General features: G+C 41.7%; 2 protein-coding genes and 1 long non-coding RNA gene across 4 annotated transcripts; 1 reads left to right on the plus strand and 2 right to left on the minus strand.

The window, feature by feature from the left end:
* Positions 1-9,160: 9,160 nt before the first annotated feature.
* On the minus strand, positions 9,161-25,758 carry HEPACAM (hepatic and glial cell adhesion molecule). Of its 2 annotated transcripts, none has more exons than XM_058664051.1 (7): positions 25,288-25,758; positions 13,133-13,474; positions 12,237-12,518; positions 11,873-11,972; positions 10,906-10,979; positions 10,551-10,618; positions 9,161-9,932 (listed from the first exon to the last, which is right to left on the minus strand). In XM_058664051.1, the coding sequence occupies exons 1-7, from the start codon at positions 25,370-25,372 to the stop codon at positions 9,630-9,632; spliced, it is 1,254 nt and encodes a 417-aa protein (XP_058520034.1). In that variant the 5' UTR covers positions 25,373-25,758; the 3' UTR covers positions 9,161-9,629. The 2 variants fall into 2 exon arrangements, with proteins under 2 accessions (XP_058520034.1, XP_004597730.2); XM_004597673.2 differs by having other exon boundaries at positions 10,551-10,621.
* Positions 25,759-25,984: 226 nt separating this feature from the next.
* Positions 25,985-39,172, minus strand: LOC131480236 (uncharacterized). The gene is made up of 3 exons (XR_009245363.1): positions 39,017-39,172; positions 26,869-27,002; positions 25,985-26,732 (listed from the first exon to the last, which is right to left on the minus strand). It is a non-coding gene; the product is annotated as an uncharacterized LOC131480236 (long non-coding RNA).
* Positions 39,173-40,641: 1,469 nt separating this feature from the next.
* CCDC15 (coiled-coil domain containing 15) lies at positions 40,642-103,855 on the plus strand. The gene is made up of 14 exons (XM_058664058.1): positions 40,642-40,869; positions 40,989-41,175; positions 44,125-44,274; positions 44,699-44,890; positions 53,910-54,023; positions 68,336-68,458; positions 69,126-70,076; positions 70,945-71,067; positions 73,362-73,484; positions 80,620-80,706; positions 81,766-81,866; positions 101,376-101,552; positions 101,869-102,017; positions 103,130-103,855. Exons 2-14 carry the CDS (start codon positions 40,996-40,998, stop codon positions 103,249-103,251), a joined length of 2,592 nt encoding a protein of 863 aa, XP_058520041.1. The 5' UTR covers positions 40,642-40,869; positions 40,989-40,995; the 3' UTR covers positions 103,252-103,855.
* The last annotated feature ends 13,283 nt before the right edge of the window (positions 103,856-117,138 follow it).

Genomic DNA, 117,138 nt, shown 5'->3' on the forward strand with positions numbered 1-117,138 from the left:
AGCATTCAGGGTCTGGGACTTCCCATAGCGGGTGGCTAGGAGTGGGGGTCAAGGCCATGACCTTAGTGAGGGTGCAGGCAGAGGAGTTGGAGGTAAGGAGTTGGGAATCTGCAGAATCAGAGTGATGAAGGACTATTTCTATGGATCACAAAGTCAGCCAAGGATCAGACAAAAGAGGCTATGGCGGGACAGGTGGATTTACAGCACATAGAGTCAACTTGGGGTTTTCCAGGCATGGGGGCTTGGTATTTCTATGCCCCTGACTGCTTCCTGGCAGTGTAGCTGCCAGCTGTCCATTTCAGGCCTGTTCTGCTTTTACACTGGACTTGAGGAGAGTAATCAGGGTCTCTGCTAAGATTTTCATGTTGATTTGATTTTGCTCAAATCTCCACAATCTAGGAAAATGGTATGAGAATTGAGAGGAGCTGCCAAGGACACCCAGCAGGGTTGGGGTCCTAGGCCTGATCACAGCTTCCCTGCTGAGGATCAACCCACAGCACAAACCCAGATGCTAAAATCGGAAAGGGACTAGGGGGACCGGTTGTTCTGGGATGCTCCTACAGGGTGTTAGGACTCTAGCCCAGTTCAGCCACCAGGCACCCAGCAACGCATGGAGCGAGGGCCAAGGGGACTTCCCCAGGGTGAGGTGTATATGGAAGGCTCCCAGAGACCACAGTACTCATTTCCAGTAACCTGGGCCCTCAGCACCCTGATTGTCTCATTTCCATAAACAAAGGAAGAGCTGGCTCATGAGTCACGGGGTCGATGTGACTCCACGGGAGCTGCCTCCTGTTATTCATTTAGGCACACTTGTCTGGGGTCTCAGTGGGGCCTCAGTGGAGCCTCAGTGGGGCCCAGGCCCAGTGACCAAGTTAGCAAGGGCCATCCTCTACTCCTCCCTCATTCCACTACCTTGAATTTTTTGCCTGTTGGAGGAGGGAGGAAGGAAGAAGACCAGGTGTTCTTTTGTGTGACTCTCCAGGTGACATAGCTGGCTCCTGGTGACTCTGCTTCCTGGTCTGTGTCATCTGATGAGGTGTTCAGGGACCCTTCTGGCCATACTGGTAGGGTAAAGGGGATGAGCTGAGGTGGGAACTGAAGGGATTTACACACAAATTTGCCTTGATGCCATTTCCATGGCCCCGGTTCTATTCCCTAGTGCTGGTCCTATCAACCTTATCATGACTTATTTCAGGATCCCTGGAATCTGAAAGCACCTGCCATACCCTCAACCTCACATTGTCCTTTCCTCCTCCTCCTCCTCCTCCTTCTTCTTTAAAGATTTATTTTTATTGGAAAGTCAGGTTTACAGAGAGAAGGAGAGACAGAGAGAAAGATTTTCCGTCTGCTGGTTCACTCCCCAAATGGCTGCTACGGCCAGAGCTGAGCCAATCCGAAACCAAGACTTAGGAGATTCTTCCAGGTCTCTTACACAGGTGCAGGGATCTGAGACGTTGGGTCATTCTCTGCTGCTTTCCCAGGCCACAAGCAGGGAGCTGGATAGGAAGTGGAACAACCTGGTTACAAACCGGTGCCGATATGGGATATTGGTGCTTGCAGGTGGAGGATTAGTCAATTGAGTCATCTCACTGAGCCATGTCCTGGCTTTTAACATTAATGGGTGATGCCTAGACCAAATATTGCCCATACGGAGATTTCAAAGGCTGCTGATGTCAGTATTTGAGTGTCTAGGAAGAAAGTGAGATTAGCTGTTCATCCTGGTTCAGCCTATCGCCTCCAGCTGAGGACCACTAGACCTCGCATTGTTGAACAAGTTGGGTGTGAAGAGTGTATGTTGTGGGGAATCACAGAGTGGCTAATTTCGACAAGGGCTTGCTTTATATTGGATGCTGTTAGGAAGAACAAGCAGCAATTCTTTGCAGAACTGATTTTTTTAATGACTTTCTCTATGCAGTGGACCAAGTGGTTATTATTTTTTTTTCTTTCACGAGCAGCATTGCTCTGAATATTCATGTCATCTGGAGTAAGTGCCCCAGGGTTTTCTGGCGGAATAAACCCTGGAGAATATTCAAGTCTTGAGACTCACAAATATTCAACTTAAGATGATGTCCATCCATTGTTTTCCAGATGAGTTGGGCCAATGCTTTTGAGCCCCATCCTCTAAGTAATTGAACCACCTCTCAATTTTTGCCAGCCTAGTGTGTGAAAATGGTATTTTAGGCCCGGCGGCGTGGCCTAGCGGCTAAAGTCCTCGCCTGGAAAGCCCCGGGATCCCATATGGGCACAGGTTCTAATCCCGGCAGCTCCACTTCCCATCCAGCTCCCTGCTTGTGGCCTGGGAAAGCAGTGGAGGACGGCCCAAAGACTGGGGACACTGCACCCTCGTGGGAGACCCGGAAGAGGTTCCTGGTCCCGGCATCGGATTGGCGCACCGGCCGTTGCGGCTCACTTGGGGAGTGAATCATCGGACGGAAGATCTTCCTCTCTGTCTCTCCTCCTCTGTGTATATCTGGCTGTAATAAAATGAATAAATCTTTAAAAAAAAAAGAAAATGGTATTTTAGAGTTGTCTTAATTTGTATTTTTCTGGTTAAAAATAATGAACATCTTTTCACATGTTTATTTACCATTCCTCTTTTCTCTTTTGGGAAATATCAATTTCTATTTTTTGTTCATTTTTAAAATTGTCTTTTTCTGAATGATTGGCAGGGCTTGATATACAAATGATATTTCAAACGCTTATGCATAGATCTTAATTTTCTGCACCAAAATAAACATCTATGTTCTACATTTTCATTAATATTTTGAAGTTTCCTTAGATGGATAGGAATTCTCCAAGGATTACAGATGTTGCAAAAGCAAGTCTGATTTTATGGTTTCTTTATTGCAGTAGAATTTTAAGCTTCCATATTGTCTAATTTATCAATATTTATTTTAGGCTTCGTGCATTTATTTATTTATTGTTACTTTTATTATTATTAGCATTTTATGATACATTTCCATAGGCCCTGGGATTTTCCTTACCCTCTCCCCAAGTTCCTTACCACCCCCAACTGAGTTCCCCTGTATTATCACTACAGTATAGTTCCTCATAAACAATCATGTTCATCATTGCAGGCATGGAGAGTGACAAAGAGTCCAGTATCTGCTTGTCAAGATATAGTAAACAGTTTCATTGGGAGTCCATCTTTGATCAGGAAGTAGAGATACATACTACATTGTATCCTCACATCTGGATATGATAGTCTCCATTACACAGTTACTGTATAGTCCCTTAAATGAAAAGCCACAATACAAACTCAGCAACAGGAAGAAAAATAGAAATTTACAACATCATGAAACTAAATAACATGCTACTGGATGTGATAATCTCCATTGCATGGTTACTGTGCTTCCCTTAGGTTTAGAGCAGTTTTTAAGAAGAAAACTCCCACTACACTGAAGTCCAGAACATATTCTCTCAGATTTTCTTTTAGAAATTTCACATTTATGGGCCTGGCACAGTAGTCTAGTGGCTTAAGTCCTTGCCTTGCACTCGCCAGGATCCCATATAGGTCTGGTTTGTATTCTGGCTGCTCCACTTCCCTTCCAGCTCTCTGTGCCTGGGAAAGCAGTCAAGGATGGCCCAAAGCCTTGGGACTTTCTCGTCTCCCCACCCCCATGTGGGAGACCTGGAAGAAGCTCCTGGCAACGAGCATTGCAGATACTTGGGGAGTAAATCAGCAGAGAAAGATTTTTTTCTGTTTCTTCTTCACTTTGTAAATCTGACTTTCCAATCATCATCATCATCATCATCAACATCATCATCATCATCTTTAAAAAAATGGAAAATTCACATTTTTAAGAACTTTTTAAAATTTTATTTTTTATTGCAAAGGCAGACTTACAGAGAGAAGGAGAGACAGAAAGATGGATCTTCCATTGGCAAATTCATTCCCAAGTGGCTGCAACAGCCAGAGCTGAGCTGATCTGAAGCCAGGAGCCGGGAGCTTCAAGTACAGGGTCCCAAGGCTCTGGGCCGTCCTTGACTGCTTTCCCAGGCCACAAGCAGGGAGCTGGATGGGAAGTGGGGCTGCGGGACATGAATTGGCACCCATATGCGATGCTGGTGTTTGCAAGTTGAGGATTTAGCCACTGAGCCATTATGCTGGGCCCTAGAAATTTTACATTTAGTATGTCACTTGCTGGTTGTTTTCTTATTCTCAGAGTGGTGTGTGTGTGTCTGTATACATATATATTATACATATATATGAGAGAGAGAGATGGAGAGGGATCTTCTGTCTTCCAGTTTACTCTTCAAATGCCTGCAATAGCCAACACTAGAGTAGGCCAAATCTAGGAGCATGGAACTCTTATCTGGGTCTTCCAAATGCCTGGCAGAGACCCAAATACTTGAGCCATCACCCACTGCCTCCCAGGGTGGGAAGCTGGGTGGGAAGTGAAGTAGCCATGACTTTCCAAGCGCTCTGATGTGGTAGACTAACATGTCAAGTCATAGCCTTTATTGTGAAAGGAACACCCCTAATCCTTTACCACCCGTTGATGTTGCGGTATTATTTATCAGGTAGTAACTTCCCTTTTTGTCTGTGTTAAGAGCTATTAAGTATGATTAAGTATTACATTTTTACAGATGTTTGTTAAAACATCTGTGAAATAGTTTGTCTTCTTTATCTGTTAAATGACAAATGATGTTTATACATTTGGTAGTATAAATTTATTCTTCAAAATAGTTTTTTTTTCTCTTATTAAATTCTTCACTGACTTGTGGATCATACTGTAGCATCATTTTTTCCAAGAAGCATTTGCATTTTCTTTTTCATGTCCTCATCGACATATTGGTTACTCAGTAATATGTTACTTAACTCCATGGTACTGTAAATTTTTTGTTTTAATTTTGTTTTGTTTAATTTTGCTTAAATTTTGTTTTGTTAACTGCTGTTGATTTAGTTTCATACCTTCTCATTTAAGGGAATGTATAGTAACTGTGTAGTCAATGTGAAGATATCATGAAATATGCATCTCTACTACAAATCAAAGATGGACTCCCAATGAAACTATTGGACATATCTTGACGGCAAGATGCTGGACTGTCTGTCATTGTCTGTACCACCAACGTCAGGGCACACTGAGATAACAGACTGATGGACTTATGACTGCTAATGAGGGACTATACTGTTGTAATAATATGGGGGAAATCAGTCAGGGGAGAGAATTTGGGGAGGGGGGTAGGGGAAATCCCAGAGCCTATGGAATTGTACTATAAAATTAAAAATAACACAGAAAAACTTAAATAAAATGTAAAAAAAATTTTTCAGATAACATTTGGGCTTGCTGGTCTTCTCTAATAAATCTTTTGTTTCCTATTTTGCTACTTTCTGCTGTTATCTCAATCATTTCCTTTGTTGTACATTCTTTGGCTTTGCTTGTTCTCTTCTTTTTAAAACTTCATTCACTTCATTGGAAAGGCAGATTTACAGAAAGAAGATACAGAGAAAATGGAATAGCTGGGACTCAAACCGGTGCCTCTATGGGATGGCAGCATTGTAGACAGAGGCTTAACTCACTGTATCACAGCACCAGCCCGAACCACAAATTCAATGTTGCCATTATCATTTCATAAAGCGTTATCTAGATTTCACTGCCTGTTTACTAATTCATTTGCTTCCTACTCTTTCTTATATTTCAAATAAAATAAAATGTAAATGACATCTTTGTTTGGGAATGTTTCTCCCTCATTCTACAATGGCTTTTGGAAGTTTCTTGGTCCAGTGCAGTAGCCTACTAGCTAAAGTCCTCACTTTGCATGCGTTGGGTTCCCATATGGGGGCCAGTTCATATCCCAAATGCTCTACTTCCCATCCACCTCCCTGCTTGCGGCCTGGGGAGGCCAGTTGAGAACGGCCCAAAGCCTTGGGACCTTGCACCCGCGTGGGAGACCCGGTAGAAGCTCCAGGCTCCTGGCTTCGGATTGGCTCAGCTCCAGGTGTTGCGGCCACTTAGGGAGTGAATCAGTGGATGGAAGATCTTTCTCTCTGAATCTCTATAAACTGACTTTCCAATACAACTAAATAAATCTCTTTTTTAAAGAGAACTTTCTTTAGCACTGATGGTAAATTCTCAATTTTTGCTAATTTCAAAATATCTTTATTTTATCCTTGCATTTGACAGTTTCTTTTTACTGGATACTATGACTTCATAGTTAATTTCTGCTCATCACTTTGAAGATATTTTTCAACTTTCAAATGATTTTCACCATTATTGGAGTGTAAATACAGAAGACTCTGTTTTTTGGTCTTGGATTTTAAGGTTTTCTCTGCTTTGCTTTGCTGTGGTTTTACTACATTTTATCTGTGTGTGAAAATTCTTTTTACGTGTTTTCTTTTTAAAAGCTTCCTAAATGTATATGTCTGTATCATGAGTTCTAGGTAAGTTTTGGTCATTATCTCTTTGGTCTCATCTCTCCTTTGAGCTCTTGCTTATATACGTTACAACTTTTTATTCCACCTGCTGTGTCCCTTAACCTCTCTAACTCCTATTGCAATGCTTTATTCTGAATCTATCCTCATATTCGTTTTTTAAAAAGATTTACTTATTTTTATTGTCAAGGCAGGTTTACAGAAAAAAGAGACAGAGGAAAAGGTCTTCCATCTACTGGCTCATTCCCAGATAGCTGCAACAGCCAGAGCTGGGCCGGTCTGAAGTCAGGAACTAGGAACGTCTTCTGAATCTCCCATGTGGGTGCAGGTCCCAAGGTGTTGGACCATTTTCTGTTGCCTTCCCAGGCCATCAGCAGGCAGCTGGATGGGAAGTGGAGCAGTCAAGACACCAACGGGCACCCATGAGGAATGCCAGTGCTTGCAGGTGGAGGATTAGTCCGTTGAGCCACCATGCTGGCCCCTAGATTGTTCTTTTCAATTAACATCTTCATTGTATATAATGTGCTTAAGGCTTTCATTTGTTTTCTTTTAATAAGCTATATTTTTCTTTCTGAAATTTCTATTTTGTTCCTTTTCAAATTTGGTTGATTTTTTTTTTATAGTCTCTTGTCACTTTTTCATTTCAGTAATTTTTGTTTGGTATTTCTTCGTGTATTTCATAAGTATCTTATGTCTGATCATTATAGTATCTCAAGGCTTATGGGGATTTATATCTATTGCTTCTTAAATCTTGGTTCTCATTCATGATGCTTTGTGAATTTAATGGCCTTTCCTTAACTCATCTTTGGCAGATCTTAAACTCTGAACATTTTTGTTCTTCTCCAGGGAAAATTTTTTACTTTTATTTGTTAGGAGTCTGGGGACTACCAAGTGGAGCCCCCATCCAGGATACCAACTTCATCCAGCAGTCTCAGGTTCTGCTCTCCCCACTCTGCCACTGGCCAAGTGCAGAATCCATCCCACTGTCATATAAACGTTTGCCCCAAACAGTTCCACATTTGGTGTGTAATGAATACTCTGTACTCGTTATATGTTTAAGTTCTGCTTTGTTTCTGATCTTTTGGGAATTTCTCCTGTCTCTCAAAGGTCAGTGATGCAAAATAATTGTAAGCTAGATGCAGTTGTTTTGAAATAGGAAGATCTCTTAGCACCACCTACTACAGACCAGTTCTCACACAACATACAACTGAAACCACTTAAGAAAGCTGATCATCTTATAGCCAATGCGCCATGCCTGCCAGTTCCTTTTCTTATATGACCCCTCTCTACCATGCCAGGATTCTTTCTCTCTCTCTTTTCTTGAATCCCTTTGTGATTACATGGTACCAGTTTCCTTCAGGTCTTTTAATTTCACTGGCTGTATCTTTTTACCCGGCTGGGTGAGGACGGTTGAATCTGCATATAAGCAATGTCCACAGAGACCTGTCTTCTTCACTTTCCCTCTGTGTCCTGAAAGAATCTCACTCACTGCCTTGGCTCAGAATCCTAAATTCCTCATGTGTCTTATACATATTCTCTTTTTGCTTGTAAAGTCTCTTGTCCCATGCTTTGATTACGAACTGATTAACTGATGTATGACTAAGCTCAGATTTGCTTTCCAAATGCCTTTGCTGACTAGCCTCCCACGTGCTTGCAGAGTACACTGTATCTGTTTCTCTCAATGTCCTTTACACACAGTGTTGCCATTGGTCAACTAAGGCGCAACAGTTCACACAAGGCTGGTAAAGCACCGATGCTTACCTACCTTCTGCATAAGGTCATGGTATAGCCTCGCGCTGTCTTAACATCTAGCCCGGGACCAGGGCCATGGTAGATAAACACATGCTTGCTGTATAAATGGGTGAGTGAGTGATGATTTTGGACCGGAAGTTTGGAGTTTGGGAAGCAGGTGAAAAAAGAGAAATGCCTGGGATGTTCATGCTGTTTGCTTTTCCTCCTTGCTTAAGTGGAATAAAGTTGTCCTTTCATTTCATCAAAAGTTTATTGAGCATCCAGGGTGTACTAGGCACTCGCTAGATGCTAGTAATACAAAGATGAAGATCAAAACAAAACAAAAAAGAAAAACCACTTCCTTACTTATCCCCACAGGTTAAGGTAGATTTGGCTTGAACCTGGGGAGCTGCCCTTCAGGGATTCAGCACCAGGGTGTGGCATCTCACCTTAACCTTCAGCCCTGCATTTCAAGGCTGACCTGCCTCTTCCAGCGGTCTGAGCAACCCCGCCCCTCCTACAGCGCACTATCTCATTACGGGGGAGGGTCGGTTCTGGCTAACGAGCACTACTGCTCCAGTGGGTATGGGGAGGTGGAGGGGGGCGCTGAGAGGGGCTTGCTAGTAGGGTGAGGGCAGAGGGACTCTTGAGGCTGGAACAAAACTCCTCCTCCTCTTGCCCCCGTGACTGGGCTGGAGCCTTGCGATTGGCTCCCTGGGATAGTGGAGAGTCAGAGCTGTAGCTCAGAGGGATGGGGAAGGGTTGGGGATGCAAGGGGCCTGGAGGCCTCAGGGAGACGGGACAGAACACCCAGAGCCTCCTCTTCCAGCTTTGCGTTGCCCCTTGCTTCAGGAGTGGTACTGCCCTCTCCTACTAACTATTCAAGAGGTGTGGTCTGGGTATGGCCTGGCTACGCAGCAGACAGCCTCTCTGTATTCTGTTAGTGTGATTAGCGACCCCAACATCTGGGCAGGTGGGTGGCAGCAGATCCGCGGGTGGGCCGTGCGGTTCTGACATGCTCACCTCCACACATCGCCCACGTCCACTCTCTGACAGTTGGAAGAAGGTGTAATGATTGCTTGAAAAGCTTATTTTGTGAGCAAACTAGGGAGAAGGCATGAATGCGAGGGGTGAAAAAAGCAGTTCCCCACTCGCTGTCTGCAAAGTGCAGTGAGTGGGAATGTACTTTTGGGAATAATATAATCTGGGCTCCTCAAACGTGCCCCTTGGGAGGCGAGGTTTGGGGGGAAATCACACGAGTTCTTTGCTGGACAGAGCCAGGACAGGTTTAGGGTTATTGGTGTTAGTGTCCGGAAAACTTTTGGGGGGAATTTGGGCTCAAAATTTAAAACTCTATACGATCCTAAGAAGGCACAATCCTTACCCACCGAGAACACCCCACCAGATCGACTCTCCGCCAGCCCGCCGCACCCACCCGTGCATGCTCACACCGTTCGCGCCGCCGTAGGTGCGGGGCCCTCCCCGCGCCCCGCAATCGCGCCTCCCGGGGTCCGCACGCGGCTCAGGCGCTGATCTCCACCGGGCTGGCCTCGTCCTGCTCACGAATCATGTGCACGCCCGCAGTCCGCAGTGTGCGCGAGGCGCTGCGCGAGCGGCCCGGCGAGCTCGGGGCGCGTGGCGGCGATGAGTGCGTCCGGCTGGTGGCTGGCGAGCAGGCTGGCGAGCGCGGGTAACGGCGGACCGAGCGGAGGGGCAGCCCCGGCGAGCGGCCCGGCACCGTGGGCGACACGGAGTAGCCGGGCGGGCCGGGCTCTGGCGTGCTCCGAGGTTCTGGCGCAGGGCTGTCCTCCGGCTCCGGGGAGTCCTGCAAAGACCCGCGAGGCAGGTGTCAGCGGACACAGGCGGGGATGGGGCGCGCGTGTAGTGTTAAAGGGCGCTGGGAACCTTGACGCCCAGGCGTCACAGCTCTCACCACGCCCCCACCTACTGAAAGGCGGCAGGGTCTGCATTTTTCTTTTTTCTTTCTTTCTTTCTTTCTTTCTTTCTTTCTTTCTTTCTTTCTTTCTTTCTTTCTTTCTTTCTTTCTTTCTTTCTTTCTTTCTCTCTCTCTCTCTCTCTCTCTCTCTCTCTCTCTCTCTCTCTCTCTCTCTCTCTTCCTTCCTTCCTTCCTTTCTTTCTTTCTTTCTTTCTTTCTTCTTTTAGTGCTTTGTGCCTTTAATTGGCTGCTTTCCCCTTGCCTGGGAGAGCCTGAGGCTAGTTAGTTGTGCTGGAGTAGGGGAATTATAACCGGCGCCCAAAGATGTGGCACTTATTTATGTATTTAATTCTGGACAGGCCTGTTCATCATTTTGCCTTTCAGCCTTATTTTCCTCATCTCAAAAAATACGGTGGCACCAATAATTCACAAGGCTGTTGTGAGTATCTTAAAGGGATGTATACCAGTTACTGTGGGGCCCCAGCATCAGCACCCGGCCCAGCTCACCTTGTCCTTCAGAACGTACAGGGCCATGGGGTTCTTGCGCTCCTGCTCTCCACTCCGCGGGAGGGTTTCTGCTGCATGGGGGAAAGAGTGGGGTGACTGGCCCAGGTGCAGACCCTCTCCTCCAGCCAGAACCTAGGCTCGTGGTTCCCCAGGTACCAGGCAAGACGCCTACACAACCTTCAGGCCCACAGCAGCATCTCTGGGGTCCTACCTTGCTGGCACTCTCTGCTCTGCGGTTCTAGGGCAGTGGCTGGGGGCAGGGGCCCTGCAGAGCTGGCTTCTTGTGGCCCAGCTCTGTCCTTCCCTGGCAGCCCGCTGATCTGAGCATGGCTGGCAGGGGTGAGTGGTAACTCACCTTCTGATTTCAAACGGTCATCATTCTGATCCATGTATTCCAGGGAGGTTTGTTTCTCCAGCTTTCTCTTCTTCCTGCAAATCAGCCCAGCCCCTCTCATGAACAGGGCTGTTTTACTGCATGTGGGAGAGACAGACAGGGAGTGGTCTGATGGGCACAAAAGACACCTTGTGACTGAAAGGTGGGCTATGTGTGCCGGGACTGGGTGATGGTCCATGAACTTCGGAATGAGTCACATCTGGTTTTGCCTCCTGAGTCTGTCACTAGTTTCTATGGCAGTAAGCAAGTCATTTCACCACTGTCAGTCTTTGGGTCATGGTCTGTAAGCTGCAGGTAACCAGACTTCAAAAGGAGCATGTTAACCAGTGTAACCTGACCACCATTAATAATACTAGGGTTGGGAGATGGCATGGTGGTTTAACAGGCTAATCCTCCTCCTGCAGCACCAGCATCTCTGTGGTCACCATTCGTGTCCCAGCTGTGCTGCTTCCAGTCTAGCTCTCTGCTTGTGCTTTGTGAAAGCAGCAGAGCATGGCCCAAAGCCTTGGGACCCTGCACCTGTGTGAGAGAGCCAAAAGAAGCTCCTGGCTTCAGATTGGCTCAGCTGTGGCCATTTGGGAAGTGAACCCAAAGAATGAACGATTCTCTCTGTGTGTGTGTGTGTGTGTGTGTGTGTGTGTGAGAGAGAGAGAGAGAGAGAGAGAGAGAGAGAGAGAGAGAGAAAGAATGTGTGTGTCCGTCTCCTCTTCTCTGTAAATCTGCCTTTCAAATAAAAATAAATATTAAAAAAAATAGTGCCGAGGTAGTCCATGGCTAGGTGGTGAGCACAGGGCATGCTTCCTCGCGCAGACCTCCCTGATAGACATGCAGAGCTCTGGGAGGACAGGCATTTGAAAAGAGACACAAGGAAAGATCAGTCCTGGGGTTGGGGCAGACTGAAGGATTAGGGTGGCACTTGGAGGTTTACCTAGACTTTTTGGAGGGTTTCCAGCAGGCACACACTGTCACCAAGGTCACAAGGAGGAAGATGCCTCCTGTAGACAGGATGATATAGAGGGAGCTTCTTCCTGGTGAAAGGGAACAGCAAAGAGGTAGAAGAGTGTGCAGAGGAGGCAGCAGAGCAGAAAACTCTGCAGAGGGAGGAGCAGCTGGGGAGGGCCTGGTAGCAGGGCCAGCTGGAAGCTGCGCTTAGAGCCCACCAGCCACGTGGTTGGGTTGCTGCCCCCATGGGTAGATGGTTCATCTCTGCCTCCTCTCCCCCTCTGCAGTGGCACACTCTGAGAGACCCATGCCTCTCAGGGTCGCTAGGAACACGGGTAGGGAGACTCAACTGTACACTGTGATCTTGACGGGCAGGCTGCGGCCCTGGCTGATCGGGTTCTCCACCACACAGCTGTACAGGTCATCATCCTCCAGGAGCACGCGGGTGATGGTGAGCACCTTCTGGTCGGGGGACAGCAGCAGCCGCGAGTCGTTGAGCAGGGGCTTGCCGTCCTTCAGCCAGGTGTAGCTGGGCTTGGTGCCATTCTCGTGCGAGCAGTTCAGGGTGAAAGCCTCGCTGAGCTCCAGCACTGTGGTCGAAGCCACTAATACCTGTGGCCTTGAAATGGGCACTGAGACCCAGTAGGGGGGCCTGTGAGTCAGCGGGTGGGAAAGCTTCTCCCCTTCCTTCAGTTCCTCCAGGGCTTCTGCCTCGTGTTCTTTCCCATCCTTCCTTCGTTTACTCACCAGTTGCTCACTGAGCTCTCTCTAGGCATAGGAACTCTAATGCTAAGCCAAACAGCTGTGTGCCTGTCCTTATTCCCTTGTTTCCAAATACCTTCCCCAAACCACTGGGCTTTAACGTCTTCTACTGACCCAGCCTGGAAGACACGTTGCTTGGAATGAGCCCAGTTCCCACAGTCTGGGTTCAAATCTTGACTCTGCTCCTTACTAGCTGTGTTCCTTTCTTACTTACCCTTTCAACTGCAAACCGGGGATAGTGACATTAAACTATTCTTAGATTATGATAAGTATTAAAGGAATGAGCATCCAAAAAGCACTGTCTCTGGCACTTAGTAAGGACTCCGTTAGCTCCACCTGTATGCCAACTTCCAACATCCCACAAGCTCACTCTCAGCCCCCTGGTGTCTTCCGTGTTGGTCTGCGCTGAGTCTAGCTGCTGTTCTGGGCAGAGCCTGCCCAGCCCAGGTGCCAGCCCTGGCTCATTCCCATCAGACAATCTTACCATCTACTGTGAGGTTAATGGTCTTCTCCCCAGTGAAGGTGTCATCAGTGATGGAGATCTCAACCTCGTAGGTGCCCTCGTCGGCCAGCTGGAGGTCGCTGAGCAGCAGCGAGCCGTTCTCAAACAGGCGGATGCGGTCTCGGTAGTCTGGCCGCAGAGTGCCAATGACCTCCGTGCCGATGGACTGCACCACGGTCACTGGCTTGTCCCGCTTCAGCTGCCACTTCACTACAGGCTTGTCGCTGCTGGTGCTGCTGTACTGCACGGAGAGCAGGGCCGACTTGCCCACTGTGCCGCGGATCAGGCGCACCGGGCTGGTGATGTTCACCCCCTCAAGGGGGTCTGCAGACAGAGGCCCATGGGGAAGAGGGCAGTGTCAGCCCTTGGTTCCTTAGCCAACTCCCGCCTTTAAGCCCTCCACTCTTCCTGCTAGAGCTTACTTTCTTGCATGTCGGTGCCATGTCCTCGCCCACTGGATGTCTACCCCCAGCCTCCCTCATGGACAATCCACGCCCCTCAGTGCTTTTTCCATCTGGTTCTCTGGATTTCCTTATCTCAATTGTCTCTTCTTGTAGAAGTTTCTAATTAACCCACACCCTATGTATTTCATTCACAGATATATTTGAACAGACAGCATTGAGTAAAGCCACTGCCTGTGACACTGGTTTCCCATATGGGTGCTGGGTCATTTCTTGGGTGCTCGGCTTCTGATCCAGGTCCCTGCTAATGGCCTGGGAAAGCAGCAGCAGATGACCCCAGTTTTTGGGCCCCTGAACCCACATGGGAGATCCAGATGAAGCTCCTGGCTCCTGGGTTTTGACTCAGCCCTGGCTTTTGCAGCCATCTGAGGAGTGAACCAGCAGACAGAACATCTCTCTACCTCTCCCTCTGTGTAACTCTTTCAAATAAATACATAAAAACTTTAAAAGAGATATTTAGTGAGCACCTGTTCTATGCCACATTCTTTTCTATATTGTTGAATTGCATCAAAAGCAAAGTAGACAATATTCTATGCCTACTAAAGCTTATAGTTCATTGGCCTTTAGAATAAATTTGTAATATATTGACTGAGGATCGGGAGGACAGGAAATTGGAATATGCATGGGAAAATAGGTTCACAAGAAAGGAATGTGGTTAAGACAGTGGCAATAAAGGGGCAACTTACACGTCTAAAGACATGAGGACCACCGCCCAGTCACACCATGTGCTTCCCTGTCCTAACCACAGCTTTAGTGCCAGCTTACCAAGTCTGCCCGTGCAGAACAGCACTGCAGTTGTGTAGGTGGCTTTGGGAATTCACCAAAACTCCAGCCAAATTTGGGGCATCAGAAGAGCCTTACAGCACTGAGTGCTATCACTTAGCCACCAGATAGATTTGGGCACAAAATCTTCTGAACTTCCTTCTTCTTATTAAAAAAATATATAGAAGGGTAATAAGAACAGCAGCCACCGCCTTAACAAGTTTACAAGATTGTGAGACGCAATATGCGCATCTGTTGTTGTTGCCTAGTATAGAAAACACACACGGGCACAGCAGAGATGTGGCCCTGTGTTGCCTGTGTGATCCAAGAGCAGTCAGTCCCCTAAGGGAAGAGTCATAGGCTGGATGGTCTCATTGGGTTGTTCTGATCCTCCAATTCTTGGATTTTACTGTCCTGTCCAATTCAGTGCAGCATCTCCCATTTCAGTGGAGCTTGTAGGAGCTTTCAGACCTGCACAGTGCTGTTCATTGGTATCATCTGGCTCAAGGAAGGTCTGCTGGAGAGTATGCCAATTGAGAGCAGGGCTGAAATCCAGGTTCTCAGGCCCTCTGCAATCTCCCCAGCTGCTTGCTTCCTCTATCATTGTCTCAGAAGTTTCCTCTTGGGCCCGGTGTGGTAACCTAGTGGCTGAAGTCCTCACCTTGCATGCACTGGTATCCTATATGGGTTCTGGTTCACATCCTGGCTGCTCCACTTCCCATACAGCTCCCTACTTGTGGCCAGGGGAGGGCAGTAGAGGATGGCCCAAAGCCTTGGGGCCCTGCTCTTGCATGGGGGGCCTGGAGGAGGATCCTGGCTCCTGGTTTAGGATTAGTTCAGCTCCAGTCATTGCGGCCACTTGGGAGTGAACCAGCAGATGGAAGATATTTCTCTCTGTCTCTTCCTCTCTCTATAAATCTGCCTTTCCAATAAAAATAAATAAATCTTAAAAAAAAGTTGTTTCCTCTTTCTCACTTCATTTCCCACTCTCCATGGTTGCATTTTACATCCAGAGAAGCTGAGTGGTACATGTCCCTCCCTTGCTCTGCTCCTTGTGCCTGGAAGGCCTACACCAGAAAAAAACAAGAAGCAGTTACACTAGGATGTTGGTCATGAGATGAAGAATAAGGCAAATTTTATTTGCTACAGATATTTAGCCCATTTTGGGAGCAGGTGCTATGTTGAGTAGCAAGCTCCTCATCTTTGCAAGTGGTGAAGAAAGGCCAGTTAGTTATTTCACCTCTGGGGATGTCAGCGTCTTTGTATGTACAGAGAAGTGATGGGGGCCAAGTGATCTGAGCACCTTCTCGCCTCTGATATTGTATGAGCCGTTAGCAGCCAGCTCTGTTAGAATCATGAAACCCTGAGCATGGAACAGACAGGCTCCAACGACCCATGCTGCTGTGGATATGAGCATCAAATGTCACATGTCTGTTATTGAGGGAAGGCAGTACAGGGAAAGGAGCGAGGACAAAATCAAACACCCAACCCTTTTTAAACATTTAAAAAGTCATATGAAATTTTTATGATTTAAGTTCTTAGAAACAATAACTTAAGAGGTTGATTTTAGATAATAAAACATGCACAGGGTAGTCTAGATTCTTCACTTTGTAGGTGATTTATTAAACTTGGACTCTTATAACTGTGAGGTGATGCTTGTTTCTTCAACATTTATATGATTTCTTACTGTTTCATTATCTCTCCAAACTTATTCAAGCATTTTTTTTAAAGATTTATTTTATTTTTATTACAAAGTCAGATACACTGAGAGGAGGGGAGACAGAGAGGAAGTGGAGCTGCCGGGATTAGAACCAGCGGCCATATGGGATCAAGGCGAGGACCTTAGCCACTAGGCCACGCTGCCGAGCCCTATTCAAGCATTTTTTACTGAAGATACTTTAGTTTCTTTAAAATTGCTATATAAAAATGAAAAGGAGTGAAATATGATTCCAGCTCACCAGCTTTAGTGGAAGAAGTGGTGAGGACTAGAGCCTTTCTGGCCCCCAAAGCTTGGTGGAGTTCTTGTGAATCCCTGTGGCCCTAGTCGACTAAAATTCATGTGTGATCCTCAAGGTTTCTTCCAACTCTTAGTTTCTGTGATTATTATGTTGGAATTTCCTGCCTAGTAACTGCTAATTGCCAGGCTTCTCCTGGCTTAGAAAAGCAAGCCTTCACATTTGTGGTGAATTGGGTAAAGCCACCAGCTACAATGCTGGCAACCAATATGGATACCAGTTCATGTCCTGACTGCTCCTTGTTCTATCCAGCTCCCTACTAAAGCACTTGAGAAAGCAGCAGAAGACGGACCAAGTTCTTGGCCCCCTGTTACCTAAGTGGGCAACCTAAAAGAAGCTTCTGGCTCTTAGTTTTGACTTGACTCAGCCCTGGTCATTCTGACCATCTGAGGCATGAACCAAAAGATCGAAGGTACTTATCTCTCTCTTTCTCTCTCTCTGTGGCACTGACTTTCAAATAAATAAATAATAATGTATGTACGTATGGTATAGTATGTATGGCATATGGTGAAAAAAAAATCCATAGTGCTTTGTTAAAGGCCAGGGTGATGACCAAATGATTGGATGCATCCGTCCCCTGTGAGGACCCAGCTGGAAGTCGTGGGCTATGTACAGGAGGGCTGAAAATGCAGAGTCATGTTGAGGTTAGCAGCTCTACATGTGACCCCAAGCACCAAACTTTGAAGTGTCTCTTTTCCTTCTTCCAGGAGACTGGAGAGTGACAGCCCCAACATCAAGGTTAAGTGGAACGGGTTCTCCCTCCCTTTTCAACTTTTCTGGACTTCTCCCTTCAGCTTCCTGGACTCCATTCTTTTCCATCCCCTCTGAGGTCCTGGCAGTCCTATTGTGATGTATTTTGCCTCTTCAGTCTGCTCTTTCTGTCAACTCAAGCTTGATTCATTCCGAGCAAGAGCAGCAGAGAAGCTGCAGCCTAGAGACTGCCGCCTGGGCTAGGTGGGTAGCTCCCCTGCCTGTGAACATGGCTGTGTGCCTGAGCTGAGGGTTACATGCACACGACTCCATCAGCAAATGGTGGAGTCCCTCAGAGGTTGACAAAGAGAGCATTTTGCTGAGCAAACACTGTTAAAAAAAAAGAAAGAAAGAAAGCAAAGCAAAAACAAAACTCCAGCCCAAAGAACACAGAAGCCTGGGCAGGGGGGAAAACGGGACACAGAAATGAGGAAATAGCTTACTGCTGCCCAGAGTGGAAAGGAAGGCCACCAGGAACATTCAACCTGGAGAAGCTATTAACTGGCTCATTGTCTCTGAGGCAGCAATATGTGGAAAGTCTCTGTTCCCACCAGAGGCTGAACAAACGGAAATAAACATCTCAGCACGACATTCCTGTCAGCCTAAACAATGCCACTATAGATTCCTTGGGGCCCTTGTGCTGTCATACCAAGGACCGGCGAGCTCTGCAGGGCGAGAAAGTTTCTACAAGTAGTCTTGGTTTGCTCAACTACCCCTTTCCTTACAGAAACCATTTTAATTTTGTGTGTATGTGTTTGAGAGACAGAGAGTTTCCATCTGCTAGTTGACTCCCCACATGCATGAAGCTGTGGACAGCAGATGAAGCCAAGACCAGGTGATGGTCATGAAATCCAGGTCTCCCATGACAGTGGCAGGAACCCAATTCCTGAGCTTGCACTGCTGCCTTCCAGGTCCTGGATTAGACGCCAGAGGTGGATATTGAACCCAGTACGGGACATGGACATCTTAACTGCTAGGCCAAATGCCCCTCCCCTCACTCTCCCACCCCCATCTAGGCAAAAGCTTCCTTTCCCAGTATTTGCCTTGAATTTACCTTTGAACATTGTCATTGGCATGATGCCCAACTTGCTCACCTTATCCATACTCTCTGCCATTCACAACTGCAGCTCCATTCTATCTGAAGGTCTTTGTTTTGTTTCTGTGTCCATGGAGAAGTCCCACCATCCCTTTGCCATCATCGATACCCTTCTCTAAACTTTCTTCATTATATCTAATATATCGTCTCCTTTTTGAGGCATGGTGGCCAGAACTGCATACAGTAATGCAAGGTAGCATGTGCTTGGATTTCTGAAAAACATACTGGTCCCACTTTCATTTCTTAACATCCTTCCTAATTAATGATGGTCTGAAAAAAACAACTCTCCCTTGTGGCTACCGCATAGGTGAATTACTTATTGTATAATACTGGAATGACTGTGTTGTATTCTTTTCTTTTTATAAGATTTAATTATTTCTATTGTGAAGGCAGATCAGATTTACAGAGAGAAGGAAAGACAATGGCCCAAGCTGAGCTGATCCAAAGCCAGGAGCTTCATTAGGGTCTCCCATGTGGGTGCATAGTCCCAAGGCTTTGGGCTGTCCTCTACTGCTTTCCCAAACCACAAGCAGCTGGAAATGAACCAGTGCCTATACGGGATCTTGGTGCTTGCAAAGCAAAGTCATCGTGCCTGGCCCAATTGAGTTGTATTCTTCTGTTGTTATCTATGAGAATGTGACATCAATCATTCAGGAATACGGGAGAAAACCAGGAAACAGAAAGTGCTTCCCTAGGAACAAAAACAAATGGTCGCTAACATTTAACCTACACTCCAAGGAATGTAAATGTCCAAGACTATGTACCCCTCTCCCTCTTACTCTCTCTATCTCTCTCTCTCCTTCTCCTTCTGCCTCTTTCTCTGCCTTTCAGGTAGGTAAAAAATAAACATTTTTTAAAATAGGGGATCCAGATATTTACCATGTTAATGGGTTATAACAATTATTGTTAAACTGTCAATTCTCCCAAATGGATTTATAACTTAATATAATACTATTCAAAATTCTAGAAAGTTTGTTTTGGTCATGAGGATAAATCAACAGAAGAGTCCCTAAACAGACTTATATGATCGTGCAATGTATGACAAAAGCGACACTGTAGTGTAGCAAGGAAAGAGTGGGTGTTTTTTGCCTTTCAATAAATAGCACTAGACCATATACGGAAAAAAAGAAATCCTAACCCTTAACCCTCATCTATTTTATCAATTCCAGGTGGACTATGGATCTAAATGTGAAAGTCCAAACAATAACAACATTCATTTCCATGGCTTGAGGGTGGGTATAGATCTCTTAGACAAGACACAAGGTAATAACCATAAAAGAAGAAAATGGTACATTGGACGCAACATGATTAAGAATTTCTGTTCATTAAAAGATACCAGTTCAACAGTGAAAGGGGAATCCATAGAGTACTAGAAAGAACTCAAATGCAAAATATTTTCTAAAAATTCCTACAAATTTTTATTTTAAAAAGTAAACAGTAGGAAAATAGACAAATTTAAGAGATTCAAAAAGATATTCAAATGATTAATAAAACATGAAAAATCAGGTCGGACGCAATGGCTCTGTGGTTAAATCCTTGCCTTGCAAGTACTAGGATCCCCTGTGGCTTCCTGTTTGTCTCACAGCTGCTCCACTCCCCATCCAGCTCCTTGTGACCTGGGAAAGCAGCAGAAGATGGTCCAAAACCTTGGGATCCTGCACTTGCCTGGGAGACCCAGAAGTAGCTCCTAGTTTTGAATCAGCTCAGCCCCAATCATTGTGGCCACTTAGGGAGTGAACCAGAGGATGGAAGATCTTTCTGTCTCTCCCTCTCTCTCTGTAAATCTGACTTTCTAATACAAAAAACCTTGAAAAATATAAAAAAAAAGTCAGCTTCATTAATTATCAAAGAAATGCAATATTAAATTGCCGCAATAGTAGCTCAGTCAGAATGAAAGAGAAAATACAACTGTTGGTTAAGACGTGTGCCATCTGGAATTCTCATACATCTTGGTGTGGGGTATAATGGCTACAAACACTTGTGAAAATGACTCTGTCCTTCAACTAAAGCTAAACAAACACAAACTCTACAACTTGGCTGTTTTATGTCTATGTACATCTTCAAAAGAAATGCTCCTATCTGTTCACCAAAATCCAACTGTTAGAAAACTTGGGGGTGTGGAGGGAAGCAATGAGATGGCTCAACGGGCTTATCTTCTGCCTGCTAATGCCAGAATCCCATATGGACACCCGTTCGTGTCCTGTCTGCTTCACTTCCTATCCAGCTCCCTGTTTATGGCCTGGGAAAACAGTAAAGGGTGGCTCAAAGCCTTGGGACCCTGTACCCACATGGGAGATTCAGAAGGAGCTCCTGGATCCTGGCTTCAGATCAGCTCAGCTCTGGCTGTTGGAGCCATTTGGGGAGTGAACTAGTGGATGGAGATCCTTCTTTCTGTAAATCCCCCTTTCCAGTAAAAAATCTTTAAAAATTAAAGGAAAGATTTGTGTCTGATGCTTTGGCCTAGCAAGTGAAGCTGCCTCCTGCAGCACCAGGATCCCATATGGGCATCAGTTTAAGTCTTGCCTGCTGCACTTACGATCCAGCTCCCTGCCTAGGAAAGCAGTGGAAGATGGCACAAATGATGGGGATGCTGGGGCCCCTGAACCCATGTGAGTGACCCAGAAGAAGCTCCTGACTTTGGACTGGTTCAACTCCAGCTGTTGTAGCTGTTTGGGAGAGTGAGTCAGTAGATGGAGGATCTCTTTCTGTCTCTCCCTCTCTCTGTAACTCTGCTTTTCAAATAAATAAATATTTCTTTTTTAAAAGAAGCTTTAATGACTCGATTCATAAAGCACCATGCAGCAGTTGTCTGGGTTGGTTTGGAAATGATCAGGGTGTCTATCAGAGTTAGATGAATACATTGTGGTATAGCCACACAATGGAATAACATATAGTAAACACCAAACAAATTATAACACCAACATAAATGCAACTTGGTGTTCAGCAAAGGTAGACAGACAGTGTACTGTATACATATCATCACACAATTCAGGACAAAATCAATCAGAAGTTAGTATGCCACAGTAATCCTAAAGGGAGGGCAGAGGCATATGGATGATCCTGGGGTGCTGAAATACTCTGCTTGTTGTTTTGGGGACTGATTACATGAGTTTTTTCAGTTCTTTTTTTTTTTTTTTAAGATTTATTCATTTTATTACAGCCAGATATACACAGAGGAGGAGAGACAGAGAGGAAGATCCTCCATCTGATGATTCACTCCCCAAGTGAGCTGCAACGGGCCGGTGCGCGCCGATCCGATGCCGGGAACCAGGAACCTCTTCTGGGTCTCCCACGCGGGTGCAGGGTCCCAAAGCATTGGGCTGTCCTCGACTGCCTTCCCAGGCCACAAGCAGGGAGCTGGATGGGAAGTGGAGCCGCCGGGACCAGAACCGGCGCCCATATGGGATCCCGGGGCCTTCAAGGCGAGGACTTTAGCCGCTAGACCACGCCGCCGGGCCCGAGTTTGTTCAGTTCTTAAAGCATAAAAACTTTACTGTTAGTACTATACCCTCATTCTAAATGCATTTTCAGATATATAATTTTTAAATACCAAAACCGGATAGTACCTGTACCATGGAAATGAACTTCAAGCTAAAAAGGGTGAAACCCAGGCAAGGGACTTGTTCCTAATGATTTCCTAGAGTGGAATACTAGTAGGATTTGGGTGAGTAAACCCTTGAAAATCAGATGAGCTAGCCTTAGGACATGAATGCTTGTGTCTGTGGAGAACATCAAAGAATGAATGTCACTTGTCTGATACTAGTTCAGTGGTTCCTTCCATAACTCAAGATACAGATTAATCTTGTGGGAGCCAGGACCATACGGTTCAATGACTCTTCTAGGGCCAAATCTTAAAAACCACAGTTCCCAGCATCCCTTGCAGTAGGGGTGGTCATGTGACTAAGTCCCAACCATAGAACCAGCTACTAGAAGAAATGTGCGCTATTTACAGACCTTGCTGAACAAATTCTTCCTTGTATATTACCACCCCCTCTATATTTATTTATACATTTTCTATGTATAAATTCTTCCTTGTATATTACCATCCCCTCTATATTTATTTATTTATACATTTTCTATGTGGAAGAAATTTGATCGTGATTATGAGAAGCACATGTCAAGGACCAAATTGGCAGAGCACCATCGGCTGTGTCCCTCGAATCATCCTGGGTCAGAGGCCTTCCTCATGCAGGCCTAGTCCAGACTGTCACATAGCTTATGCCAGGAACTTAAATGTTAGTATCTATTTGTCATGGAATCTTGACATTTTGCTTTTATATGTATATATTTTAAGATTTATTTATTTCTTTTAAAAGAGTGATAGAAAGAGGAGAGAGAGATCTGCCATTCACTGGTTCACTTCTCAGATAGCTGCAAAAGCCAGGTCTGGGCCAGTCCAAAGCCAGGAGTCAGGAGTTTCATTTGGCTCTCCCAGGTAGGTAGTAGGGGCCCAAACACTTGCTTATAGTCTGCTGCTTTTCCAAGGCCACTAGCAGGGAGCTGGATTGGAAGAACAGCTGAACCTCTAACTGGTGCCCATGTGGGATGCTGGCAGTGTAGGTGGAGGCTTTACTCACTATGCCACAGTGTTGGCCTTAAAAAACAAGCTTTCTAATAAATAATCCATTAAGAATAGCAAGATTTCCTTATAGAATCTCACCTTGTATTACTCTTTGGTTGCAGCAGAACAGGCTGATCCTGCACTCAATTCTCACCCTATCGTAACTAATATCTTAGCAGTTAATATTTAGATGCTTTTATTATGCTATGAAGTCCATTTATACAAGATCCTTTATCACTTTCTGCCTTTCCTAGTCACACTGAACCAGATCTTTCTGCAATTCTTTTCTTTCATTCAGTTCATTCAATGACCTGAAGGTCTTTGGGGCCATCTCCACTTTGCATGTTTGACTACGCCAGTCCTATCTGCAGCTCCTTGTCTCCACGACTCCCCCTCTTGTTATTTTCTCAAGTCAATGCAATTTACCCCGAGACTCCTCTCCCAAAAGCTGAACACTAGCCTACCTAACTTTAGGTTCATATTATCAACTTATTTTTGATACATTTTATGGTATTGGTTTACTCCTGAAAATCCAACTTTGGCCTGTATGTTTCTTCTTCTGAAACTATGACAGCTTCTTCGTGGTTTCTTCACAGGACTTTTCTTCCTCTTGCTGCTCTGGTTTTAATTCATTTTTCCCTTCTCCTAGTGAATGTTACTAATTCTCATCTTTTAAACCCTCATCTATGCACTGATAACTTCCAAATGCCTCTGTCCACGTTAACCTCTCCCCCGCTCAGCTTCAGGCTACCTAACGTTTTCACATGGAGCCTCAGTAGGGTTCTACCTAAACATGGAAAAGAACTAATCAACATGTCACCCAACCCTAGCTCATTTTTGGTTTATGGTTTTACCTAGAAAACCTACTACCTTCTCTGGATCTTTTTAGCAGTCACTTGACCCTGACTTTGCCACCAAAATTCTATTTCAACATGCCTCATTCCCTACCTTTATTCCAATTCTAGTTTGTGTTGTTTCTTTCCTAGATTGTTTCACTAGCCTTGTTAAGGGGATGAATTATTTTCACCCAAAATTCATATGCTGAAGTCCTAACCCCCTAGAGCCACAGAATATGATCTTCTTTGGTGATGGGGTCTTGCAGATTTATTAAGATTAGATCACCCTGGAGTAGAGTAGCTCACTGTGGCATGCATTCTGCTGAAAAGGGAAATCTGAACACAGACATACAAGCAAGGAGAATCCCATGTGAAGACCAGAGTTATGCTGCCTCAAGCCATGAACAATCAGACCCTAGAAGGAAGACGTGTACCAGACCGTTGCCTCACACCTTCAGAGGGAGCTTGTCCCACTGTTCCTTGATCTCTACTTCAAGCTTCAGAACTGAGAAGATGGCCGCCCAGCACATGATGCTTCGCCACAGCAGCGCTGGGGGACCGGGGAGAGCTTCCTCTTTTACTTTATCGGCCTCTACTTTCCCTTCACTGCAGGCTGACTGAACCAGCTGCAAAGTATCCTCAATTCTGCCAATTCCCCAATTAAAAATCACCTGATTGCCTTTTCAAGCCATAATTCACAGGTAATATTCCAGGTTCCTGAGTATGGTATATGAGCCTGCTGCTTGATTCAGTTCATGCGTTTCTCTCCAGAAATGATGAACTACTGGGCTCCGCCTAAACATGTTGCTATTTCAAGCTGTTGACCTTTGCCGATTTCCCCAACAAGAATGCCCACTCACATTCCTACCTATTTATCTCATTCTTTAAAATTCAGTGCAGACATTCCTTCTACCAGGAAGCCACTCCTGGTATCCCCCACCCTCACCCTGTACCACCAGCAGCAGCTCCCTGGTAGGCAGCATTCCTGATTTCTACGTATTCTCTGCACATCTGCACACAACAATCTCTGTATCTGTTCACCCAGTGAGTTGTGAATTCCTCAGCTTTCTGTAATTGATAGATACATGCAATGTATTTAAAAATAAGATCAGTTCTCTAAGGAGTTGACAGGGGGCGTTACGACAGGTAAATGTCCATGGCATAATAAATTGCGGATACGTTGGTATGAATCAGTCAAACCAGGAGGCTCATTATATCCAAAATGTCCTTCATCTCCCTTGCTGTTTTACACTCTTTGAAGTCAGAGTGGAGGCTGGGGAAGCACAAAACTAAGATTTCCCCTACCCCTCCCTCCAAGCCCCACCATAATCCCTTGGAAAGAATGCTGAATTGTCACACGCCAACAAGTCATCCCATAAGACATGGCCCAGTGCCCTCCATCTCATGCACTGAATGCCGTGGGAGCTCCTCAGTCATGCCGCCTTTGGGGGGAGGGGTCCAGGCCCGAGGCTCGCAGAATGAAGAAATACATTCAACACTAATGCCTGGATTTACTGAGATGCTTCCCACGACAGCTGGGCTCTCTCCCTCCTCCCACCCCAAAGGCATTCGGGGGCCCTCCGCTCCCCTCTCCCTCTTCTTTGAAAGCCTTGGGGCCTTCCTCCAGCCCCTCTCTTACCCTTGGGGGACTCCTACCTGACTGGATCAGAAGAAGGTAGACAAAAGGAGCGAGGCGCAGGGCCCCAGAGGCTCTGCAAAGGGCTCCCCTTTCTCTCTTCATTTTGGGTGGCGTTCTCCAGCTCTGGTGCAGACAATTAGCATGATTTCTCCACTCTGGGCACGTCCCTTTGTACCACTCAGAGTTTCGCTGTCCTAACACAGCTCTGCCAACTTCCCTCTGAATACACAGGGCTCTGTGTGTTGCTGGACTGGTTCTTTCCCCTCTCTCAGACTTAGCATTTTCTATTTTCCCAGCTCTACATCCCTAGGAAGGAATATGGGATCTGCTTAGGAGGTAATTTCCAATGGCGGTTCCAGCATGGGAGGGGGTGGCAGTGGTGACCCCGCAGTTCTATATCCAGTTTCACTCCTGGAGCAGAAGAGGATCTGGGCTCAGTGAGGGTGCTGCGCTGGGATGTGCATTCAACTGGACCTTGGGTCCCAGCCTCTCCTGTCTCCACCTCACACTCCTGAATTCTGGGAAGGAAGGTTTCTTGCCAGGACATACCTCCAAAAAGCTTTGCAAGGGGAGGGTGAGGAGCTTTTAAAAAGCTGAGAGATTCCAGAGAATGGCTGAAGAAATAAAAAAAACCCATTCCACTCCAAAAGAAAAAAAAAAAAAATATATATATATATATATAGGGAAATGGCTTTCAGTTTTCCAGCTCTCACGCCTGTCCCTCGTCCTGGTTGGGAGTCTCTGCTGCGACGGAACCACACAGATGGTGGCGATCTCTTTCCGGAAGCCACTCTGCCCCCTCTCTGCCTTCAGCCAATTCAGAGCCAAGTGAAGGCGGTGCCCTAACAGCCAGCTGCCAACCTAACTGCCCAGTTGGACCCCCTGTGTGAAGGCTGCAAAGAGGAGAAGCACCCCTACCCTACAAGGCCACACCTTCTCATGAGAGCAGCCAAAAGAGGGTGAACTCGCTAGTTGAGTAGGGTTGGCACTGGCTTATAACCTCTTTGAGCCTCTGATTTCACATTTGTAAAATGGGGAGAAACAATTGCTATCCTGGAGGAACCAATGGAAAAAATGACAGAAGTTTGGCATAGGAGTATGCCTACCAAATTCTTAAAGATACAGCTTTTAAACATTTTTGTTTTGTTTTGTCTTTATAAACTGCCCTGTAGAGGGATCTTTATAATTTCAAAGTCCCTAACTCCTCCTCTCAGTCATCTCTAACCCGGATCTTAGTCTTATAAACAGAGCCATTGTCTCTCTAACTACCCTCTTCACAATGCTGGAGAAAGCCTGAGTAGGACAAGTTTCTACCACCGAAGCACGACAGCCGAGCCTGTCTGTGGCAAGGCAAGAGGAGACAATTGGGAAGCGCTGATTTTGAACTTCACAGGAGTTTTCTTCTTCCTTTTGCATCTCTGTGTCTTGGACTTTTCCTTACACTGCTCAAGGCACCTGCCTGCTAAAGAGGCACTGTATTGTTAAGCAGGAATGGAAAGGAAGAGAAAGTTAGTATTCAAATTCTTTTTATTTACATATTTGAAAGTCGGAGTTACAGAGAGAAAAGGAGACGCGGGGAGCGTAATCTTCTATCTTACTGGTTCACTTGGCCACAAAGGCCGTAGTTGGAGCCACACTGAAGCCAGGATCTAGAAGATTTATTCGGGTCTTCCAAGTGAGTGCAGGGGCCCAAGCTGTCTTCCACTGCACTCCCAGGTGCATTAGTGGGGAGCTGGATCAGAAGTGGAGCAGCCAGGACTCGAATCAGTGCCAATACGGGATGCTGGCAGTGTAAGCAGCAGCTTTATCTGCCACATTGCTAACTACTCAACTTTGAACATTTCAAAGCATATTTTAGAATCCGGGGAGCATGAAAAGAATTAAAAACCAGGTTTTATAACGGATAAGAAGATATTTTAATTTCTGGAAGCTTTTCCTTTGATGAATCAGAGAACAGATCATGGAGTTCTTCTATGGTCCAGTAGACAAATGTTCCCTTTTGCCTTCAAAGTCTAGTCAATGCTAGACTTTGAAGCTTGGTGAATAGAGGTAAATGGTGTGCTGTTCAGGAAATAGAGAGCTTAAAGATTGCATTTCTTTAGCCCAAAGGATTATGGAGAGAAAATGTGCTGGGGAGACATGAGAGAGGTACAAGTCCCAACACCTTGCCTTCCTCTATCCCAGGAATGATGTTGAAGGTCCTTGTACCTGTGCAGAACTTACAAGTTCCCAAAGTGCCGACAGGCCCCTATTAGAACTCAGAATTGCTCAGTGAGTAAAGAACTGGTAGAAAGTAAAAGATAGAGAAAGTAGGGGACATGGATGCAAGGATTTTGAGACTGAAGGCTTCTGGGTGCTATGGTGGGAGCTGGCATCAACTTTACCAGACCAGGAAGCAACCTAGAGGCCAGTGGCAGAGACCAGTGGGAATGCTGAGCAAATCACATATCCACACTGTGTTCTTCTGTTGCCACAGGGTGACTCCAGCCACACCACCAACATTGGCCCCGACCCCTTCTTAGCAAAATCCAAGATTAGTATTGGTATGTAGAAAACTTGTTTGAGCAGTTCCCTGGACTGTCCCTGAACTGTCCAGGCAGAGCCTGAGCCTTCTAAAGAGAATATTAAAATGACTGGAGCAGGGCTGGGTATTTAGCTTAGTGGTCAAGATATTCATATTCCACATTTTGAATATGTAGGTTGATACCTGACTGTGACTCCTGACTTTAGCTTCCTGCTAATGTGCACCCTGGGAGGCAGAAGTAATAGTCCAAGTAATTGGGTTGCTGCCAGGCAAATGAGAAGCCTAGGTTGAGTTTCCAGTTGCTGGCTTTGTCTCATGTTCACAATAGGAGAGACATGGGAAGGAGGGGAGAGAGACCAGTGTGGACATACATGAGGTACCTCTTTGGGAATTTGCAGACATCACTGGAGTCCACTTTGGGAGGAGCACTGATCCAAAAGGCAGCTGGGTTCTGAGACACAGAACAGTCATAGGCAGCTTACTCTCGAACATTACGCATCATGTTGCTCTCAGCTGGCCTTCCTGGTGTCCTCTGGGTTGTCCTTGAGGGAATGGATATCCTATCTAATTGTTGGTGATGCTGGCCAGTTTTTTTTTTTAAAGAAATTTCTTGATTAGAAATATTACATTTCTTTTATGCCAGCAATATATTGTAGTTGTTGGTCTGCATCTTTGATTTTTGGAACAAGTTGCAGTTACTGTGGCTATCTCCTGTTTGGCCTGCTTGGCTCTTCAGGGAGTAGGGACTATAACCCTTCATTCCTCGGGGTGTTCTCAGGGAACCCAGGTTTGAGCTGTGCCTACTGTGGCTGCGCCAACAGTGCTGTAGGCTGTCTGCTTGACTGATGGCTGGAACGCCCTTGCCTAGCCAGGGCCCCTGCCCTTTCCTTCCCTGAGCTGTCCCCACAGATTTGTTTCCTAGGCGCCATCCCCTTCTGTGCAGCATGACCCAGTTCTTTTGGCACCTGTGCTGCACGTGGTTGCTTTAGGCTGCTCCTCCTAATTTGGCAATACCTCTAGGGCTCTAGGATCCCGCACCAAAGGCAGCCCAGACCCACTGCACTCAGGGCTATCCACAGAGCACCCCGACAGGGCCTCTGCAGCTGAGAAAAGAGTGTCTCTGTACCCCTCCAGCCAGACCCCCCCACTCATCCACCAGAAGTGTCTAACAGAGAAGGAGGAAACTGGTGAGTTCCACTGAGTCATTGTCCTAGGCAGGAATGGGAAACAAATGATCCAAAAGCAGCTGCAAAACTGAGCCCTGTCTTCCAAGAACTGAAAATCTCATGAAAGTGGGAGGAGGGACACAGAGCAGCAGGTTTGTCCTGTAGTGTGAGATACCTGAGGCGGCCTGTCCCTCTTCATTACTCAGAGGGCAGACGGGTTAAGGAGTTGCCTAGTTAAATTGCTGCCTGCAGATAGACCTAAGAGTTCTAAAGTTACATCAAGACAACAAAATCAGCAAGAAGAAGGTACAGAAAAAAAAAATCCAGTTACCTAACAGCGGAGGACAAAAGGATAAAACATACACTTACCGAGAAACACACACAGGAAAATGATAAGTAAGTAAGTAAGTAATATTTTAAATAGTCTTAACATTACAGCTGGGAGTGTCCCCACCCACTTGGCCTACTCCTCTGTCTGTGAGGTCTGGGGTAGAGTGACAGTCCCGCTAACGACGTTTTAGAATTGCCCTAACGCGGTCGCGGTCACGGCAGTGGCGATTTTATATTTGGCACTCTCCCTTTCCTTCCTTTAATTCATTTCCTGTTATTAACTAAGTCATATCTGTCTCCTCCACTGAGCTGTCAGTGATCTTGGTAGTAGAATGAAAAGCATTCTTCCAACTGATGGTACCAAGGTTCTTCAGAAGGAAGGCATTTTGTTTCAAAAGAGAAAAACATCTAAATGTGCCACCCGGAATAGTAGCAGAGCATACAGAGTCGAAGAACAAAACAGAGACTGATCTACATGAGAAATAACCAGAAACTTTGGGACAATACACACAAAAAAGGTACCTGTTTTTCGATGGTCAGGTGTGGAATTTTCCACTTGTGGCTGTGTATGAGCACACAAAAAGATTCAGATATTGGGTTTTTAAGGTAGGGATGCTCAACCTGTAATATATTGGGCGGGGGGAGGGGATGAGAAAACTTGGAAGGAGGAAGCTGATAAAGGTGGCCTGTTGAGCAAATCACTTAGTCCTGCTGGGAACTCTGGAAGATAGCAGAGAGGGAGCTGTCAGGGAGGGCCAGGGAGGTTAATTCCCCAGACCGCTATCCTGATTCTTGCAAGCAGGCATCCTGTGCACACCACACCTACTTCCCGCTCTGATTGCTCTTGGTGTGTGTGTGTGTGTGTGCGTGTGTGTGTGTGTGTGTGTGTGTGTGTGTAAGCCACTCCTCACTTGATTCTCTCAAGCACTTTGCAAATATTTGCTCACTGCGTTCTCCTGGTACCCCTTTCAGGGATATAATCCCTTTTAAAGATATAATCCCATTTTACAAACAAGCAGACCTAAACTTTCATGAGGTGAGTGACTTTCTGAGGTTACATGGCTGTTAAAGCAGTCGGATTTGAACTTGGATGAGAACCAGGTGATCACGAACAAAGCTTAGCTTTCCTACCTGCTCTTTAACTTCCCAGTAGGACTTCCTGATCTTTTGCACCCAGCACTTAGTCTCTAAACTCAGGGTGTCAGCAGGTCCTCTCTGCCTTCCCCTTTTATGCCTTCTATTATAGCAGAAAGAATTTGGGGGGGGGTGTTCTATAAATCTATATGGAAATGGTGCTGAAGCTATCCCTGCTTAAATTCAATCTGCCCCCCCTGGAGGCAAAGGCCAGCCAGTGAATGCGTGGAGCCACAGCACAGCGCCTGGGAAACAAGGAATTTGTGTGAGGCTTTGTGTTGGGAGGAGGCAGGGCCCGGCTCCTGCAGCAACCTCTGAACAAGAGACAGATTAGCCAGCTCCCTTCGGAACAAAACAAGCTTTCTGTGGGCGCCGACAGTGAGGGATGACTCTCCCCAGGGACATTTTCTTCCCTTCCGATGTGCTCTAGGTGGCTGTACTCTGCAACTCTGCTGAGACATGTCAATTGGAAGATGGGTGTCAAAAGGTGCCCTGAGGCTCCCCAGGACCTTCATCCTGAACCTCAGTTTTGTTGCCTGTGGATTTCTGTAAACACAAAGAGGCACTTGGAGCAAAAAGTTTCTTCCACCAAATAGTGTTCCAAAGGGGTGGGGCTTGGTAGAAGAAATACTGACCTCAGGGTGGTGCAGGGCTCTGGGCAAAATTTGGAAAGGCAGAGAGAGGCGTTCCCATTGCTATACTGGAAAACAGAAAAACATCAAAGCCTTTTAGGCTGAGAGTAAATATTTGATTTTTGAATAGAATTCCCACCCGCTCAGAAGCGGAGAGGACGGCGCGGGCCTGTGTCCATGGTTGCAGAACGTGCCCTATTCAACAGCCCTCCGGAGAACAAAGGGGATAAATTAATGGGCACTAGAAGTCTGGAAAGATCCTGCTTTTGCTGATCTACTTGAAATGCAGGAGGGCATGCTAGAGAACATCCCTGCAGTTCTGTCCTTACAAAGCTTCTCTGCTCAAATACAAACAGGTTGCAAACTCATGGGGAAACCTCGCTTTCTGCCCCAAGCCCTGAAAGGCCCCATTGTGTCCTTTCTCCTAGTTCCTCAGATGATGTCCACCCACCAACCAGGGGATTCACTCCCCTCCCCCAACTCTCCCCCCAAGAGGGGGAAGCACAGAAATGCAAATCAGCTGGCCTGCAACTAACAGTTGCCTACTGTGTGATGGGCACTCTAAGTTCCAGATGTTAACAACAGCAGCGGACGGGAGGGGACAGATTCAAAAGGAACAAACTCTTGCATCCAGGGACTTAAATTTGTTTGGGAAAGTGGTAATGTAATTTTTTAAAAATTTTGTTTTTGTAAAGATTGATTTATTTGGGGGGAAAAAAAAAAACCAGGACAATCCAGGTCTCCCATGTGGGTGGCAGGGGCCTAAGCAGTTGAGCCATTAGATGTGGCTTTCCTAGGCATAGTTGCAGGAGAGGGATCAGAACTGGAACAGCCAGGACTTGAACTGGCAGTTTGATATGGGATCCTGGTATGCAAGTGGTGATGAAACAGGTGTGGCATAACGCTGGACTCCATATATCTTTTTTTCCTTTTTAAAATATTTATTTATTTTACTCAAAATTCAGAATTACAGAGAGAAAGGGGGGAAAAAAAGAGATTTTTTTCCCACAGGTTTAGTCCCCCAATGGCCACAATGGTCAGACATGGGCCAATCCAAAGCTGAGAGCCAAAAGCTTCTTCCGGGTTTCCCACAGGGGCCCAGGAACCCACAGATTTGGGTTATGTTCCACTGATTTCCCAGGCGCATTGACCAAGGAGCTGCATCAGAAGTGGAGCAGCTGGTACCAGAACCGGAGCCCAAACAGGATGTCAGTGCCGCAGTCTGAATATTAGCCTGCAGGCCATCATGCTGGCCCCTGGACCCCATCTTTAAGCAAGTGTAGTGGATATTTGCACTGCAAGTTACCTTTTAAAATATTATTTTATTTCACCTTCTGACCATGTGGTAGGATTATTTTTCCCCTTCATTTTCAAGGAGGGACGTGAAGCTCAGAGAGGTTAAGTGATCTGTTCAAAGTCACACAGTTTGTCAATTAGCAAAGCCCAGACTCAACGTGTGCCTCTTGCTAGTGTTCATGATACTATACTCCTGAAGTAGGTTGCCTTCGGCCAGGCCTAGAATTAAGAAGGAGGTAGGTCAAGTGGGAATTCTGAAACAAGAAGTGAGACAAAGAAGGCCCACAACAGGATGAGGCGCTGGGGCTGGAGGTGTGGCCAGGATACTAAGACAGATAATCTATGTGAGGTTTCTTAAAAGAAGATGCCCAATTAAATTGGTAAAGGAAGTGGCCTTGAAGCAGCCCAGAGTTTTCATCATTTATTGCTAGAGTTAGGGATTTGGCTTGTACAGCACATAGAGCCTTCCAGAGCCCAGGCCTGCAGGATTTGGAGTCTGCATTGCTCCCTGACAAACTGAAGAATGTTGGTTTGCCAACATGCATTTATGGCATGAGGTAATATTTTGGAAGAAGCAGGAATAATTAGAAATGATCTACTTAAATGCTGACACGTGCATCACTCATCTCTTGCTTTTGGTGTCAGCTTCATTCTCTGGAACCTTCACACTCATCTGGGATGAAGGTTCTGTCACTGAACCAGGACACTCTGGAGTATCAATGAGGTCCTCTATTAATTCTTATGACAATGGAAACGTTCTATATTTGTGTCGTCGACAATGCTAGCCAATTTTAGTCTCTTCTGGCTAGTAGGACTAAAGAAATAAGTGAAAAATTTCATTTAATTAACAAAGCCAGATATAGCTAATAGTTAACATCATTAGATAGTGGAACTTCTCATCCAGGGAAGAGATGGAACCAGCTGCAAGTCTTGGGAGGGGCTGGTGTTGTGCTACAACTGGTTAAGCTATCACCAGCAAAGATGACATTCTATATCAGAGCAATATTCAAGTCCTGGCTTCTCCCCTTCTTTTCCAGGCCCCCGCTAACGCAAGTTGCAAGTCAGCATAAGATGGTCTGGATAGAGTTCATGGCACTCGGGTTCAGCTTGGAGTATCCTGGTTGATGCAGCCACTTAGGGAGTGAATTAGCAAATGAAAAACACCTGTCTCTCTCTCTCTCTGACACTGCCTTTTCAATAAACAAACCCTTAACAAATGAAAAGGAGAGCTTTAAAAAAAATTTCTTCTCAATGTTGAACTATGATTGGCCTATCTTGGGTTAGACCCACAGCTCTGGATCAATCACAATAGCTAGGAGGATAGAAAACTACCCCAGGCTGGACCATGTGCCTTCTCCCACATAGAGGGGTAACTAGTAGAAGAAGTCGGGGAATGGAAGCTGGGCAGAAAAATTAAAAATTTTCTAAAAGGTTTACAGCTTCTATCTGGGAAGGACAACCTGTACAAGACATCTCATGTGCATGCTAGGGACAGAGTTGGTAATATGGAGAGACAGAGATGACTATGTTATTATTATTTTTAAAATCACACACATAGGATACAGAGAAAAAACTTGTGACTAGTATAAAATTAGAGGATCTTTTGCAAAAGCAGTGTAGCAGATGCTATTGAGAAAACCAGGCTTGAGTGGAGCAATCTGCTCTTGATGCTATTTGCAGTGAAAAACTACTGCAAAACCTGGTCTGCTCAGGCAAGCAGAGGGACCCCCTCTAGTTACTCCAGCTAGGATATTTTTGAGAAGTGGATGAGGAGGAGGAAGAACAAACAGTGCCACAACTGCTTTCAGGAAATAGCCTGGGATATTGGTTAGTTCCAGAAAATCCTGCTCTAACTTGAAATGAAAGCGGTTATGATCCAACTGCATGAGGTTGAGTTCCCAGCATACAGTTCCTTTGAGAGCATGTTTTACCTGTCCATGGAAATTCTCCATAGCCTAGGCCCTGAGAACCGCCATGTGACCAAAATGTCTACTTGGCACAGGTGTCCACTTGTATTCTTGCCACCAGTTACAAATGGAACAGGGAACGACCAATAAATTGCTCTCTGGGGCTTATAAAACAATTAGCTTGGTTTGGGATGGGTTCCTGTCAAAGACCAGGGACTCAGGGTTGTGTGCAGACTGGGCCAGTGACACCTCCCACCCACCCACTCACTCACACACAACCACAGAAAAAGGATACAGAGTGTTCTGAACCCTTTTTTTCTTTGGCTTCTGAATCAGACAGACATTTCTAAACAAACAGCTTTCCTGTTGAGAGACCTATTCTGGCCAAACAGAATACAAGCCGTGTTGGAGAGGTCAAAAAGTGGGAACAGGAACTGATACATAAATCTCAAAATGCAGCAAGAGTATAAGTTTTTACCAAACCACTATGGAGTGAGACTCCAAGGAGAGTGAAATGATTTTAATTGTACGTCCATGGCCAGTCTTGCCATGAGCAAGAAGTGCACCTAGCAAAATAAGTGTGGGGTTTTTACAGCAAGTACTGTGGGAAAATCAAAAGCTTTGTGACACAAAGCAGAAAGCAGGTAATAGAAGTTTACAATGCATAGGCTTAGGGTCCTGATCATATCACTTCAATGCAGACAAAAATAAAACAGCATGCCTCGAAGGTAGTTGTCTTTCCCGTAAATCTCAAAACTCCAAGATTCTCCCTATCTCCTGTCTGCCTCCCAGTGTTTCAGGAAACAGGAACTTTTTCTAACAGGATGCAGGTATCTCTTTGGAGATTCCAGACTTCCAGCAGCACAGTCACCTTTACAATTAACCCTTTCAATCTAACAGCATTTCTGCCAAGTGTTTATGTTCACGTGTGTGTGTGTGTGTCTGTGTATGAATGTGTAGGCGTAGGTGTATACTTCAGCCTTCCTCTGTGGTAACTGTTTTCTGTTCCATACCCTTCTGGGTGGAGGTAGAATGGATTTCCTCATTTCCTTCCTAATTCTCACTGACTGAGAATTTATGTAATGTGTGAACAATACTCTTCGTGCTCCTTCTAAGCCAAACCCTCCCTTTTTCATGTCTTTGACTTAAACATTTTTTTTAATCATAAGACGATACCATTTGCTGCTTTCCAAGTTATTCTCACTTACCAATGTCCAGCACCTTTCCTTATATTCCTAGAAGCCATATGCTCCTGGAAGTCACCAACAGAATTCTTGCTAATAGTTTTTGATGATTTCAGTATCTTCACATATAATCCATCCAGTTCTCCTGGACTTAATTCCCCGTGACCTCCTCTTCCACATTGATCTTTTCAACTCAGTATACTGTGCATTTCACGTCCTTGGTTATACCTTGGGCCACAACCCCTCCACATTCTCCACCCCCTGCATCCCACTCACAGGCCACTACCTTTTATTTTGTTAAGCACAATCTTCATAGCATCCTGCTGCAGCAAAACTTGGGACCCCACCCCAACTATAATCTTAGTCCTACCAACTTTTCACTGCCCCCTATTTCACATTTGTCTTGTGGTTCCTTCTTTAATTACCTATTCTAATAATTTCATTACTCCTTTGTATTAATCTTTATTTCATTCGCCCCTTTCTTGCTTAATAGTTTTTTTTTTTAACAAAGTCAACTGAAATTCAGTTCTTTAACTCCTTCATGCCAGTAACCACATGACTGTTTAAAAAAACCCACTCAATTTTGTTAATTGGTCTCACTTTAGTGGTCATAACCTCATATGGGTCCTTGAAGCCATCCGGCAATTATATTTTTCTCTAGTTCCTATTTCCTCTTTTCTGGAGAACCATTTTATATTTTTTCATTCTTCCTCAAACCTCCCATATCTTATCCTCTATTAACTGGTGATCTTTCTTCGTATTTGTATTAGTGCCCTCTTGTGTACCAAGTTGTCCCCAAATTTAGCATCTTAAAACCAACTAATAAGATCTCACACAGCTTCTAATTGGGTGGCCTGGTTCAGGGTCTCTTATAAGGTTGTACTGAATTTATTAGCCAAGAGCAATCTCTGGAGACTAAATTAGAGCTGGAGAATCTATTCTGAGGCTCATTCATGTCAGTTCCTTGCCAAACTGGCCTCTGTGTGTGATTGTTCATGCCAGGCATGGCTTTGCTCAGCCTACATGCAGAGGGGAGATGGAAAAAGAAGGGGAGGTGGTGGTGGAGGTGGGGATGCAGATCTGCGTATATATTGATTCATTCCTCAAATTTTTGGCTGCAGCTAGGGCTGGGCCAGGAAAAAAATCAGGTCCTCCATCCTGGTCTCCCACACAGGTAGCACAAGCTTGGACACTTGGGTCATCTTTCATTGTCTTCCCAGACACGTTGGCAGGGAGCTGGATTGACATACAATTTCCCAACTGCATCTCAAACTATTTTTCCCTTGATGGGATGCTGGTTACAAGTGTAAACTTAACCCTCTATGCCACCATACTAGCCTCTGCTCTGAACTTAAAAAAAAAAAAAACCTTTTTCATTAACCCAAGTTTCCAATCAGCCATTTGTTTCTTTGTGTCTCTTTGCAATAAAATTCATTGAAAGAGTTGTGTGAAATTACGGTTTCCAGTTCCCTCTCTCTAAGTATACTCCAACAGGCAAAAGCCCTGAAGACAATTGCCCTCAAAGACATCACTCATCATAAAAATTAATTACTTTCCCTTATTGCCAGGGAACTTGAGCATTTTTTCATATGTTTATTTGCCATTTGGGTTTGTTCCTTTGTGAAGTGTTTGCCCATTTCCCGTGCCCATTTCTTGAGTGGCTTGTTTGTTTTGACATTTTGGTTGTTTTGTAGCTCTTTGTATATTCTGGAGATCAGCCCTCTATCACCTAAGTCGTGCGCGAAGATCTTCTCCCATTCTGTGGGTTGCCTTTTTACTTTGTTGATTGTTTCTCTAGCTGTACAGAAGCTTCTTAGTTTGATGAGGTCCCAATTGTTTATTTTGGTCTTGATTTCTACTGCATCTGGAGTCTTTTTTAGGAAGTGAGGGCCTACCCCTAAGTGTTCCAGTGTGTTTCCAACATTTTCTTCCAAAAGTTTGAAGGTTTCTGGATGTAGGTTTAGATCTGTTATCCATTTAGATCTGATCTTAGTGTATGGTGAGAGATGTGGATCTATTTTTTTGTTTCTGCAGGCTATCAACCAGTTGTCCCAACAGCATTTATTGAACAGACCTTCCCATTTGCCTGGGTTGTCGTTTGTCTTTTTGTCAAAGATTATTTGGCTGTATCTGTGTGGGTTTCCTTCTGGCATTTCTATTCTGCTCCATTGGTCTTCCTCTCTATCTTTGTGCCAGTACCAGGCTGTTTTGATAACCACTGCCCTATAGTATGTCCAGAGGTCCGGAACTGTGATTCCCCCTGCTAACTTCCTGTTCTTCAGGATAGTTCTAGCTATCCGTGGTTTTTTGTGCTTCCAGATGAACCTTTGGATCATTGTTTCCAGTTCCATGAAGAATGTTTTGGGCAATTTGATTGGGATTGCGTTGAATGTATATATTGCTTTTGGCAGTATAGACATTTTAATGATATTGATTTTACCTATCCAGGAGCATGGGATGTTACTCCATCTTTTGAGGTCTTGTTCAATTTCTTTTTTAAGTAGTTTGTAGTTTTCTTCAAATAAGTCTTCTACATCAATGAGGTACCACCTAACGCCAGTAAGACTGGCCCACATGAATAAAAGCACCAACGACACTTGTTGGCGAGGTTGCGGGGAAAAGGGAACCCTACTCCACTGCTGGTGGGGCTGCAGGCTGGTACAGCCTCTATGGAAATCAGTATGGAGAATATTCAAACAACTCAAATTCAACATACCGTATGATCCAGCAATAGCACTCCTAGGAATATATCCAGAACACTTGTTCTATGAGAAACCAACATGCACTCCTATGTTCATAGCAGCACAATCAGTAATTGCAAAAACATGGAAGCAACCAAAATGCCCATCAACAGAGGATTGGATAAGAAAGCTATGGTTCATCTACTCCATGGAATACTACTCAGCTATTAAAAAAAACAAAATGCAGTTCTTTGTGGCCAAATGGGCCAAACTGGAAACCATAATGCTAAGGGAAATGAGCCAATCCCAAAAGGTTAAATACCACATGTTTGCCTTAATTTAAGATGATATGATGTTAAGTATAACATGTTATGTTTTGAATGTTATATGTTGTGTATAAACTAAAATTGAAGTATAGGTGAGGTGGTCACAGAAGGTGGCTGGGAACCCGCATTTACTTTTAACATATTGGTTACTCATTAATATGTCAATTAATTCCATAATGATGTAAATTTTTGCTGATGGTATGTTCGAGCTTTCAATTGACTGGGATGATGCTCTGCTGGCTCTGTCATCAGACCAGAGAGGGTATACCTAAGAAGCCGTTGAACTTGACGGGACAATAAGATGCTGGACTCTATGTTTGGTATACGCTTGCAATGGGGAAATCTCAACTGAACTTGAGCTGTGGTTATGCAACAAGGTGGAGGAATCCACCATGGTGGGAGGGTTTGGGGAGGGGTGGGGAGAACCCAAGTATCTATGTAATTGTGTCACATAATACAATGTAATTACTGAAGTTAAACAATAAATAATTAAAAAAAAAATTAATTACTTTCACATTTTCACATCCAAGTCAGTTTTCAGTCTTCCTCATCAGAATTTGACTCACATGGTGTGTTCTCTTCACTGGAATATTTGATTTTAAGCTTGGTTTCTGAGGTGTCACAGAGCTGCTTTCTTCGTTAGCTCGCTCATTCTTCTCAACGTGTGGGCATTTTCCCTTCAGCTTCTTAGCTTAATATGAGAATACTGAGGGGTTAGCTGTAGACTTAAAAAACAAAACTATTTTAGATCATATTTTGGCATTCCTTTGCTCAAAACCGACAACGGCTCCCTTCCCATTGCTCCAGTTTACCTGACCACGCCTTCCCCGGAGCCATTGGGATTCGCTGTTCTTTTCTACCTGGAGCATCCTTGGAGACTACATTGAGCTTGGTCCTCAGTGAAGTCTCCAGGAGAAGGATCTTGAACAAACCTTCTTCAACATCTAACATTTTCCCAACCTTGCATTCTTTTTTTTTTTTTTTTTTAAGATTTATTCATTTTATTACAGCCAGATATACACAGAGGAGAGACAGAGAGGAAGATCTTCCGTCCGATGATTCACTCCCCAAGTGAGCCGCAACGGGCCGATTCGCGCCGATCCGAAGCCGGGAACCTGGAACCTCTTCCGGGTCTCCCACGCGGGTGCAGTGTCCCAATGCATTGGGCCGTCCTCCACTGCTTTCCCAGGCCACAAGCAGGGAGCTGGATGGGAAGTGGAGCTGCCGGGATTAGAACCGGCGCCCATATGGGATTCCGGGGCTTTCAAGGCGAGGACTTTTAGCCGCTAGACCACGCTGCCGGGCCCCAACCTTGCATTCTTTTTCTGCTTTGACAACACAACGCGCATCAACATCAGACAAAAGCATTGAGGTTTATTCGGTTACTTCCTTTTATTCTATTGTAAAGTTCCAGCACAGCAGATTTGTTCTATTCACTTATGTGTATCTCCAGTGCCTATAACACAGTGATACATAGAAAGGCTAAAACAGGGGCTGGCGCAGGTAGGTGGCAAGTTAATCCAAGACTTGTGGTGTCATTATTTCATACGGGCCCTGGTTCGTGTCTCCGGCTGCTCCACTTCTGATCCAGCTCCCTGCTTGTGGCCTGGGAAAGCAGTAGAGAACGGTCCAAAGCCTTGGGACCCTGCACCCAAGTGGGAGACCTGCAGGAAGCTCCTGGCTCCTGGAACGGCTCAGCTCTGGCCATTGTGGCCATTTGGGGAGCGGACCAGAGGCTGGCAGAGCTCTCTGTAACTTTCAAACAAACGTATATATATTAAAAAGGTCAAAATAATAGTCGCTGATTCAGTGGGTATCCCACAGGGATAATGAAAATTCCCTGGATTACAGCGAGATTTAGAGCAGAAAGGCTGCGATGTTCAAAAATATGCATCCGCCCCACACAGCGATGTAGGCGTAAGCAGTTGCACAAATGGATCGGTGTCATTAATTTCAATTCTTCCTCTAAGAAGCCCTGTTGTGTCCACCTTCCTGTTGCTTGTTCCGTGCTTCATTCAACCGAGACCCACGGTCTGCAGGTCGTTTGCTCACCAGAGCATTTGGGATGGTGCCAGCGTCGACAACCTCCGCCTCAGCAAACTCTGTCCCCCACCCGCGGTCGGACAGGAAGCGGCAGTGACGCAGCCCTGGGGCCTGCAGTCCCGCCCCTCGGGCCTTTCGGGACCCGGGATTCGGCTCGGGCCCGGAAGGGGCGGGCCCGAGGCGGTCCAGCGGACCGTGGCGGTTCCCCTGAAGCTGTTTCCTTAGCGCCGGAGTCGCTGGGAGCTGTGGCGAGCAGCCGACTGTCCGCCGCTGTGCCCGCCTGTGTGTCGCTGTGTGTCGCTCGCCCGTGCCCACCTCGCTGTGCCCGCTCCTGGCGCCGCGCTGAGCCTTCTCCGCAGGGAAGGGGAGGTGGCTTGTGCGTCGTCCCACTTCCTTCCTTCCCTTCCCCTTCTCTCCATTTCCACACCTCGCCAGGGGTCTGCCTCTTGAGATTTTAAGGTTTTTGTTTTTGTTCCTCCCTTCCCTCCTGATTAGGAGTCAGATGCCAGCAAATATGGCGCCCCTCAAGAAGCCTCCAGATGCCACAAGGTTGCCCCTTGCCTTAAACCCCCGCAGGAGCAAGGCCATCCTGGCAGTGCTGGCCGAGAGGAACCAGGCCGTAGTACCAGTTGGAGCTTGGGTGGAACCCGCTGTCCCAGACAGTTCCGACATCCCAGCCTATGTGAGTGTCAGTTGGACCACTTCCCCCAGTTATGAACCTTCCCTAATCCTTGACGTGAAAAGCGAACCTCTGCCCGTGCTCCTTTCTGTTCTGTCATAAGTAGATAACGTTCTTGTGACAAAAACTATAAAAAGCCATGGGATTGTTAACACCAGTCTTTTGAGAGTGTTTGTTGAATGAGTAAGTGATGACATATGAGAGCATTTTCAGAGGTTCATAGAAAAAGAGAATTAAAAATGAAGTTTATTTTGCTAAAAAAATTGGGATCTACGTATAGTTTTGGATAATACGCATTTTCCACGAACAACTTCAATAGTCTGTGGTGGACCTTAAAGAATGGTAATGCAATCAGTGCAGAAGATGGGTGGTAGTATTTCAAATAGAGGAAGTTTTTTTTTTTTAAAACATGTATTTTTATTGCATTTCATTTTTTTAAAAAATTAATTACATTGCATTATGTGATACATTTTTTATGCACTGGGATTCCCCCTGCCTAGAGGGAGTTTTTTGCAGAGTTAACATGAGCATGTTTTCACAGTGATCCTCCTATTTCAGTTACATGGGGACAGTTTTGTAAGTTTTGACAGTCTTTACTCTTTAAATTATCTTGGGACATTTACCATCCTATTTTATGGTAGGTGGCTTATAGATGTATATTTCCTGATAGAGTGTGAACACCTTGAGCATTCGGAACAAATCTAACAAAAATCTTTACACCGCTACTTTTATCTTGAATAAATGCTGCCTGATAACTGGAGACACTCAGTAAATATGGAATGCATAGAATGTGTGAAGAGGGTTTACTCCCAACCTGCCAATTTCCACGAAGGATTTTGAGAGCCTTGGTAGGATATAAGGAAGTGCTCAAAATATGATGCTTCAGCAAGAGAGAATGGTGGGAATTTTGGTTTGATGCAATCTGATAGAGTTTAGTGAAAAATTTGGGTAATTAGAGAAGATTCTGTCAAGGGAGATGGGGACAGCGGGAAGTACTTGAGGATTCTGAGGGTAGTTAAATTGGAATGTAAGTAGAGCAATGCACTAGAACTGGTTTTGAAGTCGAAGTAGCCGATTGTAGGACATGCAAAATTTTGGAAAAGATTAACTTATTGTAATATTTTTCAGGTGAATTCCATGACTAAATTATGTCATGAAATAGATACTAAATAGAGCCTGTGATTGTGATAATTTAGGCGTGAATTATGATATCAAAACTTCCTTGGTGGCCAAAAACTGGGGGAAAAGACCATAGAAAACAGTGGGGAAAGAGGGACTGAAAAACGGTGATTGCCAAGAAATACCCCAGAAGAATCATTAATATTTGGCACACAGATATTTTTGGTTCTTAAGTTAATAACAGTTTTTAATTTCTTAAAAGATGGCATATTTATAGTGCTAGTGCAATCAAAATATCTAAATTTGGCTCCATTAGGCTTTTTCTGATGTAAAAGGTTTGAATGTTATGTTTCTCTACATTATAACTCACATGTGTATAACACGTCTTGTTTTCTGAAAACACTGAGTTCGCTTTGAGCCGGGGAGTTTAAGTATCAGATGCTTATTGCTTTAGCTTGTCTAATGTGGGAGTCTGGGAAAGGACTGTGTGAGCACACACATGCCAGGAAACTGGATGCCTTGAAAGGAGGGGAGAGCATCTTTGGAGACTCTTGCATGATCTAAACGTTCATTTCATTATCTGTGAATTACCTAACATGAGGTCTTGGCTTATTGTGAGAAGTACTTCATTTTGTTACCTGCTTGACAGCCCCTAGGGTGTAAAAAAAGGCTGTGAGAGTGAGGCTGGTGCTGTAGCACGGTAGGCTAAGCCTCTTTTTGAAGTGCTGACATCCCACATGGGCTGCTCCACTTCTATTCCCTGCTTATGGCCTGAAAAAGCAGTGGAGGATGGCCCAACTCCTTGGGTACCAGCACCCACATGGGAAATCTGGAAGAAGCTCCTGGCTTCAGACTGGCCCAGCTCTGGGCCATTGTGGTCATTTGGAGAAGGAACTAGCATATGGAAGATCTCTTACTGTGTTTTCCTCTCTCTCTCAAACTCTATCTTACAAATAAATCTTGAAAAAAAAAAGACTCGAGACTGGTATGATGAGTCACCAGGCTAACCCTCCACGTGCAGCGTTGACATCCGCTATGAGCAGATTCTAGTCCTGGCTGTCCATTTCTAGTCCAGCTCCCTGCCTATGATCTGGAAAAGCAGTGGTGAATGTCTCAGGTTCTTGGGATCCTGCACCCGCAGGGGGACCCAGAAGAGACTCCTGGTCTCATTAGGGCTCGGCTCTGGCCGTTGTGGCCATTTGGGGAGTGAACCAGCAGAGGGAAGATCTCAGTCTCTGTCTCTCCTCCTATCTAAATCTGGCTTTCAAATAAAATAAATTTAAGAAAAAATTTTTTTTGAATTTTTAAATTTTTATTGGAAAGGGTGATATACAGAGAGGAGGAAAGACAGAGGGAAAAATTTTCCATCCTATGATTCACTCCCCACGTGGCCGCCATGGCTAGAGCTGAGCCAATCCGAAGCCAGGAGCCAGGAGCTTCTTCTGGGTCTCCCATGCAGGTGCAGGGTCCCAAGGCTTTGGGTCATCCTCAACTGCTGTCCCAAGCCACAAGCAGGGAGCTGGATGGGAAGCAGGGCTGCTGGGTTTAGGACTGGCGTCCATAGGGAATCCTGGTGTGTTCAAGGTGAGGACTATAACTGCTATGCTATTGCGCTGGGCCCTTTAAAAATATTGACAGGCTATATACCACAATGTTGGTAATGATTGCTTCTGTATATTTTTATGGGGTGAGTCTGTTGCTCTTCTGGTTAATAGAACTGAATTGTTTTTTTTTGTTTGTTTGTTTGTTTTTCAGAATTGTACCCTTACTGCTGTGTTTTAACAATTGCCCCAAGGGACAAAACAACTTGTTTTCTGTCTTTTGTCTTTAAAGACTTCAGCCTGTCTGGTCGAAGAAGAACTGAAGGAAAAGCTAAGAAAGAAACAAGAAGCTCTAAAACGTTTCCAGAGACAAGTCAAACACAGAGTAAACCAGCAGATTAGGCTGAGAAAAAAGCAACAGCTTCTGAAGTTGCGTGAGGCAGTAAGTTGAAAAATGGGGCTGACTGAAGACAGGCGGACAGTGGATGTGCTATGAGACAAACTCAGGAAGTAACAGTGAATTTCATGCTTTCTCTAGTCTAGGAAGGCAGTGGGTTTTCATTTAGAGGAGCTTTTATTCTTATTTTGTTCAGACTGTTTTGCTTAAAGTAAAACCAGGATTTTTGGATCTACAGTTGACTCTATTAGGTCGGTGACTTTGGGCTAATTTCTTAACTTTCCTTATTATAGTCTGTCTCTTTGACTATAAAATGGCAATATGATATTTGTTTCACTGGCTGAAGCTTTCCCTCTACCTAATTGAAACATCTTTTTGACTACTTAGTAGAGGCCTTGTTTGATTGCACTGACTTGGAGAAGATCTTACCATCCTTCCTGAACCCTCATCCCCTTCTTCCTTCATGTAGGCAGAAAAAGAAGGTTCCATGGCCATGCAGTCTTCCCATCCAGCACACTTCGCTCCTAAAACGACAAGTGTTTTTCCTAAACGTTTGAATGCTGTTGTTGGAAGTCCTGGCTTAGGTCCTTCCCAGGTACTTGGAGAAGAACTAGAAGATGCTGAGAATGGGAATGAATTATTCCAGCAACAAGCCCAGGCAGTGAGTACACATTGGCTTGATTTTATGTCTATGCTTTTTTTTTTCTATCCTCTAAACTAAAAATGTTGGGGATTGTGAGATAATATTTAATCTTTTTGTGTGTATGTATCACAATTTGCATTTTGGGGAGTAGGGTAGTTTTAGAGGCATCTAAGGAAAAGTGCCAACATATTAGAGAATTTAGAACTTATTGCAAAGTATTTCCTGGAAGCAGATTTTCCCAAATTTTACTGAAGTTTCATTTCAGATGTTAGTATCAACTAGTAGCATACAGATAGAGGTAATTCTTACCTTTGTTGCAGAGAATTCTGGTACACATAAGGATCCTTTTGTTTATTATTTATCTTTGACTCTTTTTCTTATTTATTTTAATTTGATTACCACAGTGGATGGATCTATAGTTAAACGTCAGGTAATAATATAGCAAAACTTCATATCTCTAGAATTTTGGGAAGAGTATAACTTTTATTCACTGGTTCATGTTATAGGCCACATATTTTAGAAAGTAACCACTGTGAGGAGACTCATCCACTCAGATCACTTGTTGCATGCATGGGCATGTCAGCAAGTTTACCTTGTGGGTTCATGGAGAAGAGATGCGACCAAAAATAAATGGGGGAACAGTGCTCTCTTGGGCAACTGACAACATTTATTTCCAGGGTTCCCGTTTATATACATTCAGCAAAGCACCACTTCAAACATAGTACAGCTCAGATATTGGTTACAGTTATCAGGTTTGATATATAACTCGTGTCACAGGTGTGTAAGCAAGGAGTTCCAGGAGAGCTACCAAGGCACCAGGATCAAAGCACCTTTGGTGTGAGATATTGATGAGGAGCACTAATTTGAGCTAGGATAGTAGGCTAACTAAGCACAGATGTTCGCCATATATGAGGGAAGCATGAAAGCACATCCGAGGACTCACTGAGGGTAAGAGTGCACTCTGGGTGAGAGGCTCTCCACCTCCTCTTTCCTGGAGCCTCTTAACAGGATCCCGCAGGCCCCCACTGTGCCAGCTATCCTGGTGGATATATTCTGACACATGTCACTCCTTAATCTCTGAGCCAGTGCTGAGCTGAAAGATTCTTCAGCTCTTCTTTGGGCCGTGTTCTTTACCTTATTCAAAAACATATTCCTGGGTCTGGCAAGGTAGCCTAGTGGCTGAAGTCCTCGCCTTTTACACACCAGGATCCCATATGGACACCAGTTTATATCCCAGCAGCTCCTGCTTCACTTCCCATCCAGCTCCCTGCCTGTGGCCTGGACAGGCAGTAGAGAACAGCCCAAAGCTTTGGGACCCTGCACCCACATGGGAGACCTGGAAGAAGCTCCTGACTTCAGATTGGCTTGGCTCTGGCCATTGTGGACACTTGGGAGTGAACCACATGACAGAAGATCTTTCTGTATCTCATTCTTTCTGTATATCTGCCTTTCTAATAAAAAAATCCTTAAAAAAATATAATATTCCTAGGGATAGGAGGGGAAGAGAAGAAATATGGGAAATGATGATGATGTTTTATTGCCTAAACTAACATGGTTGGTTATAATTCAACTGGTCTATTATAAATAGGAAAGCTTTGGGAGCATATGTTATGTCGAAATACTGAAAATATTTTTGTCTTTTTCCACAAGTTTGACTTTTTCTTATTATTCAATTTGCAGCAATCTTTTTTTTTTTAATATCGTAAACTGGTTAGTAAATATTTATTGAGCTAGGTACTGCAAAAAGTAGAAGGGATAGAACATTGACTAAAATGGACACAGTCTTTGCCTTCCTGTCACTGTAAGTGATAAATTGAGGACTTTACTGCATTTGTGTAGGAATGAGTAGAACCCGTCAGCCAGCAGATATCTGAATATGCATGTTAAACAGTGTGGAGATCCTAAAGAAATGTGAAATAATTCTATGGGTTTGTATTTCCAGGGAGAGATAAAGATAATAAATCTAGAAACTAGATAATAATATCCAGACATTTACTGTGTTTCATGGTAAAAGTTGTTCTCTGGGAGTTTAGAGATTTTGAAATTCCAGCAAAAAGGTAGAGGAAGAATTTATGGGAGAAAACAGAATTTAAACTGTACAGTTTGGATTGGTAAGTTGAACTAGTAAATTTGGAAAAATATTGATATCAACATGATTAAAATCCCAAAATTTGCAATGAATTTGATATATTTGAGAATGAGTAATAGAGCCTTTCTAATTGATAATTTCTAAGAGAGTAACAAAATATGATTAGACAGATAAGAGTAAATTGGGTTGCAAAAGCTCTTAAATGTTTAATTTTTTTAATTGTAAAGTCAGATATATATAGAGAAGAGGAGAGACAGAGAGAAAGATCTTCCATTCACTGATCACTCCCTAAGCAGCTGCAACGGTTGGAACTGCGCCGAACCGAAGCCAGGGGCCTGGAGCTTCTTCCAGGTCTCCCAGGCAGGTGCAGGGTCTCAATGCTTTGGGCTGTCCTCGACTGCTTTCCTGGGCAGTAAGCAGGGAGCTGATGGGAAGCAGGGCTGCTGGGATTAGAATCAGCGCACATGTGGGGACGTAGCGCGTACAAGGCGAGGACTTTAGCGAGCGCTGCTCCAAAAGGCCTTAAATGTGATACCTTGTTTTTCTGTTGTTTTTATGGTTCTGTTTGTTTGTTTTTATCTTTGATCAAAGATGAACTGATTTTAACTGTTTAACCTTCATATGCAGCTACTTAACAGCTTGTTTTAATCATACCAGTTCTGTTAGTTTTTATCCACTAGATGTCACTGTGAAACTAGACAGTGACTGTAATTGTCTTGTTGAATATAAGTGAACTTTGTGGTTTTCTTGTATGCTAGAGCTGTAGAAATATGAAATCTTAGAGGTAGAAAGGTCTTAAAAGATCATTTGACACAATGAAATACTTAATGTTGAAATAACTTGACATTTGGAATATAATTAAAAATATTTTAAAGATGAGGTGAAGTAGGGAGTTAAAGATTGGGCAGGGTTGGTTAGGAGTTGAAAATGTTAAAACTCCTTAATATGTCCATGGAGGTTCATTATGTAATATTTTGTCTGCTTTGATGTATGAAATTTTCATGTTTGAACTTTTTTTTGAAATTTAGTTATTTTTATTGCAAAGTCAGATATACATAGAGAGGAGGAGAGACAGAGAAATATCTTCTGTCTGATGATTCACTCCCCAAGTGACTGCAATGGCCGGTGCTGTGCCGATCTGAAGGCAGGAGCTCTTTCAGGTCTCCCACACAGGTGCAGGGTCCCAAGGCTTTGGGCCATCCTCAACTGCTTTCCGAGGCCACAAGCAGGGAGCTGGATAGGAAGCAGGAGCTGCCGGGATGCTAACCGGTGCCCGTATGGGATTCCGGCATGTTCAAGGTGAGGACTTCAGCCACTAGGCTATCGTGCTGGGCCCATGTTTAAACTTTGGTTAAACGTTTAATAAAAAACACTATCTTGTTCAACTTTTCTCTATTCTTTTCATTCTATCTCTGTAGGTGTTCATCTTCCTTCTGCTGAAATACTTCTGCTGTTAGGTGATTCATTGGTTTCTCGTAGTTGCTTTATATGTAGAAGACGTGGAATTAAAACTGTTTTTTTCAGTATATTGAGTCAAAAAATTCTTCCCTACACATGACCTTAATTTTAACCCCATCAAGTATTAAACAATAAAATCCATCTTAGAGCACTTCAGGTATTTAAAATTCTTTTTCTTTTTGGAGTTTCTACGTTCCCAATGCCTTGATTCGTTTCTCCCAAATGCTATTCAGTTTTTCATTGCTCTTAAATATGGTCCCCCAAATTAAACATGATACTGTATTTCAAATGGGATTTGTCTAGGATTTCTTTTATTCTCTTCTATCCAACACTCTGCCCTCTAACACTTGGGGTTACTGTTCACAGGTGAGGCAAGAGGTAGGCATTGTGGCACAGAGGGTTAGGCCGCCACTTCTGATACCCACGTCCCATTTTGAAATGTTGGTTTGAGTCCCAGCTGCTCTGTTTTAATTCCAGCTTGCTGGTGATGTGACTGGGAACCTAGTGGATGATGGTCTGAGCACTTGGTTCCCTGCTGGCCCCTGGGAGACCCAGGTAGAGTTCCAGGCTCCTGGGATCAGCCTCAGCTATTGTGGGTGTTTTGGCGAGTCAACCAGTAGATGAAAAATCCGTCTTTTTCCCTCCCTCCCTTTTCTTACCCCTTCCCCAAACTCTCTCTGTACCTTTCAAATAACTAAAAAGATCAGTCTTTTAAAAACAAAGACTGGATAAATTAAGTACTTAAAATTAGGAGTTAGAATCATAGAACTGAAAGTCTCAGATTTATTTTATTTATTTGAAAGAGTTAGAAAGAGAAGAAGAAACAGATATTGCCTTTGTTTTTTTTAAATTGTTTTTTTTAATAATCTTACTTAGTTGATTAGGGTACAAAGGGTCAAGGGCTACAGGGTGAAAGTGGGTAATACCATTGTTTCCACACTAATGTTATCATTTTTCCCTGTATCTGGGGTCAGGGGAGAAACAGAGGGAAAAGCCCCACCCAACCTCCCAGATCCCCAATGGGAGGCCCGCTCTGAGGGTCCTGCTCAAACAGTTTTGATAGTTCATCAGTTCTGGGTTGCTGCCAGTCTCTCAGTTCCAATCGCAATGAAACCTATTCAGAGTCCACTGGCTGACAGTCTCTTCATGGTTGGGGTTGTAAGATCAGCAGTTCAGTTGGAGGGATCTCCAAAGAAACTTACCTGAGATGATCCCAGGCCTGATTCTTGCGTGAGTTTGCTAGTACACAGTCCAACACCGTCTTGTCACACCAATCAGCTTATGCACATGCTGGTCGTTGGGATTGCTGGGTTTGTTCTGTTTCCAGCCCTGTCTTCCTCATGAACCAATGGGTGTTGTAGTCCAGCTGGAACCTGCCCACTTCATACTCGGTCCTCACGCAAACCGGTTGGAGCTGCAGCCTAGTTGGGGCGACTCCCCATAACCCCCACCAGTTCTGCCCCCTACCCTGGTTCCCGTGCTAGCCAGTATGCACCGCAGGCTTGTCCAGTCTGTCCCATATCCCATTTAGCTCTCGCACATGTCAGTAGACATTGAAGCCCAGCTCAACCCAACCAACCTACTATCTAGCCCGCACACCTACTGGCGGGTGCCCTTCTGTCCAGCCACCCCTGCCCCTGTCCTGGTTTTCGTTCTGTCCAGTGAGAGTGGTAGCCCCAAGGGAAGTGCCCACTATTTCCCTTATAGGCCACACCCACTCCCAGATTATGCACTCTCCAGGTAGTTCTGGCATTTGGCTTGACAGAATTAGCTCTAAGTGCCAGCTTCTGCCAGCTAGTGCTGCGGCTAGCCCAACCAACCCTCACCCACTCTAGTTTTTGCTTGCACCAGTCGGAATAGTCAGCCCAGCCTGCCCCTTCCCTTATCTAGCTCACATGAGACCCACAGGTGTTATAGCGCTGCCTAGTCTGATCTGCCCCCATCCCGACTCACGCTTTCCAATGGAAGTAGTTGTCCAGCAGGGGAGCCCACATTCCCCTGCCAGCTTTGCCTCCTCCCCCTGATTATCACATGTGCTGTTTGGGCACTGCAACAACATCTGGTACGGCTCATCTCACCTTGGCATTCCTTAATGTGTACTAGTATGTGTCGCAACCGAACCTGGCTCGACCCACACTCTGTTCTGGCGCTCAGACTCACCAGCGGTTGATGTGAACAGGTTCAGCCTGGTCTGCCCCCAATCTATGCCATGTGTATGCCGGTGGGATAATTTCCATAGCCTGTTCTGGGCTGTTTCCTATTGTGCTTCTTGTGCTTACCTGCAGGGACTGTGTCCTGCCAGAGGAGTTGCCCAGGCTCCTCCATCAGAGACTCTCCCAGTGCCAGATTTCGCGCATACCAATGGGTCCATGAGCCAGCCCTACTCAGTTCACCTGTCCTAGCAGGAACAGTAAATATTGCCTTTGTTAATTCACTGTCCAAATGGCTGCAACAGGCAGACAATAGCCGTGCTGAAGCCAGGTGCAAGGAGTGTCATGTGTGTCTTCCACATGGGTGCCAGCCACCCAGTGCTTGGACTGTTCCGTAACAGTGTCATAGTATATATCTTTGCGAAACTTTTTCCTATGTATGTGTTTGTGCTTTAATTTTTGTTTTAGCTTTGTTTTAAATTCTTTAAAATGTTATGTTTCATTTATTTGAAAGGCAGAGAGAGAAAGACCTTCCATCTATTGGTTCACTCCTCAAATGTCTCTAGCAGTGGATGCTGGGCCAGGCCACAGCTAGGAGCTTAGACCTCAATCCAGGTTTCTCATGTGGGTAGCAGATGCTCCAGGAACTGAGCCATCATCTACTGCCTCCCAGGGAATGCCTTAGTAGGAAGCTGGAATCAGAAGCAGAGCTGGGTCTTGAACCAGGTACTCTGAGATGGGATGTGAGCATCCCAAGTGACATCTGAAACACTGCACCAGATGCCTGCACCCAGGTGTGGGCTTTGGGTTTTAAGGTTCAAATCTCAAAATTCATTTTAAAAGTACATCAAAGGTAATTAATAATACATATCTGTACAAAATGAACCTTTATTTTCTGTATGAATTGTGCCAGGAGCTGTATTTATGAGTATTTGATATCCTACCATAGCTGTCAACCCAGCTGCAGCCAGCTAAGGTGAGGAGGAAGCTACCAGAGGCTGCCCTTTACTAGGGCTTGGAAGAAGGGCAGTTTTTCTTTAAAGGTCCTTTTATTAGTACATTTGGATATAGCTCTAGAGTTCAGTACAAATGAAATTGTGTTGGCAGTAGTTTTCCTACTAGAGGGAAGAAAATGTAGGCTTGAGGTGACATTGTGGTACAGCAGTTTAAGCTGCTAGCTGGGATGCCTACATCCCATGTCCAAGTGCTAGTTTTAGTCCCAGCTATTCTGCTTCTGATCTAGCTTCTTGGAAATGCAGTGGATAGTGGTTCAACTACTTGAGTGCCTGTCACCTGTGTGGGAGATCCGACTAGATTCCCTGGCTTTTGCTGTGTCTATTTGGCAAATGACCACTGGATAGAACTAGATATCTCTCTCTCTCTCTCTGTGTCTCTCTCTCCTCCTGTCACTTTGCCTTTCAAATAAATACGTAAGTAAAAGCTTTTAAAGAGAAAAATACAGGCCTGTGTTCTCTAGGACATTCCTGGGTTCTGGGTGTATCTATTTGTATATATATAATCTGAGAAGCCATACCTTTACATGCTTACATGAAGAAGTGACTTGATCTTAATTTTTATTATTTTTTTTAAAGATTTATTTATTTTGAAAGAGTAATTAGATAGAAGGAGAAAGAGAGCAAGAGAGAATAGACTTTACATGTGTCGGCTCACTCCCCAAATGGCCACAATGGCTGGGGCTGGGTCAGGCCAAAGCCAGGAGTGAGGAAGTCCGCCTGGCTTTCCCACTGGGTGGTGGTGACTCAAGGGCTGGGCCATCTTCCTCTGCTTTCCTGAGCTCATGAACAGCAAGGAGCTGGATCACAAGTAGAGCAGCCAGCACTTGAACGGGTACTCCAATGGATGTCAGTGTCACAACGTGGCTTACCCTATTGGCCACAACACCAGCCACTCTGTGTAACTTCAAGTGCATGTATATCTCTTGGCACTGTATTATAACTCTGTCCTCACACTCTGAAACTCTTCTTAGTGTAAAAAATAGTAATATTTCAAGTTAATTTCTTTAGCTAGCTGTATAGAACCCTAGAAGCAAGGACAAAGAACAGCTGGTGTATTGCCAGAAAATGGGGCTGGTAGTGAGAGATAGTGTTTTTATCCCTAGCTTATTAGTGGTCTAAATCATAAAGTATTTATTACTTAGATTTGTAAGTCATAGTCATCATTTCCCTTCAAGGAACAGATTATATCATTAACTTTTAGTGACGGTCTGTGGTCCTAATTTTGCCATCATTTCGCTGAGTAGTTTCAAGGTGTGCTTTTCTTTTATACAATGTAGCACTTATCTTAAAATATGGTAATTATCTTTCCTTTTCCCTAAATAGGGCATTTTGGAGCAGATTTATGAGATATAAAATCATATGACATCAGCATACCTGATATTTTTTGAGAAAGATCTATTTATGTAGTTGAAAGGCAAAATGTCAGAAAGAGAGGGAGAGACATGGAGATCCTGTGTTTTGCTAATTGATATGTGGCTGCAGCAGCTGGGACTCGGACAGGCCAAAGAACCAAGAACCCCATCCAGGTCCCCCATGTAGGCATCAGGAACCCAAGTACTTGGACTATCTGCTGCTTCTCAGGCTCATTAGGAAAAACGTTGGGTTAAAAGTAGAGATAGGATTTGGTCCTAGGCGTGCTAGTAAGGATGTGTGTGTCCTAAGTCGTAGCTTAACCTGCCACATAAGACACTTGCCTTAAAATACTTAATTTTAACAGTTATTGCCAGATGTTATTTTGAGTGGAGACAGAAGGGCTCTGTTGGGATGTTTAGAGTTTATGTTCTAAGTTAGTAAGGAAGGAGGATTCAAGAATGTTTTAATAACTGATCTTCAGATTTTGAGAGTGGAGTAGTTATTCATGAAAATGGGAAAAAGAGTTTAAGAGAAGCTGGGAAGAGAATCTGGTAATACAGAATTACTGAAAGCAATTAACTGTGCAAAGACTAGCTTAAGAAATAACTCCTTACAGAAAATATAAATAGAAGATAAGGAATGTATCTGTTTAATGATTACTGAGTACATTAATTCAGACTTTAAGTTCTGATATTTTTGTGTACATACTTTATGAGCAAAACATTTAAATATCAGCTCTCAAGTTCTTAAGTACAGTGTCTTATAAAAATAATGATAATAATGTTGTAAAACAATCAGCGGATCAAAGTCTTCTTGGCAGGTAATCCTCTTGTCGTAAGCCTGGATTTTGCCTGTTTTTTTTTTTTTTTTTAAACAACAGAGACCTGTTCTCCTGTTGGAACATTGAGTACACTTCATATTAAGGCTTTAACTTATTTTTGTTTGTTTTTTCCCCCTCCTTTCTCTGGCAGCTTCATCAGACCATGAAATTAGCACGTCAACCCCTGGCATCTTTTAAAACTGTGACTATAAAAAAGACATCGGTATTTCCAGATGGTAAGAGGAAAAACATTCTTGCTCAAGAGGTAAATTAATTTCTAGTACACCATTTAAAAAACAGATAAGAATTTAAAAATTTATATTTTACTATAATTAGAATTATAAAATAATTAGAAATAACCTTAATATTCAATAGTAAGGAATGCTTGAGTTGTTATACACAGCAATTGTAAAAGACCTTGATTTTTCAAAGAGAATCTGAAGACAAGGCAAAGTATCCCTGTTGTAAAGTGAAAAAAGTAGACAACCAATTAATACATGATATGGTTAAGTACAATTCCAGAATGTATTCAGCAAATATTTATGGAGTATTTCTAATTGTCAGACATAATGATACAAGTAGAACTTAGATTAGCATGAAGACAATGATTGGGAGAATCAGGATGGTGGCATAGGGTGCAGACACATTTGGGATAACAGAATCATTAGGGTGAAGCACCCTTATAGGATAAGGTAGGAGTCAGGCAGTTGGCAGGGGTACCTGGAGACCCCCTGGGCACAGGGACGTGGCAGTGACAGCAGAGCAGTGTTGTAGAGAACAGAAAGCCCAGCAGCAACCTGTGGATAGCAGAATCTAGTGGAGGCCACAGATTGGCACTTGCAACAGCCAGGTGGGAGCTTGGTTTTGCATGGGGAGCTCAGAAGGTGAAGGCAGACTGAGACCAGTCAATCCTGCCAAATAGTTTGGTCCAGCAATGAGTAGAGAATGAGCAGCAAGCTCTGCAGGACAGACCAGTGGCAGGATGAAGCTCAAAACACAGAGACTGAGTGTGTGGTCCCCGGTTCTGAAAGCCAACAGCAGAGTTCAGGGACAGTCTGGAGTAGGCTTAATCTAATCAGTCACACTGAGCTGAGCCCAGGGAGAAAGCAGTACCAGTCTCACATCCTGCAGGGTCTGAGTAGTCCCCATATATGATGTCCAATAGCCCTGGACCTGTATTGGTGCCTGCTAGGTGCCACCTTGCTCAGAGATGAGGAGGAACAGTGGCAGATTGCACATGTGCTAAATCAGTAGTGCTCAGAAGCTATTTTCACAGGACCAGGCACTCTTAGATTGAAGGGAGGACAGCTGAGCTGTGCAAGCGCTAAGCTGGGAACAAAATCACTTTCAGCCTAGAGCACTGCACAGGCTCCTCAGAAAAAACAGTTGCATTGTGGCCATCTGCAGACTCCGTCCTTGGTAACTCTAGGTGACTCTGAAGCTTAGCGGCCTACATGTGTAGACAAGATCAGCCCTGCTGTCAAACCGTTATTTGAAACAGTTGGCATCTTTCTAATCCGGGGTGCTGATTGAACATAAAAATCGACTTGTAGATCTGTAGGTAATGCATCTTAGAAACCAGCACTAAGGAGAAGAATCTGCCAACCAGAATACCGATATCAAAAGTGAAAAGAAGAGAAAGAGGCACAATGAATATTACCAAAGACTCCTTGGTAAAGAAGCAAAAGCCTGTACCACCCTCAGAGTTAACTGAGGAAGACATTGAGAAAATGGCGGAAGCAGAATTCAGAAAATTCATTATAAAGCTTCTGACCAACAATGAGAAGCATATAATACAGGAGTTCAATGAATTTAAGGAATATGCCACACAGGAAATGAATCAAATGAAATCTGACATTTGAGAAGTTAAGAATACAGTGGAGCAAATTAAAAGTACATTGGAGAGTCTAAAAAATAGAACGAATGAAAAAGAATAAAGAATCTCAGAATTGGCAGATATTTCTTGTCATCAGGGGGAAGCAAACGAAAAGCTGGAAGCAGAGCTAGGCCAAGCTAAAAAAATGTATCCAAGAATTGAAAGATATGATTAAAAGGCCCAACATAATTATGGGAGTTCGAGCAGGCTCAGAAAGGGAAGCTGGGATTAAAAGGTTTATTCGGTGAAATAATAAATGAAAACTTTACTAATCTTCAGCAATAATTGGAAAACGATATACAGGAGGGTCACAGAACTCCCATCAGAGTTAATCAAAAGCGATTGTCACAATGACGCATGATAATCAAGCTCTCTTCAATTGAACATAAGGAAAAGATTCCTTAAATATGCATGTAAAAAAAATCGACTGACCTATAGAGGAACCCTAATCAAACTCACAGCTGACCTCTCAGAAGAAACACTGCAGGCCTGGAGAGAATAGAGTGACACACTCTAGATTCTTTTTTTTTTTTTTTTTTTTTTAAGATTTATTTATTTTATTACAAAGTCAGATATACAGAGAGGAGAAACAGAGAGGAAGATCTTCCATCTGATGATTCACTCCCCAAGTGACTGCAATGGCCGGTGCTGCGCTGATCCGATGCTGGGAACCAGGAACCTGTTCCAGGTCTCCCACACGGGTGCAGGGTCCCAAAGCTTTGGGCCGTCTTTGACTGCTTTCCCAGGCCACAAGCAGGGAGCTGGATGGGAAGTGGAGCCGCTGGGATTAGAACTGGCGTCCATATGGGATCCTAGGGCGTTCAAGGCGAGGACTTTAGCTGCTAGGCCATGGTGCTGGGCACCACACTCCAGATTCTAACAGGGAAATATTTTTTAGCGCAGAATAACGTATCCTGCAAAACTCTCCTTTGTCTTTGAAAATGAAATAAGATTCTTCCACAATAAAGAAAAACTTCAGGAATTCGCTTTTTTAAAAAAGATTTATTTATTATTATTATTATTTTTTTATTACAAAGTCAGCTATACTGAGAGGAGGATGGAGGGGAAGATCTTTCGTCCAATGATTCACTCCCCAAGTGAGTCGCAACGGCCGGTGCTATGCCAATCCAAAGCCAGGAGCCAGGAACCTCTTCCGGGTCTCCCACATGGGTGCAGGATCCGGAAGCATTTGGGCTGTCCTCCACTGCTTTCCCAGGCCACAAGCAGGGAGCTGGATGGGAAGTGGAGCTACCGGGATATGACCCGGTGCCCCTATGGGATTCCGGGGCGTTCAAGGCAAGGACTTTAGCCACTAGGCCACACCGCCAGGCCCAAGAATTCACTTCTAAACCTGCCCTACAAATAATACTCAAAGATGTTCTTGTGAAAGAAAAAAGGAATAGCAACTACCAAAACCAAAGGCAAATGTGGAGAACATCCCACTAAAAGGCTAACAGAAGCAATCAAAGAATAATCCATTGCTAAAATGATAGGACCAAACTGCTACCTGTGCATATTAACATTGAATGTAACTGGCTTAAACTCATCAATCAAGCACCGTAAATTAAAGGACTGAATCAAAAACAAAACCCATCTATCCTCTGCTTACAGGAGAGACATCTCACCAGCAAAGGTCAGAAGAAACAAAAAGATGGAAAAAGATATTTAAAACAAATGGTAAGGAAAAACATGCAAGTGTAGTCATTCTTATATCAGATGATATAAGAGGTAAAAAAACATTCAAAGAGATGAAGAAAGACACCATATACTGATCAAAGGATCCGTCGGCAAGAAGAGATCACTACAATAAATATATATGTGCCAATTCCAGAGTGGAGCAGGTGTTAAGGAGGAAGCCTGGATCCCAACCATGAAGACTCTCAGACCTTCACCACAAACTATTAATACGAGCAACAAGGACTATATCCCAACTGCCAAGGAGGCCACAGGGAATTGGATGCCCTCGGAGGCCGAGTACTCTGAGGTCATCCACCCCCAACCGGAGCTTCCACAGGGGATGGAAGAAGTCCAAGCACTACCGTGCAGAAACCAACATCATCGGAAAGACAACCAGAAGCCCTGAGCGGTCCACAGAAACAGAAGAACAACAAATATCCTTTGGGACCAGGGAGGAGAGCTTTCTCTGGTCCGAGCCTGGCTCCACCTCTGGACCCCCGCCCTCCCTCGCAATGACCATCGGGATCGCTTCGAAAACCCCTCACAGCAAACAAACAATCATACAAACTAAAAAAACCTAAAATAAATAGACAAACAACAGAAAGTAGAGCTTGAAATCTGACAGGAAAGAGCTGGCGTGGATTGGCTCATGCCTCGCTGGGTGGGACACAAAGATTAGTTACTCATCACCATGGTGTTGAGGATTTTCCTGCACACCACCCCCCCCCCAAAAAAAAGAAAATATTCTGCACCGTAAATGTCGACAAATGTCTTGTTAGAGTTACAAGTCAGTCTAGATTATCCTAAAATCTGCCAAGATCAGCAAAATTATACTTCAACACAACAAATGGCTAAATACTAAAATGAAATAGACACGAGACAGCTGAATGGTACCTTATAGCCATTTTAAGGTATATAGCAGCCGGTCCTGTATATAAACTAAAATTGAAATGTCAATGAGCTAATCATAGGTTGTGGTTAGGACTTGCTTTTTTTTTTTTTTTAACATACTGGTTACTCAAAACCATGTCAATTCCCTAATGCTGCAAATTGCTGTTGATGTTATATTGGGACTCTTAATTGACTGGGATGATATTCTGCCAGCTCTAACTTCAGACCAGAAATGGTCTCCCCAAGAAACTGTTCAACCCATCTGGACAATAAGTAGCTGGACTCTATGTTTGGTATATGTTTGCAAGGAAAGAATCTTGATTGAATTTGAACTGTAATGCTGCATCAAGGTGGAGGAATCCACCAGGGGGGAGGGGAGGGGGATGGGTGGGAGGATTCCCAGAGCCTATGAAACTGTCACATAATGCAAAATGATTAATAAAAAAATTAATTAAAAAAAATAAATATATATGTGCCAAATGCCAAGGCATCTAGCCACGTGAAACAAACATTAATGGATTTAAAGGGAGAAATAGACTTCAATACGATCATAATGGGGAACCTTAATATCCCACTAACATCAATGGACAGATTAAAGAGACAGAAACTCAGCAAAGAAACAACAGAACTCACCCAATGTCTAGAGCAAATGAACTTAGTTGTTATCTACCAAACATTTCATCCTACAGAGAATACACATTTTTTCATCAGTATATGAAACCTTCTCCAGAATTGACCATGTTATAGGCCACAGAACAAGCCTCAATAAATTTTCTTTCTTTGATCTTTTTTTTTAAAATTTTGTTTTATGACAGTTTCATAGGCTCTGGGATTCCCCCAACCCCTCCAAAATGCCTTCCCCCCATATTGAATTCCTCCATATTGTTACAGTAGTACAGTTCATATCCAGTCATGATTCCTTCATTGCTTGCATGGACCCTGCAGAGACTCCAGCATCTTATTGTCCAGATAAATTCAACAGTTTCATTGGGAGACCATCCCTGGTCTGGAAGTAGAGCTGGCAGAAAATCATCCCCTCCAGTGAAAAGCCACAACATAACATCAACAACAGTTTACAACATCATGGAGTTAGTTGACATGGGATTGAGTGACCAATATGTTAGAAAGTGCAAGTTTTCTTAACCACATCCTGTGACTGGTTCATTGACATTTTAATTTTAGTTTATACACGACCAGCTGCTATACAGCTTAAAATGGTTATAGGCTGCTGTTCAGCTGTCTCATGTCTATTTTCATTTTTATATTTAGCAGCTTATAGTATTCAAGCATGATTTTTACTGAACTTCGCGAAGTTTAGGACAGACCAAACATGTATCTTCTAGACCATCATGGAGTGAAGCTAGAGACCAAGAAGTCAAATTACCCAGGAAGAATTGCAGACACATGAAGACTGAATAATATGTTACTAAATGAGCAGTGGGTTAGAGAGGAAATCAAAGGGGAAATTTTAAAATCGCTTTAAACAAATGAAGGCATCAACACAATATATCAAAACTTATAGGACAGTATCAAGGCAGTGTTAATAGTAAAGTTCATTTCAAGCAATACTTATATTAAGAAACTAGAAAGGCATTGAGTAAATGAGCTAACCTTATAGTTGAAGGAACTGGAAAAACAACAGCAAAGCAATTCCAAGATTAGTAGGAAAAAAAGAATTCATCAAAAGATGAGAGGAAATAAACCAACTAGAGACCAAGAGAACTATACGTAAGACCAATGAATCAAAGAGCTGGTTCTTTGAGAAAATGAACAAAATAGATGTGCCACTAACTCAACCAATGAAACAAAGGAGGGAGAAGATATGCATCAATAGCATCAGAGATGAGAAAGGAAGTATAACAACAGATACAGAGAATTCTTAGGAACTATTACAAGCAACTATATGCGAACAAATGAGAAGACCTAGAAGAAATGGATAGATTTTTGTACATATGCAATCCACCAAAACTGAATCAAGAATCAATTAACAATCTAAATAGGCCTATAACATGGATTGAGATTGAATCAGCAATTAAAACTCTCCCAATCAAGAAAAGCCCTGGACTGGATGGCTTCACTGCTGAATTCTACCAAACGTTGCAAGAGGAACTTACCCCAATCCTCCACAAGCTTTTCCAAACAATAGAAAGGGAGGCAATTTTTCCAAACTCTTTTTATGAAGCCAATATCACTTTAATACCAAAACCAGATAACAGAACAACAGAAAAAGATAGGTACAGAATGATATGCTTGATGAATATAGTCACAAAGATCCTAAACAAAATACTAGTCAATGGGATCCAACAGATCATCAGGCAGATCATTCACCCAGACCAGGTAGGATTCATCCCAGGCATGCATGGATGATTGAACATTCGCAAATCAATAAATGTGATACATCACATCCACAAACTGAAAAATAAAAACCATACGATCACCTCAATCGATGCAGAGAAGGCACTTGGTAAAATCCAACACAACTTCTTGCTGAAATTCCTGAGCCAGAAAAGTATAGAAGGAACATTCTACCACACAATCAAAGCAATTTACCAAAAATCCAATGCCAGCATCATACTAAATGGGGAAAACTGGAAGCCTTTCCAGTAAAATCTGGAACTAGACAGGGATGTCCATTGTTACCACCACCCTTCAATATAGTATTGGAAGTCCTTGCCAGAGCTATTAGGCAAGAAAAAGGAATTAAAGGAATCCAAATTGGAAAAGGAAAACTGAAATTATCCCTATATGCAGATGACATGATTTTCTACATAGGAGACCCAAAAGACTCAGGCAAGAGACTCGTGGAACTCATAAGAGAATTTGGCACAGAAGCAGGATACAAAATTAAAAAACAGAAATCAATGGCACTAATGTACACAAATAATTCCATGGCTGAGAAAAAAATTTTAAGTACAGTTTCCTTTACAATAGTGGAGAGGAATCTTAAATACTTAAAAATTAAGCTAACTAAATATGTGGAAGACCCCTGTGATGAAAACTGTAAAATATTAAAGTAATAGAAGACCTGGAAAATGTAGAAACTTACTATGTTCCTGGATTGGCAGGATCAACATAATCAAAATATCCTTATTACCAAAATAATATACAAATTCAATGCAATCCCAATCAAAATCCCAACAACATTCTCAGAATTAGAAAGGAAGATAGAGAAGTTCATCTGGAAACATAAGAGACCACGAATAGCCAAAGCTATCCTAAAGAATAAAAATCAATCTGGAAGAATCACAATTCCAGACCTCAAGACATACTACAAAGCATTGGTCATCAAAGCATTCTGCTACTGGTACAGAAACAGAGAAGAAAATTAATGGAACAGAATAGAAACACCAGAAGGGAACCCACACATGTACAGTCAACTATTTGATAAGGAAAGTGAAAACAGTCCATGCAAAAAGCCTGTTCTATTCAACAAATGCTGTTGGGACAACTGGATAGCAGCTTGCAGAATTAAGAAGCAAGACCCACACCTATCACATTATACTAAAACTCATCTTTAAATGGCTCAAGGACCTAAATCTATACCCAGAAACCATCAAACTATTAAAAGAAACACTTTCCAAGAATTAGGAATGGGTAAAGTCATCTTAGAAAAGATGCCAAAAGCATTGGCAGTCAAAGACAAAGTAAACAAATGGGATTACATGAAACTGAAAAGCTTCTGTACAGCAAAGGAAACTATTAACAAAGTGAAGAAGGAACCAACAGAATGGGAGAAAATTTTTGTACACCATACAAGTGATAGGGGATTGATATTCAGGATTTACAAACAGCTTCAGAAGCCCCGGGACAGTATTTAAAAAAAAAAAAAAACCTGTGGAAAAATGAGCAAAGGAAATCAACACACATTTTTCAAAAGAATAGATTCAAATGGCTAACAGACATATAAGAAGATGCTGAGACTCCCTAGCTGTCAGGGAGGTACAAATGAAAATCAGATTGATGTACCACCTAACTCCAGTGAGATTCGCCTACATTCAGCGCTCTACTAACAACACCTACTGTATGGATTTGGGGAGAAAAGTACCACCATCACTGCTAGTGGGAGTGCAGGCTAGTACAACCAGTATTGAAATCAATATGGAGAGTGCTTGGAGGATTGTAAATAAACCTGCCATATGACCCAGTTATCCTGCTCCTAGGAATATATGCAAAGGAAATGAAAACTGCATATGAGAAAGGACTTTGTAATCCTATATTTACAGCAGCACAATCTGCAATAGCAAAGACATGCAAACAAGCCAGATGCCCATCCAAAGAGGAGTGGTTAGAGAAACTGTGGTACATCTCCTCCGTGGAATACTACTCAGCCGTTAAAAAGAATGAAATTCTACCATTTGCAACCAAATGGTCCCAAGCAGAGACCATTCTGCTCAGTGAAATAAGTCAATCCCAAAAGGACAAATACCATATGTTCTATCTAATATAAGGAAACCATCATGCAAATTGGAATTATAGTGATGGAGTAGTAGAGACTACCATATCCAGATGTGAAGATACAATGCAACATGCATCCCTACTTGCAAATCAAAGATGGACTCCCGTGAAGCAGTTGGACATATCTGGACAATGGGATGGTGGACTATCCGACATTGTCTGTACCAACAATATTGGGATACACTTAAGTAACAGTGATGGGTTTATAACTCCTTTTGAAGGACTATCCTATTGTAAGAACATGGGGAACATCAGTAAGGGTGGGTGGGAATTGGCGAGGGGGGAATCCCAGACCCTACAGATTGCATCATAAAATTAAAAATTAATAAAAGTAAAAGAAAAGATAGACAAAGATCCCACAAGGGGCTGCTATGCTAGTAAAGAGAGAGATAATAAACGTGCAAGTAAGGAAGAAGTTCATACCAACTATCTGGATATTGTTTTAGTAGTTTTTATTTTCTTTCTTTGCTTTTAAAATTTTCTGCAATTACATATTTTACTTTCTAATCAAAAAAGAAATCCAATACTATTATTTTTTTAAAAAATAAAATTTTGGGATTCAAAATCTAAGATTAGAATTGGAAATTGGAACCTCGCTGTGGAGCTAGAATATTTACACCCACAATGGTAAAATGACATTGTTGGAGTGCTTGTTTATTTTGTTACTCAGAAATTTGGATGCCAAATTCATGTGTTTTCCTGTGTTCACATGATTTTGGTATTAATTTTAAGTTTTGATAGGCAGAATCTAGTGAAATAAACTTTGTAACTTTTTTTGGCATTATTGGCTGTCTGTCTCTTCGTTCTCTCACAGTTTTATTTCCTAATTGATACATTCCATTGTGTTCTCCTGGGTTATGTTTTACAGTCATGTGTTGCTTAATGAAGGGAAGACATTCAGGGAAATATGTATTAGGCCATTTTGTCAGTTTTTAAGCATCATGTGGTAAACTTACAGTCTAAGGGCTATTAAGTCAGTAGACTCCTATGGGACCACTGCTGTGCATGTTGACTAAAACGTTGTTAGGCAGTGCTTGATTACATTTTATTTTCATTACATATCTAAACATTTGTCAAATACTAAACTGTGTTTCTTCAGCAGTAATTAAGAATTATCAAGTTCAGTTTTGGAAAATAAGTGGACATTTTGTGTGTCCACAATATGCAGCCCATCCTAAATGCATTATTTATGGGTGCCTTTTTGTAGCATTATTGTGGCTTTTGAGATGGAGTTTCTTTTGTATTTAAAATTTTCTTAATAATTGCTTTATGTACTGTGGATTTGGCAATTTTATAGTTTGGGCTAATAGACTGACTGTAAGATATTGTTAGAAAGTTTGATTGAATACTTTCTAACTAGTCCAGAACAGAAGGAGTTATCAGATGCTAGTGAGTGAGCTGCTGGAGTGTTTGGAACATACTCTGTTTTTTCCAGAAACAGTACTGTTCACGGGTCTGACTGAAATAATTATCCAGTAGAAAGGAGGATTAACTTTGAGATAACATCTTTGTATAAGCCAGCTTTTTTTACGTCAGAGATGCCATTTAAGGATAATTTATGATGATGATAATGATGATAGTGTATTTGAATTGACTACTTGGTTTCACAGAATATAGTGTTGTTTTGTGTGTGTCTGTGTTTGTGTGTAAGATAACAGAAATACATCTCCATAATTGGGAATGAGCTAAGAGTAGTGAAATTTTCTAATCAGTTTTATCAAGTCTTTCCCTCCAATCTGCTCAGTTGGAGTCACCTGCTGGAGTTGGAAGCAGAGTTAGGATTCAATCCAAGACACCCCAAGTGGTGTCTTACGCAATGATCCACATGCCTACCCTTGTTTGTTCCTTTTTACGTACTAAGATCATTCCAGATATCCTCATAAAAACTTAGCTTAATGTCATGATAATATTACTTTCCCTAGGCCATTAATATTTGCATTGATTTTTCCCTCTGAGGGCAGTTTCTAGGAAACCAGGATTCATCAGGATAAAAAGAGGCGAGTTCCCCTTTAAGCGTCTTTTAGCTACTGTACATATGAGAGCTTTAGGGAAAATCAGGGAGGGGAATGCAGGGAGGAAAGAGAAAAACCAATGGTTTGTTAGAACTATTCACAGCTAATTTAGGAAATAATTAAGGGTTAAAATTATAATGTATGGATTTTTTTTAGCCAGCTTTATTGAAACATACATCATATATCATGCAATGAAAAGTATCCAATTGAGTGATTGCTAATATACTCAGAACTGTGTGACTGTCCTCAGAATTTAATTTAGAGCATTTTCTTTGTTCTGAAAAAAGAAACCGCATTCTCAGAAGAATCAGTTACTCTACATTCCTACCCTTCCCCTAACCCAGTCCAAGGTAACAATTAGTTTACTTTTTGTCTTTTTATTTATATATTTGGAGAGGAGAGTGACATAGAACACACAGACACACAGAATGTCATCTTCTGTCTGCTGACTCACTCCCCAAATGAACGCAGTTCCTAGAACTGGCCCGGACTGGTAAGAGCCTGGATTTCCATCTAGGTCTCCCCGGTGGGTGGTAGTGACCTAAAGATTCAGACCACCCTCGCTGCTTTGCCCGACACCTTAGCAGGAAGCCGTGGAAGCGGAGCAGCTGAGTGCTCCAGCTGTTGCTGCAATCTTAGATGCAGGCATAATAGCTTAACTATGTGCACCACAACATTGGCTCCCACTTTTATCCTTATAGCTTTTTCTATTGTGGGTACTCCAAATGAATGAAATCATTTGGTATGTGGCCTTTTGTGATTATCTTCTTTAACTCTGCCTGTTTTCAAAGTTTATCTGCATCGTGGTATGCAGTACTGCATCTCTCTTTTTGTCAAATAATACTCCATTATATTTCACATTGTATTTCTTTATTCATCATTTGGTGGACATTTGAGCAAGTTCCACCTCTTGGCTTTTGTGAATAATTGTGCTGTGAGTAATTGCGTATACATTTTGTGTGAACATTTATTTCTTTTGAATAGATATGAGAATGAAATTTCTGAGCCCCTCTATGTTGCACATTATGTGAAACTGTTAGCCTGTGTTTCTTTCGCAGTATATAATGATTCCATTTTCCCTGCATCTTCTCCAACAATGTTATTGTTGGTCTTTGGTTATAGCTATTCTTGTGAGTAATAAAGTGGTATTTCACTATACTTTTACACTTGATCTTAGCCAAAAGGCTGAGAAGCGATCATGCACTTTTGATGTGCATTTTACTGAGGGCAGTGATGTTCTTGTTTCTTCATATAGTTATTGCTCAGATTTACTTCTTACAGAGGAAGTACCGTTTAAATGCTTTGCCTGTGTTTTTGTTGTTACTGTTTTTCAGTGAGGTTATTTGTCTTTAATCATTGAGTTGTAAGTGTTCTTTATATGTTCTGCCTAGAAATCTCTTACCAGATTGATACTTATTTCTCCCTTTCTGTAGATTTTTGTTTCATTTTATTAATGGTATAGTTTATAGCACAAATCTTTTAATTTGGTATATTTGATAATTTTCATTTGTTGCTTATACATTTCATGCAGTATCTGGTAACCATTGCTCAACCCAAGTTAATGAAATTTGATTCTGATACATTCTAAGAATTTAAAAATTTCAGTTTCAAGTTTGGGTCTGTTGAGTTAATTTTTTTTAAGACTTATTTATTTTTATTGGAAAGGTAGATTTACAGAGAGAAAGAGAGACAGAAAGATCTTCCATCCACTAGTTTGCTTCCCAGGTGGCCACAGTGGCTGGCACTGAGCTGATCTGAAGCCAGGAGCCTTTTCCAGGTTTCTCACAAGGGTGCAGGGTTCCAAGGACTTGGGCCATCCTCTGCTGCTTTCCCAGGTCACAGCAGGGAGCTGGATGGGAGGTGGAACAGCTATGACATGAACTGCTGCCCTTATGGTATGCCGGTGCTTACAGATAGAGAATTAGCTTGTTGAGACACTATGCCTGCCTCACCCCGCTTTTTTTTAAAGTTAACTTTTAATGTAAGGAATGGAGAAGTGATTCTACATGTTGTTACCATGTTCTCTCAGTACTGCTCCTTGAAAAGACTATTCTTTCTCCACTGAGTTGTCTTGCTGAAAATACTCTTACTGAAAATCAGTTGGCTAGAAAGATGAGTTTGTTTCTGATCTCTCAGTTCTTTGTATATTCTGCATGTCACACTGTCCTGAAGTAGGTTTTGAAATTGGGAAGAACAAGATCTATAACCTTGTTGGTCTTTTCTGTTTAGCTTTTAATTTCAGAGTAGTATAAAACTTACAAAACAAAAATTGTGAGGTAATTCAATGAGTTCCCCTCTAACCCACACCCAACTTCCCTTATTATTAACATCTTTTACTAGTATTATATATACTAATCACAATTAATGAATCCAACCTAGCTTCCACTGTTTAATAACCCAAGCTTTCTTTATTCCTTCCAGACTTTAGCAATCAGGACTCTCTATCCAAATAGAGAGTTGGTGTTTTTGTTTGCTGTTTTGTTTTTAGCTTCTGTATATATGGAAAAATAATCATTGTTTTGCATCTGGCTTATTTACCTTAACATGATATCTTCCCGTTCCACCCATTTTGTCGCAGTGACGGTTTCATTCTCCTTTATGGCTGAATAGTATTTCACTGTGTTTAGATGCCACATTTGCTTTATCAGTTCATCTGATGATGAACACCTTGGCTGTGAACAGTACTGTCATAAACATGGTACATTGATTTCATGCTTTTTGGATATATACTAAAAAATGGGATTACTGGATCATAGGAGTTTCTTAAGAAATCGCCATACTGTTATCTATAATGGCTTTTCTAATTTATATTCCTACCAGCAGTATGTCAGGAGACCCCTTTAGCCACATTCTCGGCGGAATTTGTTCCTTTGTTTTTCTGATAATAGCCATTCTGACGGGGATGGTTAATGGTGCAAAAAATTTTTGTTTTGTTTTGTTTTTCTTTTCAAAAATGTTTTCCATGTCAGGGTCTCTCCACATCATCTTAATGACTAGGTTATTAATTTCTGAGGGAAAAAAGGCCAGCTGATATCTGAATCAGTTTGGGTGATATTGTCATCCTTACATTATGTCTATCTATGAACATGGGGTATTTTTTCATATATTATTATTTTTTTAAGATTTTATTATTACTGGAAAGCCGGATATACAGAGAGGAGGAGAGACAGAGAGGAAGATCTTCCGTCTGATGATTCACTCCCCAAGTGGCCGCAGCGGGCCGGTGCGCGCCAATCCAATGCCAGGGACCAGGAACCTCTTCCGGGTCTCCCACACGGGTGCAGGGTCCCAAAGCTTTGGGCTGTCCTCGACTGCTTTCCCAGGCCACAAGCAGGGAGCTGGATGGGAAGTGGAGCTTCCGGGATTAGAACTGGCGCCCATATGGGATCCCGGGGCGTTCAAGGCGAGGACTTTTAGCCGCTAGGCCATGCCGCCGGGCCCTTTTTTCATATATCTTTAATTTCTTTCACTAGTATTTTATAGTTTTCAGTCTACAATCTATTACCATAAAACTTTAATTCTATTTCACTTGCTGCCCTGATAAGGTTCTGTTAGAGTGTGTTGAAGTGTAGCATTATATTGAAATTACATTGTTTCTACCAGTAATAAGTACATTGTCTTTTTTTTTTTTAGGTTTTTTTAAATTTTTTTTTTAATTTTCTTTAGGAACTTGACCATGAGGAAGTTTCATCAGTTAAAACAAATGAGGAAGAAAGGGAAGATTTGTTTCAGGGAGACCAGGAAGAATTCCTTTCTGAAGACAAGAATGCGTCTTGTTGCAGAGTTCAGGTAAAACAAAAGGAAAATTTATTGTGACTTGGACTAGGGGTCACTGGTACTGTTGTGCTTGTTTGGGATTATAGATGTATTGTTCTTGTCTGGATTAATTGAACATACAACAAGAAGATGCTTAACAGAGAAATGATTTTATTAATCTATGCATCATCCACTCTTTCAGAATGACACACTTTGTCTAACAAAACGTAGAGTTTTATACCTAGAAATAACTTGGGTGTCATACAAAGCTTTAATTAATTAATAATTAATATGTGAACCTAGCAATTCTTAGAATAGGGAGAAGACATTAACACGGAGTCTTGGTATGCTTTGATTAGTTACTTGTAACTCATGTAAAACAGGAAGAAAAGATAGTATTGAGGCCAGAGACACTCTCTTCTGTTATTTTTAACCAGAGGGAGGCACAAAGAAGAGACAGCACAGGAAGTTTGGTCTGCTGCTTGGGGTTGCAAGGTTAGTCACAGCCCAGGTGTTCCTGGCTGGAGAATAGCTCCTGTCCTTTGACTGATGCACTCAGCTCCTTCAGTTCTGTTAAGTAGGTAAAGATTATAATTTCACATTTTATTTTAGAAATTTCTTTAACAACAGTATTGTTTTAGGAATTTTGACTGTTGTTACTATGTGACATTCTATATTTGATGTTTGTGTTCACTTTTAGAAAGTCAAATTCAAGAATCCCTTATTTGTTATGGAACAGGAAGAGCAAATTCAAGTACATCCTCAGAGCTTTCACCATATTCCACAAGACCAGGATCATCAAGAAACCAAAGGTGGACTATCAGAATCTCAGAGTGACTTAAAAGCAGTTCACAGTGTTGACTTGGAAGCTCAGAGGGTTGAGCCTCTTACTCAGGCTGTTGACCTGGGGATTCAAGCTGTTGAGCTAAAAAACCAGACTATTCCACCAGAAGGACAGGTTGTTCAGACAGATACTCAGGGTAATATGTTGGAAGCCCAGAGTGTTGGGCTAGAAGATGTGAGTATTGAGCTGCAAACTCAGAATTTTTTACCTCCAAACCAGACTTTTCTAGCCAAAGACCAGAACATTCTACCTGTATATCAGGACCAGAAATTTCTATTCGAAGACCAGGATAATTTACGCAACTGTCAGAACCAAGATTTCCCATCCAGAGACTTATGCGTTTTCCCCAAAAAACAGAATATTCTCCTAAAATGGCAGAACCAGGATTTTCTACCCAAAGACCATAGTGTTTTCTCCAAGGACCAGGATATTTTACCCAGTTGTCCTGACCAAGATTTTCTACCTGGAGATCCATGTGTGCTCCTCAAAGACCAGAATATTTTACTGGACTATCAGGAGCAGAATTTTCTACTTCAAGGTCACCATGTTCCCCTCAGAAAGCAGAAGCTTCCACCCAAATGGCAAGTACAGGATTTTCTACCTAAAGATCAGAATTTTCTATCCAGAGATCAGTATGTTCTACCTACTAACCAGCATATCCCATCCAAATATTTGGACCAGAACTTTCTACCCAAAGACCAGAGTATTTTACCTGAAGATTATCAAGTTCTCCCCAGTCACCAGAATTTTCCCGCTGGAGATCATCGTGTTATTCACAATACCCAGAATATGCAATCCAAATATCAGGTAAAATACAGAGTAGGAAGGGACTACAACAAGGAGAAATAGGCTACTTTTGCTTGTAGAGTGGGATTTACTAAATCTAACTGTGTTAAATTTGGAGATTCATAGTTAGGAAGTACAGTTTCCTGATTGATTTCTCAATACTCCAGGGATTTTTACTAAGTGTTCAATTATCAGCAGCACGTTGTTGATATCTCAACAATTTACTTACTAAAACTTGTCTTTATTGGGAAAATTATTTCTGGCAGGCATCATCTGCTTTAACAACAGAGAGATGGAAAAAGGAGGGGCCTGCCAAGACCCTGCAGTATCTTACAAATCTTAAAGTTGGCCTTCCATCAGAGATCGGTTAGAACAAAAAAAAAAAAAAAAAAAAAAAAGAGGAGAAGGGGATTAACCCAAGGAAATTGCTTACTGCTGTGGCTAGATTTTTGAGGAATTTTTATTTAATCAAATGCCCAATTTTTTTCTGACCTTAACTACTGAATTTTCACCAAAGACCACAGTCTTGGTAACTCACCATTATTAACTAGACAAATGATATTTTGTGATTGTTCTTTTTAGAAAGCAAACTTTCCGGCATCAATTTTTTCAGAGGGAGGATGGTAGAAAGGAGCTTCATCAGGGACCAGATAGGACAGAAAAAGGTCAGAAACCTGCAGGAAATTAATTGTTTAGGGTTTGCATCGGAGCTCTTAAAAGAGTGTTCTCAACTAAACTTTAGAACTGATATAAATAAGGTTTTTTGTTTTGTTCCATAATATTTCATGTTATTCTGAGTATTTAAAAAAAAAAAGAAGCCTAGAATAATAGAATACTGGTGCTTTCATTCCCACCAGATCATTCAAAGTTTGTTGTTTTTCCCTCTTAGAAGGTACACTGTAAGGAAACAAACCCTGATGTGGCAGATGAGAAAGGGAGAGAAGACTTTTCTCTGAAGGACTATCAGTGTCAGCCTCCTAAACTCCAGTTCCAGGACCTCCTCAGAGACCCGGTAGGCAGAATCAAAAAAAGATAAAGAAGCAACAGATCAAGAAACTGAATTTTATTTATACCTTCTCGGTAACTCATAATTGGAATGTTAGAATCAGAAACTTTGAAGTTGGTGTAAAAATGAGTATCTTTTATTCCTTTTCACATTAGTGGGAAAGTAGTTTTAAGTTCTGTTGAGACAGAAACACTACTTCAAGAAGGGTGGGTACAGATTGTTAAACCCTAAATCTAATTTTCTGCTGGTCTTCCCCCCCCCCTTTTTTTTCTGTTGTCCTTTGCAACTAATGATACAAGACTGCTCTAATGGACTATATGATAATGGACTTCATGAGTCAAATTAAGTGTATTGCTCATAGGCTGTTATATCATGTTTATGTCTGCTGCCTTGGGCTGAAAACAGGATCCTCACTCATGTCAAAATATATCAGAATATTCTTTTTTTTTTTTTTAAAGATTTATTACAAAGTCAGATATACAGAGAGGAGGAGAGACAGAGGAAGATCTTCTGTCCAATGATTCACTCCCCAAGTGACTGCAACGGCCGGTGCTATGCCGATCCGAAGCCAGGAGCCAGGAACCTCTTCCGGGTCTCCCACACGGGTGCAGGGTCCCAAGGCTTTGGGCTGTCCTCGACTGCTTTCCCAGGCCACAAGCAGGGAGCTGGATGGAAAGTGGAGCTGCCAGGATTAGAACTGGCGCCCATATGGGATCCCGGAGTGTTCAAGGCAAGGACTTTAGCCGCTAAGCCCCATCAGAATATTCTTACCTTGTACCAGTTCCTAAGAGTTCTCACTGAAGCCTACAGTTGTGTGATTAATGTATTGCCCTGGATAAGCAATTTGCTTTCGGTTTTTGTTATCCCTTTAGAACACGTTTCCCCAGCATCCCTCATGTTTTATGGGAAAAGAGAGTTGCCCGTTGAATATTTTCAATGAGCTCCATCTCAAGTTCAGCACCTAGCCTCCCCTACATAAGAGGCAGAATTGAATATAGAAGAAAAGCTATACATTTTCTAGTAGGACAATGAGACTGGATTACTGAAGAGCAAGGCCAGAGCCTGTTAAGCTAGCTTGTTTGTGTGGTACATAGAATTAAGGCCCCCAGAGTTAAGCTAAAAGCAAAATATGCTTGGGTCATCTGCTGCTGCTTTTCCCAGGCTGTTAGCAGAGGGAGCTGGATTGGAAGTAGAGCAGCCAGGACATTAACTGGCATCTGTATGAGATGACAGTGTCACAGGCCATGGTTTTACCTGACCACAATGCCAGCCCCTTAAATCATGTTAAATAGAACAGAAAATGTTACAGTTGAGTGATGAATGTTTGAAATTCATTATGCTATTCCCTGTTCCATTATCCTCATTTATTAATCTGAGTTTGCCACTGAAGTATGTAATATTTTTACTAGCTTATGATTTCTACCTAGACAATTAGTTTATATCTCATTGTTTTAGAGCAAGTGTATCTAGCACACCTCAACATTTGAGAAATTGTAGACTTCAAAAGAAATTGCTTCAGGGGTGCTGTCAGTATGTTTCACCCAGTATTCACAACCTAGCCTTTTCCTGAAGATAAGTGTAGTGGAGTGTGGTGAACAGTGGAGAGTAAATTACTTAGGGTTTGGCTCAAGATTTACTGAGCGTTGGGATAATTGCCTCCGGAGTCAGTGTTAATGTCAGTAATAAAAGGCAAAGAATTTAGTGTCTTCTTGTTCTGGGATATATCCCACTTACTGAAACGACTTCAAGCCTGTTCACAGAAGCTTTAAGTACTGTCACCACAGATCTGATGCTCCTGCTTGGAAAATTGGTGTTCAGTGTTCATGTTGCCTTCTAGTACACAAACTATGGGCAGGCATCCATGCGCTGCCTGAGCGCAGGGAGAACAGAGCAAAGCATAAGCTACAGAAAGTAAAATAGTTGGTTTGGGTTGACCTTATCAGGTCTGTGTTACTAACCAAAGTGATGATAATAGTGTTATCTTTTAGCAGTAGTAGTGCTAGTAGTATGAATAATGGCTTATATTCATTGAGCACTTACCTTAGCCAAAATGATTTCAGAATTTTATGTAGATTCTCATTCAATTCTCACAATAACCCTAGGAGACAGATATGATTGTTATTTTGTGAATGAAGTCTAAGGTTGCTTTGTAGGTAGAGTTAAAATACATAATAGTGACATGAAATATAATGTCTGCTTTGATGTGGTGATGTGTCAGAGCCATTGAAGCAAGCCTACAATATTATCACTACTGTTATGTCACTGCTCACATGATTTGATAGTACCTTTTTATCTTTTAGAGCTTATCCTTCAGGGTGCAGGTGTCTGTTGAGACAGCTGAAAGGTGGCGAGATGATTTGCTTCTGAATAGCCATCAGCGTCTTCCACCGAGGCCCCAGAGAGATGCTTCCCACAGAAAAAAGGTAAAGCAGACTGCAGAAGATGGCAAATACAGACCAGATTATAGACACCTGCTCATCCCCTGCTTAAAGGCAGGATCAAACAGCAGATTTTTGGGTCTGGCGCTAGCCTAGTGGCTGAAGTCCTCACCTTGGCCACAGCAGGATCCCGTGTGGGTGCCAGTTCTAATCCTGGCAGCCCCACTTCCCATCCTGCTCCCTGTCTGGGAAAACAGTAGAGGATGGCTCAAAGTCTTAGGACCTTGCACCCACGTGGGCAGCCCAGAAGAGGCTCCTGGCTTCAGATCAGAGCTCAGCTCTGGCTGTTGCGGTCACTTGAAGAGTGAATCATCAGGCAGAAGATCTTCCTCTCTGTCTCTTCTCCTTTCTGTATGTCTGACTTTCCAAATCAGTAAATCAATCTTTTTTTTTTTTTTAAAAAAAGGCAGAATTTTGATTTTACAATATCCAAAACTTGCCCTGATCTCAGGTGATTTTAGAACTCTCAGTGAAACCTCAGGTATTGTTGGGAGTACCTGTTGCCTCTTAGGAAACTGTGGCTGTCAATCTTTTATGGTGAGAATGTATGTGAAATCTTCACCCTGCGGCTAGTCTGGGGTTGGGATCTTCATCAGTAAGCTCATAGAGCACAAGATTGCATTACCAGGAAATCAGTGAGTTGAGATTGGACTGAGACTTTTTAAGATTATGTTACTTAGGGCTTGGGGGCATTCAGTTAAGATAAGAGCCATAAAAGAAAATGTTATCTTGGCCTATTAAAATGTATCCTGGGCTTGCTTAACTGAAAACCAGTTTATTCCCACTAAAGCTTAACATTTTATGTAATTTAAAAAACAAGGCTTCAGGCAGTTAGACTGTGTGAAAGTGATAAACACAAATTTCCTCACATCTTCTGCTGGAGCATAATGAAAAGCAGGTGGTATCAGAAATTAGGATTTGGACTAAAGTCCAAGGATCAAAGTGTGACTTTCCCTTTGGGTTTATAAAGTTGATCAAAAGCTTAACTGTCATGTTTTATTCTGTGTTGTCATTTATATATCCTGAACCATGCCTGGCTCTTTTCCTACCTCAGGTTTTTTGTATGTGTTTGTTCCCCTGGATCGTCTTCCCCTTTTTTCTTCAAAATGTTATCCTTGCTCATTCTTCAGATTTCAGCTTAAATGATACTTCCTTGACGGGGCCTGGCATGGTAGCCTAGTGGCTAATGTCCTTGCCTTGCATGTGCTGGGTGTCATATGGATGCTGGTTCTTGTCCTGGCTGCTCCACTTTCCATCCATCTGCCTGCTTGTGGCCTGGGAAAGCAGTCGAGGATGGCCCAAAGCCTTGCACCCGCGTGGGGGACCTGGAGGAAGCTCTTGACTCCTGGCTTTGAATCAGCTCATCTCCTTTGTGACCTCTTGGGGAGTGAACCAGCAGATGGAAGATCTTTCTCTCTGTCCCTCCTCTCTCTGTAAATCTTCTTCAGTATAGTGCTGAAGTGGTATCTATCAATTGTAGACAAAAAAAGGTTGTGACATACCTGATAGAGAATGTATAGATGTTGGGTTACCTTTAGTCAGGCTTAGCATGAGCTACAGTGTTCTTGGCTGTGAACTAAATGCTAATGGGTCAACCACATATATTAAATAATGTGTCTTCTTATAGAAATATCATAAAACAAGAAAAGGTTTCCTACTTTCTGTGACCCACCTCGAGAAGGAGAAATTCTAGTTTCAATGTCTTGCCTTCTGAAGGGAGAAAGGAAATAGCAGAAAGGAGGACAGAGGGTTAAAGAGACTTGCCTTGTGAGACTCGCCTTGGGATGTCATTCTCCAAGGCCTACCACCACCCAAAGCAAGCTACAGGCTGAATACAATTGCTTGCAAAATCCGAATGACACTATTTCTGCCTACCTAGAAAAATGCATTCTGAAATTCCTAAGAGATCTCAAAAGACTCTAAACAGCAAAACAATCTTTAAAGAGGTGTGTTTTAAGTTACAAGTTTCATTCTTCCTGGTTTCAAAACTTATTACAAAGCTACAGTAATCAATACAATGTAGTGCATAAAGACAGACACATATGCCGCTGGGACAGGACGTAGAGCAAACATTGGCACATCACATGCTTTTGCATCAGCCAGAACCATTTGATGAGGAAAGGACAGTCTTTTCAGCAGATGCGGATGGGGACTCTGGATTAACAAAAGCAAAACAAGAAAATTGGGCCCTTGTCATATATCATCTACAAAATTAACCCAGAAAATATCAAAGATTTAAATGAAAAATAAAAACACAGGAAATATGTTTCATGACACTGGAATTGGCAATGATTTCTTTAATATGACACCAAAAGCACAAGTAATAAAAGAAACAAATAGGGCCCGGCACCGTGACCTAGCAGCTAAAGTCCTCGCCTTGAACACGCCGGGATCCCATATGGGCGCCAGTTATAATCCCGGCAGCTCCACTTCCCATCCAGCTCCCTGCTTGTGGCCTGGGAAAGCAGTCGAGGGCAGCTCAAAGCCTTGGGACCCTGCACCCGTGTGGGAGACCCGGAAGAGGTTCCTGGTTCTTGGTTCCTGGTTCCTGGTTCCTGGCTTCGGATCGGCATAGCATTGGCTGTTGCGATCACTTGGGGAGTGAATCATCGGATGGAAGATCTTCCTCTCTGTATATCTGACTTTGTAATAAAAATAAACAAATCTTTATTTAAAAAAAAAAGAAACAAATAGATAAATCAAGCTACCTTAAAATAAACTTTTTCACATCAAAGGACACTATCAACAGAGTGGAAAGGTAGCGTATAAGATACGGGAGAAAACATTTGCACTGAAAAGAAAACAGGAAGCAAGGACAGAGAAAAACAGAAACAGGAAAGGCTGTCTGTGGTAAGTTGATCAAGATTCTGAAAAAAATTATTTATTTTTTAAATTGGAAAGTCAGATTTAAAACCTTTCCTTGTTTTCCTTCATTTTAAATGATGAAATCACTAACAAAAGCCTCCCCAATTGCAAAAAACAAAAACAAACAAAAAAACACCTTGATATAAATAGATTACAAAAGTACATTTGGTTATGAGAGCTAAAACAAAGGTAGAGCATTACCATGTTTGATCACAGCTGGTAGCATGCGTTGTGTGACTCAGAATGCTCATGGTACTGTGTCTGCAAAGGACTGTATGAATATTGTGAATATTCAGATTACACATAAATGTTAATGATAAGCACAATTGCAAATATGGAAAATGGAGCTAATGAACTAACGAAGATTGACTATTAATTCATATACCATACAGTTGTTCTATTTTAGGTACTTGATTCTGTGTTTTTAATATATTCACAGGATTGTGCAAGGATTGCCACAATTTCAGAACTTTAAAAAAAGATTTGTTTATTTGTTTGTTTATTTATTGGAAAAGCAGATATACAGAGCCAGGAGGTTCTTCAGGGCCTCCCACAATGGTTACAGGGTCTCAAGACTTTGGGCTGTCCTTGACTGCTTTCCCATGGCACCCGGCAGGGAGCTGGATGGAAAGCAGGGCCAACGGGACACGAACCAGCGACCATATGGGATCCTGGCATGTGCAAGGCGAAGACTTTAGCCACTAGGTTACGATGCCAGGCCCAATTAGACAACGTTTTTTATCACCCCTAAAAGGACCTGTTCCCAATATCAGCCAGTCCCCGTTTCTCCAAAGTACCATCTCCAGCTCTGCACCTACTAGACTGTTTTGTCTTTGTAGATTTGCCTATTATAGACATTTCAGTAATTAGATCATAGAAAATGTAGCTTTCTGTGACTGGCTTCTTTCATTTGCCATGTTTTCAGAGTTCATTGATGTAGCATACAGCAGTGCTTCCTTCGAATGCATTGCTAACTAATACTATACACACAGCACATTTTATTTGTCATTTTAACAAACGATGGACATTTGGCCTATCTCTGCTTTTTGACTGTTAGGAATAATGCTGCTGTGAACATTTCTGTATAAGTTTTTCTCTGGACGTATTTTTCATTTCTCTTGGGTGTAGATACCTAGTAATGAGATGGCTGGGACATGTGCTGACTCTGTTCAAACATACGAACTAGCAGATTAAATTCCAGGGTGGCTTTGCCGTTTTTCATCCCCACCAACAGTATAAGGTTCAGATTTCTCTACATTTTCACCAGAACCTGTTATGTTTACTTTAAATTATTCCATCCCAAGTGAATATAAGCAGTACCTTTTTATACTTTTGATTTGTATTTTTCCTGATGACTAAAGTGTTCAGCACTTAGCAAGTATTTATTAACTATTTGTATATCTTCTTAGGAGAATAGTCGTTTCTAATTGTGTGTGGGTTTTTTTGTTTTGATTATAGAATTATAAGAGTTCTTAATATTTTTTTTGCACACAGGCTCTATACAAGCCATATCTTATGATTTTACCCCCAATTTTAGAGGTTGTCTTTTTACTTTCTTGATATTATCCATTGTAGTACAGAAGTTATAAACTTTTTAAAGTATGTTTTCATTTGATAACTTTGTCTGCAAAAGAGAAAGTTGTTTTCCATCTGCTGGTTCCCTCCCCAAATGGCTGCAGTAACCACGGCTGGGTAAGGCTGCTACCAGGAACCCGGAGCTCCATCTAGACCTAGGTGGGCGGCATGGCCCCTCCAAGGATGCATTAGCAGGAAGCTGTATCAGAAGCAAAGTAGTCAAGACTTCAGCTAGCACTCTGATTTGGGATAAGCGTATCCCAAGCCACACCTTAGCCTATTTCACCACACATCCACCCTACATTTTAAATTTTGACAGAATCCAAATTGCCTGCATTTTCTTTTTCATCTTACACACTTGGTATTGTGTCTTAAAGACAGAAGGGGCTAGTGCAGTAGTATAGCAAGATAATCCTCTGCCTGCTGGCGTCAGCATCCCATTGTGGATGCCAGTTCATGTCCTGCCTGCTCCATTTCCAATCTAGCTCTGATTATAGCCTGGGAAAACAGCAAAGGATGGCTTAAAGCCTTGTGTCTTGCACCCATGTGGGAGACGTAAAGGAAGCTCTTGGCTCCTGGCTTCAGATCTGCTAAGTTCTGGCTGTTGTAGCCATTTGGAAAATGAACCAACAGATGGAAGACCTCTTTTTCTGTTTATTTTCTCTCTGTAAAATCTGCCTTTCAAATTAAAAAGTAAATACATCTTTAAAACACACACAGACTCACAAGCAAAACCCCATTATCTAATCCAAGGTTCTGATGTACTCTGATTCCGTAAGAATCTTATCTCTCTCAAATTTAGGTTGTGGTATACTTTTATGTTTTTGTATTTGCTGTGAGGAAATGGTCTAATTTCATTGTTTGTATGTGGATTACCAATGTTTCAGCGCTGCTTGTTAAGACTTTTCTTCACCACTGAATTGCCTTGGTGCTGTGATAAAAAAAGCACAGGGCAATAGTGCCGCAGGCTTGTTTCCTAGTTCTCAATTCTGTTTCATTGATCTGTGTATGTATTCTTAAGCCAGTGAACCTGTCTTGAAATTAAGATAAGTGATTCCTCAAACTATGTTCTTTAAAAAAAATTATTTATTTTTATTGGAAAGCCAAATTTAGAGTGAAGGAGAGACAAAAAGATCTTCCATCTGCTGGTTAACTCCCCAAGTAGCTGCAACCATCAGTGCTGAGCCAGTCCAAAGCCAGGAGCCATGAGCTTCTTCCGGGTCTCCCACGCAGGTGCAGGGTCCCAAGGCTTTAAGCCGTCCTCAGCTGCTTTTCCAGGCCGCAAGCAGGGAGCTAGAAGGGAAGTGGAGCAGCTGGGACATGAACCAGTGCCCATATGAGATTGGTGCATGCAAGGTGAAGACTTTGGCCATTAGGCTACTATACCAGGCCCCCTCAAACCATGTTCTTTTTCAATATTGTCCTAACTATTCCTTTGCATTTTCATAGGAATTTTAAGATCCTATTGTCAATTTCTGCAAGGAAATCAACTGTGGTGAAATTGAATTAAATATCCTAATTAAAACATTGACTGCCATCTTAACATGAGATCTTCCAATTTGTGAATATTGGGATATCCTTCTGTTTATCTGTATCTTTAATTTCTTTCAGCAGTGTCTCTTAGATTTTATAAAATTTTTGCTTTCTTCATTAGATTTACCCCTTAATTGTTTTACTGTTTTTGATGGCTTTGTCAGTGAATTTTTTTTCTTAATTTTGTTTCTAAGGTGTTCCATAGGAGTTACGGAAGTAAAATTCTTTTATATATATTGGTATTGTATTTTACAGTTTTGCTGACAAATATATAAATTTTTAAAAGTTACTTACTGTTTGAAAGGCAGAGTTAGAGACAGAGAATATCTTTCCATCCACTTTGTCACTCCCTAAATGGCTGTGACAGCTAGAGCTTGACGAGGCTGAAGCCAAGAAGTTGGAATTCCGTCCAGGTCTCCCACATGAAGGGCAGGAGCCTGAGTACTTGGGACTTCTACTGCTTTTCTGGACACAGAGAGCTGGATTACAAATGAAACCAGAACTGAAGCTCATCTGGGATGTTGGTGTTGCAGGCTGTTACCCTGGTCCTGCTAAATAACTTTTAAACTGAAGAATTTAAAAAAGAAACCTGTTACCTTTTATTTCTACAAGTTGGAGATACATAGTTTAACTCATATAATGTCCAAGTATATTTACCAAGTTATGTGATAAGGCTAGTTAATGTGGGGGACATTAGCTCCAGTTTCCTCTGACATGTAAGTTGATTGATATGTTTTTAGATTCTAATACTCTACGCCTAACGCTTATCAAGACAGTTACATAAACAAAGTGACTATAGATTTGAGATACTAAGGGATCTGGCTTTAGAGCCTGCATTCAGTTCCAAACACTCTTGGGGGCAGAGTGATTTTCCAGTAATCACTTCAGAAGAACTTTTTAGTTATTTGTTCATTTTCATTTTTGAAATGAATTATTCAAACACCAAAAACAATTGGCATTAATTCCTTCTGATACTGCTTCCTTTTATAATTTTTTTTTTTGCTTTTTTTTCAGATATTTGTTGTTTGGTTCTTTATCTGTTGCTTTAAGTTTGCAAGAGAAGAGAATTAATGTTAAAAATATCTAAAGGGTTCACAAGGATAGCATCTGATAACTTTGTTGCTGTATGTGACTGGCTTTTCAACAGGTTTGTAACAACTGTCAGTTAAGATGGGAATCCCGGGCTCCATTTGCATTTCGGCCTGGAGTAGATCAAGAAGAGGACAAGAAGGAAGTATGTGATGATAATGTTTTCAGATACCAGTATTTCTGTTGTACCCTGTATGAAATGGGGACCATTTGGTTACTTCTTGGCACACTAAGAGCTGATGCCACAGATGCTAAGAAGTTGATGGAATCATTGTAATGTGGTAGACTTCTTTTCCAAATTCTTAGGGTTGTTGTGAACTCAGATCTTAGGCTAGTGCATTTTTCCTGCTAATTTCAACTAAAGATTGGCTAGCCCATCAGTCCCCCCTTTCTTCTTTCTTTTCTTGCTTCCTTCCTTCTTTATCTATAGTTTTAACCCAACAGTTCTTAACCCTGGCTATGCACCAGTATCATATGTGAAACTTTTTATTGTTGTTGTTGTTTTTCAAAATACAGACATGTGGACTCAACTAGATATATTGACTTGGTAAGTGAAAAGGTAGTTTTAGAGCATTTATACTTATACAAGGTAACATTCTTGATTCTGGTACATTCTCAATATTGAGAACTGCTGCTTAGACTTTTAATAATTATTTTTTAAAAAGCATATCTTGTATCTTGAAGCGAGAGTAAATAAATCCAGGGATATGGATAGATCACTGTGTGACAGCATTTGCTTTTATGATACTTACTGCATTTAAGAATATGATGCCCTGATATACTGCAGCCCTTCTGCCCTCCTCACTGTCATTGAAAAGTTGAGGTGATTATTGTTCTGCTATAAATACCTCTCACATTCTTTCGGTGGCCCTGCTTTTATGGCACTTACCACTTGGGAACACAGAGTAAATATAATACATATCTTATCATGTGCAGTACAATCATTTCCTCAAGTACTATTGACAAGAGATTGTACTAAGGACAAGCTAAATTAGTACTTCTTTCTCTGCTTTGTGGGTGAACACCTAATTGCTATGTTCTTAAAAATATAAAGTTCTTGCATGGGATATTGTCTTGAGTCATCATAGTTGGAGGTAAATCAAGGACATAGTCCATGTTACATGATTTTCTTATCTATCGCAAAAGAGTTCCTCAGAAAAGTCCTGAGAGTAGAAAGTAAATAATTTTAACCTCTTTTCTTTAGCGTCAAAGGCAGTACCTGAGACATAGGCGACTTTTCATGGATATTGAGAGAGAGCAAGTTAAAGAAAAAAGGCAAAAAGAACAAAAGAAGAAAATTGAAAAGTAAGTTCTTGGATCCTCCTTGTAAGCCTTAAATGACCAGGTAAGAGATTTGGGGAGGTAAATTTTAAAAATAATCAGATAATAGTTTAGTCTTCCTTATTTTTCCTCCCTACAGGATTTATTTATTTCCTTAAAAGGCAGAATAACAGAGAGATTAAGAGATCAAGAGAGAGAGAGAGATCTTCCATTTGCTGGTTTACCATGCAAATGGCTGCAGTAATGCCAGGCTGGAGCCAGGGGCCAGGAACTCCATCAGCCTGGTCTCCCACATGGGTGGTAGGAGCCCAACCACTTGGGCCATCCTCTGCTGTCTTCCCAGACACATTAGCAGGAAGCTGTGTCAAAAGCAGCACTGTGATGAGGGATGCCAGGATTGCAAGTAACAGGTTAACCTGTTGTGCTATAAAGCTGATCCCCAATAGTTTAGCCTTTTAAACCATGTGGGAAGCAACTATTTTGATACTAGTAGAATACTGAAAGATAATGAATACTTACCTTGTTTGTTTAATTTTTTAAAAAAATATTTATGTTTTGAAAGGTAAAGTTACAGAAAGAAGGGGAGAGAGGAGAAAAGAGGGAGGGAAGGGGAGAGAAAAGAGACCTTTCATTCACTTATTTCCCAAATGGCTGTGACAGCCAGGACTGGACCAAGCAGCAGCCAGGAGCCAGGAACTTCATATAGGTCTCCCACGTGGTTGTAGATGCCTAAGCACTTGGGCCACCTTCTGCTTTCTCAGGTGTTGATTAAACAGGGCACTGGGTTGGAAATGGAGCAGTCAGAACTCTCATCGATGCCCATTTGGGATACAGATACTGACCCATTTATTTTATTTTATTTTATTTTTTTATTTTATTTTTTTTTTTTTTAAAGATTTATTTTATTTTTATTACAAAGTCAGATATACTGAGAGGAGGAGAGACAGAGAGGAAGTGGAGCTGCCGGGATTAGAACCAGCAGCCATATGGGATCAAGGCGAGGACCTTAGCCACTAGGCCACGTCGCCAAGCCCGACCCATTTATTTTATAAATAAATCTTGTTTTTGAGAGTTTTTGAGTTCACAGAAAAAGTGAGCAAAAATTACAGACTTTGGGCTCGGCAGCGTGGCCTAGTGGCTAAGGTCCTCGCCTTGATCCCATATGGCCGCTGGTTCTAATCCCGGCAGCTCCACTTCCTCTCTGTCTCTCCTCCTCTCAGTATATCTGACTTTGTAATAAAAATAATAAAAATAAAATAAATCTTTAAAAAAAAAAAGTTTAAAAAAAAAATTACAGACTTCCCATATAACCTCCTGCACCCAGATATTCAGCCTTCCCCACTATCACCATCCTACCTCACAATTTATTACAGTTAATAAACATATTAATATATTATTACTCAAAATCTGTAGTTGACATGAGGGTTCCCTTCTTGGTATTGTGCCTAAAATGGGTTGGGACAAAATATGGATGTGTCCACAGTTGTAGTATCATACACAGCAGTTTCACTGCCCTGAAAATGCTGTATTTTTGGCATATTCCTTCCTCCTCATCCTTAGATCTCCAGCAGAGTTTTTCTGCTGTCTCCATGCTTTTCCCTTTTCCAGGATGTCATATGAAGTGGTTTTGATTTGCCTGTGGAAGTGCAGCTATGGCAGTACTTTTGTGTACATTCTTGTTTTCATTTTCATCTCTTCAAAAAAGTATTTTTCTCTTCTTAAATTCTTCACTGACTCATAGGTGAGTCATTTTCTTCAATAATGGCAGTACCATTTTCTTCATTGAATTGTCTTTGCTACTTTTTTTGAAGATTGATTGACTATATTGGGTTCCTTATTCTGTTCTGTTGATCTGTTTTTTCTACCTCTTCACAAATATTACACTGTTTTGATTATTTAGCTTTATAATAAGTCTTGAATTTGGATAGTTTCAGTCCTCTAACACTGCTTTTTTTTCAATGATACAGTTCCATAGGCTCTGGGATTTCCCTTACCACCCCCCATTTCCCTTTCTCCCCAGCTAATCTTCCCTCTATTATTACAATAGTGTAGTCCTTCATAAATAGTCATAAGTCTATAATTCTGCTATTTAAATGTATCCTGACATTGCGGGTATGGACAGTAGCAGAGAGTTCAACATCCTGTTGTCAAGATATATTTTATAGTTTCATTGGGAGTCCATCTTTGATTTGAAAATCAAAGTAGAGACACATATTGCATTGTATCTTCACATCTGGATATGATAGTCTCTATTACACAGTTACTATATATCCCCTTAAATGAAAAGCCATAAAAACAAAATTAACAACAGGAAGAAAAATAGAAATTTACAACACCATGAAGTTAAATAACATGCTACTGAATGATTTATGTGTTGCTGAAGAAATGAAAAAAATCAAGAACTTTATTGAAGAAAATGATGCTACTGTATGATCTATGAGTCAGTGAAGAATTTAAGAAGAGAAAAATACTTTTTTGAAGAGATGAAAATGAAAACAAGAATGTCAAAACCCATGAAATGTAGCAAAAGCAGTATTGAAAGTGCTGTTGATCTTGTATTTTGCATGAAGGTTGCCTTATTTCAAAGAGTATATATGGTATTTGTCCTTTTGGGATCAACATATTTTTCTGAGTCTTGTTGGGACCATTTGGTTGCAAATCGTAGCATTTCATTCTTTTTAATGACTAAGTACTATTCCATGGAGTAAATGTACCCATTTTTTTATCCACTCCTCTTTTGACTGACATCTGAGTTGTTTCCATGTCTTTTGCTACTGTAGATGTGGTGTCGCAAATATAGGATTACAGAACACCTTCTCATATGCAGATTTCACTTCTTTTGGATATATTCCCATAAGTGGGATAGCTGGTTCATGTAGCATGTCAATTTTCAGTTCTCTTAGCATTCTCCATACTGACTTCCACAGTGGTTGTACTAGCCTGCACTCCCAGCAACAGTGAAGGAGGATCCTTTCTTCCCACATCAGTGCCAGCAGGTGTTGTTCGTGGAGTTCTGAGTGTAGGTCAGTCTCACTGGAGATAGATGGAGCCTCATGTGGTTTTCGTTGATATTTCCCTGAGAACTGAGGAGCCTGATCATTCTTTCATATGTCTGTTAGCTAATTGAATTTGTTCTATGAGAAAAATGCCTGTTCAAGGGCTTGACAACGTGGCCTAGTGGCTAAAGTCCTCGCCTTGAATGCGCCAGGGTCCCACGTGGGCTCCAGTTCTAATCCCAGCAGCTCCACTTCCCATCCAGCTCCCTGCTTATGGCCTGGGAAAGCAGTCGAGGACGGCCCAAGGCCTTGGCATCCTGAATCTGCATGGGAGATCTGGAGGAAGTTCCTGGCTCCTGGCTTTGGATCAGCGCAGCACCGGCTGTTGCAGTCACTTGGGGAGTGAATCATCGGACAGAAGATCTTCCTCTCTGTCTCTCCTCCTCTCTGTATATCTGCCTTTCCAATAAAGCATAAATAAATAAATAAAAAAGTAAAATGCCTGTTCATTTCCATTTGCCCATTTTTTGTTTTGCTGTCATTGAATGTCTTAAGCTATTTGTGAATCTTGGATACTAGTCTCCGGTCAGGTGTGTAGTGTGTGCTAGTTTTCTCCCATCCCATTGGTTGCTGCTTTACTTTGTTGATTGTACAGAAGCTTTTTTAGTTTGGTATAGTCCCAATGGTTTATTTTGGCTTCTACTGCCTGTGCTTTTGGTGACTTTCCTAAGAAGTCTTTCCCAATTTCTATATCTTGGAAAGTGCTTCCTATGTTTTCCTCTAAAATTTTGATGGCTTCTGGGTGCAGTTTTCTGGGAATTTGGGGTTGTGTTGAATCTGTAGCTTAAACTGGGAAGAAATTACATCTTGACAGTACTGTCTTTTCCCATCTATGATCCTGGTGTATCTGCATTTATTTAAGTCTCCTTTTATTTCATTCATCAGAGTTTTATAGTTTTTTTGTTTGTGTAGTTCTTCTATGTTTTGTAACCTTATATCTAAGTTTTTCATTCTGTAGTGCACTAATGCGAGTGGCACTGTGTTTTAAATTCCAAATTCTGTTTATTGTTGCATGAAAGAAAGTGATTAATTTTTATACATTAACCTTGTATCTTGAAACATTGCTGTGTTCCCTTATTAGTTCTAAGAGGAATTTTTTTTATAATTCTTGGGATTTTTATATAGATGACCATGTCATCTATGAAGAATTATATCTTTTTTTCTATGTGCAGTAACTTAGACTTCCAGTGATTCATTCAAATATTTAGTAAGTTTTCCTTTTTCTTATCAATGATTATATCTGTAACAGAAATATTCTTTAGGTAGAAGAATTCTGGTACAGTTATTGTCAGTATAGTAACTATGGCAAGGTAAATAATTATTGTGTTTCTTTCGCATGCCTTTTAATTTATTTATAATTAATTCATGATATTATTCAACCAAGCATGCCTTTAAAAGTTAAGGGACTGGGGCCTAGCAGCATGGCCTAACGGCTAAAGTCCTCGCCTTGAACGCCCCGGGATCCCATGTGGGCGCCAGTTCTAATCCCGGCAGCTCCACTTCCCATCCAGCTCCCTGCTTGTGGCCTGGGAAAGCAGTTGAGGACGGCCCAATGCTTTGGGTTCCTGCACCCGTGTGGGAGACCTGGAAGAGGTTCCGGATTCCAGCTTCGAATCAGCACAGCACCGGCCATTGGGGTCACTTGGGGAGTGAATCATCGGACGGAAGATCTTCCTCTCTGCCTCTCCTCTCTGTATATCTGACTTTGCAATAAAATAAATAAGTCTTTTAAAAGATTTATTTTTTTTTATTGCAAAGTCAGATATACAGAGAGGAGGAGAGACAGAAAAATCTTCCATCTGATGATTCACTTCCCAAGTGACTGCAATGGCCGGTGCTGTACTGATCGGAGCCAGGAGCCAGGAATTCCCTCTAGGTCTCCCACACGGGTGCAGGGTCCCAAAGCATTGGGCTGCTCTCAACTGCTTTCCCAGGCCACAAGCAGGGAGCTGGATGGGAAGTGGAGCTGCCGGGATTAGAACCGGCGCCCATATGGGATCCCGGCGCATTAAGAAGAGGACTTTAGCCTCTAGGCCATGGTGCCGGTCCCAAAATAAATAAATCTTTAAAAAAAAGTTATGGGACTGAGCTAGAGTACAAATGCAGAGTTAAAATATCTTGTATATAAATATTTGAAAGTCATAAACAAAACAAAAAATTGTTAAATTAAGAATATTCCATGGGTCAGTGTGGTGGCATATCAGGCTAATCCTCTAACCCACATGGGTACCAGATCGTGTCCGGGCTGCACCACTTACTGTCTAGTTCCCTGCTTATGGCCTGTAAGGCAGTGAAGGATGGCTCAAGTACTTGGGCCCTGTACCATATAGGAAGCCAGAAGAAACTCCTGGATCCTAGCTTTGGATTGATTCAGCTCTGGCTGCTACAGGCATTTAGGGAGTGAAGCAATGGTTGGAAGAACTCTTTCTAGTTCTCCTTTCTCTGTACAATCTGCCTTTCAAGTAAAAATGAATGAATTTTTAAAAAAGAATATTCTGTTCTCCCTTGACAAATATGATTTCATAGTGGCTTAGAAGACCAGTTTCAGACTTGTAAGTATTAGAATGAGTTACATGTAGAAACATGGAAGTATAGGGGTTCGCAGCCCCTAACGTTTCTCGTTTTGCTTTCTGCCAGTGGCCTATTTTGTACTGTAAATTTTATACTGTACTCAAGCCATCCTAGATATCTTGCTTTGCAGGTAGCCACCTCTTAATATCCAATTGAAACTAAGTACACACATCAGAGAAGCAGTCTGCTCACAGACAGGCAAACATGGCAAATAGAATTGTCTAAAATACTCTGAAAGTAGTCTTCAAAAGTTGAACCAAAGGCGTGCCAGCACTAAGATTAATCTGCCTGGTAGCGCTGGCATCCCATTTGGGCACCGGTTCATGTCCCAGATGCTTGACTTCCCATCCAGTTTCTTGCTTATGTCCCGAGAAAGTAGTGGAGGTTGGCTCAAGTCCTTGGGTCCCTGCACCCACATGGCAGACCCAGAAGAAGAAGTTCCTGACTTCGAATCAGCCCATCTTTGGCCATAATAGCCATTTGATACAAAACCAGGCCAGCAGATGCAAGAACTCTCTCTCTCTCTGTAAGTCTGTCTTTCAAATAAAAGAAATAAAAAGAGTTGGAATAAAGAATTGCTTGAGTCTGGGGATCTGGAGCAGAGCCTACATAGTGTGCAGAGGCTTCAGACTGTCCTCTGTGGGGTGCACATGTGACCTAGCAGGTGAACTGCCACTTGAGATGCCTGATTCTCATATCAGAGTCAAGTCCTGCCAGTGTCCCTGCTAGTATGCATTGCACAAGCAGGCAAGTGATACAGCTTATGTAGTTTGGCCCTTGCCGCCCTTGTGGGAGACCTGGATCATGTTTCTATTTCCCAGGTTTAGTGTGGCCCAACACCAGTCATTACAAGCATTTGGGGAGTGAGTAAGAACTCTCTTTCTCTCTTTTGCTCTCTCTCTATGCCTTTCAAAATAATGATAATTATTACAAAAACCTTTTTTGAATATCCAGCCTAAGATAGGAACTCACTTTTTATCCAGGTTTAAGGGTGAAAATTAATTTACTCAGAAAACATTCATTTAGCACTTTTTTACATCACAGGCACTTTTTTGTGTTATAAAATATATTAAATATAGTGCCCATTCTTGAAGAACTCAATCTAAGTTGTGGGAGGGAGCTAAAAACAAACGTGTGCAAATAAGCAGTAGAGTTAATACCATTGCAGTAATGAATAGAGTATTTCTAGAGTGCAGAGGAGATCACTGAGTCTGGGGAGTTAGAGAAATTATTGCATTTCATTTGGGCTGGGGTAGATAAAATATGTATTTGTTGGGGAAGAGATTAAGGATGGTGTGTTTAAAAAAAAAGGCAGAATGAGAATAGAAGGAAGTAGTAGAATAGCTCCTGAGTTGCATAGTTTATAGAAGCATTTATGTTATCTTGTTAGGGACTTACTAACATCAAAGTAAATATTTATTGATAACCTACTATCTGACCAGGTACTGTATGTTCAGAAATTAAAACTTGAATGTGTGGTTGGATAAGTTTGAATATACCATGTATTTTCTGTGTAATCTTAAGTGAGTTATTTCATCTCTGAGATTTTAATACCCTTAATTATAAAATGGGAGTTATTTGATACCTGTCTCCCAATTTAGCAACACTGAACACATTTGTAATTTAATAAAATCAGAATAAAATTTATCTGTAACTACTGTGATGTGTACAGTGCTGGTATGTAGCAGTGCTGATGATGGCAGTGACTAAGAGAACAATTAGTGAAGGCCACATAAATGGAAAAGGAGACACAATTTTTAGAATGATGAAAGACAAGGCAAGGATAATACGGGGAAGTCAAGAAAGGCTTTGAGATGAGTAATGATCAATTTTGATCTTAAAGAATGAATTGGATTGTTCCATATGGCCCAGAAACTTAGTAATAAAAGCTTTAGATATGCCTGGGAAATAGTGTGAAACGTTGAGGTGGCCTTTGGCAGAAGTATGGGAATAAGAATGACACTTAATAATATTTAAGATGTAGAGACCATAGGCTTGATGAACAGTTGGCTTGGATGTTGACAGGAGTCAAGGGTAGTTTGTAACTCTTGGATAATTGGATGAGCAGCAGTGCCATTAGCATAAGTAGGAGATACCTGGAGAATATACTTGGAAGGAAGCTAGTGAGTTCAGTTTTGGAGCATGAGTTTTTGGGAGCCTATGGATTAGTAAAGGCGGGATGACTTACATGCTTTTGAAAATAAAGAAATCTGGTTCTGACAGGAATGGGAACTAAAGATTTCTTTAGGAGTTTTCAGTATATATTTCAACATGAATTTGGACTAGGTGCAATACTACTTCTGCAAAAAGAAAAATAAACAGAGCTTTGGGTGGTCTTACAGAGCCCAAGTTACAAAATTGGAGACTCAGATGTTTGATCCGTTTTTTTCTTGAAAATATTTCCAAAGTCTATTGGATTTAGACAGTGAATCCTGCACTCTTTCAGGTAGAGAAATGTGAACTCTTCCTTGCCCTAGGTACCATTCCTTAAAGCCTTTAAACATTTTTAAAGCAATATCCAGCATTCAGTAAAAAATGTTCAAATATATCAGACATACACCAGATGATCAGAAGCCAAAAGAAAAAATGGACAACAGAAGTAGACTCACAGATGTTGATATTAGCAAACACTTTAAAATAAGTAATTGATATGCTCAAATAAATCGAAGAGATGTAGAAATAAATGAAAATACAATTTTATCAGAATTGAAATCTATAAATAAAAGTAACAGAAAATGTGGAATTGAAAACAATTCAGTTTTTATACAATGAGGGACTACTTCAGACTCACTAGAATAACTTGAACAGAAATGAGACAAAAACTTAGGAACATATCGACAAGAATGTAAAACTACTGTGTAAGTAGAAAAGCACATGACCTTTATGGAAAACTGTTTCTTATTAACTTATATAGATGAGTATAAACATATCCTAAGACACTGTAACTCACATATATTTTCTCACAAAAAATTATTAAAACTGACAATCTATTAGTTTCAAACATTCTTGGAATAGTTCCAAAATTAGCTATATTCTGGGTTTTCTTCAGAGTATATTCTTTGACTATAGTTGTATTAAGCCAAAAGTTAGTGAGCAGTACATTTCTGAAGAATTCTAGGTCAAAGTTAAAATTACAATGGGAATTAGAAAATACCTAGGGAATAATAATGTAGACAAAACATATCAAAACTTGTGGGAAGCAGCTAAAACAGTAGTTAGAAAACTATTAGACTTGATTGCAATTATTAGAAAAAGAAAAAACCTCAGAGCCAGTGTTTCAGCTTTTAGTATTTTAGAAGCTTACAAAAACTACAAATCAGAGAATCAAGATGGCAGAATAGAGTAAGGACACGTTTAAACAGACAGAAAAACATTTAATCAGGATGAAGCAGAGAGGCACATTCCAGGAAATAGGAAAGGACAGAACAAGAGCAGAGGGGTACCTGGAGACTGACAGAAACAGGAAAGCAGTGGACACAACGGTGTGGTGTTGCAGTGACATATCCAGCAGCATTCAACTGACGGCTATCTGAACTCCACCAGCAGCCGAAACTCCACCAGCAACCAGGTGGGAAGGGACTTTCACTGGGAGCTTGGGAGGTGAGCCCAGACAAAGAATTGTCCGTCCTGCTGGTCCGTTTGATTTGACCAGGAGCAGAGACAGAGCAGCAGATCCCAGATGGACAGTGTGAGAACTGGGTGAATTTCACAGCCCAGGCAGCCCCTTAGAGCTGAATTGGGTGCCATTTTGCGTAAGGAGGCAAAGGCAAGGGAAAGGACTGAGCATACGCTGAGCTGGGAGTGAACTCATTTCTGACTCAGTGAACTGCAGCAACGTGGCATTCTACAGGTTCCACCCAAGACAGGTCTGGACAGCCGTCAGACCTGATGGCCAGCAGATCAAGAACTCTAGTAGTGGTACGTCAGGCGCCATTTCGTACACTGTGGCAATAGCTTTAGGACTGCAGGGGACAACAGTGAACTGTGCATGTGCTGAGCTCGCAAGAACTCACTGAGTTCCGTGGCTTGCACTGGTCCCGCAGGAAAATAATACTGACTGTGGCATCTTATGGGTCAAAATAGGTCCGTGTGGCACCCAGACCTAATGTCCAGCAGGTTCCGACAAGATCAGTTCCACCAACAATCTAACTATATAGTACACCTGGCGTCTCTCTAATCCTGGAACCTGCACCAACCGAAAGTGGGAGAAAGGTTGCAGAGACAACGGTGCAGCTTCAGCACGGTATCACAGGAGGTGGAGAGTGGTGAGCCAGGAACCGGGGCTGTGGAGACCACTGTGGAAATCTAACATAAGAACCCAGACCTGGAACTCACTGGAGGTTGTGGCACAAGTGGCTGCAAGCAAAAAGGTGTGCACCAACTGCAATAAGTAAAATCGCATTGCAGACCTGTGGGTGACACAGCTTAGAAACCTGCCCCAAGGAGAAGACTCTGCTAACCAGAAGTACAATGATCAAGAGCAAAAGAAGAGACAACGGCACAATGAATATTACTGAAAACTCCCCTGCAAAGGAGCAAAACCCTATGCCAACTTCAAAGTTCACTGAGGAAGACATCGAGAAAATGGGGCACACAGAATTCATAAAACTCATTTTAAAGCTTCTGATCAACAATGAGAAGCACATACAAGAGTTCCAAGAATTAAAGGAAGCAATAAAGCAAATCAAGGCTGGTATATCAGAAATCAAGAACACAGTGGAGCAAATTAAGAGTACAGTGGAGAGTCTCCAAAACAGAATGAAGAAGCAGAAGACAGAATCTCAGAATTGGAAGATATTTCCTGTCATCAGGGGGAAACAAACAAAAAGCTGGAAGCAGAGCTGGATCAGGCCCAAAAAAGCATTCAAGAATTGAAAGACACTATTAAGAGGCCAAATGTAAGAGTTATGGGAGTCCCAGAAGGTGCAGAAAGAGAAGCTGAGTTTGCAAATGTATTTAATGAAATAATAAAGGAAAATTTCCCTAATCTGGAGAAAGAATTGGGAAGCAACATCCAGGAGGGGCACAGAACTCCCAACAGGCTTGATCAAAAGCGATCTTCACCAAGACACATGATCATCAAGCTCTCTTCAATTAAACATAAGGAAAAGATCCTTCAATGTGCATGTGAAAAAAAATCAATTGACATATAAAGGAATGCCAATTAAACTCACAGGAGATCTCTCACAGGAAACTCTACAGTCAAGAAGAGAATGGAGTGGCATATTCCAGATTCTAAAAGAAAAAAATTGTTGGCCTAGGATAACTTATCCAGCAAAGCTTTCTTTTGTTTTTGAAAATGAAATAAAATTCTTCCACAGTAAAGAAAAGTTAAAAGCATTTGCCTCTTCCAAACCTGCCCTACAAATGATACTTCAAGATGTTCTCTTGACAGAGAAGAGGAATAGCACCAACCAAAACCAAAGGCAAACGGGAAGAATAATCCAGTAAAATGACAACAGAAGACTAATCCAATGAACAACCCATTCCTAAAATGACAGGACCAAAGTACCATCCATACATATTAACCCTGAATGTAAATGGCTTAAATTAAATCAAACGTCATAGATTAGTAGACTGGATTAAAAAACAAAACTCATTATTTATTGTCTAGAAGAGACACTTCACCAACAAAAATCAGCGGAAACTATATCTCATGGGTTTTGTTATTTTCTGTTTAATCTCTTCAAAACACTTTCTTCTGATTAAATCATTCAATGACTTGTAGATAATACAGTAGCATCATTTTCTTCAAGAAGGTTCTTAATTTTCATTTCTTCAGCTACACGTTAGTCATTTAGTAGCATGTTTAACTTTATGGTGTTGTTAATTTCTTTTTTCTCCCAGATGTTGATTTTGTTTTGTGGCTTTTCATTTAAAGGGATGTATAGTAGCTATGTAATGGAGACTGTCATAAGTAGTAACATGTCATTTAACTTCAAGGCATTGTAAATTTCTATTTTTCTTTCTTATTTTGATTTTGTATTATGACTTTTCATTTAAGGGGATGTACAGTAGCTGTGAAATGGAGACTAACATCCAGATGTGAGGATACAGTGTAGTATGCATTTCTACTTCCAGACAAAGATGGACTTACAATGAAACTGTTCACTATACCTTGACAATAGGATGCTGGACTCTCTGCCATTGTCCATGCCTGCAATGATGGACATATGACTGTGTATGAAGAACTATATTTTAGTAATGATATAGAGGAACTAGGTGGGGGGGGAGGGCATTGGGGAGGGGATAAGGGAAATGCCAGGAGCCTATGGAACTGTATCACAAAATGATAATAATAATAATAAAATATAAAAAAACCCAAAAAAACTACAAATCAGAAAGAAGTCATAGAAATGCAGAAATTAATGAAATAGGAAATATATACAACAAAGAAACCAATGAAGCCAAATTTAATTCTTTAAAAATTTAGTTTTGCTAGGAGCATCTTTTTTATTAATTAATAAAAAGAAAAGAGGGGCCCAGTGTGGTAGGCTAGTGGCTAAAATCCTCGCCTTGCATGTGCTGGGATCCCATATTGGCACTGGTTTGTGTTCTGGCTTCTCCACTTCCATCCAGCTCCTTGCTTGTGGCCTGGGAAAGCAGTAGGGGACAGCTCAAAGCCTTGGGACCCTGCACCTGCATGGGAGATGCAGAAGAAGCTCCAGACTCCTGGCTTTGGATCGACTTAACTCTAGCCATTGTGGCCACTTGGGAAGTGAACCAACTGATGGAACATATTTCTCTGTCTCACATTTGCTTTGTATATCTGACCTTTCCAATAAAAATAAATAAATCTTAAAAAAAAAAAAAAGAAAGAAAACCTAAGTTAGCAATGTTTGGACTGGAGAAGAGACCAATAATACAGAGCCTACAATATTAAGTGATTAAAAAAAAAGGTGTTACAAACAACTTGGCACTGAAAAATGTGGCATGTTGATTAAATAGAAAAAAATTATTTTTAAAGACCAGCTAAGAGTGTTACAGGAAAAAAAGATTTGAATAATCCTGTATCACTTGAACATATTAAATCAATTTTTTTAAATCTCCAAAAGAAAGATTCAGGCTGGTCTAGGCTCATGTTTTCTTGGAGAAATTTTTTTTAAAATTTAACGGGGAAAACACCACTAGGTTCTGCATATACTCCTCCAGCGAACAGATAACAGGAACTAATCCCCAAATAAATATAGATTCCAACATAACCTTAAGCCAGCCTGACGGGACATTACAAGAAAGTAGCATGACTCAATTTCTTAAAAATGAGCACATATGAAAAAAATCCCAAGTAAATTATCAGTGCAGCACCCTGACAGAGGCCTGTGTCCCTGGGTCTCTGACCTTCTGCCTGTAACCTCACGGAGATATTAAAGAACTGGGGTGAGTCTTTGGGTCCACTGATTAAACTACTGCTTGGGACGCCCATATCCCATTTCGGAGTGCCTGGGTTCACCTCTTGGCTCCATCTTGGCAGGGCCTGGGAAGCAGCAGGTGGGTGGGTCCCTGCCCCCCAAGTTTTGACCTGTGTCTTCCCTAGGTGTTGTGGGCCTCAAAGGAGTGAACTGATAGATGGAAAATACCTCTCTCTACCTTTCAAATAAAAACGTGTGTGTGTAAATGTATAAATACATATGTTTGTGTGTGTTTGTATATATGTGTGTATGTATATATATGTACATATATTCACACTTGCACATTTAAATAATTGTTTTTAGGTACTAAAATAAGTGATTGTTTAATCCTTTGTATATTACTAAATGTTTCTATTTTTTATCAGTATTAACATTTTTTATCATAGCGACTTTGGGAGCCTAACCCATGTAGCAGTAATATAAGGCAGCCCTTATAAATATCATTTGTTTTGTAGTTCTGGTATAAGAACTCTTGGGATTTCTGCATGGCAGTTCCCAGTGACAGTGACTCCTTCTTTTGTGTGTTTTTATTCTCATACGCTTTTCCCTTTCCTGAGATATGTAGTGATACTGTTGTCAGAAAATAACCCAGCAAAACCTGCCACAATGAAGTACGTATATGTGTTGAAAGTGGATAAGGCTTGGGGGGAAAAACCTTATAAGTTTGCTTGGTAAGGCTTTAGGTAGAATACTATTTAAATATTTCAACAAGGTCTTCTTAATGTTCTTTAGAACCATAGTTTTACCTTCTTGTTCAGTGTCAGAGTCTGAGGATGTAGACTCTCGGGAAATTCATTCTTACATCTAGGCTAGACTTACAATAATTAATCTTTCAGAAATAATTATGATCTCATTGGCATAAAAAAAAATCTTTCAGTTTTTTTAGTGTGTGTGTATAAGCATTTTGGGTTAAAGACAGAATGGAAATATAGTTCAGTTCATTCAAAGGAAGCTAATGTACCCCTTCTGTGAGTACTTTAAATCTCCTCGACACATGCCTACCATAAGGCATAGTCAGTGGGAAATTTTCCTTTAGCAGAACTACTGACCTTTGAAAGCTTTGTGTTTTGGTTTTGTTTTCTTTAAAACTTTCGTGTTATTGCCATTTTCTGCTGGATAATATGAAGCCCTCTGTTTTACAAATGGTATCAAAAGGCTTAGTTTTGTTAGGATAGTTGACAAATAATCGAAACTTTTTTTTGCCTTTTCCATGTGGGGAAAACTAATTATGTATGCTTTCTTTGCATGGTGATTATACGATTTGATGTGAAAGATAAAGCCACTTTGGCAGCATTCCAAAACAGCCAAATATCTGTCTTGCAAAGAGGAATTGATAACTGCTTGACTTCATCCAGTTATGATAAAATTGAATGATAATCTCTACTATTAACTATGTGACTTTGGAAAAGTTTCCTCTATAACCCTGTTTCTGAAAAAAGGATAATATCGTGTATACTACATAGAGTTGTGGTAAGAATTAAATGTGGTAGCATATAAATGTGTTTAGCACAGAATCTGGCACATAGTATATGTTCAGTAAATGTTAGCTACCGTTTTCATTAGAAGTGCAAGAGCACAGAAACTGTAGAAAGAAAAATTGGGGTTATAGATGGCAGAAAAAAATGGGTGACTCTGTGGGAAATGGAGAAGGATAGAAGCAGTGTGCAACAAAATGGGAATTGGATTGGGAAAAGAGAAAACAGGAATTCTGGGGCATGAAAGAATATGAACCTTCCGAGTTTAATATGATCTGAGTTAATGACAAGAGGTAAGCCTTAAGAAATAAGGAAAGGTAATATCTTAAAGAGCTTAGTATGGGGCCTGGCGGCGTGGCCTAGTGGCTAAAGTCCTCGCCTTGAACACACCGGGATCCCATATGGGCGCCGGTTCTAATCCTGGCAGCTCCACTTCCCATCCAGCTCCCTGCTTGTGGCCTGGGAAAGCAGTTGAGGGCAGCCCAAGGCCTTGGGACCCTGCACCCGTGTGGGAGACCCGGAAGAGTTTCCAGGTTCCCAGCATCGGATCGGCGGAGCACCGGCCATTGCAGTCACTTGGGGAGTGAATCATCAGACGGAAGATCTTCCTCTCTGTCTCTCTTCCTGTCTCTGTATCTGACTTTGTAATAAAATAAATAAATCTTTAAAAAAAAAATAAAATCACTAAGAACAAAGAATGAAGAGAGAAAAGTTGAACAGAGAAACAAAATAGCAGGCGAAGATTTAGACTGGGCGAGATTGAGCATTAATGCTATTATATCAAGAAGACAACATTCTTCCACTTTCGTTGAGAAGCTATTTTTCTAAAATGTCATTTTATTTTTTTTAAAGAATTATTTATTTTTATTGGAAAGGTAGATATGCCGAGAGGAGGAGAGACAGAGAGGAAGATCTTCCATCCAATGGTTCATTCCCCAAGCGGCTGCAATGGCTGGAGCTGGCCCAATCCAAAGCCAGGATCCAGAAGCTTCTTCCAGGTCTCCCACGCAGGTGCAGGGTCCCAAAGCTTTGGGCTGCTCTCGACTGCTTTCCCAGGCCACAAGCAGGGAGCTGCATAGGAAGTGGGGCTGCCAGGATTAGAACCAGCACCCATATGGGATCCTGGTGCGTTCAAGGTGAGGACTTTAGCCGCTACACTATTGTGCCAGGCACAGAGAAGTTATTTTTCTCATAGAACATCATTCATTCCTAAAATAAGTCAGCCTATTAGTTGCTCTTAGAAGCAAAATTTCTTTTATTTCAAATGTTTTATCTGTGCTCAGGAACAATGAATTTATGGAGTCAAAAAAGATTGTCCTTGTTATTGGACCTAGGTCTGTGTTTCAGACAACTTTGTAGAGGATTAGGGGTATGGCTATATAGTATGAGTTACAGGAAGAGTTTCTGTGTTGTTGAAGTGATAAGTATTATATATATAGTTTTTGTTCACTATTGCTCTGTTTTCAAGATCCTCATTATTGTAAATATTGATATCTACTTATTTAATTGTACAAATAGCCAATATATCAAGCTTTATAAACCATTCTTTTATAGTCTTACTCTTTTATTAAGAATCTGATACTGGTTTCAGAATACAATTCAGCATAACCAGAAAGCCATTGTAATAGTAATGCCTTGGGAAAACATATATTGACAAAATTATTTTCTGACCTAGTCCAGCTTCTATTGTATGTCATTATAAGGTATACTTACCCAAGAAACCTTGCAGACATTAGAAAATAATAGAACTTGTTGTGTAGTAGTAGTAGTAGTTTATATCCAATTTTTCAGTTGGCACTATCATTTTTAATTTTGTGATGTCTTATGAATCTGCTGTATGACAGTTGTTCTTAACCTGAGAATGTGATCCAAGATGTGAATTCTTTTTCAAGGAAATGCCTGTAAGACATCAAGTGGAATTGTCAAATGGGCAGGTAGACAAGTAGATAAGAATCTCAAGCGCACAATGGAGCTATAGCGGAATGAGTGACAGGTGTCACTCACAGCAGCTGAGATGTAGCACAAACATGAAGTGACCTGGAAGAAGCTCTACAGTAGGAAGAAAAAGTGGCCTATGATTGACTTAATAAGGGACACTGTGAGGTAGGGAAGATGGTCTTGTTAGCCAGGAAAGGCTAGTTCAGGCAGGCACCTGTGGAAATTCAGGGAAAAGATTGTGTCCCAGGCTGAGGAAGAGAGGACTTTGAAGGAGGGTGGTGAGCAGTGCTAAGTGTCTGAGCAGGCAGATAAAATGAAGAATGCTACCTCAGTGCTTCTGAGCCCTCTCTTTGTTACTGTTCCTTTATGGAACCTTCTAAGACATTTTTCCCCCAGCATCAAATTTTACTATGAATATAAAATACATTTTTGTTTGTATGCTGTAACTTTTTGGTGGGTCGCAAGCAATTGTAATAGCTAAGGTTTTTTCAGCTTAGGAATAAGATTGCCCCTTTGAGAATATGTATGCTAAGTGGATTAAATGACTTCCAGGCTACCAGCTGCCTTAGAGGAGTTACTTTGGTGGCGTGATGAGTCTGAAAGCCATTGTGGAATGGATGAGGAACTGGAAAGTCTGAACAACTCTCTCACATGATGTTTGACTGTGAAGTGAGGAGACGGGGAAGAGCTGATTTCATAATTTCTAGTGATATCATATTATTAAGACCTGAAGTATCAACTCTTGAAAAACAGGGTTGATGTATTTCCTGAGCTTTTGGTTTACAATTATACAGAATAATTGGTACAGAGAATTATAGTAATGAATACTTCAGATTGAAATTTGTAGTACCCACACCCGATGCGTATTTTGAACTTGATGTTAATATTTTCTGTTGTCTTTTCACTTGGCTCCATTTACATTGCATCAATAAAATCTGTTTTATTTGTTTGCAGAAAGATCTTATAGTATTTGCTTTTTCTGCCAAGTAGTTATTGGATTTAACCAATAAATGTCCTCAAATACTTAATGCTTACTTTATATTACTGGTTTTCTTTGGAATATGTTCTCTTTAGGTAGGTAGATCCCTAGCAAGGTGTACTTCTTCCTACTTTCTTTAAAACATCATACTTTAGGGCCCGGCGGCGTGGCCTAGCGGCTGAAGTCCTCGCCTTGAAAGCCCCGGGATCCCATATGGGTTCTAATCCCGGCAGCTCCACTTCCCATCCAGCTCCCTGCTTGTGGCCTGGGAAAGCAGTCGAGGACGGCCCAATGCATTGGGACACTGCACCCGCGTGGGAGACCCGGAAGAGGTTCCAGGTTCCCGGCATCGGATCGGCGCGCATCGACCCGTTGCGACTCACTTGGGGAGTGAATCACCAGATGGAAGATCTTCCTCTCTGTCTCTCTTCCTCTGTGTATATCTGGCTGTAATAAAATGAATAAATCTTTAAAAAAAAATCATACTTTAAGAGAGCAAAGTGACATTTGTCTGTGATCTATTTCAGTGCCTGTGGCTTTTCTGCACATTGCATTGCTCAGATTCCTGGAACTGTGCCTTAAGTGCCCTTAAATCTTGATCATATCCCTGTGCCCAAGTTGGCATGGTCAGATTTCTCACCGCTACCCAATTGCAACTTTATTTTGCATTTGAGTTTGAATCATACCATAAAACTTTTTATGTTGAGAAATAGTTTATGTTTATTGTTGTAGCTCAGCAAAGATTGGCAAGTGTGGGAGAACACTTTTAAGAAAATGCTTCTTTACAGTGTCCTGTGGGGGCCCGGCGTAGTAGCCTAGCTGTAAGTCCTCGCCTTGCACGTGCTGGGATCACATATGGGCTCTGGTTCTAATCCCAGTGGCCCTGCTTTCCTTCCACCTACCTGCTGTGATCTGGGAAAGCAGTTGAGGATGGCCCAGAGCCTTGGGACCCTGCACCCGCGTGAGAGTCCTAGATGAGGCTGCAGACTTCCAGGCTCCAGGCTTTGGATCGGCGCAGCTCTGGCCATTGCGGTCACTTGGGGAGTGAATCAATGGACAGATCATCTTCCTCCCTACTCTCCTCCTCTCTGTATGTTTGCCTTTCCAATAAAAATAAAACAAAATTTTAAAAAATCAATAAATAAAGTGGCCTGTGGGATTGGCACAGTTGCACAGCTGACTAAACTTCTGCCCTTTGGTGCTGACATTCCTTATTAGGGTCACGGATTCGTGTCCTGGTTGCTCTACTTCTGATCCAGCTCCCTGCTTGTGGCCTGGGAAAGTAGTGGAGGTGGCCTAAAGCCTTGGGATCCTGCACCCACATGGGAGACTCAGATCAGCTGAGGTCTAGATGTTGTGACTATTTGAGGAGTGAGCCTGCAGATGAAAGACCTTCCCTGTGTAAAATATACCTTTCAAATAAAAATAAATAAATCTTTAAATAACTAAATACAGTGGCTCAGTCTCTCAGTTAGAGGTAGCAGCCATTAGCTGTCAGAATATGAATGAATTTGGTTCCATGACCAGCACATTTTTGTTTTTCTGGTGTCTGATCTTTCAGGTTTTGTGGAATGGCTTCTAGATCTTACGTTATCCTGTCTTGATTGAACAAAATGAAAGGCTCTAAAAATACCTGAGACAGCCTAAATTGACGTAGTAGACATTATTTATTTTGCATATTCATAGTCGTGGTTTTGGATATTCATAGTCAAAGATTGGCCAAGCCAATTGGTTAGGCCCCTGCTGGTGACATTCTTGCTGGCAGTGCCAAAGGGACACAGAGGATCATATGACAAGAGAGGGAGCACTTGGGTGTCTAAGTCGGTGATCTCTTATGTGAAGCCACCAGGACTCTGCCATGAGGGTGCCATTGTAATAAAGTAGTTTCAATTCCTTCTACTCTAGCACTTAACTCCATAATTGGCTAAATTTCCACCCTCTTCTTACCAACAGGAATTTTTGAAGATACTGTTGAGATATTAAACTGATTCCTCGACTTGCTTGTTTCTGGAAATGTCTTGAGTTAACATGAACTTCACAGCTAATCTTAAATAGATGTTACAATTTTTATGACATCCCGAACCATGTTGCAATTTTCTTCTCAGAATTAAGAAAAAGAGAGAGCAAGAACGTTATGCTGAAGAGCAGAGGCTCCTAAAAATGGGCCTCCACAGAGAGCCATGTCCAGAGGAAAAGATGACTGAGACACTAGGCCAGTTACAACTTGAAGAGAAGAAAGGAGCCAGAGAAAAGCAGCTACAGAGAGAAAAGGAGGATTTAAGGTAATTTGACAAGCTCTATGTGAAGTTCTCGCGCTTAGAGAGACTCAGTAAGCAGTCGGTGTCTTATTGTCCTTAAAAAGAATTAACTGTCTCACCTTAGATTTTTCCTCACTTAGACATACCTTTACCAGATTTCTTGATCACAGTAATACCTCTCAAGAATAACACTACATTTTCCCCAGTGCCCTTTCCCAGCATAGAAATGGAGAATTGAGGCAGAAGTGTGAGACAGTTTCAACAGTTAGGTCTTGTAAAATCAGGATTCGTGCCATTTTCCTCATAGTTCATTTGACCTGATTCTGCTGTATTTTTATAGATACGTGGCAGCTTTACGGGCCCAAATCCAGGAGAAAATGCAGTTATACAAAATTACTTTACCCCCATTGTGCTCTTGTGGTCCTGATTTTTGGGATGCTCATCCTGATACCTGCGCCAACAATTGTATCTTCTATAAAAACCACGGAGGTAGGTTTCTTGACAAATGGTATAAGTAATAGTAATTTAGCATTGTGAGTGCTTACTGAATGAATATCAAAGATTATTTTAAACTCTTTGTAATACAGCATTATAAGACAATGAACAGAATAATAGTTATATTTCTGAGATCTGTTATCTTCTTGTCCTGATTTATTCTGGGGAAATATTTCCAGATGCTAGTGTTACAGAGAAATATGGACTCCAGGTCCCTCCTTTAAAAACTATCAGAGTTTGCTTTTTATAGCTGTCTGAGTTAGGACTCTCTTCAGCTGCATTCATTGCTATCCAAACACTTCCATGGTACCTAATACAGATTCACTACCGTGTATTTCCACATTGCACTGTTCTAGGCTACACTGAGGAAAAAAAGCGCAACAGTATAAATTGTATCAGGAATCCCAGTTAGAGAAAATAAAATCCATGTTGTCACTATTGTTTCTATTTCTTGTTTATCTTTAAATACTTTGGTTTGCATAGTGTAGACATTAAGTTTACCACATGTGCACACTAAAAATACATCCAGCTAGACATTTTCCTAGCACCTCTTCTTTCAGTCCTCTGGGTTTCGCTTTTAAATGCACAAACTTTGCATTTCCCTGTTCTAGAACCTCTAGGACTGTGCTGCAGTACCAAATGCAAGGCATATTCAGTGTGTTTTCCTCTCTGATCCCAGGTCATACTCTAACCATATCAAACTTGCTCTTCCCAGGGAGTGCCTTATTTCTTTGAAAATCAGTCTGCACCTCACACACTAAGCTTTCTACTTACAATGTCTTCTTTGTTTTACTGTGATTAATCCTTAAATTACCACTCTGGAAATCTTTTCCGTCCTCTTCTGGATAGTTTTGATTCATCACAGCTTTGTTCTGGAATGATATTTCTCAAGTATTATATTCAGTTCATTATTCTTGTGTTTATTCTCTCCATTATCTTATATAACAAAATACTTGTTATATAATAAGCGTTCAATAAATACCTTTTCAGTAGAAAAATTTAATGTGAAACTCCGAGTAGAGAAGCAGTACCCGTAGGGAAGAAGGTTAAGAGAATTGTTTAGAATTTGTGCTCCGTTTCATCACTGTGCAAACCTTTACTTGCAGCGTATTATCGGGCTCTGCGTTCAGTCATCAGTTCCCGCGATACCTCCGAGGGAAACTCAGCTCTTCGGATTGCCATTCATAATTTTGTTTCAGCACACAAACGGACTTTGAAAAATCTATAAATAAGACTCTGAAATAAACTCATTCTATTTCAGCCTTCATTTTAAAAAATCAACCCTGGAGGATTGTTTAGGAAATGGGAAGATATAGAATCTGAGAAGAAATACTCTTCCATGTAGTAGCTATCTCTTTAATTAGATCAGAGATTGCTTCAGCTTCTGCCTCACAAAATGTTTGTCACGTAACCATGTAAGTCGATTTCCAAACTTTTCTTTGGTGTGAACCACGTAGAGCCTGCTATTTTAAAAAGTGATCAGACAAGTAAGATCTCCTACTTTGCTCTATCAGAAAAAGCCGTGAGAAATCTTTGAGATTGTTTCATTGGTGAGCTTTCCAGAACTGAGTGTTTGAGTCTTGGTAATATTGTAAATGTCTGGATAAAGCGAAGAACGCGATGAAATGAATTTCTGAATGTCACTGACCACCTATTGCCATTAATGTTTCTAGTTGTGTTAAATCATTAGAGGTGAGAAGAATCGCAATTTGATGCACAATTTTGTCTCAGAATGTTCTCTCTCTGTTTAAGATGTTTATTGCCTCTTTCCTCATTCAGTGCAATTGAACATAGAGCTTTTTAGATGTATAATTTTTTATTGCAAACATAAAAACAAATAAACCTCTATCTCTAATATCTTCTGTGTGAAATAATTGGGATTGATACTTCAAAAAGTGAATCTGAATTCAAACAAAGGCCTACTCCCTTCCCCCATCTTAAAAAAAAATCTGGTGGGGTCTGGCAGTGTAGCCTAGTGGCTAAAGTTCTTGCATGCGCCAGGATCCCATTTGGGCACGAGCTCTAATCCTGGATGCTCCACTTACCATCCAGCTCCCTGTTTGTGGCCTGGGAAAGCAATCAAGGACGGCCCTAAGTCTTGGGACCGTGTGGGAGACCTGGAGGAGGTTCTTGGCTCCTGGCTTCGGATCAGCTCAGCTGTAGCTGTTGTCACCACTTGGGAAGTGAACCAACGGATGGAAGATCTTCCTCACTGTATCTCCTCCTCTCGGCATATCTAGCTTTCCAATAAAAATAAATCTTAAAAAAAAAAAATCTAGTGGGGCAGATGTTTAGCCTAACAGTGAAAGTGCCTGGATCCTAAGCTCTGCCTCTCAAACAAATAAATATTAAAGATCTTACGAATGACACGCCTACAGAGCAAATTGTAGTAGTTGGCATGAATTTGTTAGTTCTACATATTTTACGACACAAAATATGAGAAGGTTTAATATTAGGAAATCAAGATACATACTGAGTTTCTTTTTCTGCTTTATGTAATCTACAGTGCTGAAAAATCACTTAGGTTGTGTCCCCAAAATGCCTCAACATCTATCCGGGTCATTGAAAATTACCTATTGACTGGTTATTGAACCAGATTAAATTTTCAGTTCAGTCAAAATATTTAGAGAAACCATATATCTAATTTAGCCCTTAAGCATTGTGTTTTTTATAGTTCTGATGTGATATCATCAATATATCATATATAATTTACCCACATAAAATATAAAATTCAGTGTTTTTAGCAGAGTCACAGTTATACAGCACTACCAAATTTTAAAACAATTGTCACAATTCTTAAAAGAAGCCTCCGTGATCCAGTATATATCCAAAATGATTTGAGAATTGAATAACAAAAAATATTTGCACACTTCTGCTTGTAGTAATATTATTCAAAGTAGCCAAGAGGTAGAAGCAACCTGAGTGAGTGAATGAATCAGATTTGGCACGTACTTAGAATACTACTGTGCTGACAGAAGAAATCCTGTTTTCAGCTACAAAATTATGCTAAATTAAATAAAGCAGTCAGGAAAGGGTAGCTATATAATTCTACTCACTGAGATTCATAGAGTCAGAAGAAAGAATGATGGTTTCCAGCAGCTAGGGGAATGTAAATTTAATAGTGTAGAGATTCAGTTTCACAGGATGAAAAAGTTCTGGAGATCTGTTTCACGTCGTGTAGACACTCTTTACACTACTGTTTACCGGGGCCTGCACTGTGCTGCAGTAGGTTAAGCTATCATTTGTAACGCTGGCATTCCCTATGAGTGCTGGTTCAAGTCCTGGCTGCTCCCCTTCCAATCCAACTCCAGGCAGAGGAAAGCAGTAGAAGATGGTTCGAGTAATTTGGACCCCTGATACTTACATGGGAGACCCAGAAGTAGCACTAGGCTCCAGGTTTTGATCTGGCCCATCCCCAACCATTGTAACCATTTGGGTGTTAAGCCAGGTAGAAGATCTGTCTCTTTCTGTTTATGTCATTTTTTAAACTTCTTTTATTATTATTATTATTATTATTATTATTATTATTATTATCATTTTATGACACATTTCCATAGGCCCTAGGATTTCCCTTACACCCTCCACAAGTCTCCTCCCCTGCACAGAGTTCCCCTGTATTATTACTATAGTATAGTTCTTCATCAACAGTCATATGTCCAACATTGTGGGCATGGACAATGACAGAAAGTCCAGCATGCTATTATCAAGGTGTATTTAACAGTTTTATTGGGAGTCCATCTTTGGTCTGGAAAAAGAGATGTATACTGCATTGAATCCTCACATCTGGATATGATAGTCTCCATTACACAGTTACTATACAGTCCCTTAAATGAAAAGCCACAATACAAACTCAACAGCAGGAAGAAAAATAGAAATTTACAATGCCATGAAGTGAAATAACATGCTACTGAATGACTAATCTGTTGCTGAAGAAATAAAAAAGAAAATCAAGAATCTTCTTGAAGAAAATGATGCTGCTGGGCCCGGCAGCGTGGCCTAGCGGCTAAAGTCCTCACCTTGAAAGCCCCGGGATCCCATATGGACGCCGGTTCTAATCCCGGCAGCTCCACTTCCCATCCAGCTCCCTGCTTGTGGCCTGGGAAAGCAGTTGAGGACGGCCCAATGCTTTGGGACCCTGCACCCGTGTGGGAGACCCGGAAGAGGTTCCTGGTTCCCGGCTTCAGATCGGTGTGCATCGACCCGCTGCGGCTCACTTGGGGAATCATCAGACAGAAGATCTTCCTCTCTGTCTCTCCTCCTCTGTGTATATCTGGCTGTAATAAAATGAATAAATCCTTAAAAAAAAAAAAAAGAAAAAATGATGCTGCTGTATGATCTATGAGTCAGTAAAGAATTTAATGCAAAAGAGTGTTTTGAAGAGATGAAGCAAAAAAAAAATCAAAATCCATGAGAAATAGTTTCCCCTGATCTTTGTTGGTAAGATATGTCTCCTGTAGACTTCCGGATCCTCACCAAGGACTATCAGTACGAGCACCAAGGACTACATCCCAACTGCCAGAGACCACGGGGAATTGGAGTGCCTTCGGAGGCTGAGAACTCAGGTCATGCACTCCCTTTTGGATCTACCTCACGGGATGGAAGAAGCCCAAATCCTTCCTCGCAGAATCCAAGGTCATCGGAACAATAGCCAGGAACCCTGAGCGGACCTCAGAAACAGAATAGTAAACTTCCTTCGGGACTAAGGAGAGGAGCTTTCTCTGGTCCTTCCTTAGTTCCAACTTTGGATCCCCACCCTCTCTTGCAATGACCATCAGGGTCACTCCAGAGCACCCCCCCAACACACACACACACACACAAATTAGAATAGATAAGCAGAGAACAACAAGGAAAGCCTAGAAGCAAACAGGAAATGGTCAGCATGGACTCACACATACCTTACTAGGTAGGACACAAAGATTGATTACTCCTCACTAACGTATTGAAGATTTCTCTGCACACCCCTCCTAAAACTGTTCTGCACCTCAATTGTTGACATATGCCTTGTTAGAGTTATAACCCAGTTTAGACTAGCCTAAAATCTGCCAAGTTCAGCAAAATTATGCTTCAACACTATAAGCTGCTAAATATAAAAATGAAAATAGACAAGAGACAGCTGAATAGTACTCTATAGCCATTTTAAGGTGTATAGCAGCCAGATCTGTGTATAAACTAAAAATGTCAATGAAGTAGTCACAGGATGTGGTTAAGAACTTGCATTTTCTTTTAACATATTGGTTACTCAATACCATGTCAATTAATTCCATAATGTTGTAAATTGTTGTTGATGTTATGTTGTGGCTTTAAATTGACCGGGATGATATTCTGCCAGCTCTGCCTTTAGACCAGAGATGGTCTCCCCAAGAAACTGTTGAATTTACCTGGACAATAAGATGCTGGACTCTATACTTGGTATACTTTTGCAATGAAAGAATCTTGACTGAATTTGAAATGTAATACTGCAACAAGGTGGAGGAATCCACCATGGGGGGAGGGTATGGGGAGGGGTGGGGGGATTCCCAGAGCCTATGAAACTGTGTCACATAATGCAATGTAATTAATAAAACATATAAAAAATTTTTAAAAAGATATGTCTCCTGTAAGCCAAAAAAAGATGGGTTTTGTTTCTTTTCAACCCAGTCTACTAATCTATGAGGTTTGATTGAACAGTTTAAGCCATTTGCATTCAGGGTTAATCTGAATTGGTGGTACTTTGGTCCTGGTCATGTTAGCAATGGATTGTTCATTGATTAATCTTCTGTTGTTATTTTACTGGGATGTTCTTTGCATTTGCCTTTGTTTTGGTGGTCAGTATTCTTTTTTGTTGTCAAGACAACATCTGTAAGTATCCTTTGTAGGACAGGTTTGGAAGAGGCTTATTCTTTTAACTTTTGTTTACTGTGGAAGAATTTTATTTCATTTTCAAAGACAAAGGAACACTTTGCTGGGTACATTATCCTGGGCCAACAACTTTTTTCTTTTAGAATCTGGAATGTGTCACTCCATTCTCTTCTTGACTGTAGAATTTTCTGTGAGAGTTCTCCTGTGAATTTAATTGGCATTCCTCTATATGTCAATTGATTTTTTTTCACAAATTCATGAGCACACTTCAGGATCTTTTCCTTATGTTTAATTGAAGAGAGCTTGATGATCATGTGTCGTGGTGAAAATCACTTTTGGTCAATCTTGTTGGGAGTTCTGTGCCCCTTCTGGATGTTGTTTCCCAATTCTTTCTCCAGATTAGGGAAATTTTTCCTTATAATTTCATTACGTACATTTTATTACACTATTTTATTATATTACAAAAATACAATATACACAATGTATGGTTCATAAGAAGCAAAAATAATTTTAAAAGACACTGATCAAAATGCTTATGCTTAGATTATACTACATTCCATGAAAATAAAGCATTACCTCATTTCTTCTTTGCACTAAGTTGCTCAGCATCTGCCTCACTAGGCACACTTTGAGTCACTGATTTTTTTGTTTAATAATGGTTTCTTTATTTTCATTGAAAAATCACATTTACAGAGAAAAGGAGGGACAGAGAGAAAGGTTTCCACCCACTGGTTCTCTCCCCAAGTGGCCACAACAGTGAGAGCTGAGTTGAGCTGAAGCCAGGAGCCTGAAGCTGCTTCTGGGTCTCTCATGTTTCTAGGTCCCACACATGTGCAGGGTCCTAAGGCTTTGGGCCATCCTCTACTGCTTTCCTAGGCCACAAGCAGGAAGCTGGAACGGAAGTAGAACAGCTGGGATACAAACTGATGTCCTTATGGGATCCTGGTTTCTGTCATTCTGCTATTCAAAAAATAAGTTTTTTTAAAAAAATGGTTACATAGGTGAGAGCTATGTTACAGTGGGTTAAGCCATTGCAATGGATGCCTGAATTACATATTGGAGTTACTGGTTGAAGTCTTAGCCGCTGTGTTTCCAGTTCAACTACTTGCTGATATAATGTGGGAGACAGCGGGTAAATGGCTCAAGTGATTGAGTCCCCAATACACATGTGAGCCCATTGCTGGCTCTTGCAGCAGATGAGTGTGTGTGTGTGTGTGTGTGTGTGTGTGTGAGGTTCTGCATTTCAAGTAAATAAAGCATGGTTACATGATGTTTTTTAGCACAGTAAAAGATCTTAAAAATTAAGAAGGAATCTTTCATCGCTTCTCTGCCTTTTGGCTAAGATCAAGTGAAGAAGGAATCGTTCTTCTAACTTTCGGCAGCCACTAAACTTTATAAATAATTAACCTATTCTGGACTTTTCACATAAATGGAATGCATATGGTATATTTACATTTGAATTATTTTTTATTTTTATTAATATAAAGAGAACAGATTTTGTGTATTTCATAGGTACAGTTCTAAGAAGATAATCATGGTTCCTTCTGTCCCCTAATCCTCCTTTCCTTTTCATTAATGGCAGACAGAAGCTTAAGCCACTGTGAAATCACAGGTTTAATTCACCACTAACCACAATATTCAACAGGTAAAAAGTAGAAAGAAGATAATCCCACAGTAGTATACATAAACATTAAGATTGACAAAAATATCTCAAGATGTCCATGTCATTCCTATGCTTTTTTTGCATTCTGTACTAATTGCTGCATATCAAAGGAACATGATATTTGTTTTTGCTGTGTTTGGATTATTATCACTAAGCACAATGGTTTCCAGTTATATCCATTTTGTTGTAAAAGACAACATTTGATTCTTTTATGACTAGTAGTATTTCATGGTGTGTGTAGCCACATTTTCTTCATCCAGTCATCAGTTGATGGACTTCCTGGTTGTTTTCATATCTTAGCCATTGTGAATTGAGCTGCAATAAACATGGGGATACAGATTTTAGTTTGCTGGTTTTATTTCACTTGAGTTAATTTCTGTAAGTGGATGGCTGGGTCATTTAACAGATCTATTTTTAGATTTGTGAAGAATCTCTATACTGTCTTCCATAATGGTTGTATTAGTTTACATTCCAACCAACAGTGTGTTAGGATACTTTTTTTGGTTTTTTTTGCACATTTTCACCAGTCTTTATTGTTTTTTTGGGGGGGGCATTAGCCATTCTTACTGGAGTGAGGTGAAACCTCACTGTGGTCTCCATTTGCATTTTCATGATGGACAGCCATCCTGGGCATGTTTTCATGTGTCAGCCATTTGAATTTCATCCTTTTTAAAATACCTGTTCGTGTCCTTTCGTCCATTTCTTTGTTGTTGGGCTTCTTGAACTCTTCATAGATCCTGCATAGTTCACAAATATTCTCTTGCATTTTATCAGTTGCCTCTTCACTTTGCTGAGTATTTTCTTTGCTTCTTAGATTCCAGGAATCCCATTTGCCTAGTATAGCTTTTATTGCAGGTACCTCTGAGGTCTTTTCCAAGAAGTTTTTGCCTATGCCAGTGTCTTGGCAAAGTTTCCCTGATGTTTTCTTCTAGTAATTTGGTGGTATCAGGTCTTAGATGTAGACCCTTGATTCAATTTGAGTTGAATTTTGTGTGACATATAAGGTAGAGATGTTATTTCATACTTCTGCATACACAGATTCAATTTCCCTAGGGACTGATTTTAGCTCATTTGTCTAAGATTAGTTGATTGTAGATGTGTGGATTAATTTCGGGGTTTCTGTTTTGTTCCATTGGCACACATGTCAATTTTTGTCCACATACCAGGCTGTTTGTATTATAACAGCTGTGTAGTATGCCTTGAAATTGGGTATCGTGATGCTTCCAGCTTTGTTTGTGTTGTGTAATATTGTTTTAGTTATTCAGGGTCTCTTGTATTTCCATATAAATTTTAGCATTTGTAATAGATAGACCTGAGAATGTCCTTGATATTTTGATTGGGATCACATTGTAAATTTCTTTGGCTAATAGGGATATTTGATGATTTTAATTCTTGCAGTTCATGAACATGGAAGGTTTTTCCTTTTTTTGTGACTTCTATTTCTTTAAATTTTTTTAAGATTTATTTTTCATTTGAAAGCAGGGTTACAGAGATAAAGATACACAGAGGGAAAGAGAGAGAGAGAGATGAATCTTGCAGCCGATGGTTTACTCCACAAAAGCACCAGCTAACAGAACCCGGTCAGTGGTAAACCAGGAGCAGGAGCTCCCTCTGGGTCTCTCACATAGAGGCAGGGTCCCAAGCACTTGGACCGTCCTCCACTGCTGTCCCAGGCACATTAGCAGGGAGCTGGAATGGCAGTGGAACAACTAGCATGCCAGCACTGTAGGTGGTGGCTTTACTCACCATGCCACAGCACCAGCCCCTCTGTAAAAAATGTTTTACAGGTTTTTTGTAGAGTTCTTTCAAGACTCATGCCATTTGTAGTATGTATCAACGCTTCTCTGCTTCTTTAGTACTCCTTTTTGTAATTATCCATTCATCGGTTGATGGACATTTGGATTGTTTCTGCTGTTGTCAGTCATGAATACTGCTTGAACATGTGTTTTTGCAAGTTTTTGTCGTACGTGTGTGTTTTCATTTCTCTTAAGTATGTACCTAAGAGTGTTGAGTCCTATGATGGCTCTCTGTTTAACATTTTGAGAAACTGTAAACTGTTTTCCCAAGTGGATACACCCTTTTACAATTCCACAAACTTTAAAAAATGGGCCTGTGTCTTCATATCTTCACCAAGCCTGTTCTTAATTCTCCCTTGTTTATTATCCTAATGGACAGGAAATAGTATCTCATTGTGGTCTTAATTTGTGTTTTCCTGGTAGTTGATGATGTTGAACATCTTTTTATGTACTTATTTGCCAAATGTAATTTTTTTTTAAAATGTGACTACAGATTCTTTGCACAGTTTAGAATTGAGTTATTTGTCTTTTTATTATTAATTTGCAGGAGTCCCCAATTTATTCTGCATATAATTCTTTTATCAGATATATTTCAAATTAACTTTTTTGTAGATTAGGTAGGGGTCCTCCTTCATTGTTTTCTGTGTGGATAATCAGTTTCCTTGGACCATCTGTTGAAAAGACTCTTCTGTGCCCTCCATTGGATTGGGCAAAAGTGTAAGAATTCATTTCCGAACACTTAGTTCCATCCCATTGACCTATATATGTGTCCTATGTCAGTACAATCTGTCGTGATTGCTCTAGTTCAGTCATTAATTTTGGAATTAGGGAATGTGAGTCCTCCCCCGTTATTCTTTTCCAAGATTGTTTTCCTGTTCTGAGTCCATTACATTTTCATTAATTTTAACTTGCCTGTAAAACAGCCAGCTGAGGGGCCCGGCACTGAGGCCTAGCAGCTAAAGTCCTCGCCCTGAACACGCCAGGATCCCATATGGGCGCCGGTTCTAATCCCGGCAGCTCCACTTCCCATCCAGCTCCCTGCTTGTGGCCTGGGAAAGCAGTCGAGGACCTCCCAAAGCCTTGGGTTCCTGCACCCGTGTGGGAGACCTAGAGGAGGTTCCAGGTTCCTGGTTTTGGATCGGCTCAGCACTGGCTGTTGCAGTCACTTGGGGAGTGAATCATCAGATGGAAGATCTTCCTCTCTCTCTCTCCTTTATGTATATCCGCCTTTCCAATAATAAAAAATAAATAAATAAATAAAATCTTTAAAAAAAAAAACCAGCCAGCTGGGACTGCATGAAATCTGTTGATGAATTTGTTGACTATTTCATTTTTTTTCTGTCCTCAAGTTTCCTCTTGTTCACTCTCAGCTGGTGCTTCCCGTATCACTAAGACTCAGGAATGAATTTCCATTTACTTGTTAATATGAATAAACTGTTGTAGGATCCAGTTTCCTCCCACCTACTCTGGATGGGGCCTCACCATCTCTTCCCTCTCTCTTGTGCATTATCAGTTTCCCCTGATGACCAGAGCATTCCTGTCACTGTGTAAATCTGTTGTAAACTAGCCAACCAACCAGTCGACCAATGTACAAAAATATCACTTTTCTTTACCTCATATCTTTATTTAGCTACTAATAAACAGATCTGTTTCCATTTATAACCAAGCTTCTTGATTTGTCTGTTCTTTGTGCTGTCTTCATTCTCTCCTTAATGCATTTTAGTAGAACAATTTGTCTTTCCCTCTCTAATGAAGGTGTCCTTTACAAAATCACCAGTGACTTCCACATTGCCAAATCCAGTGGTTATTCTCAAACTTCATCTTAGTTGAGTTATGAATAGAATTAAATACAATTGACCAGTCTTTTTTTTTTTTAAGTCCCCAATCACCTGATTTCCACTACACTGGAGGTTTTCATTTGTCTTTCAACTTTAGCTGGTCACTTATTCTTAGTTTCCTCTGCTGTTATATACCCCATCTCCATTCTCTTAATATTGGAGTTACCCAGGGCTCAGTGCTTGTGTGTCTTCCCTAATCTCTTCTAGTGTTGTTGCTTTTAAAATAACCTATGCGTTTATTTATTTGAAAGGCATAGTGGCAGGGAGGGAGTGATAGAGAGGACTTTGAATACTTAGAGCTAGACCAACCTATACCAAGGAGCCAAGAACTCCTTTTAGGCCACTTATGTGGGAGGAGGAGAGCCCAAGTACGTGGGCTCCTTCCCAGGCATGTTAGCAGGAAGCTGGTTTGGAAGCAGATTATCTAAGGCTCAACCAGCATTCTGGGATGTCGGCATCTGAAGTGGTGGTTTAACCCATCTTGGCATCGTCCCAAAGGAGCTGCACAGGTCTTCCAGTGCCAAAACTACTCCATTTGCGCCATTCACTTCACACACCATCAGCTTTAGTTACAGCATTCCCGGAAACCATGTTTGTCACTACTCGTCCAATGCCCTTTGAGCCCAGTATAATGAAATCAAGCATGTTGAACTCCACACACAAAACAAGGATGGAGATTCTCACTCAGTGTGCTAAGAACTCAACCCTAGTTACCTAGGTTGAAGCATGATCCATATCCCTCAGACCAGAGAGGGTCTACCCAATAAGTAGTTGGACTTGACTGGACTATAAGATGTTGGACTCTATGCTTGGCATATACTTGCAAAGAGGGAATCTCAACTGAACTTGAACTATGGTTATGCAACAAGGTGGAGGAACCTACCATGGGGGGAGGGTGGGGGGAGAAACCCAGATTCTATGTAATTACAACACAATGTAATTAATGAATAAATTTAATAGTAAAAAAAAGAAACATGATCCATATACTGATAACTCAAAAATGCCTATTTATTTAGTTCAGACTTTTCTCCTAAACCCAAGACTGCCTTAACTCTGACTGCGTTCTTGGCATTTTCATATTTATGTTTCCTCATATCTGCTCTTCCCATAGTCTTCCCTGTATCATTTAATAAGTTTTGTCTTTGTGCTTATTGAAGCCAGCCAGTACCTTTGTAGAGCTCTTTCTCTGTCATCTTTCAGAATTCCGTCAGCAAGTAGAATCAGCTCTAACTTCAGTATGTATCTGCAGCTTACGTTATTTCCTCTGCCAGACCCATTCCAAACCACCATCATCTCTTTTATGAATGGTTGTGTTTCCATGGCCTTCCAGCTTGTACCCGTGTAGTTTCTCAATATAATAGCCAAACTTAACATACACTAGCCCAGCTTATTGGTCACCCCCTACACACACAAACAACAATGCTAGCAATCAATAATCCTTGTTGGTTACCATGACCTTCCCATCACAGTAATTGACATCTCCACCCTTCATTTCTTGTGACAGAAAAAGCATGAAGTTGGCCTTCACTCCTGCTCTCCAAACCTTCTTGGCTGCACTTTGAATATATACTCAACATATAACCATTTTTCAGTACTCTGTATTACCACTGTGCTCCAGGTCATCCTGTGTCATCTGAGTTATATTGCTGCAGAGTAGCCTCCTAGCTGATCTTGCTTCCCTCCGTGCCACCTAAAGATTGTTCTCAGCCCAGCATGCAGAGCCATCCTTTCAGAATAAGATCTTGCCACTCTGATGCTCAGAGCATCCTTTGACTATTTTGCTCACAGAGAGCTAGAGTGCTGGTGCAGGTCTTTGGGCTAGTGGTCGGGAGGCAGGCATTCTACATTGCAGTAACTGGATCACACTCTTCTCTGGCTCCTGATTCCAGCTTCCTGCCAATGCACACCTACAAAGCAACAATGGTAGTTGAAGATTGAGTTCTAGGTTTCAGCAACCTGCCTTTACCCCTGTTGCCATTGTAGGCATTCTTAAAGAGTTATTGATTAATTTGCTTGAAAGAGTTACAGAGAGGGAGTTGGGGGGAAGGCCAAAAAAGAGAGACCAGGCCTGGAGTGGTAGCCTAGTGGCTAAAGTCCTTGCCCTGCATGTGCCGATTTCTCTAATAGGTGCTGGTCCATATCCCAGCTGCTCCACTACCCATCCAGCTTGTAGCCTTGGAAGGCAGTGGAGGACGGCCCAAGACCTTGGGACCCTGCACTCTTGTGGGAGGTCCAGAAGAAGCTCCTGGCTGCTAGCTTTGGATCAGCTCAGTTCTGGCCTCTGTGAGCGCTTGGGGAGTGAACGAATGGATGGAAGATCTTTCGCTCTGTCTCTCCTTTTCTGTAATTTTGACTTTCCAATAAAAATAAATAAATCTAAAAAAAATAAATGAAGTCACATGGATTTTAAAAAATAGAGAAAGAGAGAATGATTCTCCATTTTTTATTTCATTTCCAGATGGCTACAACAGCTAGGAATGAGCCAGGTCGAACCAGGAACCAGGAGTGGTGGCAGGAATTCAAATAATTGGACCATTAGCAGGGAGCTGGATTGCAAATGGATTAGCCAAGATAGGAACCGGCAACAGTATGGAATGCTGGTATTTTGCTAGTGGCAATTTTACCTGCTATGCCAAAATACCAGCCCCCATTGTGGGCATTTCAGGAGTTAACCAAGGGATAGAAAATCTCACTCGCTCTCTCTTTCTGTCACTACCCTCTCTCTGTCACTCTGATTTTCAAATTAAATAAATTTGAAAAAGAAAACACAATCTTCCTACCGAACCCCACTCAAATTCCCTTCATCTGGCTTTTTCTTCATAATACTTACAGCTGTATGACATAGTATATATTTTCCTTAATGTTCATTTTCTTTCTCTCACAATTAGATTGTATATTTGAAAGAAACAATATTTTTTTCTGTTTTTCTTCAGCACTTCTTCCCTAGATCTTAGAGCTATTCTTAGCTCTTTATAGGCTCTCAGCAAATATTTTAAATGAATTACCAAATTTGTCTTTAAAGCGTTCTAAATATTTCTGCATTATTATAGCTTTTCCTGATGTTTCTATCATTACTCAAAAGGACCATTAGGAATTATTTATTTATTTATTTGTTTATTTTTGGTGTCTGTATTCCCTCCTTGCCATGGTGATATGGGGCAAGCACTTTCTGTGGTAGTTGTCCCTTCTGTAAATGAACAGAAGGGCACAAAGGAAAGATACAGGAGAGTAGGACGTCTCAGCTCTGGGGAGGCTTCGCAATGGCTGCCGGCCAGAAGGAGTCTTAATGTCCAGGATTCACCCCGAGAGATGGAGCCACGTATGAAATGGGAGCCAGTCCAGGACTGTGGCATCAGCAGAGGATGATCTGGTAGTTGTGCTTCAGTGATGGCCGCCATCTGAAGCATGCACAGCACGTTTTCCTAGGCAATCCAACCTGTTCCTGTTGCTTCGATTTAGCAAACTACTATGTCCTCTCCTTTGCATTGTCAAAGTTACAACTTAATTATCCAGGCCTCACCCTTACTATTTAGCCTTTTTATAATGGGCAGGAATAAGCGTATCAACAGCCTTATTGGCCACCATTAAGTGCAGAGGCTACAAACTGCTCCTTTTACATCCTCTGTCATTTAAGGCGTGATAAAGGAGCTAGTAGGCATTCTTTTTCTGTTAGATTGTTTTAAGAAGCAAATTTTTCTTTCTACTTTGTATCCCATCTTGGACAATTCTTCATGCTTCTAAAAAAAAAAAAACACTCTTGGAGATTAGAAATATAGTGGAAGACAAAAGCAAATATCCTCTTGTTATGTTGGGCCCATTCTGTCAGGTGGTAGACTTTCTGTATTTTGATTTACATTTTTGATGTGCTGTTAGGGTGGAAACGAATGCCTCCTCTTTGGTCTTACTGTTGATATCACTGACCACTATCACAGGGCTATGCCAAGGGGAAAAAAGGCAGTTTTGTACCCATGAGTCATCTC

Source organism: Ochotona princeps, chromosome 4 (assembly GCF_030435755.1).
Source record: "Ochotona princeps isolate mOchPri1 chromosome 4, mOchPri1.hap1, whole genome shotgun sequence".
Classification (NCBI taxonomy): Eukaryota; Metazoa; Chordata; class Mammalia; order Lagomorpha; family Ochotonidae; genus Ochotona; species Ochotona princeps.

What these genes read in the sequence shown, in the direction of transcription:
- HEPACAM (XM_004597673.2), bottom strand. Translation starts at nt 25,372, where the DNA reads ATGAAGAGAGAAAGGGGAGCCCTTTGCAGAGCCTCTGGGGCCCTGCGC. An exon ending in AAACCCTCCAAAAAGTCTAG is followed by an intron (nt 10,980 to 11,872) that starts GTAAACCTCCAA and finishes GCTGATTTGCAG; the next exon opens with GAAGAAGAGAAAGCTGGAGA. An exon ending in TGTACGTTCTGAAGGACAAG is followed by an intron (nt 9,933 to 10,550) that starts GTGAGCTGGGCC and finishes GGGTCTTTGCAG; the next exon opens with GACTCCCCGGAGCCGGAGGA.
- CCDC15 (XM_058664058.1), top strand. Translation starts at nt 40,996, where the DNA reads ATGCCAGCAAATATGGCGCCCCTCAAGAAGCCTCCAGATGCCACAAGG. An exon ending in TTCTGAAGTTGCGTGAGGCA is followed by an intron (nt 44,275 to 44,698) that starts GTAAGTTGAAAA and finishes TCCTTCATGTAG; the next exon opens with GCAGAAAAAGAAGGTTCCAT. An exon ending in CAAAAGAAGAAAATTGAAAA is followed by an intron (nt 81,867 to 101,375) that starts GTAAGTTCTTGG and finishes TTTTCTTCTCAG; the next exon opens with AATTAAGAAAAAGAGAGAGC.